This window comes from Thamnophis elegans, chromosome 17 (genome assembly GCF_009769535.1).
Source record: "Thamnophis elegans isolate rThaEle1 chromosome 17, rThaEle1.pri, whole genome shotgun sequence".
Classification (NCBI taxonomy): domain Eukaryota; kingdom Metazoa; phylum Chordata; class Lepidosauria; order Squamata; family Colubridae; genus Thamnophis; species Thamnophis elegans.
In genome coordinates, this window is record NC_045557.1 from 995,357 (window position 1) to 1,118,566 (window position 123,210).

The following is a 123,210-nucleotide window of genomic DNA, read 5'->3' on the forward strand; positions in this document are numbered from 1 at the left end:
TAATGTAATATCGGTCATGGGATATGACTCCAAATATTATGTTGTGTATCCTTTTGGTAAGTGACCAGATGTCCCCCTTAGTTACAATGTCTGCGCACTCAGTCATGCAGGACAAGATACCTGCTGGCAGTTCCAATGAAGGCTGAAGCTATTTTCAATCCTTCTACCCGATAACAGCAGGATTTAGGCACAGCGTCCCTTTTCCAGAGGAGAGGCCGTTTGTAAATCAGTTATTAAAAGAAGAAGAGTGAACAGTACTTCAGGTTTATCTTGTTGGTGGCTTTGCTCACAGCAAAAAGGCCGGCTAGAATTAAAAGCAAGTTCAAAATCCCAAACTATGGGATGGTCAGTAAAGTAGATCACCGTGCATTATTACCTCACAGGATACTTATCTTTATATCTCAATATTATTCCAGGCCAAATGATGTCCTAATGCCCTGTTCCCATTACATATCTTTATTTAATAAAAGTACAAACTACAACACATTTTTAAAGGGCAGGTCCATACTCATCCATACAGCACTATGTTAAAGCTCACTTTCAGCCAGTTGCTGGGCAATAACAGGCTCTTACAAAATCTGTGCAGTTTGGTGACTGGATCTGCCCTTTGCACCGCTGTGTGCCAGCCAACGGTTCTGCATTGAAAGAGGGGTAACAAAGAGGAAGGAATCGGCGGTTTCTGGTGGTCTCTGAGCTTGACTGTTTTCTTGCAGGCGTTTCATTACCCAGACTAGGTAACCTCACCGGTGCTAGTCAGTTGCATTGCGCTGCATCCAGCGCTTCCGGAAAAGCAGCCACATAAATCCACACAAATTTGGTAACGCGGCCTATCGTCCTATTTGATTCCAGAGTTCACTCCCAGGGAACCGATTAGCAGATTAACCGATTCAACGGGCATCCCTGAGAATAACACGGCCTGCTGAATAGACAGACGAGGTTGCTTTTGGTTAAAGCGGCCAAATTTAACGTGGGGAAAAGCGTCTGTGGGGGAATTCGCTTGCTTAGGATGCAGGCGGCTTTGACCCCCTTAAAGACGAGGCTCTTCCAGCGGAGTTTCCCTCTACGGCCCCCTTCTCTCTCCTGCTTCGTTGGGCGGGAGCGCCTTGGGCCCCGCTCCCGCGGAAGCCGGAGGCACCTGGGCATCGAAAGAGAGCGAGCGAGGCCAGCCAGAGGAAGAGCCAGGGCGGCGGGGGCCAGTGGCCGATGACTCCCGCTTATTTGCGGCCGCCACCAGCCCGAGCGAGCGAGAGGGACTCGGACCCAGCCCGGAGGGAGCCCCGCCCCCCTCGCCTCCGCCCCCCCCCTCCAGGAGTCCCCGCCCCCCTCCACGGCCAGGGCGCCCGAGGAAAGCCCCGCCCCCCGTCCCGGAGCAGCCGAGAAAGACCTCCGGGCGGAAAAGAGGAGCCAGCGCAGCGGAGTTCCGGGGCGAAAGAGCCGGGGAGGCTCCAGCGACGCACACGCGCAGAGCGAGCGAGGGAGGGGCGCCGCCGCCGCCCTCTCCCCCCCCCCCCGTTCCTTCCGGTCGGTCTCCGGGAGGCCATCCGGCCAAGGTTTCGCCTCCCGCTCTGGGCCTCCTCGGGGCCGGGATGGCGGCGGCGGCGGCGGCCGAGGACGAACAGGGTAAGTGGCGGGGAGCCGCCGGCTCCGCGAGCGCCGCTTCCCCGCTGGGCGTCCCCAGCCTCTGCCCGTTCCCCGGGGCCCCCTCGCCCCTCCCCGCTTCCCGGCCTCTCCCCACCGGCCGCCGCCTCCCCCTGTCCTCCGGGCCTCCCCCGGGAGTCGGCTGCCTCTGCCGCGCTTTCGCTTTGGGCCCGCCGGGGAGTCCCCGCCGAAGGGCGGCCGGAGTCGGGCCCCGCCGCCCCTGGAGTCCCCCCTCAGGGCTCCTCTGAGCAGAAGGGCGCAGAAGGGCCGGGACTCGCCCGGTGCCCAGAGGGCGCGATGAGGATTGTGGGGCGGCTGGAGATGACCCAGAGCTGCTTCCCGGAGGGCTCGGGGAGGCCGAGGAAGAGCTGCCGAGGAGCCCCCTCCCTTCCCATGCACGCCAGGCCTCCTTGGCAGGGGGGGGGCGGGCGGTGGTTCTGGTGGGGACGACGGTCCTTGGCTGCCGCCCCCCAGGTGCCCCAGGGGCTGTTTCCGGTGGTGCTCCAGCAGCAGCAGCAGCCGCCTGCCTAGAGGAGGAGATGCCAGAGGGGTCTTTCCCCCTCTTTGGACCCGACTGCTCTCTATAGACCGTGCAGCCTCCTCCCCGCGATACCTCCAGCAAGCGGATCCGGCCCACTGGGCAGCAGGGAGAGGGCCTCTGTTCCTCAGCCGGCGGGTCTTATTCCCCCTGCAGCGGACCTTAAGCAGCCTGCCAGGCGCGGACACCCAGCAGGGGTGGTCCCTTGCGGTTGACATGATATGGGAGGACAAGGGGAGAGTGGCTTGTTTTCCGCCTGTGCCACTGGTTGGATAGAGGGTCTGAATTGGCTTCACCCGAGCGAACAGCCTCCCTGGCCAGAATAGGTGCTGTTGGAGATGAGTGTCCTGTGCTTTGCAGCGACTGTCCTGCAGAACAAGGGCGGCTCTAGCGACAATTCGGTCCTCGGACCTCTGTTACCGATTCCCACTGTGAGGAGGCACGTAAGGGCTGCGGTGCCGACTCCCAGAAGACGAGTCCCTCAAACGATGTTGCTCCTGGAGGTGGAAACCCCCTTTCCTTTTGCCTTCAAAGGAGGGAGGGAAGTGCTGGATGTGCCCAGTTGCTGTCTAGGCAGTTGGCCTTTCTCTCCCGCCTGCCTCTGTCTTCCTGGGAGCAAAGCACGCGTCTTCTGGGCAAGGAGTTGGGCTCTTGGCTCCTGCAGTCTTTGGTAATGAGGGACGTGATGAAATCTCGGGGCTTGGCTAGAAAGATTTCCGTGCCTTTGGCAGATGAGCGCCTGCCCGTCAAGCCCTGTTCCTCTGAACAGAACACACCCATCCAAACAAAGGCTGCCTAGGAGAGGCCTGGCTGTGGGAGTGGTGCCCGAGAGAAGCCAGTCTTGGCATAGGGCTGCTCTTCAGCCCTTCTGAAAGAAAAGGGCCTGGCCAGGAATTTCCTTATAGTGAGTCATGGGGCTGAGGTAGCCAGCTCAGCCTGGCCTTGGCGCCTAGCAGTGGTGGCTAGCTCTTGGGGTTTGGGGCAGTGCAGTCTTTTTCCACCCATACCTAGAAACAGGATTGGGATCTTCTGCATTCGGTGCCCTGCTGCTGCTGCTGCTGAAGGATGACAGCCGTTCCTTCTCCTTAAGCGGCTTCCTTGCACCAAAACATGGCAGCTCCAACCTCTGATGACCTGGATCCTTTTTCTCTGAGTTTAGCTCCGCCTGCAGTGCTGAAAACTGGTCTTGGGCCCATTGCAGGGTCCTTCCAGCTGTCTGGTGAGTCGACAGGCAGAGCCAGAACTGGGAGGAATCCTTTCTCCTTAAGTTAACCTCCCCATTCCCTGGAGATCCTGGATGGTCCGAATTCCTTGTACCTGTTTCATTCAGATGACAAAGTGTGAGTTCTGGGCCAGTTCCTCTTCCCCGTTTCTCTGAGTGCAGTGATGATTTCAGGAGCAGTGGAGGTGTCAACTTTCGCTTTAACCTCTGAACTTGCTTGTAGACTAGCTTCTTCTGCCTGCCTTGTCTGTCAGAAGGCTCAATATTTTCTTGGTCCCGTTGACCTCCTGATCTTGGCCTCTCTTGTGTTTCTAGCAGCAGTCTTCCAGTTGAACCCCTTTGTACATTATTGATCCAGCCTCTGGCTCAGGCTTGAGAAGACACTGAAATAAACTGCTAAGAACTCAAGAAAGCAGCTGTGTAGGGATAAGCCTCCGTCATGTGGATGATGATATGGTACTACAGAGAAACTGCTCTATTCTCTCCCCTCTATCTTAAACAGTTTAAAGCATTCGCTACTTAATTGCACCATTCAGAACAGAATAAATGCTGAAGTGGGAGGCATCTCTACGATTTTAGCTCTGGAGGATGAGAATTTGGTAGGGCTTCTTTGGAATCTCAAGAATTGCAACCATTTTTGTGCTGACTCCTCCACCTCATAGAACAGAAATTTCTACAAGCAGTGAGAACTTCCATGCATCTCTTGTAAAATAACAACACTGTACAGAGTTAGGAATTACTGTTTAAAATTCCTAGGCGCAATCAATGAAGATTGTGTAAGTATCTGGGTTTTTTAAAACATCTATTAATGCCAAGGCAGATGTGTGAGTAATTTCAAGATCAGTGCTTATTTTGTGGAAGAGGAATGTCTGGTACAGATGGCCACTTCAGCTGAGTGGCACATTTTTCTCTGCCATGTGCCAGAGGCGAATGGGAAGGAGTCTGTGGATCCAGCTGGGCAATAGCTCTTATCTTGGAATCCCTCTTGTCCTGCAAAGCCCCTGGGCCCAGCTGGCTCCCTCCCACAGCCACTCCAGTGAAGCAGGCCCAGGCTCTGTGCTTTCGTAGAAGGACCCGAGAGCCCAGCCCCTTGTGGCATCCAGCCCTTTCCCCCCTCAGCATGCCATCCAGGGCATCCAGGAAGCACCTCAAGCAGGAAAGGAGGGCAACAGCAGCCCCCTTCTGCTCCCATTCCCCAGTAACCTGATGGGAGGCCACCTATTTCCACCAGAGCAGCTGCCTTCTTTGCTCCGTCCTTTTTTTTTTTTTTTACTGAGGCAAGAAAACAAGGCTTTTCCACCAAGGTGTCCTCCCCATAAAACCCCCTCTCTGATGGAATTCCTATTGGCTGAATGGATGTCCGGAATGGAATGGAAGTAGGAACAGGAGCAGAACAGAATTCTCTCTTAGCCAAGGGTGATTCGGCACACAAGGGATTTGTCTCTGGTGCAGAGGCTCCCGGTGTACATATGAACAGCAAGTGATAAATCGTGATCATAATCATAAAATACAACCATCTTGATATATTTCTTTTAGTTAGGAAGATTGCCAAGCTGGTTGGTTGGTTGGTTGGTAGGCAGACAGACAGATATTCACTAAGGTCTTAATAAAGGCTTTATACTTTTTGTTTTAATATGTATGCAAAATTGGCTTACATTAAACACTGAAGAACCTGGCTGATAATTACGCACATCCATTTGAAGATTTGTTACATACTTTTACCGCTGCCTTGTGTGCATTGGCTGCATTGGTGATGTTCTCTTTCATAGATACTGTTCCAAGTATCTGCATGTTTTAGCCTTGTCATCTAATTTTAAGTTTATTTTTATCCATGCTGCTTGCGATCTTCCCTACAAGTCATAGTTGCAAATAACTGAATGCATAAAACAGAGGGACACTTGTTTTTAGGTACAAATTGGTATGGTAGAGTTAATAGCCTGAAGATGGGAATTTAGGCGATGGGTTAGCTTAGGATGTTAAACCACAATGATTTGCAACCTATGGATGGCGTCCTTAGCCTCCCCTGGTCCAACTTCTTTAACATGAGCTATAGTACATCTGAAATTATTTGACACATCTTTATGATACAACTTCAGGGCTGCCATTGGATAACGCGACTGCACAGTCATCACACTTGTACCTTGGGGTATATTTACATCTTGGACTGCTGCATGATACTATATCATTTGCTTTAACCCCAACCAACACATCAGGGGTTTTCCTGCCTCTCCTCTGTTGGGGAGATATGGGGAAGGATTGGGTCGTAGCAAGTAGGAGGGCCCCGTTTCTTAGCTGTATAGTAACAGTTTTACTTGGTGCATCTATATTTATTTTATAGCAGTTTATTTGTTTTTTGTTTTATAATGTATGCCACTCAGAGTCATTTGTTGAGAAGAGTGGTTATAGAAAGCAGATAAATAAAGAAATGGGCCGATCCTCCTTCGTATCCCTTTTCCTTTAACCTGGCATGTGATTGGCAGCAGAAGGAGGAACCAATGGTCTTTTCCCCCCTGAAGGCAATTATTGCTAAAGCCATAATGTGAGTGGGGGGAGGGGAACTCTTCCTCACCTTTTCAATCAGCAAATGTGAATTTTTCTAGAGTTGTCCTCTACCAAAGAGCCTCTTCGACGTTTGATGCACAGGAATTTTCGATAAGATGCAACCTCACAATCATCTTTCCTGCAGAAAACTAAGAGAAAAAAACAGCCCTTAGCTTTCTGCCTGTCAAGAATCTTTTCAAAGCTCAGAAATAGCTACTCCTAAAGAGGGGAGTCAGCAAGCCTCACAGTTACGTCCTCAGGAAGTTAGTAGCCTTCTTAAACCTTTATAAACACATTTCACCGTTAAGGATCTCCTGGTTTATAATACTGTATCCTGTTTGGCTGTTGGATTATACATGGATTGGAATTAAAGCGCTGCCTGACTGGGAACATTTTTTTGTGGGTGAAGGTTGGATACCGGTGGGATTGCAACAAAGGTGAATGCTTATATTGGGAGCGCTGCAGAGAGCGTTGCTAAATTTGCAATTGACTGCTGGAGGATGGATTTAAAAAATCATGGTAAGGGGCTGTAGATGCAACCCCCACATTTGGGCCAGGCTATATCTGATGCACCTAGATAAGGAGAGGGGAAGGGGAAATGATTTGTGGACTTACGAAGAAATGTATTTCTGAATAGCCTTCAAGATCAGACTTCATTGGATCTTGTGCTGTGTCTGCTTCTTAAGATGCTTAGCTCTCCTTAGCCTTTATCTCACCCACGTTGTTGTTGCCCTCCTCCTCCTCCTCAGATCAAATATAAGTAAATCTATTTTTGTTATTAAAAACCTACAATTCAATAACTGGCATTGAAGAGAACTAAATGGAAAACTTTTGGCAGTACTTTCCATTTTACGTGGTGCCCGTATATTTTGCATTGTGCCTGCTTTTTGGCATGAAAGGTGAGGGGAAATATTCACAATTTATACATAATTTTGGCCAAATTGAAAAAAGCCTGATAAATGTGTATCGTTTCCCCGTTGTGATGCAGAGGTTGTTATGAAGTTGGACCCAATGGGGTGTGGACTTCTCCACCCTCTGTGAAGTCATAAAATGTGATCCATGAATCATTTAACAATTTACTGATTTATACAGAGTCACAGGTAGGTTGGAATATGCAGCTGGAATTCCATGAGCAAACATTCCTGCACCCATTAAAAAAAAATTTATTATATAGGTGGCTTTTAATCACTCACTTAAAAAAATGTATCTAATAATTCTTTGGCACAGTTTCTCTGTGTTTAAAACTACAGTTGCTGGTGAGAAAAGATCTGTACCCCGTTCTTATTACAAAGAATAATAGTCCTTTATTTCCGGGGGACAGAATCTAACCTTTTCTGTTTATGTGGAAGTGCTTCTTCCTTGGAATAGCTTAGGCCCATCTCCCGTGTCTCTTGGTGCGCATTTCTCCTTTCAGGGTGCTTGATGTGCTCCTGTTCAGAGCTGAGTGGAGTTGGCGAAGTCACGGAGGGTCTTATGGGTCCTCTGAAGTTCCAGGAAAAGGGTGTCATGTGAGGCGAGCTTTGCGCAGGCTCTGCCAAGAGGCCCAGGAAGGCTGCCAGATGCTTTCTCAGTCTTGCTCGTAGAAATGGCAACCTTTGTTCTTCACCAGGCCGGTTACACGCCGTCTGTCTCTGTGCTTCAAGTTTCCTGCTGTTAAAAATGGGCACCAGGAAGCTTTGGTTTGCAAAGGCCTGTGCTGCCCGAGAGGGGGGATGCAATTGGCCTTTGTGAAGTGATTGGCATCAACCCCCCCCCTCTCTCTCTCTCTGAACCAGGTAGAGACTCCTCCTCCCTTGTTTCTTTCCTGCATAGCAGAGCACCTAAAAGACCTGTCCAGAGGAGGCTATTTATAACGAGGCCGATGATATATCTGTTACATGCTGGGCATGAATGTGCAAATGCACGAGCCTTTTGGTGCTGGTGACGGTGCTGTTAATGCATGGCAGTTTGCTTATTTTTCCGTTTGGGAAGAAGCCCTCCTATTTCAAGGAGTTCTTTGAAAGAAAGGGGGCATTTGCCATTTCTCTTGCTCAAGTTCAGCTTTGGCAAACGTGGAGAAAAAGAAACACCCAGTTTAATTACATTCTTATCAGTCTTTTCTGAGGGAAGAAGCTGTGCTTAAAGTTCAGGAAAACTCTCAGATTAACCTTAGGGTGCCGGTTTTCCTATCAGGGGTATAGAACAGTGTTGGAACATTTTTCATAGTAGTAGTTATACTGTCCTTTGGATTGGATCCCCAGCCCTTTTGGGGGGGGGGGGAGGCAGTTTGTGGTAAATAAGTGAGATAATGAAATGGCTGGGAATTAGGGCAATGCCCTGCTAGTCGCTTTCCCAGAGGGGCCGTTCCTCCATCCCTTGACACTCCTTAATTTGCACATCCACAGGAATTATGTTTTAATCTCATCTGTAGGAGGTAAACAAACCAGCAGGCACCATTCCCAGTGACTTAGCAGGGGACAATGCTGATGCTAAGATAGCAAGAATGCTACCTCGGCCATAGGGATAGTGGCTACCTACCTAGAACATACACAATGGTAAAAAAAAATAAAGTGCTCTATGGAAGAAAGCAGCAGATTTTGGTGGACGTAGGAGAGTAAACTGTGCCACTCCCTCTAACACTTTTGAATGGAAGAAAATGTTATCAATATGAAGCATGGAGCTCTGTCTTTTAGGCTGGATAATAGAGAAGTAAAAGGAAAGTAGATGTATAGGCCCATCAGAAGGCCTCACATCTCTGAAGGCCGAGTATTCCGCCCGTCCCCTTGTTGCTCCCGTCTCATGCTGCCAAGCGGGGCTTCTGTCTTGGGAGACGATGCGACTTCATTGGCCTCCCACTGAATCGAAGGGGCAGATCTCTCAGATGACCTTTGTAGCAACCGGCCAGACTCCACCTTCTCTTTTTCTTCCCTAGAGTGAAAAACTGTCCCGACTAGATGTCCCTGCAGTTCCAGCCACCTTCAAGGATTTCATGACCCTGGATATGGATGTCGTCCTCTCGGATTTTGTTCGCTCAACGGGGGCAGAGCCGGGGTTGGCAAGAGACTTGCTTGAAGGTAAAAACTTCAGTTTGAAGATGGTTTCCACTTTTTACTGCCACCCTCAACTCTTGCCTTTTAGTTATTTCTTTCTGAGTTGCAAAATGACGCGGTCATCTCAGAAAATGCCACAACCGGCTATATATGATTATCTACAGCTCACCCCAAAGCTCCCCATCTTGAGGTGGGGGTGCGTTATAGGATTTTATTCTATAGTTGGGTATCTCCTAAGTCTCCGTCCGTGACAGTTTCCCTCCTGTGAAATACTTACGCAATATAGCAATAGCAATAGCAGTAGACTTATATACCGCTTCATAGGCCTTCAGGCCTCTCTAAGCGGTTTACAGAGAGTCAGCATATTGCCCCCAACAATCTGGGTCCTCATTTTACCCACCTCGGAAGGATGGAAGGCTGAGTCAACCCTGAGCCGGTGAGATTTGAACCGCTGACCTGCTGATCTAGCAGTAGCCTGCAGTGCTGCATTTAACCACTGCGCCACCTTGGCTCATCACGCTTATGATGATTCCCTGAATGGGCAGAAAGGGTCGAGTGCCTCTGTTTCTAGAGATTTAGAGAAAGCAGGGATAAAAGGCTGAGGTCGGGGAAACCTCCTTTAGATGATGGTGGTGGTGGCGATGATGATTCCCAAATTCTCTTCTGAAGGAAAAGCGGAGGTTGGCTTGGCTTTTTAAAACCTGCTTAGGCTCGTTTCCTTTTCCTAGGGAAAAACTGGGACTTGAATGCTGCCCTGAATGATTTTGAGCAGCTGAGGCAGGTCCATGCCGGGGTCCTGCCCCGTTCCTTCAATGACGGTCGCACTTTCAAATTTGTGGAGAAGGAGATTGCCCGGAGTGTCCGTCCGCAGCTGCAGCGCCAAGATGATATAATTCAAGGTAAGTGCCTCTCCTGGTGCTGAAAATGGTTGCTTGATGGGTAGAGGCACCCTCTGCTCCCCAAGGAAAGCGAGTCAGCACCTGCAGGAAGGTGGTGATTTTTCCCTGCCTTTGAGTTCCTGTCACAGTCCGGAGAGGACAAGGATGGCGCCTCTGCAGCCGCTCCCCTTCCTCTTCTGTTTTCAGAGAAGCGCTTGTCCCGAGGCATTTCCCATGCCAGCTCTACCATCGTCTCCTTGGCTCGCTCCCACGTCTCCAGCAATGGCGGTAGCGGTGGTGGTGGTGGCGGCGGCGGTGGTGGCAGCGAGCATCTCTTGGAGATGCCGATCTGCACCTTCCAGCTCCCTGACCTGAATGCTTACAGTGAAGACTTCCGGAACTTCATTGAGCGGGATCTCATTGAGCAATCGATGCTGGTGGCACTGGAGCAGGCTGGTGAGTAGAGAGTTGCTGCTCTTCGGAAAGGAGATACAAAGGCTTAACCTCTCCTGGGCCTTCCTGAGGATCGTGCTCGATTACCAAGCTGGAAGAAATGATAGGTTAGGTATCCTCCTTGTGCCATTGCTTCCTGGGCCTGTAGTTCTTAGAGCCAAGCACCAGGGGGCTTTAATTCAAAATGCCCCAGAACCTACATCAAAGAGCGGCTTTCATTTTCAGTCCCTGCTGACTTAAACCATCCTCCATTCTACGCAGGCTCAGAATTTAGCATTCTCACTCTGGTTCCTCTTTGATCTTTTAGGATGTGTTTTCTGGGGTGGGAATTGGAAAATTGCAGGACATGACAGCATTCTCAGAACTAAGAAGAGGAAAAATACACCTTCTGGAAATAGCACAATCTCTCACACATTAATGATCAGCATCACACCTTATATTTCTTCCTGGAATCTCAGGGATCGGTCTCTTTGCTAAAATACTTACATAATTTGGAGAATCAACGCATTTTCCCAACAAACTTTAAATTGGTTAATGCTGGAGATTGGTTCAAGTTGGGGGTTTCCTTTCATCACAATGTATTCTGGCTTACCCCCTTGAGGTGACAAGATTTAAGGTTACTTGGACTTTAAAATTGTCCATCTTGGAAAAGATGTTCGGGCAGTTTCTTGTCTTGCAATCAGGAATGCCTTTATGTTGCTTTCAGGCATAATCTGCTATTGCTTAGGAAGACAATGATGTAAACCTCTAGCACCCGTGTCTGTGTCTGTGTGTGTGTGTAGCAGAAAAAGGATGATGTATCCAAAAGAAAGGATGATGTAATATAGATAGATCCTGTATCCAAAAGAAATAGACAAAATGAAAATCCTTTTGCTTTCCTCAGATTTGGTTTTATCTCTGTTGCTGTGTGGAATTCTGCTGCTCAGTGACAGGGTGGGATTTGGCTGTGCCGCATGCCACCAAAATGGGAGTGGCTGGTCTGTTTAGGAAGGCTGGTGGCTGAGGGCCAATCATGCCTGTTTCCAATGCTTTCTCTTGGAGGACGACGGAGGACCCGTAGCTGATCTCCAGCCTGTTAAACAATTCCAGAGAAAGCAAGGGGTTTCTAATCAAAAGCTTCTCTTCTCCTGAGCCTTCTGGTAGGAGAGAGTTCTTCTTGAGAAATGCTGTTTTGCCTGTCTTGCTGGGCTATCCTGATATTTTGTTATTTCTTTAATCCCTTTTTTAAAGGAAGCTGGGGACAGTTATTGCCATATTTAAGGCAAGATCAAAAGTTTTGCTCTAGGTTTTTTTTTTTTTTAGTTTTATTTGTCATTTATAGGCCGCCCTTTTCCCTGAGGGGACTCAGGGCGGCTTACAATTCGTTATAAGGGAAAGATTGCTCTGGTTGGTTTGCTGCTAACTCTCCCCCTCGTCTGTTTGGCTTTGTATGACTCAGTCCGGTAATCTTCGTGTCCAGTTTATTTTTAAGGTTCAGCAGAGTCTTTCTTTTTCTGTCACCGCTTTTGTCTCTCAAGTAGCTGTTGTAGTATAGTAGGCAAGAATCAAAGTTTTGTGACTCTCCAAGAAATTCTTCTTTCTTTCCATAATAGGCGAGGAACAACTCATTAAATGCAGAAATTAGGCCAAATGAGGATAGCAGTGTGTACTTGAAATGCTCCAACGCATAAAATGCAGAACATGTGTTTGTGTTTAGTACGTATATACACACGTGTCGGTTCTCCCCTTGACCTAGGTCGCCTGAACTGGTGGGCCAACGTAGATCCCAGCTGTCAGAGGCTGCTTCCCTTGGCAACAACGGGGGATGGAAATTGCCTGCTTCATGCTGCTTCACTAGGTAGGATCTTTCGGTTGTGAAATGCACATTTATTCTGTGCATTCCTTCTGTTGCTAGGCAGCTGGGCCCTGGCGTCCTTTCTTTTTCCTTCCTTCCTTCCTTCCATAAGCAACAGCTTATGATGTTTACAGTTTCCTGGTAAAAATGACAAATACCTCAGTTACCACAGGATCTCTTTGAGTAACCTTTTGAGCCCTTTTCTCAGGCTGCATGTCCCAGATTCTCCTCCTCCTCCTCCATCAGCTGGGGTTCCTGGGTGCTATAAGCCACCAATATTGTAAACCAAAATCAAAGCATGCATGTTATGACCTAGGCCCAATGGGACATGGGCTTGGGCCCAATTAAAGACGCCTTCAAAGGAGGCTATTTCTTATTCCTTCCTGACCACCTCCAGGTATGTGGGGTTTCCATGACAGGGATCTGATGCTCCGCAAATGCCTTTACGCCCTAATGGACCGAGGGGCAGAGAGGGAGGCTCTGAAGCGGCGCTGGAGGTGGCAGCAGACCCAGCAAAACAAAGAGGTAACAGTTTGGGGCGGCCTTTGGGGACTGGTTCTCTGCTTTGTTCCGAAAAGGGGATTCAGCCTTGGGTCCCTTTGGAAGCCTCACTCTCTCAACTGTCAAAGACGGGGTCTCTTTTCTAAACACCTAAATGCAGCAGCAGCTCCTCCTCCCAGACCAGTCTTGGGGAATAATCTTGAAGTATAAACCCTTCTAAAATAGGATGATCGAGAGGAGATGTTTCGTTTGCATACAGATCCCTTACTCTCTTCACTGTCTCTGCCAATATTATAGTCTGGCCTAGTATACACAGAAGAAGAGTGGCAAAAAGAGTGGAATGAGCTAATCAAATTGGCTTCAAGCGAACCCCGCATGCATTACGGCACCAGCAGTGGGAACTGTGGCGGGTAAGCAGAACGTTTCATTAAGCAAGATATTGCAATGCCCAGGACTTCAGCTATGGGTGGGTGGGGGCATAATTATGGGCCCTTAAAAAGGTGCTCAAATGGAAATAAATGTGCTTGTTTGTAAAGGCACATGCGGCAGAAAACTGCACCTGGTTATGCCACCTACGTCAATTCCCACCAAATGGCAATTTATGCCTGTCTTGGCCACGTATGTATCATAGGCCGGTCTTTATACCAAGGGCTGCTGGCTCCAATCCGTAGTGACTGCCGCCTTCTAAGTGACACAGGAAAGGGGTGTGTGATACAGTGATTCAGCATGCAGAACGTTAAACATTTAGTCATCTCTTCCCCATGCTTTTTGGGTTGTTTCCATCAGGGTTGAAGGATCTGAGGAGCCTGTGTACGAGAGCTTGGAAGAATTCCATGTTTTTGTCCTTTCCCATGTATTGAAGAGGCCCATTGTGGTTGTGGCAGACACGATGTTGCGAGATTCTGGAGGAGAAGGTAACAGTGCAATGAGGTGCATTAAGAAAGTGCGGCTATGATCTGCCTTGGTAGTGCCAGTTGCTATTTTCAGTATGCTGCTTATTTGGAAAGAAAAAGGCCCCAAGTAGTAACTCTTGCAGTGGGAAGCTTCTGTAAAAGGCTGTCGAGACGCAGTTTCCATTGCAAATGATATTGACATTCAGGGCTGGCTGGAAGGAGTCAAGACAAGGAAGAGTAGAGACGTAGAGTAGTCTCAGTGGTTACTTTTGGTTTCATAGTAAAAATTGAAAGTTTTCTCAGTGTCCATAGTTTACTTAGTCATTGAATAGAAGGTTTGGAAGAGATCTTACAGATTATTGACGCGTCTGCTCAGTGTAGAAATCCCGTATGGCAGTATTCCTTACAAGTGGCCATCCAAGTACTACTTCAGGGCCTCCAGCAAAGGAGGGCCCACCCCTCCCCTGGCAGTCTCCTGAATAGGTTCCTTGAAATTTGAACTCCCTGGTTTCTGTCCCGTCTTCTGGAGCAATTCTGTATAGTTCTGTCCCATCTTTTCCATTGTAGCCCTTCAGATACTTGAAGAAGACCGCAATTATGTTTCCACCTAGTCGTCTTCTCCAAGCCACAGACGCCATTGCCCCCAACCATTGAGAGGGTCTAGGAAACCCCTTCTGCAAGGGAGGCTGGAGATCTTTTCTGAAAGTCCAAGGAACAAGAGCCCTTTCTGAAGAGCTTGGGACTTTGCGTCTCTTTTCTCCATCTGTCCGTCCCAACCATCTACTTTTCTTCTATGTTCTGAGAGGTTTCCTGTACCGCTGAACCTCTAAAGTGCTTCCTGCATCCGTTCCAGGAATTCCTTGTCATCTCTGATAAGCTTACGGCCTTTTCTCCCAGGGAAGGCACCAGCCTGCATGCAGCACATGCATAATTCTTAGACTCTTCCAGGAATAGATCACGAAAGCAGTTTATTCTGTCTCTACATCATTTAGTGCAAGTCCTCCCCTCTCTTGACCTTTTTTGCCAACTTCCCTCAGCAACTCCCTGCAGGTGCACCCATTCTCTTAGTGAGGATGATGATTTTTTTGTAGATTTTGTAGATTTTATTAATATTTGTAGGCCGCCCTTTTCCCTGAGGGGACTCAGGGCGGCTCACATAAAATCGGGGAAGGGGAATACAGACATTAAGATAAGACATATAATAAAATAGTAAACAACATACATTCATCATTCGGGAGGGGAACTATCCTTGTCCCCAGGCCTGACGGGCGAGCCAGTTCTTCAAGGCTGTGCGGAAGGCCTGGACGGTGGCGAGGGTGCGAATCTCTACGGGGAGCTCGTTCCAAAGGGTCGGGGCTACTACTGAGAAGGCCCTCCTCCTTGTAGTTGCCAGCCGACACTGGCTGGCCGATGGTATACGGAGGAGGCCTAATCTATGTGATCTTATTGGTCGCAGGGATGTAATTGGCAGAAGGCGGTCTCTCAAGTATCCAGATCCACTGCCATGTAGGGCTTTATGGGTGACTAATAGCACCTTGAAGCGCATCCGGAGATCGACAGGTAGCCAGCGTAGCTCGCGGAGGATAGGTGTTATGCGGGTGAACCGAGGTGCACCCACAATCACTCGCGCGGCCGCATTCTGTACTAGCTGAAGTCGCCGGATGCTCTTCAAGGGCAGCCCCATGTAGAGCACGTTGCAGTATTCCAGCCTAGAGGTCACAAGGGCCCGGGTGACTGTTGTGAGAGCCTCCCGATTCAGGTAGGGTCGCAACTGGCGCACCAGGCGAACCTGGGCGAATGCCCCCCTGGTCACAGCCATTAAATGGTGGTCAAACGATAGCTGTGAATCCAGGAGGACTCCCAAGTTGCGAACCCTCTCTGAGGGGTGTAGAATTTGACCCCCCAGCCTGAGTGATGGAATATTGGTCGAATCTCTGGGAGGGAAACACAACAGCCACTCGGTCTTTTCTGGGTTGAGCACGAGCTTGTTAACCCTCATCCAGTCCATAACAGCTTCAAGGCCGCGGTTCATCACGTCTGCCGCTTCATTGAGTTGGCACGGGGCGGACAGATACAGTTGAGTATCGTCCGCATATTGATGGTATCTAATCCCGTGCCTGCGAATGATCTCACCCAGCGGTTTCATGTAGATGTTGAATAGTAGGGGGGATAAGACCGAGCCCTGAGGCACCCCATAAGTTAGGGGCCTAGGGGACGATCTCTGCCCCCCCACTAACACCGACTGCGACCTGTCCGAGAGGTAGGAGGAGAACCACCGCAACACGGCGCCTCCCACTCCCACCTCCCGCAGTCGTCGCAGAAGGATACCATGGTCGATGGTATCGAAAGCCGCTGAGAGGTCGAGGAGAACCAGGATGGAGGAATGTCCTCCATCTCTGGCCCTCCAGAGATCATCGGTCAATGCGACCAAAGCGGTTTCTGTGCTGTAACCGGGTCTGAAGCCTGACTGGAAGGGGTCTAGATAGTTTGCTTCCTCCAAGGACCGCTGGAGCTGGAAGGCCACCACCTTCTCAACAACCTTCCCCAGAAAGGGGAGGTTGGAGACTGGACGATAATTATTAAGGATAGCTGGATCCAAAGATGGCTTCTTCAGGAGGGGTCTCACCACCGCCGCTTTCAGTGCGGCGGGGAAGTTCCCCTCCCGAAGTGAGGCGGTGACAACCGCCTGGATCCAGCCTCGTGTCACCTCACTGCAGTTAGTAACTAACCATGAGGGACACGGATCCAGTACACAGGTGGAGGTACTTACAGCCCTCATGGCCTTGTCCACATCCCCGGGGGTAACGTCTTGAAACTCAACCCAGAGTTGTTCAAATTGATCCTCCTGTGCCTCGGCTGGAGCTGCAGGGGTGGAGTCCAAGTCCGACCGAAACCGAGCAATTTTGTCCGCTAAGAATTGGGCATACTCTTCGGCTCTGCCCTGCAAGGGTTCCCCCGCTTCCCTTTTGTTCAGTAGGGATGATGATGATGATGATGGTCCTGGTAACTGAGGAGCGAGGTTTCACCAGAGGCTTCTTTCTCCTTTCCAGCGTTTGCTCCTATCCCTTTTGGTGGCATTTATTTGCCTCTGGAAGTTCCTGCCAGCAAGTGCCATCGTTCCCCACTGGTTCTGGCCTACGATCAAGCCCATTTCTCAGCCCTGGTGTCCATGGAGCAAAAGGAGCCCATCAAGGAACAAGGTGTGCACAAAACAGGTTGCTGCTCTGTTAACCTTTCTTCTTTCCTTGCTCTCCCGTCTTGGACCCTGTAAAAACATCAGGCGGGGGGGAGTTCTGTGATCCCCTCGCAGCCCTTTCCATTAAACACATGGCTTTCTTCTCCTGGTAGTCTTCCTGCTTTCCCAACTCCAAATTCTGTTTTTGGGGACCTTAAGGAAATTGTTTTTCCCCCCCCCCCTTTTCCAACCTAGCTGTGATCCCTCTGACAGACTCTGAACACAAACTGCTTCCGGTACACTTCGCAGTGGATCCTGGGAAAGACTGGGAGTGGGGTAAAGATGACAATGACAACGTCAAATTGGCAAGGTAAATAAAAGGAGGGCTCAGTGTGGAAGAAATATTGAGTTTCTACATTTTTGGATTTCATATTGGAGCTGGAAAGGAGCAAGGGAGGACAAACAGACTTCCAGAGAAAGAAGTCTCTTGGCAAAGAACAGTATGGAAGTGGAAGGTGGGAAGAATCATGCAAGAGAGGAGAGGTTAGGTGCAGGGGGAGGGCTCAGGGCACCATCGGCCTCTGGCCCTTTGCGCCCACAAGGGATCTGAGTCCAGCCCACCTTGAATTCCGTGGGCTCCTATCTGTCGCCTGGCTCCTTTGACCGTTAGCAGTTCAGGTTCTTGTAGAGGGGCTTAGCTGAGGGGGAAAAACCAACCATTTGAACCGCCTTGACTCCTGATTTTCTGTGCTTGGCTTTAGGCTGGGAAAGGGGGAATTGCTAACGACAGAGGCAGTCTTTTGAAATATGAATTAGAGTGAAAAAAAGTGAGGAAGTCTATACTCCTGTTTTGAAATGTACAATAATTTATCCAGGGTATTCTTATTTATTTGGAATGTTCTTTCATTCTTGCAATTGCTATAAGATCCGGGGACAGGAGCTCCGATGTAACTCAGTGGCATCGTTTTGTTTTTGTTTAGTGTGACACTTTCACTGGAAGCCAAGTTGCATTTGCTGCACAGCTACATGAATGTAAAGTGGATCCCTTTGTCTTGTGAAATGCAGGTAAAAAATGTTAAGGGAATCCAAATTCCATGTCACGGGGGGGGGGGGGGGGATGCTTCAAATTATTTTCCTGTTCTCCCTAGAATTGGATTGTTTCAGCTGTCGAATCCAAACCCCCCCCCCCTTGCTCGGTTCAAGAATCCACTTTAAATAATCCTCAACCAATGGCCGCCCAGCTTCCTCTTGAACATATCTCCCCCACCCCCTCTTGACCGTTGCTTTCAGTGTGCAACAGTTCAGGAAGGGGGTTTTTTTCTTCAGTTTTTTTCAATGAGAATGTGCCTTTCTGTAACTTAAATCCATTATTCTCAAGAAGACAAAATAATTGTGCTAAGCAGAATCAGACGAAAGAGGCCTTTGTGCTAATGTTGCAAAAATGGCTTGTTTAGCAAGCAATGTGACCGTTTGACTTACATTCAGTATACTATGATTTAAAGAGATTGATAGACTAAAGTTACCCATACACTGAAATGTCTCTTTATAAATCCTTACTTGAACCACGGTTATCTTTTCTTCCTGGAAAAGGGGCTCCACTCTTAAGACAGATCCATTTTACTGTAGAACTAGGTGATATGGAACAGCCCCTCCCGACCAATCCCAGCCTCCCCTTCCCCTGGCAGCCTTTTCCTACGTGTCCCACTCCGTCTCTCCGTTCTTTCCCCAGGCACCTCTTGCTCAGCCAGAGTCTCCAACGGCTTCTGCGGGGGATGAGATCCGGTCGGCTGCAGACTCGGGGGATTCAGATAAGGAGTCGGTTTGCAGCAGCTCAGCAAGCAATAGTGGCAGCAGCAAGGCCAGTAGCAAGGAGAAGGAGAAGGAGAAGCCAAAGAAAGAGCGGGAAAAGGACAAGGAGAAGAAGCGAGCTGATTCCGTAGCCAATAAACTTGGAAGTTTTGGGAAAACTCTGGGGAGCAAGCTAAAAAAAAATATGGGCGGGCTGATGCACAGCCGGGCCGTCAAAGGTGGAATAACCAATGGACAAGGGGAGACCTTGGAGAAGAAAAAGAAAGGCTCCATAAAAATAAGGAAAGGAAGTAAGGAGGAGGCGCCTTCTGGAGACTTTTTGGGTCTTCCAGAGAAGTCGGGTCCAGCTAAGACGTCTTCAGAAAAGCAGCCCGATAACTACAAATACAGCAGTGACGTCAAGTTGAGTTTGAGCATCCTACGAGCCACCATGCAAGGGGAGCGCAAGTTCATCTTTGCCAGTCAGCTGAAGACCAGTCACCGGCACCAGTACCAAGAGGAGATGATCCAACGGTATCTCCTGGATGCGGAGGAGCGCTATTCTGCAGAGCAGAAACAAAAGGAGGCCGAGAAGAAGATGGTGGCACTGGGCAACGGGGGAGCTGCCAAAAAGATGGACTTGGAAGGCAATCCTCTCAAAGGAGAAGAGACTCTGCTGAACTCCATGGACCACCCAGGACTGTCGCCATACAGTCTCCAGAGCTCAGATCTGGCCACGGTGGGTACTAAAATGTCCAGTTTTCCCACTGGCCACTCAGGAGTCTTCACCATTCCCCGGCCTTCTCCGATGAGCAATGTGGAAAGCACCTATCCTCCTACTTACCAAGATGGCCGAAGACAAGTGGCTGGAGGCCTCTGTGCTCCTTTTCCCTCTTACGCTACGCTGCCCCGGCAGTGCCCACAGAGCCGTTCCCACCTCTCCCAGCAGGTGGGACACTTCTGTGCCACAGAGATGGATATGCCACCTAGTTATGCGGAGGTGGATTGTGAGGGCTCTTCCTGCCCAGTTCTGTCCAGCAATGGCTACCAAGAATGCACAGAGCCAGATGGCAGCTCTCCAAAGGTTGTGCAGGGTGATCGAAGCAAAGCGTGGCTGCTGTACAGTGTACAGCAGACCAAATGCAAACAGCCCAACTGCAGTTTTTATGGACATCCAGAGACTGGGAATTTCTGTTCATGCTGTTACAAAGAAGAGCTGAGACGCAAAGAACAGGAGAAAGAGACACTGATACATCGGTTCTGAAGAAACTGAAAGATGTGCGTTTCATATCTGGACCCATGGGATATGGGGAATGCAATAATTTTCTCTACCCCTGTTCCCCTCCCATTAAGGGGAAGAGTTGGCCAGTTGGGGTTGGTAAGCTGCTGGTGGGAGTGGGGGAACCAGAGCTAGAAGCAAACTCCATATTGAAGAGCAAGGGCTGCTAGAGTCATGTGTTGGGGACACATTACTCTAGAGTAGGTGGAGGTAGAATTCAGGGAGGTTGCATTTTTGTGCAGGACTGTAGTTGTTGAATCAAGCAATTCCTCTAGACCAAAGCTTTGAATTCCAAGATTAGAGAAAAACAATGACAAAGGCCTCTTCTTATTTGATCAACCTCCAACATATTTTTTTTATTTTTATTTCAAAGGGATTAAAATGAGCATCCTCAGATTTTTCTTAATGCCTGAAATTTGCAGGCTCTTTAACAGTTTCATGTCTTTTTTATGACTATTTTTATGTCTCTGGGGCATTCTGACACTGCACAGGGGCCGTGTTGGAAAGGAAGTATTCTGGAGAGTGAGTCGAGTTCAGTTACCTCCCTGTTCTTCTGACGCTGCCTCCTTCCAAACCACCCATCTTTTCCCACAATTGTCTGGTCTTCTGAGCATGCCTGTTCTAGCTAGTCTTAGCTTCAGTTAGTTAGAGATGGGCTCCAGAGATTTTTTTTTTCTTTTAAGTATATATTTTAACATTCTTGTTAGGAGCCGAATGTGCTAGGTGGGAAGGAATCAAGTCACGGTGTTGTTTGTATTGAGGAGAGAAAGTTTTAATTGAAAAACGAAGCTGTTTTTGATGGAATCAAACTACTTTAGTAGAATTTTGGAGACCAGGAGGGAAATCAGTGGGGCTTTAATAAGAGCAATGAACCACTGCAGGCAGCTTTGAACAGGGAGAGATGAAAGGTGGTAATGCGGCATCACGGCAAGAATCCTTAGCTATCTGATTTTGCTCCAGCTACTTTTAAAAGCATCGGAAGATACATCTGTGTAATATTTTCTTGTCTGCAGAGAACAACTTTCTTCCTGTCCAAGCTATTTTATCCCAGACTACCTCTGTTCTATATAGAAAAAAATCTGACTTTGGGGGAACATAAGACAGAAATTATTCTTTGTTCCTTGCGGGTTCTCTAATGCAGTACATTAACTTCCCACCACCTCCAGCCTTCAGAAATATTGGTATATTTTAAAAGCACCTGATTATTCCCACTTTTGGTGTTGCAGCATTTGTTGCAAATATTTTTCCAACAAATAAAGAAAACGCCCTCCTAATCAGATATTTCACATAGACATATGCCAGTTATGTTTTGACTGAATTTTGAGTGGTGGATAATGTTTTTCTTTCTTTCTTTTTTGGCTCCTTTGGGAGTATAAAACTATGCAATTATTTTCCATCAAGAGCTGCTGAGTTGGGACACAGAACTGCAAGTGTACTTAATATTTTAAATAATAACCCAATACTCATGGCTTTCTTTAATACTTCTTGCACTGCCTTAACATGGACAGTAGCCCAATATGAAATAACATGGCGCTTTCTTGTGTCTTTCCTAGATAATTTTATTTGAGAAAGGAGCACTATTAAGAGGCAAAAGTGTATGTATTGCTGTGTTAAATCTGTCAGGATCTGCTGCATGATATAAAATTAAAGTGGGGCTGGCAGAAAAGCTGAGACACACAAGATGGATTTGCACTCACAGTTGATAGTCCATCCACCCCTCTGGCTAAATGCTGTCATGGAAGATGAAAGATTCCTTAATTTCAGAGCCCCATAATAGGGAAAAGGTGTTTTTTTTTTAAATCCAGGATGTGCACAGGGGTAAAATCAGGAGCAAAAGAAAAATAAAACCATGTATTTCCCTTGTTAGGCAACATAAATGTTTACATTGTGTTCAGAAATATAATTTCAGTCTTAAAATTTGACAGTAGTCGGACATCTGGAGATTATAATTCATATGACCTGAAAACCCAACTCGGGATGTTCAATTTTGATATTTCAAGCAGTTTTGTGGTTTGATAGACTAAAAACTAATTTGAGGAGGGGCTTGTTCAGTTGGCTGGTGGCTGTATAGAGTAGCTGAGCTCAAAATAGCCTTTTTTAAAAACTACACATTTCTTCAAAAACTAACTATCCCAAATCTATTTTTATGAGGGCAGCAGCAATAGTGGTTGCATTCTTATGATTCTCTGTGTCACTTTTCAGTGCTGGTTGTTTAGGATGTTTGGTTATCACAAGAAGTCCTCTCCGTGGCATTGGACTACTTTGTATTGGATCACTTTCGCTAAATTGAATGTCACCTCCAAAATTTTTGTTTGGAAATGCACATGTGCTATCTGGAAGGCATGATTTATGTAGAATTCCCTTTTCCCATATATTTTTTTCCAAGTAGTAAGACCTCTTTCTAGAGATCTGTGTGCTTTCTTCTTTTGCTTTTCCAAACTGGTAACTAGTAACTTTGAGATTGTACCTTGACAGTTTGTTGCTGATCACTTTCTAATTATAACTAGTATTATAATTATTATAGCAATTGGGTTCATAGATTGTAGCATTTTTGTACATCAAGATAAAGTGAACACTTTAAAAACCTCTATTTGAAAAGTATTTTTCTATGTACACACCAGAATTTTAATTCCAGAACCTCTCCGCCTTAGTAACAGTGAATTCTAATTATTTAACTTCTGCCTACCAGATCAAGTTTGAATTGGTATAGTTGTTCACTGACTTTCCCTTTCCCGACCCTCCTCCTATTTTTCTGAAAGTGTAGGTTTGTTTCCTTTATGGTGAAACAGCACTCTTTTTTCATTAAAAAAAGCAAAGGCTAAAAATACTATTTATTGAAAAAATAAAACCATCCCCTTTTTATTCATTGTCTATGCAGCTATAAATTGAATGCAGTGGATATATTTTAAGGTACCTTTTTTAGCCATTATTTTCTTGAGCAGAAATATAAGCAGATGAGTTTCCCAAGCACCTTTTTCTAATTTAGTAGAAGGGACACTACAGTAAAGAGTTTTTTTCATAGAAAGGCAAGTAGGGGGAGAGGTTTGTGGTCTTACTCCCCCTGCTGGAGGAAAAAGCTCATGGCATACTCTGAGAAATTTTAACAATTGGTTTTTATTCTCCCCTTTCCCTATGGATATATGGATATGCACATAGGCAGAGAGAGACCACAGATCTCTGAGGCAAGGCAGGCGTTGTTAGTGATGTGGATTCTGACAGACACTTGTGGGACTCTTCAAATAGTTAAAATTGTTTTAATATTCCCAGTATCCCCATGCTCAAAATAAACTTTTCCCATTTTTATGCACAATAATGTTTTGCACAGCAAAAGAAAAGGCCTCATTTTGGCTTCAGTTCCTTTATGATTAATTCTGACATTATGTCTCAATTTGTTTCATTTTAGTTTGACAAAAATAGAATGACCTTAAATAAAAACGCCCAGGGTATAACTTTAACCAGCATGTAGAAACTCTATAGAAAGGTTTTCTGTTAGGTTTTTTTCTGCTAGTTGTCTAAGAATTAATTGACCTGATTTAATTCTCCAGTTGTTGACAATAAAAAATATTTTTAAAAAATTTATTTAAATGCATTGTTGTAATTTCTGTTTACTCTGCTCCAGAAATGTCTTCTTTATGTAGGTAATAATGTTTCTAAGAATTAGTGCGAGTACTGTAGCTTTTTAAGCAGGAGGGTAAGCTGATGCTCTTCGGGTTGTTTTCTACTGGGGAGCCTCTTTGGAAACAGGTTTCCCCCCCCCCCCCTTGTCTGCAGATGAAGAATGACTGGGATCTGGTTTAAAATAACAACGGAGAATATTTTATCTTTGTGAATCCACCATTTCTTGATGTTTTGTTTGTCCATTTCAATTGTTTTTTAAGGAATATACAGTATATAGGAATAATCCTCATCTTCCAAATGCTTTACTTTTTACATGTACGTAGTTTTACAGATTGATATATCCATCCTCCCTGACAGGGAAAATGGCAACAAAATGGAAGAACCAAAGCCCACGAAAGAGGTGGCTTGGGCCCCCTGAAGATGCTTCTGGTATTGAGCAGGAGGCTGCTCCCCCACATACACCCTTGCTTTCTTGTCCTCGTCTACCATTGCCTTAAAAGTGGAAATTCCAGGGAGCTCTCCTGGTTCAAACTGCAGGCTTGGGCCTGTCCTCAGTTGCGTGTGTGAAATGCTTCCCTTGTGCCTCAAGTATATTAAATACATTGGTAATGGCTGTTCTCTTTGATCTCTGCCGGTCCGGGTTGAGGAGCAGGGGGGGTGGGGGGGACGGGAGGGAATTGGTCCCCAAGTTGAGTATTGCTTGCATTCTAAAGAACTTATATTCTCTAACCCGGTTCCAGGCAAGCAGTTTTGCTAAATGCTGCATTGGAATTCTTTGTGCCATAACAAGCCTTTTCAGACAGATGGCCTCTTGGGGCTTTGAGGAACTTCAGTCGGGCTTCCTTGCCCCGTGTTGGAGGTCTCCACTTTTCTTTCTGAGTGCAAAACCAAGGAATGAATCTACTGGTTCTACTTTGGTAAAAGAGCTCATATTGGCCAGGAAGCTGCATTGTGTCACTTCTAAACGCTCAGTATGGATCTAGAAATTTTAATCCAGTGAAACGTAATTTATTAATGGTGCAGATTTTTTAAAAACATTCTTTTGAAAAAGTGCGAACTGCTGAGCCATATATCATCCATACTGAAATAGTATGTAGCAGCGATGGTGAACCTTTTTTGGTTTGCATGCCATAAGTGGGGGGGGCGCAGGGGGGGTCATGTGCAGGCATGCCACACCCATAATGCAACACGTGGCCCCCTCAGTGTGCATGCGCGCAAGACAGGCGCCCCCCCCATTTTTGCATGCTTTTTTTGCCCTCCCCAGGCTTCAGAGGCTTTATAGGAGCCTGGGGAGGGTGAAAACAGCCCCCCCCCACCGTCCCCTCCTCCCGGAGGCCCTCCGGAGTCTTCAGGGACCTTCAGGAGGCTTCCCTTTTGCTCCCGGCTTCCGCTTTGCCCATAGGGCTGGTTTTTTTTCTGCTCCGGAGGCTTCAGGGAAGCTCCTGAAGCCTCCAGAGGGCCCCCCCCCCGGGGGGGAGGCTCTTTGCGCTCTCCTCAGGCGCCTATAAACCTCTGGAGCCTGGGGAGGGTGAAAAATGGCTTTAAAAAAGGCTGAACTCATGTGCACTGGCCAGCTGACAGTGCCCTGACAAATGGCTCCGCATGTCACCTGTGGCACACGTGCCATAGGTTCACCATCCCAGGTATATCATCAATGGGTCTCCTGCTCAAGCAGGGGTTGGGCTAGAAGACTCCAAGGTCCTTTCCAGTTCTGCTATTCTGCTGCTTCTTGTGACCAGGTCAGGAATATCTAGATGCCAGGCAAGGTGAGTCTTTGGGCGAATCCTGTGTAGTCTGATGGGATGGAAGCTTTACTATACTTCTGTTTGGCAAAGGGAAACCAAGTGGCATCTGCTGGTTTGATTTGTGGTTGGATTACTTCTTGACAGAGAGAATTGCAGTTTCCTGTTTTGTATCTGAAGTGCCAAGGAAGCTTGTTTCTGCTTTCCCACAAGCATCACTGCTGGCTCCGCCTCCTCGACCATCAAGCCCCATGCTGAGTCTTTGTCCCTCTCCTCTATAATACGCTGCTGCTCTCAAGGCGGGCACTGTGGCCTCCAAAAATAACTCTCTTCCGCTTGACCAAAGATGCCCCGAGGTAGGGAGACTGGCGAAGGAAAACAGCATGTTTTGCTGTGGAGTTAAATTTGTCCTCTAACTGGGAGGGAGTGGGAAGGAAAAGAATTTCCGGAAGAGAGGCAGAAAAAAATACCTGCAATTGGTCAACCTTCCTCTCTAGGTTAGTGAATCTGAGAATAAAAGGGACATATCCCAACTGAGCTCCATTTGCTGCCTTCAGAGCCCGTTCCCTTTATCAGCACAAACATAACAAATGTAACAAAAAAGGCAACAGTAAAAAATATTGGGTTTCTGTCTGGATGGTCTCTTGTGACAAGCCGAAGGACAGAGAATGGAAGTGTGACCTTCCTCCCATATTTGGGCATACCAGGGGTTGTGACTTTAAATAAATAAATATATATATATATATATATATATATATATATATATATATATATATATATATATATATATATATATATATGTCACAATATACATACATACATACATACATACATACATACATATATATATATATATAAAAAAGTCACAATATACATACATATATATATATATATATATATATATATATATATATATATATATATATATATATAAAGAGCTATATTTATCTATTAGAGGCAGATCAGAAAATTTTCTCTTGATTAGGAAATGATCACTTAAAACTTCTAGTCTGGACAGTCTCCTGCTTTGGACAGGGAAAGTGGGAATGACTCTGTACAAGGGAGTGGGTTTTTTTCCACAAAGTTATAGAGGGCATAAAGTGAGAGCGAGGGAGAAAGTTACATTCAGACTTTGCAAGATTCTATCGTTACAATGGTTCCAATAACAGTAGCATCTATGGCACTGGTTTCGTGGTCCAGTCGTCTACCTTATAAAGCTGACAGAGGTCAGTATTTTTATTTGCATCTTTTCAAGATTAACCAAGAACCTTTCTATGACAGGAATAAATCCTCTAGCTAGCAGAATTTCCTTGTCTCTAATATTTCTTTGGACAGCAAAGTACAAATGAAAAAGGCACGACAGGAACTCTGCCAGCCTCTGCTTCAGCTTGCATTCCTTCTCTCTATTTAATCCTCCTCTCCTATTATAAAAGCCCCCAGCCAGGGAGGGGTGACCCCATTATACCATCCCTGCTCAGGCATGCTTCAAGACAGCTCTTGGCTTCTGTGTGGGGAAGGCTGTTGGAGTCTGATAGGGCTGGCCTACCCAAGTATGCATAGCTGCTGTTTCAAACTAATCTTCTCTAGCAATGTTGGAGGGCATTATTCATCAGTCCAAATTTATATACGGTATATACTCGCAATAACTGGAACTGCGTTTTGCTGTTCAAGTTGAAAAAAAGCTGCTATATAATGCAGAGAATTAACTGAGAATAACATTTCCACCACTCGGAGACTTTGACCTGGGATGGTCTAACTCCCACTCAAAGCTGCTCAGCTTCCGAGGATCCCCTCATCAGAGCCTTTGTGACAGGCTACCCTTCGATCCTTCCAGCAAGACCTCTTTTTGTAACCATTAGCCAGGTTTCCTGAGGCTGCTGCTAACTTGTTTTCTTGGAGAAGGAAACAAGATTTGGTCAAGATCTTGGAGTCATATTCCTAACCTAGTGCTCTTCGGATGTTTTGGATTACAACAGTTACTATCACAGCAAGCAGGTCCAAAGACCACAGGACCTGGGTTTAATTGTCATTGCCCAACAATTCTGGAGATTAATGAAGGTTGCAAACAACTCCGTTTTCAGCTTTCCCACACTCTCAATATTGAGTTCTAAAAGAATTTTGATTTATTTGTATCTAAACTGCAGCATTTATATATGACAACTCTCCTCCCACTTTCTACAAATATATTTTCTGCAAAAAGTATAGTCTTTATTATTTTTTATACATGACAGCAACACCAGTTTGTATAAAAATGAGATGTTTTCTTTTACTGTACTTAATTTGGAACTTGCTCACAATGGACGTTTATTTCTTTTTAATGTCCATTATCCATTTTTTGTTTTAATCACTCTAATTTGCTGTTGTCAGTAAAGCTAAAAATCTTGCTGCTTACAAATGCCTGGTCATGTGTTAAAAAAGCACTAGCTTCCACTATAGAAGGGGGTTACTTTACATTCTCTTATCACATCTAATTAATGATTTCTGCCTTCAATTGTTCAACACTGTAGCTCTTTCCAAAATGATTGCCAAGTTTGCCCTTTCTTGAGAGGGAATTTACTTCTGGAAATTTAAACAGAGGGGTCTGCCTGCCCTTGCATAAACCACACGTTTATACCACTTACTTGCAAAAAGAACTAATGTGTGGGAGGGTTTTTTTTATGACGGGGGGGGGGGGTCCTGCTGGTTAGCCTGTCAACTGTAAACCTAGAACAGCAGAGCGAGCGCTCTCTCTGTGAAACTGCAGCTTCCAGGGAAGGGGGGGGGGGGTTGTTGCTGGCAGCAGCTGCATGCAGCATACAAGCATTGCCTGGGCGTCAGTTTCACCACCCGCCCTCCTTATTCCACAGAAGGAGGGAGGAAGGTGTCAGTTTCACAGAGGACTGGAGGACTGAATGGCCCTCCTGCGGCTGCTCATTTCCAAAGGGCCCATTGCAGCAAGAGGGGAGGGGGGGGAGGCCTCCTAGGAAAAGCCAAAAGCCGCGCCTTGCAGTAGCTAGCAGTCCTCCTACACGCACAGCTGCTGGCTAGCTTTTCCAGATGTCCTCTCCAAGCAGCAGCAACATTTTATTTTTCAGAAAGGAATCTGATTAAAATTTATCCATTCTCTCTGCTTCTGCCTTCTGCAAGGAAGACTTCGGCATATGCAGAAGGGGCTGCTTCAGTTTACCTTGCCTTGCAGGAAGGAGAGTCTTGGAGGCATCTGATCACCAAGATCCCCCGTCCTACCACCACCACCACCACCCCCGTCCTAGCCTGCATTTCAGATTCCAGGCTAATCAGAGGGGAGATTTAGGACACGGACTTCTTTCCCTCCTTCCTGAATTTCTCCCACTACACTCAAGAATAGACTCACCCCCTTTTTTATGGGGCACACAAAGACACTACAATGCTTTCTATGTCCAAGAACTCTTTTAAAATTAAACACCCTCTTCCGGGTACAGGGGTAAGTAGTGAATCTGCCTGTTGTTTTGATGTGTGAATGGAGGTTGAGTAACTTTTTGCCAGCGATTTGGGGAAACTGGGGGAGGAGGGGGAATACGGCTATGAATGTATCTTCCGGTTTTCTACTGTAATATTCTCAAATGCAGCAGAGGATTAGATTGCTCGGTAAGATGCTTCTAGTATGAAGAGGATGATGTGTGAGGTCCGCTGCAAGGGTCTAACTGATACGCAACGGGTTAAGTATACAGTTGTTACACCTGGTGGTTGTGGTATGCATATGGGGAAGTTAATTCTATACTTTGTGCAAATTTAAGAATGTTTTAAAGTGGCACCTGTATTATCCAGGAGTTCTTCAAAAACAATGTGTACTGAAATCATTGGGATGCAAACTGTTAACTATATCCCTGCCACAACGGCCACTAACATCAATGTGTTCCCTTGCACAACAGAACAGTTGGACAGGGGTAGAAAAACAATAACGTTAGGTGTAATGACTGGATATCCATGGCATTATGTTGGGAAATAATTTCAATGTAGCCAACTGTTTGTTTTTGTCTTCTTTTAGAAGATTTAGAATACTGCTGCAATTTCAAAGCACGTTTCTATAATTATTTTGGGTAAAGATCTGCAGGAGTTCCACGTCCAAACTCTTAAGTTGATTCACAGCACTGGTCTCCCTTTTTGTTTAAAGCAGTGATAATTTTAGAAATGGGTGTTTGTTTCTGTACGTTATGTACTTGGCCACGGAGCGTTTCAGCAGGGCAACTTTCCCGTTAATGATTCACAAACATTTAGGATGTTTTTTTCAAAAATCCTGCCGCCTGGCTTTAATACTTCTTTGGCTTTTGAGCTGGTAGCTAGGAAACCCAGCCTCTTGGCCAGAGCGCTTCATTCCAGCGTCCCTGCTATGACCAGGCAGCTGATCTCAGGCTGCTTCTTTAGAACAGCCAAGGAGAGTAATAAGGCCAAATAAAATAGGTTAAAGTCTGTGATTCTAAAGTGCTTGTTTCAAAATGCTTGACATTTTGTCTAATTAATAGTTTGTGTATATTTTTCTGCTTCAATTGTCTTTGCTTTTCCAAGAAAGGTCTGGGTTGTTTTTTTTTTTTTACTATTACATGAATTCTCTTTCTCTCTCCCTTCTGATATTCTTTGCATGATCGAGCAATGTTTTCCAAACTGAGGCAGAAGTATGCATGACGGAAGTCAGCCAGCCCAAGTGCTGTAACAATCACTGGAGCTGAAGAAACATAATCAATCTAAAGCTTATGAATAAAGGAGAACATTTGTAGCTCAGGGTTGACGTGAGGAGTCCTTGGTGAGCTTGCTTGTTATTTTAGACTGACAAACCTCAATCTCACGTTTAGAATGTAAAAGAAATGGTAGGACAGACATGTGCTTGATTTTACTAGCACTGCCAGAGAAGGTAAAGGGGAAAATCAAAATACTGATCTCTTAAATTATACTTGGCCTTGAAACCTTGTGTAGTGTAGTGGATAGAATACAGTCTTGTAAACTGCCAATATCTTGTGCAACCCCCTCCTTTACAATTATGAAAATAATATGCAAAATAATCCCTTGTCTCTGGTGACCATCTTCATTTCTTTCTCTGCAGCCCAGGAATCCAAAGTCCCCCCACATGAACAGAAAGAGGAACGGAAATTGTCACACTCTCCAGTGCATTGCAGGTAGTGGGGAAAATGGGCCAATATGGGCATGCATGCACATGGATGTCAGTCTTGGGCTACATTTCTCAAGCATGCTGAGATTGCATGGAGAGGAAAAACCAGAGCTAGAAATGCTCTTAAAAACTGAGTCAGACTTTTTATTGCAAGGAGGACATGAAGGGTTATTACTGAGGTCACACTGCTACATTACTTCTCATATATAAAATACATGATCCTTCATTACATACTTAATGCACGTAACTCATTAAATATTTCACATACTACCTTCAGATATCCTATGAAATGTCACTTAAAAATGAAAGACAAAATCCTTGTGGCCGTCCTTCAACTGTTAATTAACTGTTTATTTCAGGTGAATATATCCAAGAAGCAGCAGGTCATGTTAAAAAAAGCAGTTCTTCCCAAGATGGAGAAGGCCGTATTCGTGGCACACTTTATTGTACTAATCTAAGAGTGGCCTTCTTACCAGATTCCTCTCCAAACAATGAGGTGGGTTTGGCGATCGATTCATGGCTACTAATAGCAATTCAGGTTAGGCCAAAAGCAGAGAGCAGCAAGTGAGCAACAAGAACGGAAATGTAGGAAGGAAAGATAGTTCGAAAGTGGTGCAGGCACGGAACTCAGAAGAGCAACACAGAATGCAGGAATTCTTGGGGCCTGATCAGTAACAGAATTTTAAACCTGCCTTCACAGAAGGAATATTTCCTCTGGTATTTCTGCTTTGGGTTTGAGTTACATTTCCATTCTAGATTCAGCCTACAGAATCAGTTGAAATCCAGTGTGAAAGGAACACTAAGAAAGAAATATAAAAAACCAATTAAAAGTTCTTTCTTTTCCTTCTAGAATGACCCTTGCTGTCTGTTTATGTGCAGTGATTATGAAGTGGCCCTACCATGTATTGGAAAACTGGTGGCTGGTAGGTTTAGAGGAAAAACACCTATTTAATCTTTGGGTTTATAATAGCCAACTATTTTGTTCTTAGATAATTTTGCTCAAGATGCAAGAAATCAATCAATGCTTCTTTTCCATTTCACTGAGATATATTCATGGAAATATTGTTCAGCTTGAAATACCTCTTCAAATCTATAATATGGAATATTATTTTTCTGTTGCTCATCTGAAGAACAGAGACAGAATTAGAATGTAACTGTTGGGAAGGACTTCATCCAGTTGTAGACTTGTAAACTGCTCAAGGCAGGAAATTGTTATCTTATTGCTCTGTGAATTGACACTGCTATTGGTTATTCTAATAAACAGTCTTTCCCTCACAACAGCCTTCCTTCTCCTAATAACATGATTTCTGTTCTCACTCAGTGAATAGTTTCACAAAAGCCAAGGTGCTGACGAGCACATCTACACTGAAGTTCATTCCTGAGGAACTGATCATTTACTGCAGAGATTTCCGGGTGCTAAGGTTCCAGTTCCATGAAAATGGCTTAGAACCTCAGGCCTTCCAGGTAAGTTGTGGAGGTGAATTCAACAGAAAGACATCTAGTAAATGGTGAGTCTAAACACAGTCCTTCTGCCAAAAGATATTCTCACTCCGCGTTCAGAAATCAAATATTTGTATGACCCACCTTTTTCTGCAATTAAGAGAATACACAATTCTTTGCCCCTTCTGGCACTGGAAAATGCAAGCTGGCACACACTAATTCTTCTCATCATGGTAAATAATATTTTAGATACGAGACTCATTGGCCTCTTTTAAAATAAGAGATTACTTTTTTTTTACCCTCGGTCTGGATGCCACAGATGAGTGGCACAATAGAAATTTCTAGTCTCGCCTTAGACAGGAAACCAGCTAGATGACCTTGCTCTTCTATAACTTTGCTTTCCAGGTGACAATGGCCATTGCACAAGCTCAGGAGAACAGTGGCAGGGATACCTGCTATGAATACCTAACTCTGAAGAATTTGGGTAAGTAGAGTGGGAAAGAGAGCTTGGAGGTCTTCCAAGTCCAACACCCTGCCCCAGGCAGGAGTCTTTACACAATCTCAGGTAAACTGTTATCCAATCTTTTATTGAAAACCTCCAGCGATGGAGCACTTGCAACATCAAAGAAACAGGGAGATTTTATTGCAACATGCATCTCAACACATTGACATCTGTGTTCTAGAGAACAGCTGCCTGGCCAGGCAGGACATACAGCTGCAGGAAGAATTCTCAGTAGTGCTTTTTGAGACCCTCTGTGACTGGGAAAAGGAGCTGAAGCGTCTCGGTGCAGCTGGCTGGCGAGTCAGCCCAGTCAATGAGCGCTTTGATATGTCTACCAGGTAAAGATCATTTTCAGGAGAATGGGAGGCGCTTGGCCACCAATAGCAAATGATGCATTGAGGGCATATGTGCTGATGGAGAAGTAACAATGGAAAGATGTGAAGCCAGGAAGAATGGGAGACAGAAGTTGTTGCTTAACCCAAGGAGCCTACATCTGGAAGCTCTTGCAGCAATGGTGAAAAGCTAGTCAGTGTTTGTTCTGTGTAGCCAGTTAACATATTTATTTGTCTCTTTTTTTAGTAGAATCTTCTTAAACCCCAGGTATTTTAAAAGTATGTAGTCAGATTCTAATGAATTAAAATTTTAAGCTGTCTTGCTGCAGCAAGAATCAGGCATGGAATTAACTAAATAAGAGTGTAGCAGTAAATACGAGATTGTCCTTTCTGAGCACATATATTAAAAATCTTTATTTGGGAACCCGGTTCCTTCCAGATGTGTTAGCCTAAGTCCTACCCTGCCCATACTAGCTGGGGATGGTGGAGTGTAACTAAAGGGTGCCAGGTTGCAGAGAAGTACTTTGTAAAGTTTGATTTCAAATGTATTTGTTTCCTTTTAACAGCCTTCCTAAATACTTGTGGGTCCCCAGTCGATTTCTGGACAATGAGCTGAAAAGAACCTTTGTGCATTTCAACGAAAGACGAATACCAGTTGAGTATGAGACTGTGATTAGAGAGTGCTGTGCCATGCACAAGAACAAGAGGGCAAATGAGGGAGGGAGCCTTTCTGTTAAGCCACAAACAGAGGAGCAGTGGGAGGGGATATTTATTCCCCACAAAGGCTGAATATAGCATGATTCCAAGTTCCCACAACCTGAAAGACAAGATTAAAATGGAACCAGGTAATTAGTGATTCAGTATAATGAGGAAACTCACTTACTATATTAGTACATTGTGTGAATCATGCTAACATTAAACCACAATAGGGTTTATTTCTAAGAGCATAGCACATTCTATAAAAATTAAGACTTGTGCTTATAAAACTTGCATTTAGCATCATATGGAAACCCAGTCTGTGAGCATGAAAGAGGAAATGTTTGCATGTTGGAATACCTGCCTAAATAACGTAAAACCATTTAGAAGAAAAAGAGGACAGTCTGAATTTGAAGATCAGAAAAATCTTGCTTAGAACTCAAGTTTTTTCCTTCTGTTGTTATGACCAGAGGTTGTGCTGGCATCACCCGAGAGGCAGTGATCTTCTTAGAGCAGCTAACTTCCACACTAACTCAGATCCAGAGAAGGAAGATATAAGGTATATGCCAACAAGAGAAACTCATAGCTAACAGTAAGACATGGAATTTTATGCTCTTGAGAAACCACAACTGGTTGAAAGGCAGGGATGACGGGGAGGGGTGGGATGAATTATGCTAAAGACTGTGGGACAGCTGGAGAGGAGGTGAAGTGCAGACACAAAGGATCCAGAATGATATAATCTCATCAGGTTTACAGAGCTGCATTTTCACACAGCCAAAGATCGAAAATCTGTAAAATTTTGGCAGTGTCAAAATTGTGCAGTACCTTAGACTCCTTTTTTCCCCCCCAAGTCTCATTTTCTGGAGTATTACCTTCACCCTCCCTATTTCTCTCTGAAGGGCAATAGAAACGCTACTGTTTGCTGGGCATTCTCAGTGTGTAATTGTAGAAGCAACTGCTGACCTTCCCAGCCTTCCCGAGATCCACCAGTCTTACTCCAAACTGTGGAACCTGAGCCTTTGCCTGACAGGTAAGCAGAATCAGAAGACAATTCTCCTTCTAAGAAGTGTGCCACACACACATTTTAGCACTAGCAAGGACAGACCAAGAGATCTCTCCACCCAATCATTAATTATGTGAGAATGCCTGCATAAGTGAATGAAAGATACAAGATGACAAGCGCTCTACTAACATCAGATCATTAAGCAATTTTGTCAGCAATAAAATGGCATAAGCAACCAGATAGGTTTGAACATCAAAAACAGGTCTAATGCTAGAGACTCACATACTCGGTTACATTAATTTAAACATAAATACATTTAAGTCAGAAATTCAATTCAGACGCTAGGAAATCCAGAAATACCTATGTGGATAAGAGGTGATATATTGAGTTAAAGATCAGGAAATCGTTGGTTCAATACAAGACATGGCCTTAAGAAAGCTATTCTTACCTTCAATTCTCACCTAATTTGTGAGAATTTCCCACAAAATGTCAATAAAATTACTCCAAGCATGTTGGCATATTTTAAAATCTATGTGAAATACTTTAAACTTACAAACAAATAATACATGGCATAGGGCCTGAGGAATCTCCCATGACATCCACCCGGTTGATTTGATCCTACAAGATTGGAATGCTCCAGGTTTCTTCAAATAAAGAATATAGTCCCTCAGGAGGAACCGAAAGGGCATCTTCTCCCCCTTCCAGAATGAAGTCACCCCCAAGAACTAGGGGGCCCCTTTCTGCTGTCAAGAGCAGCCGGGAAGATCTGGCTCTTCACTTTATTGCAGTTGCCCTCTTTTACCTATTTTTTTTTACTTTATTGATTTTATTTTTAGATCTATGATACAGCTGACTCATTGGGTTTGGAAGCCTAGGATTCTATTCCTAGGCCTTTAATGAGCCTTCTATTATAAAAAAGTGTAAAATATCCCCACTTTTCACAAAACGTTGTTGTCAAATTTAACTTCAGTGACACCTCTTGTTTCTCCCAGATACATCTGTTGCACCATCTGATGAGAAATGGCTCTCAAGTCTGGAAAATACACGGTGGCTGGATCATGTACGGTAAGAGGTCTCAGACTTTTGGACGGGAACTAGCTATCCCGTAATGAACTCTCTCAATCACCGACCGATTAAAAAACAGGCTATTCCGGCTGGCCCCGGGCTGTTGAACTTACGACTGAGTTCCAGCCCCGATTAGACTGGGTGTATGTTGTGGTCTTTTTAACTATGTTTTTGTGTTTTTAACTTCTATTTTAAATGTATTGTTGTAAGCCGCCCGGAGTCCTTCGGGATTGGGCGGCCTATAAATTTATTAAACATCAAACATCAATCCAATACATTAATTCAAGTAAGTATTCTATTTTCAAATGCAAAGCCTATACATACACGGAAATTATGATGGGAAAGCTCTGGCTCTGTTTCTTGCTCTCTTTCAATGAAATAAGGAGGCCTGTCTCTTGAAAATTTAGAAGATTGTTTACAAAAATGACTTTTAGCTTCCTTATGATTTGAGAACTATTTCTTGCAAGATGAATCCTCCTAATTACCTAATCTTGTGCTTTAAAGGCTGATTTTAGTTAAGAGAGGTAATTTTAGATTGGCCAAAGAACTGCTATGAAGAGACTGCAGGGAAAAACTTAATGTTTGATTCGCAACGCGGCTATTTTTACATCATTTTTTTTTAAAGATCAATGTTAGCATGCAGATATGAAAACCTTTCAAATGATTTATATTAAATATAACTGGTTATTCCGTATATAAAAGAAATTGCCACACAAAGCGTATTCTTCAGAAAGACAGAAGGAGAATTAGCAAAGCAGGAAAGATTATATGAGACTTGTACCTTTTGCTTCCAACATCTTGAGAAGTGCTACCTTCCTCGTCTAGATTATGCTTGAAGAAAGCCAGTGAAGTGACTCTTCTGCTAACAGAGAGAAGTCGATCAATTGTTCTGCAAGGTAAAGTAAGTTCCTTGGTCCTTAATTCCATTTTCAAATAATTGCTTGACAATTGTTTGACCCTTGTTGCAAACTGTAATATAAGGGTTCACACAATAAACCATAATTTCAGAAAGGATGCTACTTTTGAGAAAACACACTTCCCAACCCCGTTTGATTCCTCTTACGAATAGGATGAGATACCTAGATGACTAGAGTCAAAGTGAATCTACAACAAAGAATATTCAAATAAGCTGAACAACCCCTCCCCCCCCTAGGCCTTTAGTAAAGCTGAAAACAAAAACAAAGCTACAAAGCCTAGTGCTAAGGGAAACCCTCGTTCCCAAGGTCATGGTATTGATTTGGGAGCAGTGCCAAAATCTCACATGGAAGTAATACCTTCAGTCAGATTTCACTGTATTATTTCTCTTTATCCATAAGTTTTTAAACAGGATCTATGGCATGTTTCCTATTACATCTTTGTGGCTATTATAATGTTTGTCTTCTTTTCTATTTCTAGTAAATAAAATCCATTTATCTGCATATTAATAATTATGCAACAATACCATGGCTTACAAACTCTTCTTATCTGTTCCATTTCCTCCCAGAATCAGATGACAGAGATTTGAATTGTTTGCTGGCTTCCCTAGTGCAAGTTCTTTCAGATCCCTATACAAGGACTATACATGGATTCCAGAGTCTGATCCAGAAAGAATGGGTAGCAGCTGGCCATCCTTTCCTGCGGCGTCTCAACGTACTCCAGAAAAATGATCAGGATGAGGTCAGATTCTTCTTTTAAGAGTTAGGATGAAATTGTGCCTTTAGCTATTTGAAATAAAATGTGTATGTGTAAAATAAAATGAGAGTTGTTTTCGTGTAGTGGTTAAGGTGCTGGCCTAGAAACCGAGTTCTAAGCCTCTCTTAGGCATGAAAGCCAGCGGAATGACTTTAGGCAGTCAGTCTCTTTCAGTCCTACCCACCTCACAGGACTGGTGGTGTAGGAAAAATAGGAGGCAGGAATATCAAGTATGTATTCAGCCTTCAGTGGACCAATCAATCAATAAAACAGAATAGAAATCTAATGGAAATAAATGAAATGGATTTGCAAGGAACCCAAAGAATGGAAGGGACAGTCCGAACCTCTTTCTGCCTTTAAAAAAACATGGTGTTAGCATCCGCTATTAAGCATTCATTTTACTTTAAAATTCATCCTCATTTCAGAAAAAAAATGTTACGTACAAAAGAGATACGGATTAGAGGAGGAGGAGGAGGGGGAAATTACTTCATTGTTTAATCTGTTGTAATTCTTTTTTTTTTCTTTAGTCACCGGTATTTTTCCTGTTCCTGGATTCTATATGGCAACTGCTACAGCAGTTCCCACGGTCTTTTGAGTTTACAGAGGCCTACTTGATGGCCATGTATGACAGCTGCTTCATCCCATTTTCTAGTACTTTCCTATTCAACTGCCAGTGGGAACGAAGTCGAAAGAATCAGGTGGGCCAAGACTGGCATTATTTGTGAAAAATAATGGAGTTAAGATTGTTGCCCTAATTCCTTGAATATTAAAATCTATGAAAATAGAGGAAACATGTGTTGGAAATGATTGGTTTCTCTTTCTTTGTATTCAGAATCATTTTCTCAATCAAATTTACACTCCTATCAATGGCTGGCAAGAAAATCTCTGCTTAGAAATCCTGCAAAAAGGAGGGTATCCCGTCAAGAATGTAGGGCACACAAATTTGTCTACAGTTTGGAACTGGCTACTCAGATCCAACCCCTGGCAAATAGCACAGTTCAGGAATCCCTGGTACAATGAGAACAACTTCAGCAATGGAGGCACCACTTTAAACAAAAAATTCCTATTCACAAATGGCGACAGGGTGCGTATTAATAAATGTAAGGTGCTATTTTTTAACATTTGGCTTGCTAGATTCAAAGCCAACTATCTTTTCTACATTCTTTTTCCTCTAGATGGAAAACACTTCTTCAGAAAAATGGACCTTGTACATTTTTTCAAAAGGGTCTCTCAGTTTGCAAACCCACATATTTCCTTGGAAAAATGGAACCCTCTCCAAAAAGAGTTTTCATCGTGTTCAGGCACTGGAGACTTCTAGAGAACAAGAAAGGTCTTGGAAGGCCAAATCTAATGACAGCTTCATTTATCATAACAATTTGCTGCTTCTCCCATCGCATTCAGGAACTTCAATACGTTTATGGAAAAGGTGTTATCTTCGGGGGAATCCAGAAGTTCAGGTACAAAAAAAAAATCCAATAGAAAAAAGTCTCAGCTGAAATAATAAATTGCCAAATATAGTTTTTGAAGTGTGTGTGTGTGTGTGCACGCGCGCGCTTGTGTGATGAAAATCTGTAAAAGCTTGTTCAGCATCTCATCTTTACTGCCTCGGTTCCAAACATTGCACAGTAATGAAAATTATTTTTCAAGTGGGCAGTGCTTTTAATTTGCATTGTTCCTAAATCATTTTAACCCATTCACTTGTATGCCAAAAGCAATTAAAATCTAAACATGCACTAAGGTCAAAAGATCTTGCATGTTAAAAAATGTCAGGCGCATGTTGCAGGGATAATTTGTGTTCCCTTTCTTGCACTTGCACACGTCTTGGTGCCATCCACAATCTGCTCCAGACATGTATCTTCTCCTGCTATCCTCTGATTCAGCAGATGAGCCAATTTATTTCTGGTTCAGCCTTGATGTATATGAAAATTACTTATTAAAGGTTATACACTAATTACTCTTCTGATTCTGGTGAACTGGAGATATGGTAAAAGTGCCCATTCCATTTGAAACACTGAAGCTCCCAAGAGATTATGGGCAAAACATTGCTCTTGCATCATCCTACCTCCTGGCAAGATTTTTCTTAAGCAGTTCCCCCATAGAAACTGCTCTATGGGTAACAATTCCCTCACCCTCAAAAAAATGTTGGTGGGAGAGGAAATACTATCATCTTTTCCCTCTTGTATTTGGTTGGGATAAGGGGATTTTTGTAGAAGTTAAGGACAAGACTTGCAGTATCCTCAATTGTGGAAAATATTTTGAAGTAGATTTTCTGTCTTATGAAATTTCAAACTGCAGAAAATTTAATTTTCTGATGCAACATTTGGATTAAAAGCATACTAAAAATCCTTCTTGTTAGATCCTTTTGGTGATAAATTTGTGTCCTGTATTGTTCAACACACACATGGAGTATAAGCGCAAAAGCTAATTAAAAATAGCGTGTACAGTAGCAGCAGAAACTATTTTGTAACTTGTGGGTTTAATATCAACGTATGTCATCCTTCAGGTTGGCCTCTTTGCTTCCAACATTGTTAAACTCACGGAAGAACTGGATCTTCTTCAAAAGCAGCTAACCTATTTGCAAGCAAGAGGAAGTTATAGTACAGCTCTGGAAAATGCGTAAGAAGGCTACAACAGTTTATTAAAAATAGTTCATTCTTGTCCTCCCATGGATAATGAATGGGCTTCGTGAACATTCATGGAAAACGTGAGCTATTGCTTCTCCTTCATATGATACCACCCACCACAAGCTGGGTTTTAGAAACTTCTTAAATGAGGCATTGTACTTTATATATTCCATGCATAGTTTTCTAAAATGAACATCCTTCCAAATGAACTAACGTTCTTATGCTGCAGAGACAATGACATGCTATATAATTACAGCCCTGGAATACAGAAAACGATTAATAGGAACTTTTTTTTTAATTGCCTGCCTTCCTGCCTAAGAGGTAACCTGTAAATACATTAATAATTGTTAAGTAGCATCAAAAGCTGACTTATACATAGACAGAAATCATCAACCCTGGAGCCACAGACTCAACATGCATGATACACTGTAGCACAAAAACATAATCCTTTTAACTTCCCTCTTCTTATATCAAGCTTATTGTTTATTCACTCAATTTGTACTATCTGCTGTATGTATGTGTGTGTGTATATATATATATATATATGTACTGTATATGCAAGTTTTTGTCAGTGAAACCTTCCGTATCTCTTTAAAGGCAAGAGTTTGTCATAACTTAAATTTCATAAGCTTTGGTTTAGAAGCCTTAACAGCAAACAGGAAATTGCCAATTTTAAGGTAATGGCTTTTTAAATAAAATAAAAATCTCTGTAAACAGCATACACCCAAACTGTGGTCAAGGACATTTGTATATTTGATGAAATGGGAGTTGTTTTTCTCTTGGTCACAATGTTACAAGGAAAAAATCGGCTTGCCACAACCGACCTTTAGGCAAATTTTCCTTTGTACGTGTCAAACTGCAATCCAGAGTATATAGGATTCATGCCACCATTTCATACTCACTTCATTTGTTTGTCTGTGTGCTATATACACCTTTTACTATTTATTCTGCCTTTCTTCTCACCTAGGCAGAAAAATAAAAGAAAGAGCAAAGCTTGTTTCACCCACCTTGGGCTAAATCATGATCTGCTGCCTGAAGCTGCCTTTCCTAACCAACGTTTGAAGCAACCGCAGAGCCTTCATCGTCCCCTCTGCCAGTGGCTCTTCCTTGGCCAGACTGGCACAGAAACACATTGAGCGCGGGGGGGTGGGTGGGGGTGGTTAAAGGATTGCTATCTATGTAATATAAAGGTCTGCCACAGAAGTATTTGGGGTCTAAAGAAAACTCTCTGCCTATTTAGCCTGAAGCAGGTAAACCACCTGCCCGTCCCAGGCCACGTTTCTTTCCTTCTGCTCAGCCAGGCCTCGGACGCACTCTGCCTATGCTCAGAAGCCCTTCCTACCCCACCCAGCCCTTCAATGTGCAGGAAACAATTACTTCGCACTTTCTTCACTGCCTGACAATCCGGAGGAGGCCGTGACGGCGGTAAGACCACAGGGCCCATCATCCCCAGTCTTATTCCTGCCCTTGCTGGGCCTCGACCCCCTCGCGAGCCCAAACACGGCCTGGCTAGAAGAGGCGGAGGCGCCAATGGCTGTCTTTCTATTTGGAGAGGAGGCTCCCACAAAACTTAGCTACTCAAGGTTTTTTCCCCCTCTTTTTCTGCCTCCTTTTAAAAGGCAACGATTTTCCCCCTCAGGAATTGGCGCGAACGAAACGAAAAGGAAAAAGGGGGGGGGGGGAAGCTGAGCTCGTGAGTCGCTACTGCGCCTGCGTGGTGAAAGAAAAAAGCGGGAAAAGGCGAAGGGGAGGAATTTGGGATAGGCTCACGCTGATTGGCCAGGAGCAGTTTCCCTCTTATGGGCGGAAGTAGCATAACTGGTGGACCACGGAAGTTCTGGTTTTAGGCCACGTTATCGCTGTGGAAATGACGCACGTACGCAGACGCGTTATTGAGATATAGTGGCGGGCACTTCGTTACTTTTAATCTGAAGGCTGATTTCCGCGAGGAGATTATTATGCGCGTGAGTTGCCCGGTAGTCCTTACAGCCAGCTGCCTTCCACGGCGAGGCGTCCGAGCGTCCGCCCGAGAACAAGATGGCCGCGGCGGCCACGCTGCGCCCTTAACGTAATTTCCGGCTAGGATCGGAAGTGCGAGTGAAAGCCGGGAAGGGCCCGATCAAGATGGCGGCGGGCCCCATCTCGGAGCGGAACCAAGGTAACGGCGCTGGGCTCGGGACGGGGCGGGGCGGCCGCTCCTCCGGCCCTCGCGAGGCCCCTGGCGGAGTCGCGGGCTGGGCCTCGGCCGCCCTCCTCCGAAAGGGGCCGCGGGGGGGAGGGTGGGCTGGCTCCTCCGCCTGACCGCCGTCTCGCCCGCCAGATGCCACCGTCTACGTGGGCGGCCTGGACGAGAAGGTCAGCGAGCCGCTCCTGTGGGAGCTCTTCCTCCAGGCGGGCCCCGTGGTCAACACCCACATGCCCAAGGACCGCGTCACGGGCCAGCACCAAGGTAAGCGGGCGGCGGGCGGCTTCCCCTGGGGCAGCCCTTCTTGGCCAGGGGGCCAGGCGCTGCTGGGGCGAGCGAGGGCAGCGATGACCGGCAGGATCGGCTGCCCTCTCCGGGTTGTGTCCTTGCAGGCTATGGCTTCGTGGAATTTCTCAGCGAGGAGGACGCTGACTACGCCATCAAGATCATGAACATGATCAAACTCTACGGGAAGCCCATCCGGGTCAACAAGGCCTCGGCCCACAACAAGAACCTGGATGTGGGCGCCAACATCTTCATCGGCAACCTGGACCCGGAGATAGACGAGAAGCTGCTGTACGACACGTTTAGCGCCTTCGGGGTCATCCTTCAGACTCCCAAGATCATGCGTGACCCTGACACGGGCAACTCCAAGGGTTACGCCTTCATCAACTTTGCCAGCTTTGATGCTTCAGATGCTGCCATAGAGGCCATGAATGGACAATACCTCTGCAACCGCCCCATAACCGTTTCCTATGCCTTCAAGAAGGATTCTAAGGGGGAAAGGCATGGCTCAGCGGCTGAGCGCCTCCTCGCTGCGCAGAACCCCCTCTCCCAGGCAGACCGGCCACATCAACTCTTTGCAGACGCTCCACCCCCACCCTCGGTGCCTACGCCAGTGGTTACCACCTTGGGGCCAGGGGTTACTCCTCCAGGTACACCAGTTCTGGGGCTGGTAGCTTCCGGCAATTGTTTTTTCACACTGCTTGAGTACTTAATTTCTGAAAACGTTGACGAGTGATGCAACGTTTTGCATAACAAGGGGGTTATTGTGTGGTTTCTCTAGTATTTCAGGGTGTTTATGATTTTCCATTATAGGCATCCCCCCGCCAGGATCATTTCCTCCACCAGTACCCCCTCCGGGAGCTTTGCCACCAGGATTGCCTCCATCCATGCCACCTCCACCCATGCCACCAGGAGCTGGTGCCCCAGGACCTCCTTCTGCAGGAGCCCCCGGTGGGGCGCATCCTCCCCACCCACATCCTTTCCCTCCTGGTGGGATGCATCCAGGTACGTTCTGTGATTTGGACACCTTTCTTCTTAGCAGAAGACCGATTCTGTCTTTGGGAGAGTTTGGGAACAGTGGGGTCCAGCTGTAAACCAGCTGTACAATGTGAGTGAGATCTTTCTGACACAAATTGCCGATCTGTGTCTTTGGGACAGTGAAGGTGTGCATGAGAAATCCCTGCCTTTTGTTGTCTTCCCAGGGATGCCGCAAATGCAGGTCCATCATGGAATGCCCGGGATGGGCCCACATCACCCTGGACCTCCAGGAGCAGGGGGGCAGCCACCTCCGCGCCCACCTCCAGGCATGCCCCATCCTGGGCCACCCCCCATGGGCATGCCACCTAGGGGACCTCACTTTGGATCCCCAATGGGTAAGTGGAAGCCAAAGTCTCAAGTACTCTCTTTCTTCTCTCCTCTTCTGGCTTAGTGCCAAAAAGGCATGTGGGAGGCGTGAAGGGTATCGACTTTCCTAGAAGTGGCTTCCAGCCAAAGAAGGGAAATGCAAACAGTTTTTCTCACATCCCTCCAACAATGCAATAGCTCTGACTCCCTGACTTCTGCCTGAAACAATTTACCCTCACAGCTTAATGCGGTCTTGGGCTTCTGGGTGCCATCTAATTACCCGCATGTTTTATTTCTCCAGGTCATCCTGGTCCCATGCCACCTCATGGCATGCGTGGGCCGCCTCCTTTGATGCCACCCCATGGATACAATGGCCCACCTCGGCCTCCTCCCTACAGCTATCAGCGCATCCCTCTGCCGCCTCGACCTGCCCAACGGCCCATGGTGCCTCCGCGGGGACCTATGCGGGGGCCTCTCCCCCCCTAGGCCACAATAGGTCACCAGCCTGCCTGAAAAAACAGCCGCCTCCTGTGGGTCTCCCTTTTTCTTCTCTTTTTTTTTTGGGGGGGGGGGCAAACATTCCAGCAAGCAGAATCTCCCTCTGCTTTAGTGATGAAAAACATGGTCATGTCTTTAGCAGCATTGAGGCATCCCGGTTATTCCGTGTTCCCGTAAATAAAAGCTGGTTTTTCACTTTTCCCTTTTTTTAATGAGCCTGTGAAATCCAACTGAAAAACTGCTGTTTTGAAATAAAAAATGAGAAGGTTTTCTGTAATGACTTTCTTTGTCCATGGCTGCCCTCACGGAGTTGGAAGGGGCTCAGCTCCTCCCAGCAGGGAGGTTAGTGTATTGGGTAGGGAGAGCATCCAATTCAGTAGGACAGGTTGGGCTTTCCAAGTGCCATACCCCCCCTCCCAGCTATCAGATTACTGTGCTGCTATTACCTTACTGAATGTTTAAAATTGGGGATGGGGAGTTCTTGATGCACAGATGTACATGCCTTCCAGGCACTGTGGCCGCGAGAGATTTCAAGGAGGAGGAGCTGAAAGCCAACATGATTCTCACAAGCTTTATTATATGGGTAAATATTTCAACAGTAAGTAGGTGCGCTGTATTCTGCCATGGCAAGGGGCTGGCTTGTAAACCTTTTATAGTTGTGCACAGAATAAGATGGGTGAGAAACCAGTGTATCAGTGAGATGCCATACCTGGGAATTCCTCATTGTCTACACCGGGCATTGCCACCTGCCTGCATTCCCAGAAAACAGTCCGTGCCTCTTGCTATTTTTTATAGTAAAAGTTCATGCAGTGGTTAAACATGGTGTTAGTTTGGGCCAGAGTATATAGGGTTGTCCTTCCCTTTATGACCGCTGACTGTGGGAGGAGGAAACCCGTGCAAAACAACCCATTCTTACAACTAGATCTCGTGTGCCCTGAATCAGTTTGCAGAGTGACATCCTCTCTGCAAGGAGCTGTGAACCACCACTTGAACCCAACCATAGCCACCTTCCAGAAGGCCTTAACCAAGATGCCAAACTGAAGTCTGAAAAAACCCCAGAGACAGATAAAGCCGTCAATACAAAAATAACAGGGATTGACTTAGTTGACAAGATGCAGATGATCCTTCCTGAGAGTAAGACTGGGGTGAAAGTGGCCTGCTAGGTTGGAGTGGGGCCGAAGGATGGGGGTGGGTTCCACTGGTGTACCCAGAAAGAATGGTGTAAAATCTATGAAGCTTTCTTGGTTTCCACATACTCAGTGTGATCACAGGCAAAGAACTGATAATTATCCCACATTCTGAATGTTAAAAAATATCCTGGTAAGGAAAATTAACACCTCACAACAGTGCTGCATTCAGGCTTAATGCTGTCTCTGTACTCTCTACACATCCTTTTTCAAGCAGATAAAACTCACACATATTTTAATCCCTGGTTGTTGTGTCTTGGGGAGTGAGATCAGGATGTGTTCTATTTTTTGCAGAATCTCTAAATTTCAGGCTTTTAGGGTTTTGGTTTTTTTTTACAAAGAACTGACATACTTTTGGAAAATGTCAAAGGAGTGACCTGCTAATATACAGTAGTATATTTTTTTTAGTGAAACACATGTTTTTAATAGCATTTATTGGGAGGAATGGGTGAGATTGGAAGAAGACAGTTGATGTGAGAAATGGACTTGGACCTCTCTGAAAAACATTTCCAAGGGGCAGTTTTCTGAATAGTTCGCCCTTTTCTTAAGCTCTCCGGCCAGAAAGATAAAGGGATGGACTGAGGCTCAGAGTAAATAGATGGAAGCTTGCCTGTTTCAGCCAAGCGTGCTGAAGGAGCCTGATTGGCTGCAGTAATAAAGCTTTATCTTCAGCTTAACGTTTCTTAAATACCCAAACGAACATTGAATAGCATCCCGCCAATTGCTCTTTGCTCTGAGCCACATCTCCTTGAAAAACAAAGCCACGCCAAGCACACAATTGTTAGGATCTTGCCGCCACTAGAGGTCACAACTCTGGCACAAACACTGCAGTGCATGCTGAGCCTATTTCTAGGCATCCGGTGTGCCCACCAGCAGCGCATGTACCTGGCAGCTCATTTGGGCAGCAGCAGGCGTAGGGATCCTGGCAGCTCCTGGGTCTTCTTCCAGAGGAAAGCCTTCAGATGGGCTCACAACAACCCAACTCTGAACAATATCTTGTGTGTGTGTGTGTGAACTAGGTCTGTCCTGGAAGAGGAGCGGAGAGGACTCTGCTGCTTTGCAAAGAGGCCCCCACCCCCCCCTGGCGCCTCCCAAGGGTGTGGGATAAGCAGGCCAAGATCCGGGAGGGGGGAGCATCCGGTGGGGACCTCCTGGGTGGCCCAGGGGGCGGATTGTGCAGCAATTCCAACTTGGGTTGGGCCTGGGCCAGTGATGCCCCCCCCCCCCGGGGGAGAGAAAAGAGACAAGCCCTTTCCTAGATGCAAAACAGGCGGCTTCAGAGGGCATCCTGGAATCTCTCTCTGGAAGTGCAGGGTTTTCCTTTGGCCACATGTGGGAAGGACATGAAAGGAATTAAAGCCAGAGGATCCACCCTCCTCCTGGCTTCTGACCTTTAGCTCGCTCCTCTCCCTCCCTCCCCCCACCGCCCATCTCGGGGCATCTCCCTTCCACTAAGATGCACTTCACTTCTGGGCAGCAAGACCCCCACCACCACCTGTGGGATACGCAGGGCGGCCTCGCCCTGACAGAGTGCGGCCATCTGTGCACCTCCATCCAGGACTTCTCCCAGACCCTCAGCCAGTCTTGGCCCCCTTCTGGCACCATGATCAAAGCTGCCCCACCCACCTCAGGCAAGCTGCCAGCCTGAGCTGGGGGCTGTGACTTGCTCCAGACAAAGCCCAGGTACCCTCGGGCATTTCTGCAGCAGCTGAGGGCCCTTGGAGGGCCCTCCAGACCAAGGGAAGAGCCTGACCCGTGAAAGCCCTTCCACACTGCTGGGTTGGGGTTACGGTGCCCAGAAACCAGAGGGCCATTGGCTTATGTGAGGAGGGTCCTTTGGCCAGAAACTGCTGATGTAAAGAAAAAGAGGGTCGCGACAGAGGGGGGGGAGAGACCCCCGCAGGGCAGAGCATCGCTGCTGTTCCAGGCTTGCTGGCTGGCGTGACTCGGTTTCGTCCTCCAGCCACTCGCCTGGCGGCCGCCTTTTAAAGAAGCTTGCTTGGAAGAAGCGCAAGAGAAGAAACAGCGCAAACGGGGACTCGGTAAGTCGCCTCCTTTGCCTTCCTCGGACCGCTTTCCCTCTCTCGGGGCGCAGGGCTGAGAGGGACTCAGCTGGGAGGCGAGGAAAGCGGGACCCCGACGCAGCCCAGTCCTGCTCCGGCCGGGCTGTCGTCCCCGTCCCCTTCCCCTCCGTGCCACAATGGACTCTCCCGTGAGTGGAGGGGCGCAGCAGCCTTAGCGCTCTAGCTCCGCCGCCGCCGCCGCTGCCCCCCCTGCGTCTCTTAGGCGGTTGCAGCAGCAGCAGCAGCGTGCGGCGGCGGCGGCGGGGGGAGCGAGCGCTTGCCTGGCTGCGAACGGGCCGGGTACCGCGGGAGTGAGGTGAGCCAAAGGAGGGCTGGGGGCGTCGAGGCCGGCCGCGGGGGATGCCAGCGCCGTTTCTCCCACCGTGTAGCCATTTTGTCCTGGGAAACCTTGGCCTCCCTCCGCCCGCGTGCGGCTTCTCCCGCGCCTTGGAGCCCCTTCCCCCTGCGGGCTCGCCCTGCGGGAGCGCTCCGGCCCTGGCTGCTGCAGGATTGCGGTCCCCGAGGCGATGCTCCGCCACGGCCGGGGCTGCCCGGAGGAAGAAAGCCGTTGAGGCGGCGGCAGTGGCGGCAGAGAAAATGACCTTGGAGCCGGGGCGGGGGGCGAGCGCAGGGAGGGGGCTGGGGCTCTTCCCCTTTCGCTCATCATCCCCAGGTAGCCGGGATGGTTTTAGGCCGACAATAATTGGGAGGGGGCCAAGCGGGCTCCGAGATCGCCCTCCCCCGTCCAAAGCGCATGAAGCCGGCGGTCTCTGTGGTGCCGGCAGCGCGGAGGAACTGATGGTTCCGTCGGTCCTGCAAATTAAAAATAGGTTCTTGCGGGGGGGGGGAGGATGGTTACGAAAGAAGCGTCTCTCTGGTCTCGGAGGCCCCCACCCAAAGGACGGCGCCGAAGGGGAAGGAGGCACTGGAAGGAAAAAGGGGGGGTCGGGACTCCCACGTTTGCTCGCCTCGCCCCGATTGCGGACCCCAGCCCACAATCAACTGGACTACCCTCCCCATCGCTCACAGCCGGCGTGATTCCCCTTCGGAACCATGGGACCCGAGACGTAGCCCGACGTCTCTGCGTATTTAAATAAATGGAACGGGCTAATCTAGCTGGTTTTCGAGCGAGCGAGGGGCCCCCGCCAGGCTAGGGAGGCAGCTGCCGGGTCGGATCGCTCGGGCTCTGCGAGCGGCTATGGCCGGGCTGGCGACGAGGTCCCGCTTTGGCCGGACTGAGGCGGGAGAGGCCTTTCCCGGTGGGGGCGAGGAACGCGGGCGCGGTTTCCCAGCTCTAGGTGTGCATTTGGGGGGGGGGGGTCGTTCCCTGCCAATTAGCACAAGAGTTCCGTCCCCACGTAGAACGCGTGTTTGGGGGCAAACGTTTGAAGGAGGCCGCGAAAATGCCCAGGTCTGCGGGCTTCAGGTTGCGCGAACGAGGAGAGGGGTCCTGAGCCCCGCGCAAGGCCGAGCAAGCGTTCCCTTAGGAGCGACCCTGGAATCCGACCTGCGTCGCGTAGGCAACTGCGCTCCGTACAAGCTCAGAATGCGGCTACTCCTTAAAATAAGCCCCATGGGCATGGGGGAGATCGGGGGGGGGGATTGAAATGGTTCCTCCCCTTCCCCCTTTTGGAAAAATCTGCTCACCTGGGGCGGGGCTGTTTAGAGGAGGGGTGGAGCTATGCAAATGACCGATTCCGTTCCCGACCCTTTCGGTCGGACTGCAGGGAACCCAAAACCTGGTGGAAATCTGGGGCCTTTAGGGAGCCAAAGCGGGGGTGGGGTGGGGCTCTCTTCCCCTTGATAGGCTGCTAAGGAGGCAGAGCCGGGGCTTCCCCAAGGCTGCAGGCCCACCTTGGCTGCCTTCAAGGTGAGGCGTGTGAGTGGGAGCCTCCCTCACAGGCATCCCAGGTGGCTGAGATGCCTCCCATCCCAGGAGCAAGTCCTGCTGAGGCCAACAGAGGCCGACCTGGTGGGGATGGGAGTTGTAGTCCTGCAGGTTTGGAGGTGCAGAAGACTGGCCTCGCTGTGGGCCTCCTGGGGTGGGCCTAGAAGGCAGGTCGCATCGCTGCCTTTCCCCCACAGGCCGTCCTTGGGGAAGGGGTTCCGAGGGAGGGGTTCTTCCACCTCCCTCCTGTGTGTTGGGGCAGACCTCCCCCCCCCCCCCCGCAGCACCCAGGCCCCACAGACCCTCCCCCCCCCTGCTAGTTCTTGCCAGTCCTGGAGGAGGCCTCTCGGGGGCACCTTGCCGGGTGAAGCTGTGTAATCTGGAATCCAGCGAAGGAGGCCGCGTGTCCCCCTTTGAAGTGCCAATGGGGGGGGGGAGATTGCATTCCAGTGGGAAAGTGTTTTTTTCTTCAATCCCAAACTGATGCAGAAGGAAATAAAAAACTGGGGCTGGAAAGATAAGAAAGTGAGGCAAAATAAGCGAGGCTCCCTTGCTCTCCCAGCCCCCAAATTAGGAAGAGGATCCCCGGGTTTGCCAGAGACCTTGGAGAGCCACCTCTCGCCTCCTGGGTCTCAGCCGGGCTTCTCTCCTACTCCCAGAGCCACTTCTGCCGCCAGAGATTAAAAATAGCCTGCTGGGAGAGAGAGAGGAGACCATTTGGCAAAGGGACCGTTTTCTTCTTCCACTCAAACTCCTTTTGGCTCCTTCTGCTCTTCCAAAGCCCCCCCCCCGCCCCCGGTTCAAGAAGTGGCCCTGTCCTCCCAGGTGTTTGTGTCTGGGGTGGGGGCTGTGGGGTGGGATAACAAAGATCCACGGCCCTTTGAGTTTCATTGGGGTTCCTTGCCTGGGATTGGAAAGGGAAGGACACACGGGATTCATCCGGGAACAGCCGGGGGAGGTCGCCAACGGATCTATGGGAGGAATGTCCCAACCTCGACTACCTGTATTGAACAAGCGTCCCAATAGGTGCCGCTTATTTTATTTATTGATTTAAATGTGTGCCTTCAAGTCCCTTTTGATTCCTGCCAGCACCTGGAGAGACCTCTGCAGTTTCCTTGGCCCCATTTTCAAAAAAGATTTCCTCTTTGCCCCCAGCTTCCCGGGGCTGAGCGAGGGCACCATCTCCCCATCTGGTCCCTTTGGTCACCTGAGCTGCCTTGAGCCACCGGGCTTCCACCTGACCTTCTGTCTTCTTTTACCAACCCCTCCCTTTCCTTCCTTTGCAGGGTCACTGTCAGTCAGCCCCGCAGAGCCCCCTCTGCCTTGCCCCCTGGGCAGCCACTGCCGCCTCCCCCCCCGAAGCAGAAGCCAGGGCTCAGGCAGATGGGTCCCCACCCTTGAAGAGCTGGACCTCCAAGGGGGAGCCTTTGCCAAAAGGAGGAGCTGAATACAGCACACACACGCACACACGGGCCCCGTCCCCAGCACCTTCCTCCTCCTCCTCCTCCTCCTCCTCCTTTCATCTCAAGGCCCGAAGGGCTGGTGGGAGTCATGGACGAAGGCTTCAGAGACCGGACCGCCTTCATCCGTGGCGCAAAAGACATCGCCAAGGAGGTGAAGAAGCACACAACCAAGAAGGTGGGGAAGGGGGTGGACCGCGTGCAGGACGAGTACACCAAGCGCTCCTACGCTCGCTTCGAGGAAGAGGACGATGACGACTATCAGCCCCAGGATGGATACTACCGTGGGGAGCCCTCGGTTGACGATGAGGGGGCCTCCAGCGATGCTACGGAAGGCCACGATGAAGACGACGAGATCTACGAGGGGGAGTACCAGGGAATCCCCCGGAATGATTCCCTGAAAGGGGGGGAGCGGCTGGCGGCCGGGCCGGAGGTAGCCAGTGAGTTCAGAGACTTTGACGACCTGGAAGGAGACAAGAAGAAGGAGAAGGAGGAGCTTTCCCAGCAGTATGAGCTCATCCTACAGGAGTGCGGACATGGGAAGTTCCAGTGGACGCTCTACTTTGTGCTCGGACTGGCTCTCATGGCTGACGGAGTGGAGATTTTTGTGGTCGGCTTTGTCCTCCCCAGTGCTGAGAAAGACATGTGCTTGTCAGACTCCAATAAAGGCATGCTGGGTAAGTCCCCCAGGGAGGGCGCGACGTAGTGAGGGACTGGCAGATCTCCTGGAAGCTTTGGCCTCTTGGGATGACCTTGGAAGGGGGCTGCCCCAATCGTGTTTTCGGGTGTAGATTGAGTTTTTTCTCATTTCAGAAGACGATAGATGATGAGCATGGTTAACTCCCCCCACCCAAGTCCTAGGGTTTCACAGAGCATCATGGAAAAGAGAGAGACGATGCTCTCTGCTAGAGTTGAGATGGGAAACAGGTGGTTTTTTTTTTAAATCATCCTATTTATTGCAACCCGAAACTTGATAAAAGGTTTACCTTCAGCCACATATACTTCCACCAAGAGTGATTCCCAGTTAAGGAATATTTGCAGCTAGGGAAGAGGCATAATAATTTATAGCAAGAAATTTGCAGCCCTGAAGAAAGTCATCCCAGTTCATGTGGAATGAGTTGTGGAGTTGGCACTGCTAATTTTCTGGCAGCAGAAAGTATTCGTTGCAAACTTTCAGATTATATAGCACTCTCTTGCCACCAGTACAATCTTTATGGGATCAGACAGATTGAGAGCATAGTGGATGGTTGCGCAAAGTTTGACTCCTCCGTGCGTATGTATCTGGGGACAGGCCTGAGAGTCCGTAAAGAAGAGCTGTTGTGCTTGCAAGTTATAACACCACTTTGCACTTTGGGATTGTATGACTGCTCTGTGTTGAGTGTAAGGAGACACAAATCCCATGGAAAACCAGCACAGCAGGGAGGACAATGCTGTAAGTTTTCATTCTCCCCTAAAATGCCGGCTCCTGCTATGCAGGGATTCCTTCATTTTATAAACCATGCCGTTAGGGCCACCGGATAGTTTTGAAAAAGAAGTTAAATACATTCAGGGAGGAAATGGCTGTTCTCCACACACAGGCCGAGGAGGTCAAGGAGATCAGGGTCCAGCCGTCCAGCTGGCTGAGCTCCCACCGGGGGTCTGTACTGGTGGGTCCCTTGCCCTGTTCTGATCAGTACTGACCATTTCCTAGCGCCTCTCTGTTGAAGCGGCCTGTGGGCCAAAGAGGTGTTTCCGTGTCCATTTGATCAGAGAAGGCACTGACAAAGGCAGCAGCAGCAGCGATTCTCCCCCAGGCAGTGACCCCAAGTACGGGGGCATCACCTCCTGGGAGGGATGGAAGCCCCTTGGCTGCTGCAGGGACAGCAGCTCCCAGGCAGCTCTGTGACTCAGTCGGGGACCAGCTGCGGCTGCTGCTGCTGCTGACGAAGGCTCCAGCACTGCCTGCCGGGTGACTCATCTTCCCCTTCTCCATCTTAGCCGCTCTGTGCAGAGAGACCAGCCCCCTCCCCAGCTTATCTCCTTGCTGCTTTGGGGCGCTGCAAGGGAGGCCAGGCGGGGAGGGAGAGCAGCGCAGGCAAAATTACATTCTCCAGAAAGGAAGAGGGATGCCGGGCGGAGGAGGAGGAGGAGGCTGGGGGTGAGAAATCGAGGGGGGGGGGCAGTGTCTTTGGAGGCAGTTGTGGGGCCAGATCTCCATGCGACAACACCGCAGTGCGGCAGAGCCGGCCTTCCTCCCCACTTCGGGTGGGAAAGGTCAGGCAGGAGTGGGGCAGCAGCAGCAGAACTCCACTGCCTTCGGGTTTGGGCTGGGCAAGTGAGCCAGGCGCTCCTCCTCTGCTCTGGGCCTAATCAGATCAGCCACCAGGGAGGCCGCCTTCCAAAGCCTTTGGGCTCCCTGGCAGCCAGGGTGGCTGGAGAAGGTGGGCAGGGTGGGCTCAGCAGAGGACGGGACTGGAGGACAGACTCGCCCAACAAGCAGAGCAAGGCCTGTTCCGGACCACAGGGAGGCTCCTTGATGGGGGCCGCCTGCAATAGCTCAGGCGGAGGGGGGCCGTCTCCTCTCCTGGCCCCTGGTCACCCGCCAGCCCTGTGGTTCAAGGCTGGGCCATTCGGTCAGCTGCCTGAGAGCTCAAAAAGCCAGCCCCACCCCCACTTCCTCCCTGAAAAGGCTGGGTGAAGCCACAGAAGAGGGCGGGGGTGCCCCCCCCCACCAGGGCACAGCATGCAGCTCCGTCCCAGGGGTGAGAGGGAGCCCTCGGAAAGACCCACAGCCCCCCTCTTACCTCACGGCAACGGAGATGCTGCCAGAGCCCAGGCCAAGGCCGCCAGGTACCCAGCAGGGGGGCACAATTGGCCGGTGTCAGAGAGGTTAACTCTGGACTGCCAGCAGGTAGCAAGAATCCCCACATGCCCAGTTCTGGACGCCACAGGGCCCTTCCCCTCCTGGCCCTCAGCCTGGCTCGACAGCAGAGTCCGTGTAAATGCAAGACTACCCCCCCCTCCCTAGAGCCGGAGTCTGTCTGGCTGCCAGCCCTTTCCCCAAGAATAAAGAGAGGGTTGCCAAGCTCCCTGCAGAAGGTGGCTCCCACGCTGTAACTCCCCCCCCTCCTCCCCCCCCCTCCTGCTGTCTCTCTCCTGCAGGCCTGATTGTCTACCTGGGCATGATGGTGGGGGCCTTCCTGTGGGGCGGCCTGGCGGACCGGCTGGGGCGCAGGCAGTGCCTGCTGATGTCGCTCTCGGTCAACAGTGTCTTTGCCTTCTTCTCCTCCTTCGTACAGGGCTACGGCACCTTCCTCTTCTGCCGACTGCTCTCTGGTGTGGGGTAAGGGGGCCCTGGGGGCTTTCCTCCCCATCCCGGGCCAGGGCTGGCTTCCCAGTGGTGGTGGTGGTGGGGGGTGAACCGGGCACCCTCCCCCAGCCAAACAGAGCAGTGTGTTCGAGGGCGCCCAGGGCCAGAAGAGAGTCCTGGGGCCGGCAGGGGGCCCAGTGTGGCCTCCGTTGGTCCTCCCCGTCCCCCTCTGAAACCTCTCTCTCTCCCCTCCCAGCATCGGGGGCTCCATCCCCATCGTTTTCTCCTACTACTCGGAGTTCCTGGCCCAGGAGAAGCGGGGCGAGCACCTCAGCTGGCTCTGCATGTTCTGGATGATCGGCGGCATCTACGCCTCCGCCATGGCCTGGGCCATCATCCCCCATTACGGTGAGTCACGGAGGACCGGTGGGATCGGGAGGGCCTTTTCAGCTTGGCCGCAGGGCCCTGGCTGGCTTTCCAGGCCCACATCCCAGGGATTGGGATTTCCCCTGGGCCCACGGAAATTGCTCCTCGGTCGCTGTCCCACTCATCCCCCGGAGGTGGGCAGCTAGCAGGAGGGTTTGTCCCTTCCCCCCAATCTGAAGGTGTCTTCCAGGGGTGCCGTCCTGGGGCTCGGAGAACCAGGGTTTGCCCGTTGTTGCCCCCGATGGCCCCCCGTGGCCTTCCATGGCTCAGATGAGGAGCTGGGGCAGGATCTTGCGGGGTGTTGGTGGTGGTGGTGTAGAGGCTGTTTCTAGCAGTGGACATTCCTCCTCTCGACCACTCCCCCCCCCTCATTGCACAGGGTGGAGCTTCCAAATGGGATCCGCCTACCAGTTCCACAGCTGGCGCGTCTTCGTCTTGGTCTGCGCCTTCCCCTCGGTCTTTGCCATCGGGGCCCTGACCAGCATGCCCGAGAGCCCCCGCTTCTTCCTGGAGGTAGGGAGACCCCGGTGCCCCCTTTCAAGGGCGGAAAGAACTGCCAGATGCCCACCGACTCTGCTTCCTCTGCAGCCGATGCGGGGGGTGGGGGGCAAGGGCTGGGCCTGCGGGGGGGAAAGCTGCTCTCTCGGAGGGGGCAGAGGGAGACCCTCGGGAAGGAAGGTGCTGGATGCCTCCCTGTCTCCCTCTTTCCAGAACGGCAAGCATGACGAGGCCTGGATGGTTCTGAAGCAGGTCCATGACACCAACATGAGGGCCAAAGGCCACCCTGAACGGGTCTTCTCGGTAGGAGCCCTTCCTGCCCCCTTTGCGCCTGCCAGCCTCCCTGCCGCTCTCTTGGCAAGGGGGCCTCTGGAGGATTCCCGAGGGTCCTCACCTCTCCTTTGCCATCCCCTCCCAGGTGACCCACATCAAGACAATCAAGCAGGAGGACGAATTGGTGGAGATCCAGTCGGACACAGGCACCTGGTACCGGCGCTGGATGGTTCGCTTCCTGAATCTTTCTCAGCAGGTCAGTTGTCCGGGGGGGGGGGGGGGAGGTTTTGTGGGATGGCTGGGTTTTTCTTCCCTTGGGCGGGAGCCGTGCTGGGCAATAAAACCAGCCAGGGAGGGGGAAGGTTGCAGTCCGATCGTGGCCTCCACAAAAGGCCTCCAGGACAGCCACCCCCCAAAGGACCCACCGGAGAAGCCGGCCGAGCCCCTCGCGGCCCTTGCTGCGTCCCACACCGGGAAGCTTCAAGTGGGTCCCCTCGCCTTCCACAGGTCTGGGCAAATTTTCACCAGTGCTTTGCTCCCGAGTACCGCCGGGTGACGTTGATGATGATGGCCGTCTGGTTCACCATGTCCTTCAGGTGAGCCCGCTGGGGGAGAGTCAGGCCACCTGCCGCTGGATCTGCCTTGAGGGAGGGAGGGAGACGCATCGATCCCTTCTCTGGAACACAAGACGGGCCCAGACCTCTCTGCACTGGGCTGATAATGGAAAAGCCTCCCCCCATCTCCCCTCGCCTAAAACCCCTCGGTTACTTCCTCCTCCCTCACAAGCCCACCCTGGGCCGCTTGGCTCCCGTCGTGAAGTATTGAGTGGCAAAGAGAATCCAGGCCTCCAATCTATGCGGGGAAGCCGAGAGTAACGTTTAAGGCAGGGAGGCTCGTGGACTTCAACTCCCAGAATTCCCCAGCCAGACTCCTAGGGAATCCTGGGAGTTGAAGTCCACAAGTCTTAAAGTTCCCAGGTTTGGGCACCCCTGCTCTAAGGAGTAAAAGGCCGGCCTCCCACCCCTCCCGCCCACCAGCAGCATCCCCGGGGAGCAGGGCACGAGCCGGGTGGAGGCCACCTTGGGGCCCAGGGCCTTCCCTCCCACCGTTTCCCTCCGGAGGAGCTGAGGGTTGGGCGGCTGCACTTAGGGGGGGCTGCGCAGAGTCCCACCCCCTGCCCAGGGAGGGGTCCTGCCTGACATCCCACTGGGGAAGAAGGGATGTTCTGGAAAACCAGCCCTTCTCTCCAATTGAGGGTCCCCAAACCTCTCTGGTTCTTTCTTTTCCGGTCTGCCCCCCTCCTCCTCCTCCTCCTCCACCTGCTTGGTCTCCCGGGCAGCTACTATGGGCTGACCGTCTGGTTCCCAGACATGATTAAGCACCTCCAGAATGTGGAATACGCCTCCCGCACGAAGGTCTTCAACAACGAGACCTTCCGGCACATCACCTTCAACTTCACCTTGGAGAACCAGATCCACCGCCGGGGAGAGTACTTCAACGACAAGTAGGTGCCAACCCGGCTTTGCTGCCCCCCCCTCCCCCCCCTGGCTCAGCACAGGCTTCCTCGGTGGTGCAGAGATGAGGCTGGGGGCTTCATCTGGGCTGCCCAGCTCCGGTCTTTTCCCAGCAGAGTCTCCAAAAGCAGCGATGCTTTTTGGAGCAGGTAGAGACAGGCGTCCTGCCAGGCCAGAAGAAGCCGCGTTAGGACGGAGCAGCAGGTGTGAATTAACCAGTGGATCCTCAACCTCCCCTTCCCCCCCCCGCCCCCCCGGACAGGTTTATTGGCCTCAAGATGAAGTCGGTCTCCTTCATCGACTCCCTGTTCGAGGAGTGCTACTTTGAGGACGTCACGTCAAGCAATACTTTCTTCAAGAACTGCACTTTCCTGGCCACCGTCTTCTACAACACAGGTGACGTCTCTGGGGGGGTGGGGAGGGCAGAGCTGCTCCCGGGCGCCTCTGGGGGGGGGGTCCTGGGGAAGCCTCCGTCATCCCTCCTGCCTCAGCTGGGCTTCCCCCAAGAGCGGCTCAAGCGCTTTGCTGCTGCTGCTGCCCCAGCCTGAGATCCCCTGGGGAGTCGCGGCCTCTGCTGCCTTTCCGCCCCACTGGAGAGCGAGGAAGAGGCGGCTCAGGAGCGTCTCCCAGCGTGGGAAGACAGAGGCCGCCGTGGGCGAGGGGGGAGCTGTTGGCAGAGCCTGCAAGAAGCCACCCAGAGAGCCCCGGGAGCTCTCGGCCGGGCACTCACGGGCATAACCAGGTTATGGGTGGGCCGAGGGCTTGAGCAGGCGGCAGAGGGGGTGGGGGGATCTGCTGGGTCTCTTTAGGGCCTAAGCCCGGGCCTCTCGCCCCCCCCCCAGACCTCTTTGAGTACAAGTTCATCGACAGCCGGATCGTCAACAGCACCTTCCTGCACAACAAGGAAGGCTGCCAGCTGGACTTCAGTGACGACAACAACGCTTACATGATCTACTTTGTCAGCTTCCTGGGCACCCTGGCGGTGCTGCCGGGCAACATCGTCTCTGCGCTCCTGATGGACAAGATCGGGCGTCTTCGCATGTTGGGTGAGGGGCCCCTTTTGGCAAGCGTTGGGGGGGGGGGTCGGCCCTCCCTCTCAGCAGGGGTCCTGGGGGCCCCTTTTCCGCTCTGGGACTGGCTGTCAAGGGTCAGCCATGCGGGGGGGTGGGGGTGGGGGCTGCTTGAGGCTCCAGAGTGGTGCTGGGCTCCTTTTGAGCTCTGCCTGTGGCTGCCAGGCGGCCCGGCAGGATCTTTGAAACCAGCCATGGGGACTCCGGGTGCGGGCAAAAAGGCTCCTGAGCCTGCCTGTCTTTTACAGTGAGGTCTAGAAAGGGACCCTGGGGACCTAATGCTTCTCCCCCCCCTCCCCCTCCTCCTCCTCTGACCAACCCAGCCGGCTCGAGCGTCATGTCCTGCGTCAGCTGCTTCTTCTTGTCCTTCGGCAACAGCGAGTCAGCCATGATTGCCCTCCTCTGCTTGTTTGGTGGGGTCAGCATTGCCTCCTGGAACGCCCTGGACGTCCTCACGGTGGAGCTGTACCCCTCGGACAGAAGGTGAGGCTCCCCCGACCTGCCCTCCAGGGGAGCTGGGGAAGGGGTCTCACCTACACGGGGCGTGGCGAAAATGCCTGTGGCTTTCTGCCCAATCTGGGTGCCCAGGGCCCTTCTAGCTGCCTCCGTGAGCCTGTTTGGAAAGGGGCCCTGCTCCTTTGGGCCCCTTCTGTGCTTCTGCCACTCATGGGCTCACCCTTGACTGGAGGGGGATCCCTCCCGGCCCCCGGAATCAGAAGGGACGGGGAGACCCAGGGAAAGCTCTGCCCCCACCAAAGCCTACCACTGTCCCTTCCTCCTCCTCCTCACGGCCTCCCCCTCCCTGCTTCCAGGACTACTGCGTTTGGGTTCCTCAACGCTCTTTGCAAGCTGGCGGCGGTTTTGGGCATCAGCATCTTCACATCGTTTGTGGGCATCACAAAAGCCGTGCCCATTTTGCTGGCATCAGCAGCCCTGGCCGTGGGCAGCTCCCTGGCCCTGAAGCTGCCGGAGACCCGGGGGCAGGTGCTGCAATGAGAGCGAGCCCCCCCCCGCACTCTTCCGCCCCCATCCCTGCCCCCACCCGGGGGGAGATTTAGCGTTGTAGACACTGTGACTGTCTTGTTGTACCATTTCAGTGGGAAATCTGTCTTCGCTTGAGTTTTCTTCCACAAGCTCACTTGCTCTTTGAGTTCTCCTCACTATCCCTTCTCCCACGGGGCCACGCTAGGCGTGAAGGCAGCCGGAGAAGCCAAGGGAGGGCCGGCCAAGCCCTGGGAGCTGGGTGGCATTTTGCAAGCTAGGCGCTAGCAAACATAAGACACAATCTTGTATTCTGCAGTCTCCTTTCCTGCTTCTAGATCACAGTTTCCACAAACTTGTGTATATGTGAATATGAGTTCTCTATTTGTCCAGTAAACTAAAGCTACATCTCCCATAGCTAACAATGAGGGCTAGAAGCATGGATCCACACAACACAAACACACAAGCAGGTGAATTTTGGGCTCTGCTGGCGTTTGAATTGGAGGCATAGCGTCCCTCAAAGCCTAGTGGGCAGGCACACGCACACACACACACAGGCCCCAGCACAACTTTTTCTTGGGAAAAAGGTTTTATAAGGAGCGTTTTAACTTGCAGCGTGTTCCCCTCGCTGTTTGCGATGGTGCTTTTCAAGGGGTGGCCCCTCCCTCCCTCCCCTCCTCTGGGCTGATCCAGAGGAGGCCCCTGGCCTGACTGTGGGCGAGTCCCCTCAGTGGGGAGGGAAACGCAGAGAAACCCTGAAAGAAAAGGAGGTGAGGCCAGGACTCGCCTGGTGCCTGGGGAGGCCTCCCTTCCTGCCTTCTTCCCCACTGAACACTGGAAATCGGTTTTGGGGCATCCGAGCACAACCTGGGAGGAGTTAAGCAGAAACGTCTCCTTGCATTTGTCCTGAATAGACCAAAAGAGCAGAAAATGCCCCCCCCCCAAGGGGAGGAAGCGGCTGGCCGAGCGCAGCAGCCGGATCTTGGACCAAACGAAGCCCCTGGATGGGGCCTCTGATGCTTTGGGGGGGGGGCATTCGATCCTTCAGAGGCTGCCTAGTTGCAGGATTCCGAGCCTTGTGCGTTTTGCTACCTTGTACCAAAATGGGAGCCCCCCCCCTGCACCCCATCCCTTCCCCCCCCCTCCTAATTGACGGTGGGACCACTAGGGAGGATGGCCCCAGTCCCTTTCACCCCCTGCAGCAACCATGGTGGTTCCTTCCTTATTGGGAAGAGCAGCCGGGTGTCTCTTCCTCTCCCAAGGTCCTCTCCAGATGCAGAAGGCCACATCTGCTTGTAGGGTGGGGAAGCTGAATTCTCCCCACCTGGCGGACCAGACCTTACCTAGTGAAATCGCGCCCTCCCTGCTGCTGCTTCCAGGCCCCCCCTAGCTTGCGCCCCCCTCCCTTGTCCCGGCGTAGGTGGGCTTCTGAACAAAACCAAGACACAACCCATACGTAGCTCTGTCTGTGCGCAAAACCAACTGACAAAAACTTTGTGCCGTGGTGTAGTTTTTAGATGTTTGTAAACAACAATTTTAAAAAACCAGGGGGAAAACAACCCATAAGGTCAGCTGTAGCCTCTGGGTCATTTCATTTTGTATAAACAAGGAAGCCAAGAATGCTGGTTAGATAGGAGAGTTATTTTAAATGTCATTGTGAGAAACAGTGGATGTTTGTTTTTTTAAGAAAAAAAGATGCTTTGGCTAATATGTGTACAGATCGTCCAACCGGAGAAGGAAATCTGGATGCTTGGCTAAATCGAGCCATGTTCCCACAACCACCATGATGAACTTGTAGTTAACAACAATCCATGTAAAAAATGGAGGGAAATAAAAGATTGAAAAATCTGATGTTCTTTCCTGGTTGTGTGTGTGCTTTTTAATAACCGGACAGAATCGTCCATTTCACAGGCCACCTTTTCGGAGGGAGCCCCAGGAGGACCTTTGGAAAGGAAGCCAAATCAGTTGGCGGGGAAGCTGAGCCTTTGGGAGGGGTGGGGGCTTATGGGCGGAAGAGGGTCCCTCATGGGGAGTTGCGGAACTCCAGTGCCGGCCCGAATGGGGGCTCCTCTGAGGTTCCACTGAGACCCCTCCTACTCGATGAGGGATGCTGCTTTGAGCCTGTGCCATGGCCTCCCTGCCCACCTGGCAGCCTCCTGGGGTGGTGCCTGGTTAAGCTGCAAGAGGCCATTGAAGCAACATTTCCTCCAGAGCGCAGGGCAACCGAATGCCAGGGAGCAAATGGCTCTTTCACCCTGCTGCCGTTTCAGCCAATGTTCTTTCCTGGGAACCCTTTGCCAAGGGGGGGGGGAGGAATCGCGACCCTCTCTCCCTCACCTGGGGAGGAACAGCTCCCCCCCCCCAATAGCCACCTCCCTCTCCCCCAAAACAGCAGACAAGGGGAGGAAAGGCCAAGGCATTTAATAAGCTTCAGCGGACATCACAGGCCCCTTTAGGGCAGGGCAGCCAGCTCTGGGCAGCTCAGCCCGGAAGGAGCATCGCCTCTGGTGGAAGACGAGGCGCGTGGTGGGGACCCGTGGAGGAGGCTGCCCTCGGCCCCCCCCCCCCATCTAGCCCTCCACCGTCGGCTTCCCTAACTTGGCCGCCACCTGCGGGTCGTGCTTGGCCCCTCCCAGGCACTGGGGGCTCTGGCTGGCCTTGGCGCCCTTCTCCCACTGCTGGGGGGTCTTGGCCTGGATGGAGAGGGAGTGGACGGGCCCGGCCAGCTCTTCCTGCAGGAGATCGTTGACCAGCCGGTGCCGGTGGATGAGCGGGAGCCCCTCGAAGCGCCGGCTGGCCACCACCACCCGGAAGTGGGTCTCGGAGCCGCGGGGCACGGCGTGCATGTGGCTGTCATTGATGACCTCCAGGTGGAGCGGCTCCAGCGCCGCCTGCAGCTTCGCCCGGATGCCCGACTCCACCGGCTTCTCCAGGGCCGCCCCGCTCAGCGCCGCCCGTCCGGCGGAGAAGGCCGGACTGCGGAGGGCACGGCCGAGGAGCGCCGGCAGGCTGGAGGGCAGCATCGGCCGGTCGGCTGGAGCAGCTGCAACGGAAACGCCGGAGGAGCGTCAGGGCTCGCAGGGGGCCAAGGGCAGCCCGGCGGGTCGCAGCAACCCCCCCCCCCCCAACACGGCTTCGGAAGGGCCCCTGCGCCGGCCCTGCGCCGCCCAAGGTGACTCACCTGCCGCGTCCCCAAACCGCCTCCCTTCCTGGGCTCCGCGCTGAGCCCGCCTCGCCGCTGCCGGGAAAGCGAGTCCCTGCCAGTTCGAGGGGCGCCAACGGCACTACACTTCCCGGCAGCCTCTAGGAGCCCCCCCCTCGCCCCCTGTTGCATTCTGGGAGCCGTAGTCTTGGCTGGGCGCGACGGGGAAGAGCCGCTTTGGGGCCGCGGAGACCCCGGTGCTCTCGTGGCCGCCCAGAGTGGGAACTGATGGGAACCCCACATCGCTGGCCTCCGCTCCTGGGCTCCAGGTGCGCCGCAGGTAGATGTTCCTTCTGCAGCGGCTGTCAGCGCGCCGCCCGATCCTCCGCAGGAGATTCCCTCCCGGGACTCACCTGTGGCCAGGTGCAGCGCACGCATCCCATCCCCCAGCCCTCCCGACACCGGACCGACCCCATCCAAGCCCCCTGAGTCGGCGCGGGCCCGGATTTGTCCACCAGGTGGCGAGCGAACCTTTCCTGAGCTTTCTGCCAGGCCGGGCCGGCTCCCACGATCGGGTCTCCGAGCTGCTGGGAGGAAAGCGCTTGTCCAGCGGGAGAAAAGAGACCGTTGCTTCCTGCTTCTGTCCCCCGCCCCCCCCGCCCCCTCCTCCGCGAGGCGCTCTGAAGCCGCCCAGCCCAAGCCGAGGCCCATGACTGGGGCAGCCCCCCACCTGGGCCGGTCCCAGAAAGCAGCAGAGGGCCTGGCCTGCTCCACCCTGGCTGGGAGGCAGCCAGGAGATCCCAGGCTGTCGCTTCTGCACCAGGTCCACGCTGTGGCCTCAGGCAACGTCCCTGCGCCCTTTTGAGCATGATGCCTTTGAGCGGGGAGGGGCTTCTGATGCCTCCTTCAGCCCCCCCCCCCGGATCTTCTCAGGCTGCAGGACAGGGAGGGGAATCTCTGGTCTCTCCACCCACTGCACAAGATCCCCACCTAACAGGATCTCCAGCTCCTTGGGCAGCGGCACTTAAACCCGCCTGGTTCTGTTTCTGGGCTTCCAAGCTTTTGAGTCCCCTCTGCTGGCATGTCCTCCCCCGCCTTTCCCCGCCCATCCCTTAAGCTTTCGGATGCTTCCTGACCTTGGTGGTGTTCTTGCGTTACCCAAACATCATCAGTGCTGGTCCCAGAGACGTTACTACTTTGGGCAATGAGGTTTTGAGATGAGGAAACCTTGGTCAGCTTTGTTTTGAAATAAACCGCAAAGAGAAACATTTCGAAAGCCTCCCCCGGCAGGAACAGGACGCCCCCCCCCCAGGTTCCAGCACAAATATATAGTCATCCGCCTAAGCCTGGGGTCCCCTCTCTGTCTCCCTATCTGGGGCGGCTGATATCCTTCCCCCCCCCTCTCTCTCTGAATGCAGCAGCCCCAAAGGCAAATCCTTGGCTGATTTGGGGGAGGGAGGAAGGGGGGACTCAGTTCGCAGGTGATGCCCATTCCTGAGGCTGGCAGCCACTTGGTCCTCCAGGAGCGGAATCTGCATTTCACAGAGCCTGGATTCCCACCAGGGTTCCTTTAATCAAGGTGGCCTTGAGAGTTTGGGGGGGGGGGGGCTGGCTGAAGGCCTCTGTTTCCAAATAGCTGGTGCTGGAGGATCCCTTGACCTAGGTGTGGTCTGGCAACTCCTTTGAAGCCCACTCAGTGGGGCACAACTGCCCTAGAGAGGATGGCCTCCATTACAGCTGCCAGCTCCATATCACACTCCACTTGCTGTCCACAACACACACACACACACACACACTATTGTGACTACCCCCCCCCCCAGGCCTAGTGCAATCTCTTTGGAGTGCCCACTGGCCCTATCAGACCCTCTGCTGCCACTGGGGCCCAGTGGGTGGGGGCCTGGGGGGAGAGGAGGATAGGGTGTTAGTTCAGCTCCTTGCCCGGCCGAGGCACCAAAGGCGCTCTGCCACTCTGGGCCGGCTGTCCCTGAGGCCCCCCAGAGACTCCCTTGGGCGAAGGAGGAGAAAATGAATGAGCCCGTTCTCTTTTTTTAATAGGCTCCCCCTCGAGAGGTCTGGAGCTAGGATTCCTTTGGCTTCTCCTGCTGGGCTTCCCCGGTGCTGAAGTGAGTGAGGATGGTGCTGCAGACGCCCTCCAGCTCCTTCTTCCGCTCCTCGTAGGCCTTCTTGGGCGCTAGCTGGTTGTCCTCCATCCACGCGGCCGCCTCCTCGCATATTTCCAGCAGCCTCCGCTTGGCCCGGTCGTCCAGGGACTTCTCCGCCGCCCTCTTGAGCTGGAGGGTGCTGGCCTCCAAGGCGTTGAGGGCTTCCCGCTTCTCCTCCTCCAGCTTCTCCTGCGCCCGATGCTCCTCCTCCTCCCGGAGGATTCTCTCCATCTCGTCTCGATCCAGCCGGCCCCGGGTGTCGCTGATGGCCAGCTCCTTCTTGTTGCCCGTGTGCCTTTCCGTGGCTGAAACAGTGAGGATGTTGTTGTGGTCAATCTGAAAGGTGACCACAATAATCGGGGCGCCTCGTGGTGCTGGTTGGAGGCCGCCGAGGGTGATGGTGCCCAGCAGGCGGTTGTGCTTGGTCAGCATCCGCTCCCCTTCGTAGATCTGCAGGAAGAGGCTGCTCTGCTGGTCTTCGGTGGTGGAGAAGTTCCTGCTCTCTTTCGTGGGGATGGGAGAGTTGCGCTTGACCACTACGTCCATCACGCCTCCCACCGTCTCCAGCCCCAACGAGACAGGGGTCACGTCCAGGAGGAGGAGGTTCTGCAGGTTTTGGTACCGGTGACCCGTCAGAACGGCGGCTTGGATGGCTGCCCCGTGGGCCACCACCTCCTCGGGGCTAATGCTTTTGCACAAGCGCTGTCCGTCAAAGAATTTGGACAGGAGCCTCTGGATCATGGGGATGTGCGTGGAGCCTCCCCCGAGCCCAATCTCATGCACCTGGCTCTTCTTGAGCCCTGCCTCCTCCAGCACCTGCTGCACCTGGACCATGGTGGCCTGAAAGAGGTCGCAACACAGATCTTCGAAGCAGGCCCGGGTGACCGTGGTGTGGAAGTCGATTCCCTTGTAGAGCGAGTCGACGGAGACGGTGGCCGTTGTGTTCGAACTCAGGGCCTGTTTGGCCTTCTTACAGGCCACCTTCAGCCGCTGCATTGCCTTCCTGCTCTCGGCGGGGTCCTCCTGAAACTTGTCCTTGAACTCTTGGGCCAGCCAGTTGGCCAGCCTCTGGTCAAAATCCTCCCCGCCCAAGTGGGAATCCCCCGCTGTAGCCACCACTTCAAAGACGCCGTCCTGGGCAGTGAGGAGGGAGACGTCAAAGGTGCCCCCGCCCAGATCAAAGATGAGGATGTTTCTCTTGCCCTTACGCGGGCGGCTCTCCTTGAGCCCGTAAGCCACCGCAGCCGCCGTGGGCTCACTGACTAAACTCAGGACCTGGAGCCCTGCAATTGCCCCCGCGTCGATGGTGGCTTGGCGCTGGGCATCGCTGAAGTACGCCGGGACAGTGATGACTGCCTGGGTGACCGGGCGGCCCAAGGCAGCCTCAGCTACCTGCTTCAGCTTGTAGAGCACCATGGCGGAGATCTCCTCGGGGTACAAAACCTTCTTCACCCCTCGGTGGGAGACCTGGACTTTGGCCTTGCCGTTGCCGGCCTCCACCACGTGGTACGGCCAGTTCTTCAGGCACAGCTGCACCGAGGGGTCGTCGTACCTGCGGCCGATCAGCCGCTTGACGTTGCAGATGGTGTTTTCTGGGTTGAGGCCGGCCTGCATTTCAGCCGGCTCCCCCACCAGGCGCTCCCTCTCGGTGAAAGCCACGCAGCTGGGGGTGGTGCGGCTGTTGTGGTCGTTGGCCAGGATCTCCACCCTCCCCCTCTGGCAGACTGCCACGCAGGACTTTGTGGTGCCCAGGTCAATTCCCACGGCTGGACCCTTGGGGCAAATCCTGGCCGCGCCTGGTCTCAACGCAGAGGGAGTCTCTGGCCTGGAGGTGGGCTTGGGCGCGTCTGCATGGCTGAAGTCAGCTCCCATAGGTGGCTCTTTCCCTGAGCAGCCCCTGGCCTTCTGCCAATGATGGAAAATTGGCAATCCCAGGGGGCAGCTCTTCTTGGGCCCTGCGTGCGCCCCCCTCCCTCCCCCACTTCTCCCCCTGGCCTTTTCTTCAGAGGACAAGCATGCCCTTCCCCCATCACCGTGCATGTCACAATGGGCCCCTGGGGCCTGTTGGGGCTCTCGGTGTCCCCAGCAGATGGCAGCCCCTTTCTTCTTCTGCTGTCTCCAGGGGAGATTCTGCTGCAGTGCCCACCATGGTTTCCACCCGGAGAAGGTGGGCTGGGGGGCTTTTTCCCTTGGGACAGCAGCATCTTGACTCCCTGCTCCCAGCCACCTTGGGGGAAACGGGCAGTGCTGGGCCTCCTGGGTAAGTGCCGTGGCCTTTGGGCAGGGGTCTGGCTGTACTTTGCGCCCCTGACGCAGGTCCCTTTTGTGGTGGGTTTCGGAGCCAGACAAAACCCAACAAAATCCTTAAACGGGACAGAGAACCCACCCCCCACACCTGGAGAACCTGAACCAAACCCTCTGTTCCGAAGCATTCTAGAGGAAGCAAGGGTACACTGACATAAAGGAAGACTTTTGAAGGTCCCGGTGGGTTCCGTCCTTGAGCTGCAGTGGCCGTCCTGGGAGGGAGGGTCATCCAGGGCTCCACCGCGACTGTGTCAAGAGCCGGGCAAAGGGGGAGCAAGCCGAGCTGTGGGGCTCTTGGGTTCTTGCACTTTTGAGAAGGCGCCTTGCAGTGCCACCTTGGAGTGGACTTGGGCCTCGGGTGAGGCCAGGGCAGGGGACTTTGACCAGCTGGGCAGCCACTCAAGACGACTTGCCTGGCCCACCCTCAATGCCTCTTCTCTTGCTTTGGCCTTCCTGCTAAGCCTCAACGTGGACTCGGATACACTTGGCCACGTGACTTGCTGGTGGGCTGATGGGGGCCTAAAAGCCACGAGTGAGAAACGAAAGGGTTGCAGCCAGAGAGGGACTCCTTTTTTTACCCATAGTTTTAATGCGCCCTTTGGGTGGAACAATGTACTCTGGCACTTGGCCGATTCATTCCCTGTCTTCCTTCGGCTCAGCGGCCTCGGGGTCTCCTTCCATCCGTTCTTCTGCCCCCTCGCCTGGGCCAGTGTAGACCGAGTCCCAGGCCTCCTCCAGGTCCTTCTGCCGCTTCTCACACTCCTCTTTCTCGGCCAGGGGGTTCCCCTCCAGCCAGGAGGCGGCCCCGTCGCACATGTCCAGCATCCTCCTCTTGGCCTTCCCGTCCAGGAGCTGCTCTTGCGCCACCCGCTTGAGCTCCAGGGTGCAGGACTCCAAGGAGTTCATGGCTTCAATCTTTTCCTGCTGGCTCAGGTCGTTGGCCCGGAATTCCTCCGCCGTCTGCACGATCGTCTCTATCTCCTCCCTGCCCAGGCGCCCGCGGGTGTCTGAGATAGTCAGGTGGCTGGTGGTCCCCGTTTCCACATCCTTGGCTGAGACGGTCAGAAGGTTGTTCTCGTCAATAGAGAAGGTGACCAGGATGACCGGGACCCCACAGGGGGCTGGGGGGATGCCTTTCAAGGTGAACATGCCCAAGAGGTGGTTGTGTTTGGTCAAGGCTCGCTCTCCCTCATACACCATGAACAAGATGGTGTCCTGGTCGTCCTCCGTCGTGGTGAACTCCATTATCTCTCTCGTTGGGACAGGGGAGTTGCGTTTTATGATGGTTGCCATGACGCCTCCTTGAGTATTGATCCCCAGAGACAAAGGAGTGACATCCAGAAGAAACATGTTCTGCATCTTGGCCGTCCGGTTGCCCGTCAAGATGGCGGCCTGGACAGCTGCCCCGTAAGCCACAGCTTCGTCAGGGTTAATGCCTTTGTTCAGCTCCCTGCCGTTGAAGAAGTCCTTCAGCAGCTTCCGGATCTTGGGGATGCGGGTGGAGCCCCCAACCAAGACAATGTCCTTGATGTCCCCTTTGCTCATCTTGGCGTCTCTCAAGGCCCTTTCAAGGGGCTTCAGGGTGGCTCGAAATAGATCGGAGCAGAGGTCCTCGAACCGTGCCCGGGTGAGGGTGGCGTGGAAGTCGACCCCTTGGAAGAGGGAGTCCACAGAGATGCTGGCACTGGTGCAGGAGCTCAAGGTGCATTTGGCCCGCTCGGCAGCCGTCCTCAACCTCTGCAGAGCCTTCTTGTCCTGGTGGAGGTCTCTCCGGTGCTTCTTCTTGAACTCCTCTGCAAGGTGGGCCACCAACCTCTGGTCAAAGTCCTCTCCACCCAGGTGTGTGTCTCCCGCGGTGGCCTTGACTTCAAAGATGCCGTCCTCCACGGAAAGTATAGAAACGTCAAAGGTGCCTCCACCCAGGTCAAAAATGAGGATGTTTCGGCCGCCTGCCTCTTGGTGCCTGGCGTCCAGGCCGTAGGCGATGGCAGCCGCCGTGGGCTCGTTCAGGAGCTTCAGGATCTGGAGGCCTGCAATGACTCCGGCATCAATGGTGGCCTGCCGCTGGGCATCGCTGAAGTAGGCGGGCACCGTAACAATGGCTTGGGAAACGGAGTAGCCCAGGTAGGCCTCAGCCGTTTGCTTCATCTTGGCCAAGACCATGGCGGAGATCTCCTCAGGGTAGAAGGTCCGTTGTTTGCCTTTGTGGGAGACTTGGACTTTTAGCTTCTCCTCGTGGCTCACCACAGTAAACGGCCAGTGTTTCATGTCCTCCTGGACGGCGGCATCCTCATACTTGCGGCCAATCAGCCGCTTGGCGTCAAACACCGTGTTCTGGGGGTTGAGAGGGGCCTGGCTCTTGGCCGGGTCCCCAATCAGGTGTTCTGTGTTGGTGAAGGCCACGTAGCTGGGCGTAGTCCGCTTCCCTTGGTCGTTGGCGATGATCTCTACTTTGTCATGCTGGCAGACGGCCACGCAGGAGAAGGTGGTTCCGAGGTCAATCCCGATAGCCAGGTCATTTTGCTTAGGCATGGTGACGTCCCAGAGGGCGGCCGACTCAGGAGTGGAAGGAAGTGACCGTTCTCATGAGAGAGGCAGGCGTCTCCCCCTTCCTTTCGCCACTCTTCTAGGACCAAAAGGCTGGACAACCAGGGCGTAGGTTTTCCCTAGGGATCATGGCATCTTCTTCCTGGCCTAGAGCTGGGCACGTGGGCCTCTCCTTGCTCTGAGGGGCCCCAGCCTTCCTTTCCAACCCATGCGATGACTTCACCATCAGACATCACAATGGGGTTTGAACTGGCAGCACTTCTTCAGCCTGAGCCCCCTCCTTCTACGTCTCACCTGCTTCTTGGGGGGCATCCAAGGCCCCGTCAGCAGAGGGAGCCTGGGGAGGCCCTAGGAGGAAGCCCTGCAGGCCCCGGGGCCCCGTCTTGCTTCGCCTGGGGAAGGAAATCTCTCTTGGTGGGGAGGCTGGGCAGCCACCCTGGAGGGGACGAGGCAGAGACCGCCAAGGCTGAAGGAGAGGCATCTTCCCAGGCGTTGCTGAGTCCACAGCGAAGAGCCGGCTCCGGCCGTTGGTTCTGTGCTGAAAGCCACCCCAGCCGAGCAAGACTCTCCAGCCTTGCAGCAGGGCCAACTGGGGGGGGGGGGGGCTCCTGAGACAGCTGGGACCTCTTGAGGGGGGGGGAGGGGAACGTTTTCCCAGGAGCGGCCTCGATAGACAGGTCTTCAGTGGGAGGCTCAGCCGTTGCCCTTGGCATGTGGGGCAAGTGGGAGGAACCTCCGGATGGGATCACAGAGGCTACATTGCAGCGCAAGGGGTCGGTCTGTGTGGGGGGGGGGGGGGCGCGCACACAGCTCTGGAAAAACCCTTCTCCTGCCCATTCTGAATACAGGCGTCAGCCCCCTAGAGGAGAGTCCTCACTTCTCTTCAAGAGGAGGAGGAGATCAAAGGCTGTGGGTGGGGACCCGCCTCCCACCCAACACCCAGGAGCCGCCCGGGACGGATCTCCAGAGCCACCAGGCAGCTGCCGTGTGCCGGAATCTCCGCCTGGCTCCGTCTGCGCAGTCTTTTTTTGCCGCTCTCCTCGCCCCCACCCCCCCAGGGCTTTGACTGCCTCCAGCCAGGGACGACAGCCGCGGAGGAACAGGTGTGCCCGTCTCTTGACTTGTCTGTTGCAGCCCCCTCCTCTCCAAAGCCAGGGAGGTGGAGGGCCTGGTGGGTCTGCAGCCGGCTTTCGCAACTTTTGCCCAAACTTTCGCTCTGTGGCGATGAACGAGCTTCACTGCCAAACCTCCTGCCCTGTATCTCTGGGGTAAGGAAAGGGTCGAGGGTCGGGGGGGGTCTTTGTCACCCGCCCTTGGATGCCCAACCCAGAACTCTGGGCTGCTTGCGACCTTCCGAGCCTCCTGCCCACCTTCTCCAGAACAGCCTTCCACCTCGAGAGGAAGCCCTGGCTGACGATGGCCTGAAAGGGGCTCCCCAAACTCCACACTGCTCACACAAAACGGGTGTCGGAGGATTTGACACACTGCCTGCACCCAGTGGCCATGGGAAGAAGAGCGCCCCCTCCTGGCTTCTCCGTAGAAATGCTTTTTCTTTCAAACGTTTAAATCCCACCAGGGTCTCTTCTGCTTGGATTGAACCTTCTCTCAATGCCCCAAAGGTGGGTTGGGGGAGACAATTGGCCCCTCCTTTCGTCACGTGATCCAGCGTTGACATTCAGATGCCTAGAAAGGCACACCGGGGGGGGGGGGGGGCTCTACTTAAGGACACGCTGGAGTTCCTGAGAGCCTCCACTTGCTCCTGTCTGTGCTGCTCACACTGATCGGGCATATGTGCAAATATGCGAGAGGGTTGAGCCTAAAATCCCCCCCCCCATTTTGCTTAGGGGATCTGAAATAGCAAGGCCTATTTACAGCCTCTGCCTCGGTTGCTGCCTCTGGGGGAGGGATCGGGTTGCAGGTCCTTTCCTCTCCCTTCCACCAAATGCCCTTAGCCGGAGCCCCAAGGCAGACGCCGGAGCCCCATGCAGGAGGCTGGCCAAAGCGTTTCCAGAGAAGGACCGCTGGGGTTCTGGGGAGAGGCAGGTGCAGGGCTGGGTGCCGGAGGCTTCCTTGGCATCGGGGTCTTTCCAGAGGCCAGGAGCCGCGAGGGTGAGCGGCTTCCCTCCAAGGCCGCATGGATTGGAGTGGGGGGCCGCCTTGCTGGCCCAGGCTGCCCCTCCTGCACCTCCTGGGCAGAGGCTTCCTCCTAAAAACCCTCTTCCTCCTTCTCCTGTTCTGTGGCTACGGTAAGAGGAAGGGAGGTGGGAGGTCTTTGCCATTCCTGGGGGGCGCCTGGCACTGTGCACTCACCACAGCGGCATTTTGCCCCGCACAGTGCAAGCCCGCTGCAGGATCCTGCGTTGCAACTCAGAGTATGTGGCCTCCACCCTTCCCCTGCGAGCCCCTGGCAGGAGAGCGGCCCACTGCCTGGCCCTGCGCGCCTACGCCCGCTGCACCCGCCACACCGCCCGCAGCTGCCGCGGGGACCTGGCCTTCCACCTGGCCGTGCACGGCATCGAGGACCTCATGGCCCAGCACAACTGCTCCAAGGAGGGGCCCAGCCCGGGTCCCCGCCCCCCACAGCCCCGCAGGGCCGGCTCCCCAGACCTCTGCAACTACGAAAAGGCCTTTGCGCACAAGCGCGGCCGGCCCCCCACCTACCAGCACTGCGCTTCCTTTGGGGACCCCCACGTCCGGACCTTTGGGGACGACTTCCACACCTGCCGCGCGGAGGGCTCCTGGCCACTGCTAGACAACCACTACCTGTATGCCCAGGCCACCAACTCCCCCGTGGCCAAAGGATCAGACGCCACGGCCATGAGCAAGGTGACCGGGTGGCGGTTCTGGAAAGGGTGGGAGAATGGGGTATCTGAGGTCTGGGGGGGATTCGGGGCTCAGGCCTGCAATCTGAAAATTCTTCAGTTGAAATAGGAGACACCCCCCCCCCCGGGGTACCTCCCCAAGGCTGGGGATGGGTGGCCAGGGATCGGGGCCTCTGGGGCAAACCGGAGGGGCGGAGGGAAGCCCCCGCCCAACCAAATGCAGCTCCCCCTGAGTCCAGGGAAGGGGTGCCGTGCTGGGCCGCCTCCTGCAGCCTCTGTTGCCGCTGACCTTCCCCTCTTTCTAGATCACCATCATCTTCAAGAACATGAAGGAGTGCGTTGACCAGAAGGTCTTCCAGGCAGAGGTAGAAAACCTCCCGGCGGCTTTTGTGGACGGCTCGGTCAACGGGGGGGAGCGGCCTGGTGGGGACAGCCTCAGCATCCTTGAACGGGCTCCCGGGCAGCACGTGGAGATCCGGGCGGCCTACATCGGCACCACCATTGCAGTGCGCCGGGCAGGGAAGCAGCTGTCCTTCTCCATCCGCGTGGCCGAGGAGGTGGCCAGCTCCTTCACCGAGAAGCAGGACCTGCAGCTGTGCGTGGGAGGATGCCCGGCCAGCCAGCGCATCTCCCGGCACACCGGCTGCTGTGGCCATGGCACCATCGCCACCGAGAAAGCCCGCCGGCTGTGCAAGGAGAAGCTGCCGGTGGAGGACGTCTACTTCCACTCGTGTGTTTTCGACGTGGTGGCCTCGGGGGACAGCAACTTCACCCTCGCGGCTCGTGGCGCCTTGGAGGATGCCCGAATCTTCCATCCGGATTCCCAGAAGCTTCACCTCTTCCAGCAGGATGCTGCCCGCCAGGTTGCCACCAGCTCCTTCCTCTGCCTCACCCTGGCCGCGATTCTGCTACTCGCCTGGGAGATCTAAACTCTGCCCGCGTTGGCAGGAGTGTCTTCCTCCTAAGGCAGGGCGGGGGGCTCCCTGAGGGTCTCGGAGACCCCGGCTGGCCTGGGAGCCTCCCTGGGCTATTTCTGTGGCAGCTGAGATGGCTGGGGGTGTCCGTAGTTTTTTTTGAAAGGAAACGCTTCCTGTATGAAGTGGGGGGTCTTTGGGGGGCTTGAAGCAGCCTCTTTTGTCTGCTGCAGAGGCCGCCAGAGGAAGCCTGCAGAGACGGGCCTCCTCCTTCCCCCCCCAAGCCCTCTGGGTGAAGGCAGCATCGGGAAACGGCTCCAGGCTTCCTCCGGCCATAAGGCAGCCCCGAAGGCAGTTTGCCATAAGTGTCATTAGCTCCCTTTGAGAAGAAAGGGCTGGGATTCAACCAGGGTCTTTACCTGCAGGTGAGACCCTCTGGCCTCCCAACACTCTGGAAAGGCTCGGCTTTGTCATCCTGATGCTGGAGATCTGGGTTAAAGTTCCTCCCACGCTCGGCATCTATTTCTGCAGCCCCCCCCAACCCCCCCTCCCATTTGTTTCTCCTGCTGCTTTGCTGCTTCTCAACAGGTGGGGCTCAAAATAACAGAGCAGACTCCCCCCCCCCCCCGTGTGTGCGTGAGAGAGAGAGAGAGAGAGAGTCAGACTGATCCGGCCCTCCCAGTCCCTGTCTGGGGCAAGACTGTTGCGCCCCCTTGTGGCTGCATCTGGCTGAGAAGCTGCCTCTGGCTGGAAGGGCAAGTTCAGTGGAAGCTGGGAAGAGAGCAGGCTGAGGAACTTCGGGGCTCCCCCCCCCACCTCCCCTCTGGCTCCTGGGAAGGGGCTTCCTCGGAAAGAGCAGTTGTGCCTCACCCAACACTCATATCTGCTGCTGGGATTTTGCTCCTTGCTCTTTGCTCTGGTTCCAGATTGTGGGAAGGAAGGAAGGAAGGCTATCCGTTTGCTCGCTTAGTTCCCACCTTTGGGGGTGAGCATGGATGCCCTCAAAGGACAGGAGGAAGGAGCACTCTTGCCAAGGAGAGTTGGCATTTCCTCTGGCACCACATCCAGTCTTCCATCTTTTCCCTTTTATGCATTAAATGGTGGGATGGGACGCCTTCCTTTTAGTTTTTAGTTGCGTAGAAAGTGGATAATCTCCCTTTGGAAGACGGACGTTTGCATCTGACTGGTCTGAGAAAGCAGAGTCAAGCCATGGTCCGGGATTGCCTGAGTAAACATCCTTGGCAGAGTTACTGACGTGTCTAAAGAAAATAAAATCCCTTTCCGGTAGATTCTCTCCTTCTCCCCTTCTCCTTCCTGCTGCCTGTCCTGCGCTCTGGAAAGAGAGAAAACGGATCTTACTAGGGGTTCTATGCACCCTTCCCAGAATATTTGCATTGGTATAGTTAACCAAATGCAACTGAATAATAAAGCTATAATTAAAAAAAAATTAAACCTTTATTTTAAAAAAAAGAACATTTTCTCAGAGCAAAAGAGCCAGTTGCTAAAGCTTTGGGTCATTCCCATCATCCTTGTAGAAACACCTGGAACATTTGCAAACCAGGAAGTCGCAGGGAGGCATGCGTGGAGTTTGGTCAGCCACCTTTCCCAGGTGTGGCAGCCCACCCACCCCCGGCTTACCTGGAGATCAGCTCCTGGGCCAGCAGGAGGGTCCCAAGCCCCTTTCTCAGGGAAGGGATGAAGCTCTTCCTTTAACAGTGCAAACACCAGCCAGGATGATGGGGAAATTTGGGAGTTCTTTTTAAAACCCAAGGCATAAAATCCGTCAACCATCTGGAGAGGCTGCTGAGCAACTGCTCTTACTGCTTCCTTCTTCTTCTGTGTCTGGGGAAGGACTTCCTTTTACAACGTTTGGCATAGTTTAACATAAATTTATGCACTTCCCTCTGTGTGTGTCTGTGTGTGTGTGTGTATGAGATTCTCAAACCAGCTGGCCAAGTTTCTGGATTTAAGCAACCCGCAGATGGGAAATAATGAGAGCCATTCATGTCAAGATGCCAATGGAAGTCCTTCAACCTCCTTGTTGGGCAAGTTTTCAGCTCAAAACGTCCCTTGCCAAGCCTTCTTTTAAGGGTAAATGCATTAAGTCACCCATGTTTTGCAAGAAAAATATAAACAGAGGAAAAAGTGTGTCAAACCGTTTGCCAGTACGTTTTAATGTAAATTTATATGAAGACTTAAAAAAAAAGGAACAGAGGGGCCTGGGGGAAATAGGAGGGAATTGATGAAAGGGGAGAAGAACCCGGGGAGGGTCTTGTGTCTCCTCCTCCCCAAATCTCAGGAACAGAAGCTGATTGAGGCCAGGATGCCTGCCCCAGCCCTCAGGGGAGCTAAGGGCCACGGAAGGTCCCTCTTGCCAACTTTGGATCTAATTAATGTTTGTTTAGTCAAGGGATGCCCAGGGTTTTTCTGGCTGACGGTTTGTCTTCTCTGGGAGTGGATCCCAGAGGATCTGCCTGCCTCCAGAGCTTCCCTTCAAAGGCAACTTTCCAGAGATCCAGCACTGCCATCAAGCGAACAAAGAGGGGAGAACTGGAATGGCCGAAGGCTGCTTCCTTTTCTGTAGCAGAAGTGCTTGCAGCTGACGGTTCAAGTGACATCTTTCCTCCCTCACAGCCCTGGGCAGCCACATGGCTCCTCTCCCACCGGGTGGTCTCAAAACACGTGCACGCACACGCAGGCCCGCCAAAGAGGGGAGTGGAGGGTCTTTCCCTCTTTGTTCTTCTGGACAGCCGGCCTGACTCCCCACAGGGCGGCAGTCCTGAGTGCTTCTCCTGCCTCTACTCAGCGGAGTCACATTCCGGGTCCCCGGAATGGCATTTCCTGCAAAGGGGCTCTCCGAGCTAGCAGAACACAAGCAAGAGAGAGATCTGGGGGAACGCTGCCCCTTCCTCCTTGACCCCCTCTGGAACCACCTGGTGGCCCCCATGGCAGATGATGGAGCTGGGGAGCCCATGGCACCCACCCCTCCCAAGGGGTTGGCAATCGCCCCTTCCCAGGCCTCTGAGCGGAGGGTCTCTGGCCCGGCTCCTTCTGCCTGCCCTCCGCCGCCTCTTAGCTCCTTCTCTGGCCTGGGCTGCCTCTTTAACTCCAGCTCCGTGAGCCTCTGCTTAATTAAAAGGAGCCTCTGTTCCTCTGCCATTGAAATCCTCGGAGAGCCCGGGGATAATTAAATAAGGATGGGAAATGTGTCCTCTAAGAGTCTTAAATAAATAAGAGGCCGCACTAAGACAGACTTGCCCAACAGAAATTACATTCACTTGAGGAAGATTCGGGGCAAGAACTCAGCAAGACCGAAGACGCAGATCTCCCCCCCCCCCACCTCAAGGGGAAAACCTCCATCCATTCCCCAAATGCCCCGAAGCGCTTCTGCCCTCTAGAGAGCCCAAATCTCCCCCTGCAGCCCTCCTCCGGTGGGCAGTGGGTCAGAAGGAGAGGCCAGAGCCTGGCTGCTGCGTGCAGAATCGCCACCTCCTTTAGGCTAGGGGGTGTCCTGGTGCCCTTGAGCCCCCCCACCCCCGCCTGCTTTCGGACAGGCAATCCCTGGCGCTCTTGCAGGAATGAAGGGGAAGAGATGCCGAAGGCACCTTCTTTGGGCCATTTCTTCAAATAATTCAGTGTTTAAACTCTGGTCATACAAATGACGGCGAGGTCAAACATTGGTGCAAAAAGCTGCAGTTACTACCACAACATTTCACTTCATTTAACTCCATCGGGAGCCGAGGGAGCAAAAGGGAGGAAAATCAGGCAGAAAACAGGAGGAAAAGCAGGGAGGGGAGAATTGGCCAGAGCCAGAGCACTCTTCTTTGTGTGGGTCCTCCTTGGCCCCATCTTCCAAGCCTGCCCCGTCTGGGGGGCAACAGGGAAGAAGCGCGGGCACTCTGGGGGAGCCGGGCACCGAAGCCGGGAGAGACGTGGCATCCCAGACTTGAGCTAATAAAGGTGTTGCCTTAATGCGGATTCAGAATTATAGAGTGGTAATCTACGGATGCTGCGGGAAAGGGAACGCTGCTTTGATAATCTTCTTTGCAACACGGGGGCGGGCGGGTGGGGGGAGAGGTGTTTGATGGCCTTAGATTCTCAGGCGAGCTCTTCCTGTGAGCTGTCCTGTGATTCAATTAAACCGCTATCCCTCAGCGCTGGCGTTTCACGCTCCAAAAATAGGTGACATTGAGGTTTCTGAGAAAAAAGCTATTCTTTTTGGCTTAAAAAAAATTGTTCTGCTCAGCAAATAAAGGCGCCTATTTGCTCACAATAGGAACATATAAAAAAGAAGAAAAAGGGGAGGGGGAAATTGCACCATATATCAGGGACCCAGAGGATTGGCTGACAGGGTCCTCAGACTCTCACCGAGCCTGGAATGTCAGGGAAGCTTCCCCGATGCTCCACTTTTACAGAGGCAGAGAAATGCGCAGCATTCAGGGCGCGATTCGAGGTGGTCCCGGGTGTTTGGCATTGGAAGGCGTAGGATTTGCATAAGATGGCAAGAGTGGCATGATTCCAGCCCAGGTGTCGGCTCTTGGGATGAACACACCGGGAGGGGAGGGTGCCATTTGTGCAGAGGTGAGGAGGGGGGCTTGTTTTCCCCTGAACTGGCCGCACCACAAAGACCCCAAACGCTGCATTCCCAGCCTGCCTGCCGCCTCTCCCCTCCTCTGCTTTGGCCAGGTCCTTCCGGCCTCCTTCCTTCCTTTGAACCATCCACAGGCCTCGCGCACTCTCCCAAAATAATGGCAGGCTGTTCCTCCCTGGCCTCTCCAAGAACAAAGCCGAGGGAAGCAACCGAAGCCACCCGGCAGAGGCAGGAGAGGGCGGTGGGACGCCTACTGAGTGTTGCACGAGGGTCTTCCACACTATAATAGCAACTACAGTAACCGCCCACTTCCTTAGGATTCCGATGAGGCTCCTCCCCCACATTCTGCAAGTCCCAAGTCCGAATGACAACCGGAACGAGTGTCCTGCAGCTGACCCATAGGCAGGACAGTGGCCGAGGGCTGTGCCTGCCCAGGCTGGGCCGAGGCAGGTGAGCCGGTGCCGAGTAAGGCCAGGAGGCTGCCATGCTTGGGGAGTTCCACCCTCAGGGCAGGCTGCTTGGAGGAAGCCACGTGCCAAGCGAGGCTTCCCAGAGGCTCCCAGGTGCATCTTTAACTGCTTTATTGGAGAGGAAATCAAATTACACTTTATCATCACTGCCACCAGCGTGAAGAGAGGGAGATGAGAGTCTGCCCGATCTGCAGCAGCAACAATACTGCTGATGATCAGCCGCGCAAAGCCACGGTGGCGCAATGGTGGCCCTGTGTGCTGGGCCCCTCTTCCCTCTCCCGAAGACGGCAATGCGGCCAAAGGGCAGCCCGGTTCCATTCTGGCTCCTCCAGGCCTCTCAGCTCCGGCCAGCAAGTCCCGGGTGGAAGGAGAAGCCGCAGAAATGCAGGCGTTTTCAAGACCCCACCCCAAAACCTCCACTTGCCTGGCGCTGGCATTGCCCCCACCTCCTGCCAAGGAGTTGCTGAGCCTTAAAGGGGGGGCACGCAGGGGACCTTCTTGCCTCCCCCCAGCAAATGGAGAGAGCCGAGTCACCCCTCTCCTCCTAAAAGCAGAGGGAATTGGAGGTAATGTGGAGGTTTAATTGGGGGGGGGGCTTGAAGAAAAAAGAAAAACAAAGGGCTTTTGTTAGTCTGTGCTCTCCGGGTCAAATCCCTCCCCCCCCCATTGCAGTTTCCCCTGCGTTCTGATCAGCCCCCCCCCCCACTTCCTCCTGCGTTTAGGGCAATCTGGGCCGTCCTGGGCTTCTCGGGGGAGAGGCTGGATGGCCGCTCTCAACCACCCCCAACGTTGCACCCCACAGCCCGTATCAAAAGAGAGGAGGACACGTTCCCTTTTTTTAAACATTTATCTTTATATATATAAAAATTAAATATATATTTATATATAATATATTGTGTTTGCGACTAAAAATATAGTACATAATATTTTTTAAGAATGAGAAAAGGAAACCATTTTTTTAAAAAAAAGTGAGGAGGGGGGAAGTGATGGGACAGTCACGAATGAACGTCTTTGGGAGAGAAATCAAAAACACGCCCGGGGGGGGGCCTCCCCACAATCGCCTGCAACCAGAGAGCCGGAGGGGCCCGTGCGAAGGCTGTGCGCTCTGATCCCAAAGCGCATTTTGGAGTTGGAATTGGTTATTGCTCAAATTCTGCATGTTCATAAAGTGGGGGTGGAAGTTGCATTCACACAACATGGCAAGCCTGGCTAATGTTAATGCTGGTTTGCTTGCAGCCAAGCAGGTTGGATGAACGCAGGCCGTGGGGCCTTTCAAGCTGGCTCTGGAAATGGCTCATTCAGGAATGGGGCTATGGGCGTGGCGGGTGGTGTAAATCCAGCCACGGGGGGGCTTGGAATCCGTGGACTATGCTGTGGAGCCCCGTCCCTCCTCCCCCTCCTCTTCAACTCCCCCGCTCTTTCTCTTCCTGGGGAGGGGAGGCAGGGTCTGCAGGAGCTCAATTCCTGGCAGCTCTGGTGAAAAAAGGAGGGGGGGTCTCGGCATTCAGCAACTTCCTTGCAACTTGCGAGGTGAGACCAATGCGGGGCTCCCTGTCCCTCTCCCCTCTCAGCCATTCCAGGAGGTTTTGCCCCCTGAACCACCAAAGTCCCTTCTCTTGTTCCCCGAGGAGAAGGTGCCTCTAAAGGGGGGCCCTCGCAGCCTTCGAGGGGGGCACCGAAAGCTCCCCTTGGAAAGCGCCCTGGAATCCAATGGAGGACTCTCCAGCCTCAGCACACGAGGGGTGGCAGGGAGAAGGGGAGGCAGAACCCCGAGTAGCACCAACAGACACTTCCCAGAACCAGCCAGAAGAGGGCGTGGTCTCAATGCACTTCTTCAGCTGGCTGTTCTCAGGCCAGGGCAGCGGGGGGGGGGGGGAGGGGGGGCAGGAGTACCAGAAGAGGCAGCATGCAAAGGACAGGGGTACCATTGTCTTAGAATGGGGGAGGGGGGTTCCCAGTTGTGTGTCTCACAGGTCCCACTCTGCACCTGAGGTATGAACTGTGCCAAGGAGGGCCGGGGGGGGGGAGATGGGCTGGTGGGAGGGACCCTGTGCAGCCCAGAAGCCAAGTCCCTTCTGTCTCCCCCAGGGGGCAGCCTGGGGTACCTCCTGCCAGCCAAGCTGCCCCCCCCCCCCACTTGCTCTGCTGTCTCTGTGGGCGCACCAGAGCAAGAGTTTTAAGGCACAGGAGACTGATGCGCTTGCAGTCACTCCCTAACAAGGAGGGCAGGACAAGGAGGAGGGGGGAGGCTGCACAGACCCACAGTGACCCACAGGAGGCTTCCACCAGCCCTCTGCAACAGAGAAGGAAGCCCTAAGCCCTCCTGCTGGGGATGGGACAGGCCCGCAAGGTTTTGGCCCTCAGGAAGTGGCCATGTGGGAGAACAGAGGGTGTGTCCAGCACTGACCTCCCACAGGCCAGTCTCTCTCCAGCAGGACTCTCCTCTTCCTCCGACTGCAACCAGGCGGCCCCAGGGGAGGGGGCTCAAGCAAGAGGGTGGGGGGAGGGTGCAGAAGAGGCTTCCTCCAGGATGGCTACTGTGGCACAAGGCTTTGTGGTGGGGACTCACAGTGCCACGTCTTGCAGAGACTGTCCTGGATGGCAGCAGGTTCACTTGGGGATGAGACCCTCCTGTTGGATGTGGGGGGGGGGGGGCAGCCTATCTAGCCTTCTCATAACTGGACCCACACAGGGTGCAAGTTTTATGTACACCTTCCTGCAAGAGGGAGGGGAGAGGAATCGCCCCCAAGGAGTCCATTTCGTACCACAATTTGCAGCATGTACAGCTGTGGCCGAGGACTTTCGCTCGGTCAGCCTTCAGCCAAGGGGGGCCCACGAGGGGTGCTGAAGAACTTGGATCATTCCCAGCCAGCATTGCCCCAGGTGCCAACCACATCTCTTAAGAGGGGCTTTAAGGAGGCACCTGTTGTACCTGAGGCCGGCCTGACCTTGGCTTCTTCAAAAGACCAGGGCTAAAACTCGGCCGATGCCCCCCACTTGGTGGCTACCTCCAACCACTAGGCCTCGCTGTACCGAATTGGGCCTCAGGGCCCCCAGTGCCATGAGTGGGAGGGAGAGAGGGAGTCCCTCCTCTGCAGGGCCTCCATCGCCCTCCCCACTGATCTGTCTTTACAAAGAGCCCTTGAGGGAGGGGCGTCTGGAGAATCTGGACCCTCACAAAAGAACCGCCAGAGACTGTTAAAGCAGCAAGGGAGGAGCAGCTGGACCGGCGGCCACCGCGTTACCCTCGGCTGGGCAGCAGAGGCCATGCTCCGCATTGTCCACAAGTCCAGCCTGGAAAGAGGCCAGGAAAGGGGGAGGGAAAGAGCCCCCTGAATATCAGGGGGCAGTCATGAGGTACCTGCACCCCACCAGGAGGCAACGCCCACTTCAGACGTGAGTCTGCATACGCTGTTGGAAACGCTGCCCGTAGTCCGAGGAGGTGTACGAAAAGCGGGTCGCCGTGGTGTACTTTCCCAGGGGGTCATACGTGTCGTAGGCTGCCCGGTCCAGGGTGGGCGGTGGAGGCTGACTGTAACCCAGGCGGTAGGTGGCATAGCCGGCACTCGGGGGGAACCCCGAATGACCCCCGTAGTTTTCATAGGAGAGTTGGCTGGCTGTGTCAGCAGCGGCCGTGCCCGGCGTGGGTCCTGGGACGGGGTCTCCGCTGAAGTCGGAGGCAGGGCCACGGCCATAGCCGCTGAGCTGGGCATAGCCGCTGGAATGGGAGAGGCGCGAAGATGGCCGCCCGTCGTAGCGAGCCGGGCCAGGGGTGCGATAGTCCGTGTAGAGCAGCGTGCGGGAAGACGGCCTGTCCTCGTGGGCACGGACGTTGTAGTAGCCGTTGGTGGGGTCCTGGGGAGCAACAGGGAGGGAAGGGCTGCAGCGGCTCACCTGGCAGCCTCCCAATCGCTACCGAGCGCCAAGCGTGAAAAGGGGGAAGGACACCCCCCCCGGAACCAAAGCTCTGCCTGGCAGAGGGAGCCCCTCCCCCCCAAGTGTCTGGATGCTGCTGTGGATGCCGCTGGCTGGAGGTGGCTGGGAGGCTTTCTAAGGTGGCCCTTTCAGTGAGGCCCCCCTGCTTCATAGCCACCGGAAGGGGCCCAAAGTCTCCCAGGTTCTGCCTGGGGCCGCCGGCAGCCTCCTTCTCACCTTCAGCTCGTATTCTTCCCGCGTGTCCACCGTGTCGCAGCGCAAGTCCGGCTTCAGGTCCGCGTCGTCCTTGAAGGGCTGCAAGGGGGGTGGCAGAGAAAGACCCCAAATTCCAGCCAGGCCATGTCTGACTGTCCTGCTTCACAACATCCCCAAGTGCCCTTCCGTCCCTCTCTTGCGGGCATCCTGAGCAACCCCTGCCCCCCAGCAGTTTCCCAGGGAGTTCGTCCTAGGCCAGCGGCTCCCCATGGCTCTTTGCCCCCCTTGACCTCTCTCTCCCTGGCGGACGCTTCCCCCAGCTCTGACCCACAACCCTCCAGACATTCCCACCACCAACACACACACACCCCGCCGTCTCCCCCATCTGAGCCATAATTTCAAGAGGGCGGAGACATGACTTGGGCGCCTTCTGGCCAGGGCTGAAATTCAGCAGGTTCTGGAGAACCGGAAATTTTGAGTATTTTGGAGAACTGGCCCCCGAGTGGGGAGGGATTTTGCAGTATCCTTCCCCTGCCACGCCCACCAAGCCACGCCCACAGAGCCGGCAGTGAAAGCATTTGGATTCCACCGCTGCTTCTGACCCAGCCGGCAATTGGGTCAGAGAAGGAATGGCAGGTCCCCCCTCGGGCTTTTGGGGTGAAGGAGCCGGCTGTGAAGGCCCCTCACCGAGTAAATGGCTTTCATGACCCGCGTTGCGGTGGAGACGCTGGCCGTGTCCTCCTCGCGGTCGGTGTGCAGCGTCAGGGGCTCCCGGTTGACCGTCTCCACTTTGATGTCCAGCTTTCGCAGGGTCACATCTTTCCGGCCTGGACAGGAGAGAAAATTTGTCCCATCTTCAGTTCCTGGCAGAAGGAGAAGCCCAGGGATTTCTCGGGCTGAGCCACCGGCACTAAGCAACGTTTCCCTCCGGGGACTGGAGGAGGAGGAGGAGGAGGAGGAGGAGGAGGAGCGCCTGACCAATGTCCCCAGCAGAATGAAAGAGGACTCATTCGATGTGCCCAGGAAAGGGCCACTTTGGAGCCCAGGAAACAGCCGCTGCTCCCTGGGCTCAGCCCGGAAAGGCAACCGGAGAAAACAAAGGGGGCACAGGAGCCGAGTTTCGTCCAAACAAGTAAGCAGAGCCTTCCCAGCTAGGAGCAGCATGACGCTCAATAAATACCCCTTGGCTGCCCTGTGACAACCGCTGCCCCCGCTTGGCTCTCTGTGAAGCAGATCAGGCCCCGATTACGCGCACCAGACACTCACTCCCTTTGCGACGTCGGTAGAGGAAACATCCCAGAGCGATGAAGCAGAAGGTGAGCAAGATACCAGCTGCAATGGTGGCCCCAGCAATGATGCCCACTGGCAGGACCTCTGCGAAAGGGAGGGCGGGAAGCAATGGGGGGCAAGATGAGGCTCCCTCCAAGGGCCGATCCAGCTTCTACACGCTGGCTTTGTCCCTCTGCGCCTGAGTCCTTGTGGGGAGGGGGGGGGGCAGAGCAAGTACAGAGGGGCAGCCCCAGCCCCGTTGAGGGAAGGCCGAGAGGAACCCCCGGGCTATGTCTGAATCGAGGGTTGCCTTCTCACCCGGCAGTAGCATCAGAGGGCTGGACGTTATGTGGGACCGGCATGGGCAGAGGACTGCTGAATTTGCACGCCCCTCCTCCCCCTCCTGGTCTTTCCTGGGGCACAAGGGCGGCTGCTGCAGGTGGAAGCTGGGGAGCGGCCCTCCCTGGGCTTGCAGCTGCCCCTCCTGCCTGCCCACCTTTCTCCTCCAGCTGAATGATGGCCGTCTGTGGACCGAAGGCATTCCAGGCGGTGCAGTTGTAGCGTGTCTGGAAATCCACCTCCATGACGTTGTTGATGGTGAGGGTGGAGAGCACCCCGTCCCTTGTGTTGCTCCGCTCGACGGTATAGCGCTCCAAGGTGCCCGTCTCCAAGATGTTCTCCTTCCAGCCCCAGGCCTTCCAGGGAGAAGAGGAGAGAGCCTTGGCCTCTGTCCGCCCACCCGCCAGCCAGCCAGCCAGCCGGGCCTCCTGCCAGGTCCCTCAGGACGCTCCGAGCCAGGATCTCTAATGGAGACTCACGATTCGGTCGGGAAGGGGTGTGCTCCCAATGAAGCATTCCACTTTTCCTCGGTCGCCCCGCACAGCGTACTGGACGGAATTGCTGGAGATGATGGGAGGACCTGGGAAAACAGCCAGAGGTGAGGACAGGAAAGGGGTTAGGAGGGAGAGAGGGACCACGGCCCAGAAGGGGCAGCTGAGGTGGTCAGCAGCCTCCGCTCATCCCTGGGGGGGGGAGTCCCTGTGTGAAGGCCCAGAGAGCCCCGTGGGTGAGGGGTGCCCCTGCTTTCACTCACCGTTGACATGGAGGGCCACTTCGCGCTCGCCCACCCCGATCCGTGGCACGATGGCCTTGCAGATGTACAGCCCAGCGTCCGACTGCTTGACAGACTTGATGTGCAGCTGGTTGCTGTTGCCGAGGATCTGGGGGCGCAAAGAGGGGGTCCCTCATGGGGCAGCACCTTCCCTCCCTCCCTCCCTCCTGAGACCCCAATCAAGACATGGGTGCAGCCCCCATCTCAAGTTGGAACTGCTTCTAAGAAAGAGTTGCCCCCCCACCCCCAATGTGGTCGTCTGGGGCAAGGAGGGAACGCACCATGTTGGATTCCTTCTTGGCCCAGGTGAGGGTCAGCGGGGGGTTCCCGGTCCACACGCAGGTCAAGGTGACGTCCGAGCCAATATCAGTGGTCAGAGGCTTTGGATCCACCACAATCCGAGGAGCGACTAGCAGGGGAGAGCAAGGCAAGAGGTGCCATGGGAGCCCCCCTTTCCCCTCAAAGGGGAGACCAGGGGCCCAGGGGGATGAAAGGGGGGGGGGCTTCAGGGAGGAGGCCTGGCTTCCCCAGAGAGGCTGCCCTTTCTTGTCTCGGCCTTGCTAGCCGGGCCCCCCACTCACAATGGACGTCCACCAGGGTGCTGACGTTGGTGCTGCCCACGTCGTTGCGCACTTCGCAAGAGACGGGCTCCGTGAAGAAGGTGTAGTCCACCTGCGTCTCGTATTTGCTCTCCTTGGCATCCTCAATAATCGTCCCGCCTTTCGCCCACCTGGCAGGGTTGGAGGAAGATGTCCCACCGGGCCAAGACTTCGGGGAGTCGGAGGAACCTCCCTCCATCATTTCCACCCAACCAGTGCCCGGCTCACCTGTAGCCTTTGATCTCCGGATTGGCGTTGGCCAAGCAGGTGAAGGTGACTCTTTCTCCTTCCTGCACCGTCTGTGGCTGAATGGACAGCGTCACCGTGGGAGGATCTGCCAGGCAGGAGGGGGGTTAACAGGCGTGTGGCCGATGGCTGCCTCTCTGCTTTCATCACGGAGCATCCCCAGATTTCTTGACCCCCAGCCAGCTCCTCCTGGGCACCTCCCTGCAAAGGCTGCTGGCATCCTCTTTTGCCAAGCTTTGCCAAGGGGTCCACAGCTAGGCTGTCGCACCAGCCGCTCATCCTCCCCCCCCAGGGTGAACTCGGAAGCCCAAATATTGACCAGCTCCAACGAGGACCCTTTGCCGCCTCTTCTCTTCCAATTGTTCCCAGACCCCCCAAGCCAGCCAATCAGCTGCGCTCCTCCCCTTTCTCCAGGAAGGGCCCCTCCTGACCCAAGGGGCCCTTTTGCCCCCCCCCGGAGGGTCTCCTTACGGTGAACGTTGAGCGTGATGGAGGCCTCCTTGCCCGCAGGGATGGCATCGTTGCTGCAACGGCATACATAGACTCGCCCGATGTCCAGGTCGGTGGGCGTGATGAGCAGCTGGCTGATGGTGGTCTCTCTCTTCCCATCCATTAAGACTTCCTGCAGAGGCAACAGAAGCGGAGAGGCTGGGAAGACGGGGGCCAAGGGGAGCCCTCAGGACTGGGACCGCGGCTCTCCCCGGCCAGAAGGGCTGATCCATATGCAGGTTCCCTCCCTGCACTCAGGAGGGGGGGGGGCGTTGCACTCTGGTGAATAACACATGAAGGACCCCAGAATCTTCCCCCCCCCCGGCGTCCCTAGGAGAGACTCCTGCACAGGGTGCGGGAACTGAAGCAGCCCCACCGCCTTTTGTTAACAGAGAAGCAGAGGAATTTTGCTCCGGTGGCAGCAGCCCTTCCTGTGCCCTGCCCCGAATCCGGAGGGTAATTGCACCAATCATCGCTTCCAAATTAGCCTGGAACCAAAACGTTTCAGCCATGCCTATTAAATGCCCAATGAGGTTGCCCAAATTAATGTCAACGCACCATAAACTGCTTGGGGATTAATGAGCGAAAAACGGCCTCGGCAGAGCGAGGAGGCCAACAGCCGTGCCAGTGGGAAGGTTATTCCGGATTTTGGTGGAGAGAAGTGAGATTAAGAATTGGCGGGGGAGGGGAAGCGCTCCCAGGAGGAAAGAGGGAGTGGAGAGAAACCCATTTGCAGCCGAGCAGGATTCGCCCTTCGCACACGGTGCTCCAGGCACGGAGGCTGAAACCAGCAACGCCTCCAAACGCTCGAGAGACGCTGGCTGGGAATTAGGGGAGTTGCAGTCCGAGAGGCCTGAGACCCCACATGGCTTCCGTGGCCGGTTCTGGCCCCTCAATCGTGTCTGCAGGGGCACTTTCCTCACAACACCTGCGGACCCCAAGCGGCCCTCCCGCCAACGTCACCTGGCCTACCGTGGCAGTGGCAGCCTCAGATTGTGGCAGCCCATCGCGGAACCAGAGGATGGTGGCCGCAGGCTTGGCGTTCTGTGCCCGGCAGGTGAGGTTGTGTGGTGTGCCGGCGCGGAGCAAGATCTCGGGGCCCCCGTCAATCATGGGGTCTTCAGGGGGAACTGGCAGGGAAGCAGAGAGGGGAAGCCTCACAGCCCAGATCCTGGACAAGAGCCTGGCTGGTTTGGGGGCCCAACAGTTGTGCAGACCCTCCAGTCCCCAGTGGGAAAAGCGGGGAGACAGCAGGCACCCCCCCCATTCCTCACACTGTTTAGGAAGCACCGAAGCATCTGGGAAAGAAAGCAGTCGCCCCCCCCCGGAGTCCCCCTGGTCACCAACAAGGGATCGGTGGGAGGCAACTCCAGAATGTGGGGCAGGGGGGCAGCAGGAGGAGAGGGGGCACCACTTTGCTGGGGCTCCAGCCATGTTTTTCCAGGAGGGAACCACCCCTCCCCCAAACACTCACTGAGGACTGTCAACTTGGCACGCCGCGATCGCAGGGCAGCTTCCGTGGCCTGGCATTCATACAAGGCATCGTCGGAGAGCTCCGCGTCGGTGACCTCCAGATTGAACTGGCCGGAATCTGTTACCCCGATGATCCGGTAGCGTGGCCAGGCTGAGAAGGGAGAGGCGGGTGAGCGGGAGCAGAGCAGAGAGCAGGGCCTGGTGCCCAGCTGGCACTGCCCTTCCTCCTGCTCGGCCTGCCCTGCCTGGACTTGGTGAGGCTGTGCAAAGCCTCAGGCTGCCCACTTGCAAACTCTGCAGGATTGGCCTGCAGGAGGGCCCTCCCTGAGTATTGGGGTCTCCAGGGCAGTCCTGTCTCCACTACGGATCTGGGGGACACCCCCCCCCCTGCACCCTCCGCAGGATTTGGGCTGAGGGTCACCCCGGCCGCCTCAGTCAACGGCAGAAGGGAAGTTTGGTCCTTAGGGCGTTTGCAAGGAGAGGCCTGCCCCCCCCCAACCAAGTGGGGGGCAGGGCGCTCTTCCCAGTGGCCAAGAGATGAGGGGGTCAATAGCCCCCCCCCAGCACACGACCCCACCCCGAGAAACACAGGCAAGGAGCGCAGCAGCCACGCCAACCCCCCCCCCCAGAGCAGCTTTTTCTCCTGCATTGAGTTGGGTCACCTTGGTGTAAAATTCGAGTGTCTTAAACGGTGGATGATGACTTGTGAGGAATGAAAGCAGGCGAGGGAGACGTCTGCAGAATAGAAAATCACGGGAAACTGCCACATTAATTAATAAGAGGCGGCAGATGAATCGGGGGGGGGGGGGTTTCATCCTCCGCGCTGGAACGGAGGCACTTCTGGGCTGCATGGAGCGGAGGAGCCTGGAAGGAGGCTGGCTGATGCTGGGAAGGGGGAGCTGGCGTTTTCCGAGATGGGGCCCTGTGGTGGGTGGGGAAGATGCCCCGGGAAGACCCCCCCCCCCCAGGAGCAGAGGACCTCACCTTTGAGGCCTTGTCCCATTCCCAGGGCCAGGCCATCTTTGGTCCACTGCACGATCCCAGAGTAGTTGAGCACCACGCAGGACAGCACCACCTTCTGCCCGGCCACCACCGTCTGGTCCTCCGGTTCCTCCAGGAAGCGGGTCTGCAGGACTGAGGGGAGGGGGAGAAGGCGGCGGGGTGAGTCCTTTCGGACTGGTCTAATGCAACAATTCACGGGAATTGGATCCGCAGAACCGCCATGAAGGGTGACAGTCCTCCGGAGAGAGGATGAGGAGGGCAAGCAGCAAGAGAGGCAGCTGCAGCTCCCACTGCCCAGGACGAGGTGGACCAGGGCAGCCGGCACAGGAGGCGAAAGGCCTGGGCAGGAGAGGCGTTTTCCTCCCTCAGGGCTTCAGGGCAGCAACTCAAGCTGTGGAGCAGGGGGGGCCGGGAGGAAGCCCCCCCCCCAAGCAGTATTGCTCTCCTCTCCCCCCCCTAAACTGGAATACCTCTCTGCCACCTGTTCCTGCCGCCTGGGGGAGCCTTCACTCCTCTGAAGGATTTGGTGAAATAATCATTAACCTTAAAAATGTGCCACCTAATTCATTGGTGTTTCCTTCCGCATTGGATTTTCAAAAAGATGGGTCCCCCCCCCACCCAGTCAATGGATTAAACAGCCAGGGTCTCCTCTTGCAGCCCCAGAGAACCCAGAAAACGTGGGAGAGTGAAACGGGGGGGGGGTGCACAATGACGCAGGAGGCACTTTCTGACACCCAAAACACGCTGAATGCCTCCCAATTCCGGGCCCAGCTTTAAATCAATTCAGCCACCAGAAACAGTAAAGAGTTTGACTGCAACATGCTTAACTAGGGATGCCAACACGCAAGGCATCCTTTGCCCTGGGCGGCCAAAGCCTAGACGGAGCCCCCAAGGCAGAGGCTCCCTTGGGCATCCCCTCTCCCTTCCTCAGGAGGGAAGCCAAACCGACTGGAGGCAGCTCCACAAAGGCTGGGCCCTCGGCCAGCACCGGTGCCCTTCCCCACCCACCGTATAAAGACTTTTATAAAGGGCAACGAAGACACAACAGGAATGGGCACTTGCAGGGCTGCTTAGAAATGGCAGGGTGGCGTTATTTCCTGGATGCTGGCAGGATCGCCGTGCCTCTCCCTGGACACGGTGCGCAGAGCCAGCGAGGCAGAGCGGCCCCCTCGTGCCAGCCCCCCGAGCGGCTCGGAGGAGGCGACAGCCGTGATAAGCAGGCACCGCAGAGAGACTTCATTTGAGGCTGCTGTCACTCCTCTCCAGATAAGAGAAAACACTGCAGTCCTATTGATTGTTGAGCCGGGAAGGGGGGAAATGCCAGCAGACGACGTCACAAGGAACCATTTGTGCATGGAGACAAAATGTTTGCAAGAGCCCCCTTTCTCCCCCCAGAGCTGCTCTGCCTTCCTCCCGTGCATTGGGCACCTCCAAGGATCATGCGGCGAAACCCATGGCTGCCCTGGGCATTCTGGAGATGGGGGGGGGGTGAGACGAGGGGGAACTGCCCTTGCTTGGGCACAGAAGAGGTGGCAATGCGTGAACCTGGCGAAGGAAGGAAGGACGGGCAGCCAGGAACGGAACAAACTGCTCCCCCCTTGCCTCCTTGAGCCCCCCTCCCCCCCAGTCATGAGGAGGTTAGGCAGCACTGGGGGGGGGGGTCTGCCCCTCTGCTGCAAAGCCTCCCCGGCATCCTGGCAGGGGATACCCCTCCCCGCACTCCCCTGCCCCCCCTTCAGCCCACTCCCTCCGCCAAAAGCATTTCTCCAGCCTCAAAGAGAGGAAACAAGGCAGCCTCTTCAAAGCAGCGAAGGAGAGAAACACAGGGATGCCAGATAATTGACGGGGAACAAATTTCTTCGGTCTGGGGAACGGAAAGAGGAGGGGGGGGTTCTGACAGGCAGGAGAGCAGCAGCCAGACATCAAGATCTGGCAACATCAAAGTTCACGTCGGAGCCGTTACCCGTTGTGTGCCAGGGGAGCCTCTCTGCCTGCGTCTGTCTGACAGGCACCCTGAAGTCCCCCCCCCCCCCGCAAACACCTCCCCCCCCAAAAAAAGGAGAACTGAGCCAGAGCGGCCCTTGTGGGCAATAGGAAAGTGACGCCCACAGAGGGCCCTTCTCTTAGGCTCCTGCCCAGAAGGGACCCCCAGAGCCTCCCCCCAGCTCGCTTTCCTTCAGCCCCAAGGCTCAAGGAGAGACTCCCGTGATTGGGGGCCCCCACAAGCCCCCCAGGCGAGGTCAGGGGAGGTAAGCGAGGGGGACGCCTGCCAGCCTCTCTCCCCTCAAATGCTGACCTGGTTGGCACATCCCGCTTTGCCTGGTCTGCTGGCGAAGGGAGAGAAGCTGGCAGCATTCACATGGAACGGGGAGCCCTAAATCACACTTTACAAGCCACAGTGGCTGATCCAGACATTAAACTAAAAACAAAGCGGCCACATTGTGGCTTAAGACCAACTTGAAATGGGTTGTCCAATCTCTACTCCAGGGCATTCAAATGGGGGGGGGGGAAGAGGGGGGGGGAACTATCAGTTGCCCTGGAAGGATTCTCAATCCTGGGACTTTGCCAGCCAGATCTCGCTGGGCATCTCAGCCTCTGAATGGGAGGCCTCGGGGGGGGGGGTGCCTGGGGGGGGGGGGCGCCCTCTGGCCTCGAGGATGGGACACTTGAAAGCCCGGCACTCATCTTCACCCAGAGAAGCACCCTGCAGTGTAGGCCACTTGGCTGTCCCGACCATAATCACCCCTGCAGAGAACTCAAGGGGGAGAACCAGACACCCCTCGTCTCTTCATGCCTCTGGCAACCCCCTTGCCTGCCCTCCCTCCCTCCAGGAAGCCCCCGAGCTGCACAGCCAGGCGGAGACGGAGGGAGGGGAGCCCAGGCTGGCAGGGGCTGCGCGTGGCCGGGGCTGACGCCGGGCTGCCTGTCTTCCCTGGGCCTCGGAGGGGGCCAGTAGGGCAAAGGCTTTGGGGCGCCTGCAGCTCCAGTATGTTAATCCCCAGCTGGGAAGAAGGGGGCAATGCGGGTCAATTCAAAAGCCTGGAGACGAAGAAGCAGAGTAAATACTCGAAAGGTGCTCGGATCAAAGCCACCAATATGTGAGGGTTACAGAGGTGGGAACTCTTGGCTCAAAGGGCAAATGCTGCCAACCGAAGAAGGGCTGGGAGGGGCAGAAGGGGGCTGGTGGGAGAAGATGGCAAACCACGGATCTCACTTCTCCCCCCCCCCAGCACTCCCCAGGGGCAGTTTTTGAGAGAGAAGGTCCCCTGCCTTTTCCCCAGGCCTCCCTTGGGCAGGTGCCCCACGAGGGTCCGGCGGGGTCTTGGTGCTCCGGGCGTCCTGGGACGTGTGCTTTGTGTGGGGCAGCCCCAAGTCAAAGCCCCTCCTGGCAAGCTGGGTGGGGGGTGTCTGTGGCCGCTCTCTCTGTCCAAACGGTGCCCTCCTGGCCAGTTCTCATTTCCCCGTCTCTCCCGCAGAAGCAAAGGCCACGATTGCTTTTGACACCAATCTCACAACAAATTTAGCACCTCATTTGCTGCCCCGATCAAATATTCCACCTTGATTATTCCACCGCCACAAGACGGGGCTCCTCGCATCTGAACGAGCGGAAAACACCTTTGCTGGACGTCAGACTCAATCAGCGTCCGACCTCCTGGCAGAAAAGGAGGGAAGGAGCCCAGCCGGGTGCAGAGGCAGCAGGAGGAGACCCCTCCCCACTTCCTCCGACCCCCTCCCAGTGGGAAAGAGGAGCCGTGGGGGGGGGGCAAGGGGCAGCTTGGCTCATGGGGGGGGGGCAGCTGCCTCCTGCCTGCCCCAGAGGCCCCACCCCGGCCAGCATCGCCTGCGGGAAGCCCAAAGGTCCAGAGGGGAAAACCCTTCAGGCAACGACCCACAGAACTCCAGGCTTCCCACCGTCCTCCGGGCCACCCCCAGCCCCCCCGTACTAGCAGAGCCAAGGAGGCTGTGGGGATGCAGGCGCTGGCTGGGGGCTCTTGGGATAGGCGGCTGCTGCTGCTGCCACTAACAGCTCCTGGAGCCAAGGCTGGCCTGGTTGTGGTTCGTGGTTGCTGCCTCTGACCGGCAGAGGCTGTCCTTGGCTTGGGGGTGGGGGGAGGTTGGGAGGGAGAAGCCCCCACTGCTTCCCAGCTCTCCCTCTTCCTCTCTCTGCCCTCCAGCAGCCCCGCAACTAACTTCCTGCAGGGTTCAATTTTTCTCCAGCCTGAAGGAGACAAATTCTTTGGGACCCATCTGCCACTGCTCCTTCCATGTGTCCGTCCATCCGTGTGTGTGTCTGTCTGTCTGTCTGTCACACAGCCCCATTTTGGGGGGAGCAGAGAGCAGCTCAGCTCCAGCTCTCTCCACAAGTCTGGCCTCTGATGCTTCTACTCTTCATCCACTGGGCCCCCCAGGCCTTCTTCTGGGGAGGGTGGGGGCAACCCCTCACCCCCCCTCCCAATCCCCAAGTGCAGCTGGGCCTGCGTCCTCTTCCACACAACCGCCAGGCCCAAGGGGAGCCCGGTGATCTGCCAGGAGGTGCGGGGAGTAATTGGAAGAGACAGCTAATGAAGGGGCATTCATCAAACTTCTGCCAGCCTCATCACCCCAATCAATTAAAAGAGAAGGAAGCCCCCCTCCCAAGCCCTCTGCAGGAGCATCCACCCACCCCACCACCGAGGAGGAGGAGAGGATGGAGAGCCGAAAGGGGGAGAGAAAATTTCTGGCCTTGCTGGGTGTGCAGGAGGGAACCGTAATTAGTCCAGAGAAAACATAAGGAAAAATTTCAATTAAAATGATGTCAAGAGGAGCTATAAATACAGCCCTGGGTTGACACAAGGAAATTGACTCTTATTTTCCCTGCTCAAAGTTTCCCAAATATTTTCCACCTAATAAATAACATTATCATTATCAGAATTATTATGAGGATTATTAAAAAGCTCCATCCAACCTCAGGCTTCAAAAAGCAATATATGAAGTCCTCCCCAACTCCGAACAAATTACACTGTTTTCAGCGCACAAAGACAGGAATAGAACCGCTGTGCCTGGAGGAGAGCCGGGGAGGGGGGGGGCAGGGAAGAGCCCCTAAAACTAATGAATAGCATTACTGCCTTGCAGCAAACAGCTCCATTTGTCTGGAGAAACAGAGGGAGGCAGAGGAGGGGAAAGGCAGCTGAGCAGATAAACCTCCGATGGGCAGCAGCCGAGGAATCTGGGGCTTGGCTGGGGAGATGGATCAAGCCAGCATTAAGCCAGGATCTGAGACACCGAGCATAAAGCAGCAGCTGCAACACCCCAAAAGGCCCAAGATCAAAGGGATGGCAAAGACTGGATCCAAGGAAGCTCCTTCCTTTTCCCTGCCCTTTGGGGTCCCCACGGAAGCCTTGGCCCCTGGGAAAGTTGGGCACAGCCTGCCTCTCAAATTGGGAGTGGGTGTGTCCAGCCCTTGCCAGAGGCAGAAGAGCCCATGGAGACCTGCTTCTTCCCAAGGGGGGGGCACTCTCCCAGCCCACCCCCCACATTGCTTAACTCTGCTCAGCCGCCTTGGTCGTCCCAAGAAAGCCTCGGAGCCCGGAGGGGCCCAGAGAAAGGCTGGCTGGAAACTTTCTCCTGCTTCGAGGGCGCCTCCAGAGAAGCACCTGCCAACACCCAGGGGGCCCCGTCCCCCACATTTAATTTGGCAGATGAGAAGCTGCAGCTAAAACACCTTTGAATGTTGACATAAAATCTGGGCCAAGTGCAAGATTGATTTTTCCGGATGCTCCATGCAGAAGAGCCGGTGGTTGGGAAATTACCTGGGGCTCCCAAATAAGGCACCAACTCCCCGCCCCAAAGAGGGCAAGTGGGGCAAGGCAGGCTCAGGGGGGAAGTTTGATCCAGGTCAATGAGAAGAAACCGAGTTGTTTACCAGCATCCCAAACTTACAAGATCCCGGTTTGTGTCTCTCTTGAGAAACATTAAAAAAAAACAAATTTTGGTCTCTTCAGTTCCCAAAGGCTGCCCTGCTCAGCTCCCCCTTTCTGGAATAATGCTGCCAACTTCATGGGCTCCCCCAAAGCCCCCCTCCTGGAAGAGACCTCTGGGCCCCACACCCACCTCTCCCCGTTTTTAAAAGCCTTTCACAGAAACCCTTCAATTCTTCACTCCAAGCCCAGAAACAGTGCAGCTTTGGAGGAATCTCTGAAAATGGGGGGGGGGGCTCCCAGCCCTCCCCCAAACCTCAGCAGGGGTGCAGCTCCAAGCCCTGAGCCCCTTTGTTCTGCCCCATGCGCGGGAAGCCCAGCTGCCTGAGCTCAAGCTGGGAGAGGAGGGGTTAAGTGCCTCTCCGCTGTGCTGGAATCTGCAATTCTTGTCTCCTTTCTTTCTTTCTTTCTTTCTTTCTTTCTTTCTTTCGCTGGTGAGAGAATTTTTCCGCCCTCCCTCCCACTTCATTTCCTTTTATAAATCAGAGGCCCAAGGAATCCAATTATCTTGCGAGCCCCTCGGTGGCCAGAGCAGCTGGAACATTCCCCCCCCCCCTGCCTGGCAGAGCTCCCTCCCCTCATGCCCCCTCCCCTCCCCCAGCTGTGCCCCCAGGAGCCTCAGGGGCCCCTCCGCTTGGGGGCTCCCTGGAGTGGAGGGAGGCAGGGCAAACACCCCCCCCCCAGTTCAGAGGGTTTCCATCTGCCTGGCTCCGTCGCACCCCCCCCCCCGAAACCCTTCCCCCCTTCCCCTGGGGCTGTTTAATCCTCCTGATCAGCCAGGCAGAAAGACAAAGGGGGCTGCTGGGGGAGGAAGGGGCTGCCTCTCTGGTCCTTGGTAACCTGCTCCAGCTTTCTCCCTAACAAGAGCCCTGCAGGGTAGGCCCAGAGCACAGACACTCCCACCAGCCCCACCCCCCCATTTGCCAGGTGGGAAGGCTGAAGCCAAGGAGGAAATAAAAGAGGGGGGACCCTCTTTTCCTCCTCTCCCATGAAGAATTCCTAGGGGAAGAGGGGCAGCAAAAGACCCCCATCGGCCCCTACAAAGAGGAAAAGAGAAATGGTCACCCAGAGAGACTCGGGACTTATGGGTTGACAGCTGCCCTCTTAGCAGTAGGGTGCCGGGGGGGGGGGGGGCTCATTTCTGTAACGGGGTCTGCCCATTAGGTGCAATGGGGAGGAGCTCTCCCCATTGCTGGCCTGCTCGCCTCCCCCCACCCATCTTTCCTTGCAGGTAGCCAGCAGCTCCGGTGGAAAAGTAGGTCAGCTTCCGCAAGCTCTTTCTCCCCCCCCCCCCACCAGCCGGTTCCCATTCAGACCCCCAAATCTCTCCCTCCTGGGCTCTCCCCCAGCAGCCAAGCTTCACGGCAGGTGGCCCAATGGCCAGGAGGGCAGGAGGGCAGCCAGGGGACCCCCAGGTGCAGAAGGTCTGGGGGGGGGAGCAGAAGAGCCCCCCCCGGGCACTCTGACGGGAGCTGCCAAATCCAAGGCAGGGGAAGAAGCCCTGGTGCAGCCCTTCACACGGGCAGGTGGGAGGACGGGCTCTCTCTTTGGGGCCAGGAAAGCAATTGGAGGGAGGCCAAAGCGGGGCAGGGGGCATGTGGTGGGTCGGGGTGGGGGGGACACAGCGGGGCTTGGGGAGTAGAATCCTCCAAGGGCATCTGAACCCTTCAGAGCAGCAGCTGGGACCATCCAGGGCCATTTCCCCTGGCAGGGTGGGGGCAACTGAAGCCGTTTTGCCTGCCGAAAGACCCCCAGGAGTGGGCAGAGCAGCCAGGGGAGGGTGGGCAGAGGAGGCCTTTCCTGGCTCTGCCCGCTGGTCGGTTACGGGAGCTGGATGGTGCTCCTCCACGCCTCCCCTTCGGAGGGAAGCTGCTTCAAATATTGATTTTCTTCCAGAGGCCTCCCCAGATTTCCCAAACGCCCCAAAGGCTCCTCTGATTTATGGGCTAACAGCTTGGAAAGAAACAGGACGGCAGTGGAAGTGAAAATTGCCTGTTTTTATGGTCGCCCAGAGATCGGCCCTGCAAGGCTGGAAATGGATGAGCAGGTCCCCTCCTCGGTTAGGTAACCCCCCCTCCCGAGTGACTCTCCAAAGGCAAAGACGTTTGGACTACAGGCCCCATCATCCCCCCCCCATCCGCCGCCTCCTGTTGCCATCCTATTCAGATGCTCAGAGCAAAGGAGGTTTCCTCCGCGGAGGCCCTGAAGGCCAGGCTGCCCAGGGGGGTCAGCAGAGGGGGGTGGGGGGAGGAGCCCTTCAACTCCCCACCCAGGAACCAGCAGCCGAGACCCTCCTCAAGGTGGGTTTCTGGGACTTTCAGAAAAGGCGCTACAGCAAGAAAGGGAAGGACCCCATAGCCCCTGTTGGCTCCTTCAACTGGCCTGCCCGACTCCTGGCAATTTCCAAGCAGGGCTTCCTGCCCCAACCCCACCTCTGAGGCCCATGCGGAGGATGCCCCCCCCCTCCTCCTCCTCCTCCCTCGCCTGCATCCGTGTTGTTGGAGACCAGGGAGGCTTCAAGCAACAGAGCATCTCCAGCCCCATTAAAGGCTGCGGAACGTTATTCCCACTCGGAACTCGCCTGGGGGCAGCAGCAGCAGCGGCTGCACCCCGATTTCGATTGGCTGCTCCTCCTCCTCCTCCTCCTCCTCCTCCTCCTCCTTCATGGCTCTCCCAAGAAGAGTGGGCAGGGGGAGGCAGAGCCTGGCAAGCAGGCACCCTGGTGGAGGAAAAACCCAGCCACCAGGGAAGTTAATTTCCAGGTCATTATTTCTCCTCCAATCCCTCCACCCGCTTTAGTTTAGCTCTTCTTTTATTCTTGGCAAGATGGGAAACGTAAGCGCTGCCGTTGCCTTGCTGGAAATCTCTAATCGTCCATCCTGGCCTGGATGCCAGCATAAGCCGCCCTCTGTTTCCCACGGGAGGCTCGAAGGGAGACTCAGGAGGGGAGACCGACACAAGGCAGCTCCCCTTTGGCCGGGAAGCCCTGGGAGGCTGCAGAGGGCAGCCCCCCCCCCCCCCGGCTCCTCTGGGCCAGAGACCGGGAGGGTCTCCACATACAGGACCCCACGGAGGAATCCTCTCCTGCCCTCTTTCCAGGGCTCCGACGTCCCCTGAACCCCAAGAGTAGCAGCTGCCCCGAAAGCCATTGCTAAGGACGGCTGCCGAGGGAGGGGCTGCCTGGCCTTCCTCCCCCTCCAGCACTGATCTTGCCCCATTGCGCCTGCCCGGCTGGAACCCCTAGAAGGGAGCAGGGACTGCCCCAAAAGGGCTCCTGCCCAGAACCAGACTGGAGACCCTTTGAGGAGCTCCTTCCAGGCAAGGAAATCCCACATTCCAGAGAGCAGGAGAGGAGAGGCCCTGCCCTGGGGGGGGGGGCTTTATGAAGGGGCACGTTTAGGAAGAATGAAGTCCATGCCCCCTCCGTGCCCATGGGCAGCACAAGACCTGACTCTCAGAAGCATGATTAGTACCCGTCGTATTAAAGTTAATATTTCATTAACCCACTCGGTGCATGTAAATGTTTAATATCTGCCTTTCTATTGTCAGAGCTTATCTCACTCTTGAGCAAACACAAAGCTTTTAAGAAGTCCAAGAAGTGAGGACTGCGGCCCCTTTTCCCCACCCACCTGGAGCATTCCCTCACCCAGACCCCACCGTGGAAAATAACTCCAGCCCTTAAGAGGAGGGGATTCTGCTCAGCCGGAGCCAAAGGAAGCAGCCGTTTGGTTCCCCCGTTCTCCCGTTCAGAAGGACAAAGGTGAAGGTTGGCGAGGAAAACTTTCTGGCTCTAAAGGGGCATCCCAGGGCACGGTGGGAATGGCAGAGGGGCTGCAAGTCTTTCTCGCCACCTCTCTGGCTGGGGGCAAGGTGAGGAAGGCCGTGGAGGAGGAAGAGGGGGAGGCACGTTGGGCCTCGCACAGTTGCACAGCAGCATTTCACACACACAGCATGGCTGCCCCGCAGACACAAAGCCCCAAGGCTGGTAGGAAGCAGAAGGGCAGGTCGGGGGGGGGGGGGGGGCTGGCTGGGAATGGGGCTCTGCCTGGCAGGGCTGGTCAGTCGGGGCGGGGGGGGATGCGCAACCAGACAAGCGGCTGTTCTGCCCAATAGTGATCATTTAAGCCCTTGGATCCCTGCCTGTGGAATGAGGCTGCTGGCTGTTCTGGCCGAGGGACGGGCGTTCCCTCCGCCCTGAGGGGCCCGGGGAGGCCAGAGGGCAGGCTCCAGATGGGGAAGCCGTGGCCCAAAACTGGTCCAAGCCCAGCAGAGGTTGCCCAATGACGTCATCACGGAAGGCCACCACCCTCCGTGCCTCAAAGCCGCCTTTCTGTGGGCCTCTGCTGACCGGAGCAGGGCGAAGCTGCCCCCACTGTCGGTCGCCCACCCACCACCACCCACATCAGCGGTCTTGCAAACTGCACCCTCTAAGCTGTGCTTGCTGAAAATTAGGACCAGGAGGTGAATGACGGGAACTGTAGTTTCCTGGCTTAAATGTCCCCCATCCACGTTTTTGAAGGGTGAAATGGGTTGGAAAAAGCCCTGGGGTTTGGGGACTGGGGGAGGGGAGGGGTCCCTCTTATTTTGCTTGGTTTCTGGCAGAAATCTCCGTCCCCACGGCTCTTGGGAATGCTAAGGGGGCTTGTTTATTAGCTGAAGTTTAATTAATTTGTATAATATCCCTGTTAAGAACAATGGCTAATTAAGATCTCTTCCCCCCCCCTTCCTGAAAAAAGAGGGACGAATCGGCAGTCATTAAGGGAGACGCTGGCAGCCGTCCATCAAGCTGCTTCCCGCCTGCCTTGCTCTGACGGCGGGAGACTTAATGAGGGTCTTTTAGCAGCGGAATTATCCTTCCCGGCTCCAGCAGATGCTGCGGAGGGGAGCTGGGCAGTCCTTCCAGCCGGGCTGAGCAGATTGGAACCGGGTCCCTTCCTCCTCCTCCTCCTCCTCCTCCTCCTCCGCCTGATTGATAAGGCCTCTGGCTCTGCAAAGGGAAAGCTGGCGGGTGGAGAGGCCCCTCGGACGGAGGGCAGCTGTTGCCTTTCCAGCCCACCACGGACGGGAGAGGAAAGAAACCCAGTTCGCCTTCTGACTGGCCACCAGCCCCGCTTGCCCTCCTGCGCCCGCCCAGCTCCTGCCCTGCACAGAACGGGGGAAACCCTCTTGGGGCAGAAGGGCCCAGCCTCCCTCCTCCCGCAGGCGCTGCCCAGCTCTCCTTGCATGCCACAGGCAGAGCTTTGCCCCAACCTTGTCCTTCTGTCCGTCCCCCCCCAGCCCCACGGCAGCTGAAGCGAAGCAGAGAAACCCCCCCCAATTCTTTGGCACCCCATTCCGCTCTCAGCCTCTGCTGGCTGCACCCCAAGCCTCCCTCTTCTGCCAGCCTTCCGCTGCAACCTTGGCTCCCCCCCCCCCTTCGTGGACAAGGAGGAATGCAAGGAGGCTCCTTCCCCAGCCTGCTTGGCCTTGAAGACGGCCAGCATCATCTCGGGAGCCAGGAGAAAGGCGGGGGGGGGGGCAACTTGAAAGGGCTGCTGCAAAACATTGCTTGGCACATTTCCCTCCCTCCGAGGGGGAGCCTTCAGCAGGCCCCCTCCCCCTCCCTCAGCCAAAGAAGTCCCTGCGTTTCTAGGCACAAGAGGCTTTGGAAGGGAGTTGGGCCCATATGGAACCCATTACGCCCTCCGCCCCCCTCCAGCCGGGCTGGGTTGGCAATGCCCCCCCCCAGCAGTCCCCAGAGAGCTTTCCAGAGAGAGAGACGGACCACCAACTCATCCCCACAGCCCTGGGAGCCTGAGGCTGGCCCTGGAGCCCTGCACTCCCCCTGGCTGGGGGCTCCCGGAAGCCCAGGAAGCCACTGCCCCCCATGCCGGCTCTCTGGGGGAGGGGGGCTTCCTTCAGCCCGGAGCCAGGGAGATGCCGGGGCTTCTGCCACACCTGGGACAGGTCCTGCATTTCCAGGCCAGGTGGGGGGGCCAGCAAACCCCTCCCACCTCCAGGCCCCTCATGGCGGGGGGGGCTCCCCCTCAGGCAGCCCAGCAGGGCCCCCTGAATGTGCAGAAGGGGCTTCTCCCCACAGTGCTGCTTGGGAGCCCTGGGAGGGGGGGCCTGGGGAGAGGAGAGCCGGGCCTTCCCCCCCTCTCTCCCCTCTCTCTGCCTCTGCTGGCTCTTGTGGTTGCAACACTGCAGTGATTCCACAAGCCCGGAATGTGAAGCATTTCCTGCCAGGCGGGAGAAAGAGAGAGAGAGAGAGAGAGAGAGAGGAGAAGAGGCAGGAGGAGCCGTGGGGGAGGGGAGGGAGCCTCTGGCCTTCCAGCGGCTGCTGCTGGAAGGGCCTCCCTTGGCCTGGCTCCCCTGGTCAGAGGAGGGGCCGCTGAAGAACAGGAGGAGGGGGAGCCCTTGGACTGCCCCTCCCTGCCTCCTCTGACCGGCTGTGAGGGTCTTTGCCCACCAAACAGTTCCCCAAGGGGGGAGGAGGAGGAGGAGGAGGAGGAGGAGGAAGGACCCTGGCTGAGGCCCACAAGGGCAGCAAGACCCTGCCTCTAGCAGGAGTTCAGGAGGGTAAACAGGGGCACCGCCAGCATCTGGTTGGCTGCAGAGGGGTAGGAGAGGCTGAGCGGAGGGGGCCCTTCTTTTGTCCAACCTCAAAGCCTCCCTCCCAAGGGTGGGACCTCCTGGGGGCCACCCAGGAGACTCTTCCCTGGGCAGCACAGAGCCTGAGGCTCCTCCTGGGCCTGTCGGGCAGATGCATTAGAGGGGGGGGGGAGGCAGCCCAAAGCCTCCTCCGCCACATCTCCCTCCCGTCCGGCTGCTCAGCTCCTCCGTCCCCAGGAAGCTCCGTGTGGAAACTCAGACGCCAAGGGAGCCAACCAACAAGTTGGCACTGGCCGCCTTTACCACATCGGCTGCTCACCTGGGCCGGGAGTTTGGAGAAGGGAAACACCCCCCCCCCCAGCAGCAGCGGCAGCAGAGCGAGCGCACTCCCCCTCCCCCTTCTTGGCCCAGGGAAGCAGCAGGCGAGGCAGGAGCAGGCGGGACTACGGAGCCCAGCCTGCTTTGGGCCCCAGCCCAGCGGGGGGACGGGAGGCATCCTGGCCCAGCGTGCAGCAGAGGTTGCTGGGTGTCTCTTTCGGAGGGGGAGGCAACGCGGAATCCAGGCAGGTTGACACAAGGCCCCGCAGGGTCAAGTGGTAACTTGCGCAGGGAGGAAGGCAGCGGCGTCTCCTTCCTCCCGATGTCGTGGGAGGGATGTGCAAAGCTTGGCCAGTTAACCTTCGAACCAGCCCTCCTGGCCGCCTTCCCCTTGGTCTGCACAGCCGTCCTGACAGTTGGCTGCAGCCCAAGGAGGTCAGCACTTTGCGAGGCTTCCCAGGGCTCCTGGACCTGCCCTGGACTGCCCAGGCCATGCCCGTCCTCCTTGGCACCTCGAGACTCCTCACAAGGCAGCTCCGATTCAGCCACTGCGAGGAGGAGGAGGAGGAGGACTTCATCCCACCTCCTCCCTGGGCACCCTTTATGCCACCTTGTCCCAGATGTGGCCGAGGCCCCCTCTCTGCCGGCTGGGACCCCCCCCCCCTGTTTGCAAGCAATCCAGGCCCTCCTTTTGTTACCAAGACCAAAGGCAACTTCTTTAGGGCAAAACCAAAACTTCAAAGGGCTCCAGTTCCCCTAAATGAAACTGACCAGGATCAGAAAAGGGCAACTTTGGAACCAGACCCTGAAGCAGCAGATTCCCCCATCCTTGCCATAAAGGGGGGGGGAGGGTGTTCAGCCAGCCTATTCAACAGGGCCACCAAGGGCCACACCAGCAGCTCAGCAAGGGGGGAGAGGCCAGGGGGGGGGGAGGCAGTTGGCCTGACCGATCAGCTGGCTGGCCTCTGGTTTCAAGGAGGGAGGGGCCCATCTTCATCTTCATCACCAGAGTGACTTTTGCCTCTGCTCCTGGGGAGGAGGGAGGAGGCTGGCATTCAGGAGTGGCTCCCTTGATAAGGCTCCTCTTACTTAATTATCTCTGAATGGGTTTTTTGTTCAACCCTTGAAGCATTTACTCTGATTGGGTTGTTGCCTCCAATCTCTCTCTCTCTCTCTCTCTCTCTCTCACTCTCTCTTTCTCTCTCTTTCTCTCCCCCTCCCTCACACACACACACACCACACAGTCCCCATCTCCCTTTCTTTGGTGTTTCTATGGAAACACCTCCAGGCGTACAACTGTTCTCCAATTTTGCAATAAAAGTTGGATAGTGATATTTCAGCTGCCTCTTTTCTTTCCAGGCTCCTTGTGGCTTCTAGCTGGCAAAACAATGCCCCCCCCTCGCTCATCTCCCCTCCCCCTCCTCCTGTGTACACAAACATCCCCATCTGGACTCCCAGGAGACCCTAAATATTTCAGGCATGGGGGCCGTCTTTAAGCCCCCTCCCAACAGGCAGGCACCATTTGCTTTGAGTAAACATGGGAGGGCGGGAAGGAGGGAAGGACGTTTTGCAGCCGAAGCTTGAGGGACTCCGAGGCACTAAGCAGGACCCCCCCCTCTAACCGGTTATTGCCAGGCAGCCCATCTGATTAACCTGCCCCATCTCAGCAGGAACCCCAATTGGGCTCAGCCCCCACCCCCAGCCAGCCTTTAGGGAAGAAACGCCCTCCGAGTATCTTCTTCCAGCTCTGCCTTTTAACCCCCCCCCCCCGGGGCTTTCCCCAGAGAATCATGGGAACTGTAGTTTGAGGAAGGGGCCCTGCCCTCTTGGCCCCAGGAGGTCCCGGGATTCCTGGGAAAGGCGCAAGATGAAACAGACCCCGCGGGGCAACTCTTGAAACCCCTTGGGGAAGGAGTGGCCTGTCTTTTCCACAGCTGCCCAAATGCCCCCTCCTTTAGGAAAGGGCCGGGCATTGGCCCCTTGGTGTGGTTTGCAGGCTCGCCTTCAAAGCCAGCCCAGAAAGGGACACCTGCTGATCCAAGCCCCACTTCCTTGTCCAGGGGAACAAGGGGGCCTGCCAAGCTCCCTTGCTCTGGAGGAGACTGCCCAGGCGGGGGCCCCCGGAGGAGGGGCCCAAGGTAGGGCTTCTTCTGCTTCCCATCCCCCCTCCCTCCCTCCCTCCCTCCCTCCCTCCCTCTCCCCAGCTCCTCAGAGCCAGAGGTTATGAAGATGAGCTCCAGGGCTCCAGGGACTCTAATTATCCTCTAAGTGTGAACGCCAGAGTGATTAATTAAGAGATAATAAAAAGAAAAGCAGGCTAGAGAGGAAATAAGGGCTGCTTTGATGATAAAACCTGAGCTAAGCCAAGCAATTAGGGGAATCTTTAGGAAGAGTAGTTAGCTCTAATCCCCTGGTAGCCATTGCCAGGGAAGGAACCAGCAGGGAGGGAGGGAGGGGGGGCTCAGGCACCCCAGGACCAGCAGCAAAGGGCCCTCCCTCCCTCTTGCTTCTTCCACAGAAGTCAACTGTTCCTCCTTCTTCCCATGTGGACTTGCGCTCCAGGCAATCAGGTCAAGACCCCCCTTTAAAGCAGGGGAGACCCCGATCAGAAGGGAGGAAGCCAGGAAGGGCAGACCAGCAGCTGAGGGTCAGGGCAGACCAGCAGCTGAGGGTCAGGGCAGGATAAGAGCTGGGCTGGATACCAGGGTGGCGAGGCAACCAAGTGGGCATCACATCGGGGATCCCCTTTTGGAGCTAAGAGCCCCCCCAAAGGACATCCTTGAGAGAGGCTTGCAAAGTCTTCCCTGAGGAGGGGGCAGCCATGCCGGGACTGGTGGTGGTGGGGCCTCTGGGTCTGCTTGGTGCCTCCCAAGGCCTCAATGCTGCGGCTGCACCCCTTCCCAGGCTCCCCTTGGGGGGGGAGGCCCCCACCCACCCCACAAATGATCTGCAAAAGCCACTTTCTCCTCAACTTCAGAAAAGAATGTTTGGAAAAACCTCCCTCACCTCTGACCTCTGGAGAGAAGCAGAGCTCAAAAGAGTAGAAGAAGATATGCAGTTGGCAAAGACCCCCGCGCCCCCCCCCCACTCTGGCCATAAGGTGGGGATTTAAAGCTCTTGAATCTTCCTCTTGGAGCCTTGGCATTGCACAGACCCCCAATTTCCTTAAGTGGCCTTTAGAAGAGGGAAGGGCGGGGGCTCAGCCCCCTCCCCCTAGGGTGAATTCTGCCCAAGCTCCCTCCCCCTCCCCCACAGAATAGGGTCTGCAAGGAGAGCCTGCCAGGGCCCTGTGCAGAGGCCAAGAGGCCATGGGGCTGGTGGATCTAGCACAGCTCAGCCCTTTCTCCTTTGCCTATCCCCAGAAACTCTGATAGACTGTCCCTGCGGCTGGAGGCTTTGCCCAGCCCTTCCCTGGAGACCTGCTCTTCCTAATGGCCAGGGCTGCTAAGGGCAGAAGAGGCAGCTGCCTGAGTGAGGCCGGGAGACACCCCCCCCCTTACACACACCCTGCCTCCCCCCCCCCAGGGGAAATCAGAGGGGGAACCTCAGAGCAAGGCCAGGGGGGCAGAGAGACTGAGGGACCCTGAACCTGGAAGTGCCATGCTGGGCCAGACAAGTCCCATGAATCCCAGCCGGAGAGGCCCCTTCTCTCCCCTGATAATGAGCCTTAATCTTTTCCCTTTTCGATTCTCCCCTTCTTCCTCTTGAAAAGCAGATGAAAAATAATCCACTCGCAGAATGGATTGCAGAATGAATGAATATTTCAATTTGTGACATGCCATCATGGAAAGACCCCTGCCGGATGATTGAAAGAGGGCGGAGGGGAAGACAAATGACTTTCATTTAGATAAAATACAGAAAATTATTTTGTGAAAAATGAGGAGCGATGGAGCTCGGCCAGCGGCAGCACAGCACAGCACGCCCCCCCCCCATTCCGAGGAGGGGATGTCGGCATGCCCCCCCCTTTCTAATAAAGTGCCTGCGTGTCCTTTGAGTAGGGGAGGGGGAGCGCAAGGAGTCCAGCTCCTCTTCCCTCCCTCCCTTCCCCAGCCTGAGCCTTCGCAGACATCCTGACTACAACCTCCATTGTCCTCAGCCAGAGCACCCACCCAGGCTAACATCTGCAGGTCTGGAATGCCGGAATGCCAAAAGAAAGTCCATCGGTGGGGGGAGGGTCTTTCCCATGAGCCCCTCAGTAGACTGGGGAGGCCTTGTCCCATGAAGCCCCACATCCCTTTGCATCTCCAAGGACAGCCTGCCCCTCCCCCCAGGAATGCTGCCCTCCAGGGTCCCCTCCCCCTTCAAAAGGTCTCTTCCCTCCGAATCCCCCTGTGTGGGTGCCCCCTCCTCCCTCCCGCCTGGACTGATGGAATGGGGCCCTGGGGGGAGGGGCTGCTGCCCCAGCTGCACTCTCCCTCTCCAGATCCTGCCTCCCCCCCCCTCAGAGGGGCCAAGAGGGCAGGTCAGCTTCTGTCACCCACATCAAAAGTTTAATCCCTTCCCTCCATGCCCCCCTCCCCCCTCCCTCTCCAGGAGGGTGAATGGGGGTTTTTCCTTAAAAGAGATACACAATTTGGGAAGATATACGTGATATACAAGCGCACAGACAAGCTTGGAAAACACCCAGGTGCCCTCGGCTGCTATCTCTCTGGTAGAGTGCCTCCGAATGTGGGAGATCCACAGAACAGGGAGCAACCTTGCTCTCAGGGCCAGGTTTAGGCAGGGAATCTGGCCTTGGCTCCTTGCTCCATCCATGGCGGGGAGGGGCCCCAGAAAAATCTTTTCCACTCTGGGGGCACCTGGCTGGGCCTTTGCTCTAACCCCCCTCCAAATGCTCTCAAGCCTTTTCTTCCCCAGAAATCGGGATGTTCATGGAAACCCTTTGTACAAGTCTCTAGTCCTCATGGCTTTTAGAAAAACAGAACTCCATGAAATCATTCAAGGAAGACTCTTTTTCTCTGCTACCTACATTTCAGTGCAAGATCTCACAAATGCTGAAAGTTGCACCGGAGGGGGCACTGGTAGACCCTTGGAAGCTGCCCCCATCCCCTCGTGGACAAGCCCAGTTGTGACTGAGAAGCAAGCCAGTTACACACACACACACACAACATTTTATAACTATTAGTAACGCTAGCTGTTTATGGCACAGGAGACGGGAAAGGGAAAATTACGTCAGGCTCCACCCCCCCCAGCCCTCCCCAGCACAGCCACCTCGCTCGGATTCTGCCTGGCCCCCGCCCTCTCCGGCAGCCCCGCCCCCCCCAAACGCCGGAGACCGGGCTCCCCCCTCCATGCCCGCCCCGGGGTGGGCGCCATATGCAAAAGAAGGATGCCAGGGCCTGGAGGGGCCGGGAAGAATCTGCCCCCTTTCTCGACGACGCCCCCTCGGCAGGGACCCCCCCCCCGGCCCCTCTTGGGGGCTCTGCCTACAGTAGTATCGCGGGGCCCGGCCCCGCCTGCAGGGAGAGGCGCCCCCGGGCTCCCCCTCCCCAATACGCTCGCCACCCGCCCAGCGCCCCACCAGCACGCGCCCCGATCCGGCCGCCAAGCACGGACACCCTTGGCAGGAGACCCCCGAGCCCGCCTGCCCCGGGGACCCTTCCCGGACGCCTCCGCTGGTTGGTCCGGAGGCGGAGACGCCCCCCCGCCCCTGCACCCCCCCCCTTCATTTCAACTCCACGCGGGACGTCGGGAGGAAGCGAGGCGAGGCCGCCCGAGGGAGGAGAGAGCGGGCAGCGCGCCGCTTTTCCATCTCCGTTCGCTCTGGCTTCTGGCGAGAAGCCGCCCCTTCCTTCGCTCCCAGACCGGCTCCCAACGCGGCGCCGCTCCTGCCCTCCCCGCCGCCCGTGGCCGATGCGCCGGCGGTCCAAGTGCGAAGAACTTTTGAGCCCCCCTCTCCGCGGAGAGGCTAAGGCGGCCAGGCAATCCCGCCCGACTCCCGACTCGGCAGAGGGGCTGCAACCCGGGGATCCGACCCGCACCGACGCCGCTACTCCAAAGGCAGCCTGGCGGTGGCTGCGGCTCTACTCTCGCACAGCGCAGCCCGGGCCGGCCCAACTCCGTAGCGGGCTCTGGCTCCCCACGGCTGAGGTGGCCGCCGCTCTGTCCCGCGCCGCCAAGCCTCGGCCGGCGAGCGAGCCACCCCTGCCCGGCCCGAGAGGCGAAGCGGAGGCCCGGGGCGGGCGCTGGGACGCCGCCTCTCCCGCCCCAAAGACGCTGCTCCGGCCCCGCCAGCGCCGCGCTCCGAGCCGGGCGCCCTCTCTCGGCGGGGCCGTCGTCGGAGGCTCCAGGCGGCCGTCGAGGCGCCGCTTACCTTCCGCGAAGCCGTCCTCGACTCCCCAGAAGACGCACAAGACGGCCAGCAACGGCAGCATCGCTCCCGGCGCGGCGGGGCTGGCTTCGTCGCTCGCCCGCCCGCCCGCTCGGGGCCTCCTGCTGCCCCGCGCGCCCAGCGCCGTCTTCGCCGCCGCTCCTTCCAGCGAGGGGAGGAGGAGGAGGAGGAGGAGGAGAAAGGAGGCGGAAGAAGAGGGACCGCGGGGGGGGGGAGGGGGAGGAGGCGGGCGGGCGGGGGAGGGGAGGGGGCGAGGAAGGGACCGTCGCCGGGGAGCGAGCGCGCGCCGGATTGGCCCAGCCGGGCGCAGGGAGGTCCGCAGACGGGGGGATGCCGCTGCGCCGCCAGCCCCGCTGCCCGCGCGCCCTGAGCGACGGGGATGGGAGTCCGGGCTGCCCGATGCTCGGCTCAGAACTGGCGAGCGCGCAGGGCGGGGACAGCCGAGGGGGGGGACGCTCTCCCGCCGTTTTCAGCGCAGCCCCCGGCGGGCAGGCAGACGCGATCCCGAGACCCCGGCCTTCCCCAGCCTGGCGAGAGGCGCCACCCTTCCCCGTCGCGGGCAAAGGGTCTCCCCTTGCGAGGATCCGGGGGGGGCATATTGCAGGCAACCGTCCGTCTCTACAACACCCTTGTTGGGTAGGTCCACACCACCACAGGAGCCCAAGCAAAGCGGGAGAGCCAGAGAAAGTTCCCGGCTTTGCCGGGCTGGTCCTGGAGGAGGTGCGCCCCTTCCCGGGCAAGGTCCCCCCGGCCCGACCGCCCCTTACCTCCCGCGGGGCTGCACAGAGGCAAAAGCCGTAGCTGCCCGGGAGATTCTCCGCCGGCGCTGGCTTCGGCTCCCCCATCCTGCGCCCGCTGACATCCCTCCCGCACCTCGCACCTGCAGGAGAGCAGGGTGTTTCTGAACATGCGCAGAGTGCCTCTCCCTCGGCACCGATTACCCTGGCCTCGCGTGGCTGTTCTGCGACCCACCGTTTCGGCCGGCTGGAAGCTGCCGTATGGCCTGATGGGACTGGGAAGCCCCAACACCCGGAGGTCGGACCTGGGTCAACTCGGGGCGCTTCCAGCAGCCCTGCAGAGTAGACCGGCCCGAGCTCAGCCTCCCGTCCGACGTGCTTAGAATGTCGTTTGAAGGGATCCATGCAGACGAACTACCGCTGCGGGCTTCCAGCTAGGAGACCCGGACAGGTTTCGGCCCTAACCGGAGAAGCGGGCTCCGTCCGGGGCTGGGAAGGGTGGTGGGCTCGCTAAGCTAACGGAGTGGGCAGCAAGCTTGGCGGCTGCCTAGAAGGCTCCGACGGTACACAGCGCCTCCCCAGGAGGAGATGGGCTGCGGGCCCTGGACGGCGCTCCTTCCTCCTGGCCTTCGAGGCCAGAGCCGGCCGCGTCCCCGCCCGGGGCTCCAAAGGGCTCCCCCTCGGTCGGCGCCGGAATCGCCCGGCCTTTCAAGCTTGCTTCGGCCCAGGCAATTCAGGGGCCTCCGTGGCAACACAGCCCCCGCCCCGCCCTCCGCATTGAGCGGGAGGTTGGGAAGTCACAAGGAGGAGCGTAACTCCCCCCCCCCCGCACAGATCCGTCCCCGTTGGACGCGCCGTCCGGCATCCGAGCAAAAACTCCTTCCTCCTCCTTTCGCTCCCTGCGAAGTTTGGGAAGCGCTTTTCGGAAGCTCCCTGGCGCCCTCCGGTGGCCACAAGCCCTCAAGGAGACCGCTCTCCCTCGCGGGGGCGGATCCTGGGACCGTGGCTCCTGCACCCCAGAACAATTAGGGTCGGCCGGCATGCTTGAAGAGCTGAGATACCAAAAGGGAAACTGAGGCTCAATCTGAGATTCCTCATGCGGAGGAAGCCTACAAGGCCACTTACTTGGTTTAAGCAAGGTTCAAGTGGCCCCCATCAAAAATCAAACTGCCCCCCTAGGCCCCATGTTGGGAACCCCTAGATTCTAAACAGAGTGAGACCCGTTTATGGCCCAGAGGGGAAATGCCAGCCCAGCAATCCTCAGTCTCCTGCCTCTTCCATGACCATCATAACGAGACTCCTCATGTCTCCCCGCGGCCTGCAGGAACCCATTTCAAAGCAGCCATGCGCTCCCGGCTCATTGCCAGCCTCTCGGAGGGCTGCTGCCCCACAGCAACAGCCATGTTCAGTCCCCCCCCCACACACACACTCCTTAGGTCTCTGCTTGGAGGACTCGCCCCATCTGCATCCTGTGGCGAAAGCTCCTGGGCACTCCACTTCTTCTGGAATTGGCCTCCTGGCACAATTTGGCCAAGGGGTTTTTGTGACCATGGAGGGGAGCAAAGCCCAGACAGAGAGAGGGCACTGGGGGGGGGGGGCTCTGCCCCATCTTGCTCCTTGCAACAGCTCTTGAGCAGGCTTTTTCACCATCTCTTCCCAAGCACTGGGGGTGGGGGAGCGAAGGACCCCCAAGGAGAGGCGAGTGCCCAAAGGGGAGCGCTGGAAGCCTGGTCCGATTCACCAGCCAGCCGTGTGAGTAATATTCCCAAGGGGGCGTTTAGGCAAAAGCCCGAGTGAGTTATTTAGTGAGAACATTAAGACGGCACAGGATGATTTATTGATGGGAACTTCGTGGCAGATCTGTCGCTCAATAATTTATACCACTCAGCATTTAGCAGGGTCGCCAGTAAATAATTCAATTATTATAAACTAAGGGAAGCTTTATGATATCTTGAGTTACAGCTTCCCCTCTGATTCAGGACCATAAATACGAGGGGCGACAACTGCCTCTCACTGGGCTCCTTGCTGATCCCAACGCTCTCGCCCTCTGGATTGAAAAGCCTGGCATTGGCACCTCCTCTGGGTCTTGCATGGCATCTCCTGGGCACCACGGTCTTACAGAGAACACAAGCCCGGCCCAGCCAGGGAGGGGGGGGTCCTGCGTGGAAAGCAGCCCTGGGGCGGAAGGGGGTGACCTAGTGGTCCCTTGCTTTCAGCCCCTGAAGGGGCCAAAAGGCTCGGCTGATCCTGTAGCCAGACGTCAATCTTTGCCATATTTCAGTCGGCTGCCCCCCAGAAATGGTGACCTTGAGGAACCAAAGGGAGCAGCCGCACCTCACAGGCTGGCTGAAGGCAGGGCATCCCTGCAAGACGCCCACCGGCTGCAGCTCCAGGCATCAGTGGCAAACACCCAGAGGCCTTTTGGCCCTGCAGGGAAGACAAAGGCCTTCTGCCCTTTGAGTGGGCTTCTCCTGAGAAGTTGCCCTTAGCCCACCCCTCGGGAGAGGGACCTGCGTGCCTGCTGGGGGAGCCCAAGGGAGACCCCTGCCCGGCATGCCCGCTCATCCAGGGGAGACCCCGGAGCCAAGCAGCAGAGGGGCTCCAGCTGTGGCAGCGTTTGGACGAAATGCTCCCACATCTTTGTTCCCAAGCTTCCCCCTCCTCCTCCCCCTCCTCTATCAGTGGGGGGGGGCCTAAGGCCAGAGCTGGCCAATCGGCTCCCTGAGTAGCCTGAGGCCAGCCAATGGAGGCTTGGAAAAGAAATCAAGGCAACACCTGAGGAGCTTAGCTCCAGGTATGAGCCTGGCTTCTCGGAGTCCTGGGTTCAGCTTCTGCTAAGCCAACCGTGAGCCAGGATCTGCTCCATCTAGCAGTCCCCAGTGGGGCAGAGCTGGAGAAGCCATCGAGGGCTGCCCTTCGGGAGGTAGCCAGGCGAGCTGAAGGATGTGTGCGTGTCCCTCCTGCCTCCCCCACCAGGACCGACTCTCTTCTTCCGTTCCTCCCCTTCCACAGAAACCCCCCCCCCCCGCTCCCCAGAGGACCCAGACAGGAAGGGTTCGCTGTGCCTTTTAATGGGTAATAGCAGGCAAAGTGCCCCTCCTGGAGCACTTCAACACAAACGCTCATCTGGGAAACGGGGAGAAGCTTTTCAATCACGACAGCCCCTGAGCGCCCCCTGCTGGACAGGTTGCTCCTCCGGCCTTAAGAACCGGCACTACAGGGACCCCCTGTGCCAGCACGTTGGAGCCCAAGAGAGGCTGGGGGGGGGGGAGATGCCTTGCCTTGGGGTGTCGAGACCCATGGAATAAATGAAGGGGGCTGAAGCTCATTAAACCCGCTTGGAAGAGATGCTGGTTCCCTGGGATGCACGAAGCCACGATCAGAGTCCTGGTTTTCCTTCGGAGGGATTGCTTGGAAGGGCTGAGAAGCTTCCATCGGGCCCTTCGGCTGCCCCATTGAAGTGTCTTGGGGGGCGGGGGAAGCGGGGTCTTCTGGGGTCACAGCAGCAGCAGCAGCAAAGCGGCCATCACCAGGAGAGAGCCCAGCGCCCAGGGTCCTAAGGTGGGAAAGGGAAGGGGGTCATTAACACCTGAGCAGCCCATCCGAACGGAGGCCACGGCCAAAGCCACAGGAGGCTGATCTGAGCCACGGAAGGAGGGGGGCCAGAAGTGGGGGCTTCCCGAGAGAAGGGGGAGGGGCTGGATCCTGCCACTCCATTGGACAACCAAGTCCATAGGCTGGTGCCCAAAGGGCCGAGATCCACTCAAATCCCTGGTTATTTGCACTAATCTGAAAAAAACACCCTAACTCTCCCTCCTCCAGGACTGGCAAGGCAGAGACGGGCATCTCCATCAGACGGGTGGCAGGGAAGCCCCCACTCCCCCCCCCCCCCGTGGCCGATTGGTAGCAGAGCATTTCAGCCCACAGAACCTCTTAGCTACGTTAGCCGGTCGTCATTGGTCTTGGGGCAGCCATAGGGCAGGGCAGCCTGGAATCAGGAGGCCCCCTTCCCTGGCCTTGCCCATCGTCCTCTCCCAGTGGGGCTGATGGGAACTGCCGTGCAACCTATCCGGAAGGGAAGCTTTGGATCCTGTTTTCTGCTTGCGGGGGCTTTGCATTCCCCCCCCCCGGCCACCCGTTTTGCATTTTAGATTCCAAAGTTTCCGGAGGCCCCACTTGATCCAGACCGGCTCCCCCCCCACCCCCACCGCACCCCCCGTGTAAACAGTCCCCCCCTCCCCCATTCACCGGCATCCCAGCGTGGCAGGGTTCGCCAAATAATGACTTAAAGAACTTCAAAAAGAATTGCTGAATACCCAGTAATGAAGCCAATGAATAATGCAGAGGAGACCGAAAACAACGTAGAGGGAACATTTGCTTCTGCAAACTTCAGAAGTGCAGCTATTCTAACACAGCTGACAAATCTGCTTAGATCTCAAATATGGTAATTGGGACGGCTGAATTATTTGTAATAGTCTTTCCAGGGTTTCTTTGGATCGCGTGAGCTCCTCCTGAGGGGCCGCTGAGCTTCCTTGGGATCTCCGTTACTCCCTTGCGGAGCCGGGGACCACCTTGCAACCCCCCCACCTATTTCGATCCTGCCCCCAAAATAAGGACCCGCAGAAGTGCCAAGACTCTGCTGAGGGCCCCATTCAGTGGCGCACGCAGGTGGCAAGATTTGGGTTCCTCCACAAAACAAGGAAGGAGGGCTGACTGTTTATCCCGGCCTCAAGCGGGCAGGCATTCCTAGTGGCCAAGGAAGGGAACCTGCAGGGGGCAGCAATGCCAGCTGCTGGCCTCTGTGCCAAACTGCTAGTGCCAAGGAGGGGCACCTGCTCTGTGGGCAAATATTGGTGCTGCGAGTCTCCCTCTGGCTGGGTTCAAACAGGCCCCGGGGGCTGTGCAGAGAAGCCTTTGCCAGCCGCGGGAGGGGGGGAGGGGGTGGCGTCTTGGGCAGGTCCTGCCTCTCACCTGGACTTGCAGCGCTAGGCACGCAGGGATGCTGGAGGACGAAGCTGAGGGTGCTCTGGCCGGCGGAGCTCTGGGCCACGCAGGCGTAGTCCCTTTGCTGGTCAGTGTGCACAAGCTGTGTGAGCCTGGCTTCCCGGCTGAGGGTGGTGCCGGCCTTCGTGTCCTTCCAGGCGTAGGTCACTCTGTGGCCAGGTCCCATCCCTGCCTCGCAGTCCAGGTAGATGAGGCAGGAATCGTTCTTCAAGGGGGAGATCCTTTGGGTGACGTCTGGCAGGAGAGACAGGAGGGGGGCAATTCAGAGGGAGCAGCAGCCGGAGAGGAGACCTAGGACCCCGAAGCAGGAAGGGGCTCTTGAGGCCATCCAGCCAAACCCCCTGAACTTCGAAGTTCAAAGAGAAGCAGGACCATCCTCCCCTCGAACGCAGAATCGTTTTCTAGCTGAGCCGCAAAATGAATCGGCTTTTGGCCCAGATTGGCCGCCATGAGGTCACGCCAACTTCTGCCTCCCTTGCACAAACTCACAAGAAGTGACTGAGGAACTGAAAGTTCCGCAGAGGAACACAACGGAGCAGGCAAAGTGCTGCCCAAAGCACTAACCGGGGTGAGGATCGTCACCCGGCGAAGCCTTTCAGGATGCCAGGAAACCCACCGAGGCTTCTCCTTAAGAACATCCCCTAAAGCTCGGCTCAGCTAAAAGTAGGGTGACACCCCACCACCCCCCCCCACTCCCTCCCAGCCTCATGTTTCATGCGTTCACAGTCAAGAAATGAGCTGGATGCAAGGAAGGAAATGTGGGACTCAAAGGGACTTGATTCCTTGGAGATCACAGCTGGGAGTCCCACCTTCTCCTACTTCCCTAGAAAAACGCTCCACCCTCCTCTCCCTCCTGCTCCTCTGGGCAGCCTCTACGCAGTTCAGCTGCCACTTATCTGCCACGCAGGGAGATTCCTTACTGAATACGGCCACCAGGAAGCTGCCAAGCAACACTGGGGAGGAGGAGGTGAAGCCGGTGGAGGTTTCGTATTTGCCCCCATCGTCCAGGCTGAGGTTGGCAATTCTGAAGGCCATCTCGTCCATCTGGAAGGTCACCCGGCCGGCGTACTTGATGTCTACCACGGTGATCTCCTTGGAGTCCATCCAGATGGCCACCGCCTGTTGCCGGGAGGAGTCCCTCAGGAGGATGTTGGTCAGTCTCTGGCCCTTCGGAGGCACCACGGGGAACGTGACGGCATCTCCCACACGAACCGCCTTCCAGGGGGAGTCAGATGCTCCTGGGACACAAGGGAGGGGCAAATTCTGACACCGCCCCCCCTCCCGCCCCCCACAACCAGGAAAGCCTCCTTGAAGACCCAGCGGGGACAGGGGGGAGCAGGAGGGCCAGCCAAGCAGGAGACCCCCTGACGCCCTTTGAGGAGGGGGGGGCAATTTGCAGAAATAAATATTGCCCCAACAGCTGTAAAGCACCAGCCTGTTCCTTCTCTCCCAACTCCTTAGGCCACTTCCTTCAGGTCTATGCCTGCTTTCCCCCTCCCCAGCTGTGCTCAGTGCCCCCCTCCCAAGTACTGCATTACCCTCTCTGTTCTCCTGCTACTGGCCAGGGAACAGCGCCCTCTGCTGCTCAGCACCACCAACTGCCACGCCTTGCTCCCCTCTCATTTCCCTGGACTTTGGTGGAGGCTGCCAGTGTGGCCCTCCACCTCTTTGGCCCCTGGTGCCGAGGGACATTGGGCTCTCCTGCCGGCCAAAGACCCACCCAGAGGGGCATCGTCCGTGTCCAGGTGAAGAAGCCGAAGGAGGGGGGGAGAGGATTAAAAGGACGAAGGGTACACAGCCACAAACAACCGCTTCTCAGAAGAGCCCCAGGTTGCATCCCTCCACTTTTAAAACTGCCTTGCTGAGCAAAAAGCAAAGCGGATTCAAGCCTTCGAAGAGCACCTTGAGGATGGGAAAAGTGCCCTTGGAGGAAGGACCCCGGCTCCAACTGTGGTTGTCCCAGCCATCCCCAGCAGAAGGGCCGCCTCCCAGGGCCCTTCCTGTGGCTCACCTGCCGAGCAGAAGAGGAGGAGGACGGCCAGGAGGACACAGTGGGAGTCCATGTCGGGCCCTTCGGAGACAATTGTGCAAAGTGAGTCACAAGGAAACGGGCGTCTCCTCTTCCCTCCTCCCCTTCAGAAGGAACTCCCTTGTTTCTGGGGGTGGTCTGGAGAGCAAGTCACATGTCCCAGCCCAGTTTCTGGAGAAGGGAAGGAAGCTTCAGCTGGGGGAGAAGCCCCCCCCCACTTGACAAATGAAGGGGAAGCCTTTGGCCTGTTGAGAAAGGCGGCTGCAGCAGCAGCAGCCAGAAAGGAGCCTCCGTCCGGGGCACAGGAAGGACGGGGCCCTCTGGCTGGGCTCCGCTATCGCCGCTGCTGCTGGAGCTGCTGGGAATTTTTTAAACATTGTTTTAAGTGTGTTATAATCTTAGAATTGTAAGCTGCCCAGAGTTGGGTGGCTGTAGAAATAGAAGAAGTAAATAAATGAAATGCCTGGGCTTAATTCTGGCATATAAATATTACAAACAGATAATTCCCAAGTTCCAACCGGAGGGCTCAGAATCTCCCCAGAACCAAGAAGAAAGATGTGCCCCCCCCCCAAGTGAAGCTTAACTTCTGGGAAAAGTAGGCAGTTGGGACAGCTTGTGCAGCTTCAAGCTGATCTCCTGGAAACCCAACCAGAGCCAACGTCAACACAACCTGTGCCCTGGGGCTCCAGGGTTCTCCAGGACGGAGGAGGAGGAGGAGGAGGAGGACCAGGTGTCTTCTTTAAGGAAGCATGTAGGTAAAACAGTTGCCAGGCTCTGCAGTGTTTCCGCCTCTGGTTGGTATCTTGGGGGGGGGGGGAAACACTCGCCCAGGCCCTTTCCGAGCCAGGAGAAGCTTCCCGTGGCGCAATGGGCGCCCAACCTTCCTTCCTGTCGATCGCTGACGGAAGCCCCCGGGAAACGTCTCCCACCTTTGGGCGCTTTTTCGGAATCTTGAGCCGCGGCGCTAAGGCTGCTTTGCTAGGGATCCACTCTTTGCTATGCTGGGTTGCTGACTGGGGGAAACTGGCCCTAAACGAGGCCGCGGGAGGACGGGGACAGCGAGGCGCTGTCCTTGAGCCCAGAGACTCCGGCACTGGCCGAGCGACCCCCCCAAAGCAAGTCTCCTGACAGCGGAGAGGACTCCAGGAGCGGCCGCCGGGCCAGGGAAGCCGAGCGCGTTGGGGGCCGAAGCCCCGCGGGAGCCACGTTATCCTCCCTCCGAGTTGAAGCGGGAAGAGCAACGCTCCGCAGCTACGTTCCTTGGAGCCGGGCCCGGCTGCAGCGGGGTTGGGGCTGGGCTGGCGGGCGGACCGGGGTCGAGGAAGGCTTCTCCAGACGGCAAAGGGGGGAGGCTGCAGCCCACTCGGGCGCAGGGCAGGACTGCGCTCTCTGCGGGCAGCACGTTCTCCGTCGCTTCTGGAGGGCCCCGAGCGAAGCGGGGCAGCTGGCGGGGAGTCGAAGGGCGCCCCCTCTCCGGAAGCGCCTTGCCTGGGTCTCTAGCTGGGGCCCCCGGTCGCCTCCCGCCTTTGCCGGCCTTGCTGGCGGACAGCAGCCTTCCTGGCCCTCTTGGCCGAGGGCGAGGCGAAGAGAGCGGGGAAGGAGCCCCGATGCCAGCCGGAGATCGGAGCGGTGGGAAGGGGCTCCTGGGACGTTTTGGGTCTGGGAGCAGCCGAGGCGCCTTCGCTCCGCTTCTCCACATCTGCTGTTTCTTCGCCGTTGTGCGAGTCGTTATGGGAAGCTTCCCTGCTGGGAAAAAGCGGAGCTCTACGTGGCGGGATTCTTCTCCGGAAAGCCGCCCCGCTGCCATTCTCGCTTCCGCCCCGCTGCCCACCTGTTGTCTTGCACCCGAGGACTTACGTCGAATAGAATTAGGAAGCCGACAGTAATACTGGGAAGCCCCCCCACCCCTTCAGCAATGTCTGTGCCCCCTGCCCTGCCTTGAGACTGCTGATAAACCGATTCAATGACAGGTTCAGCCCCATCCATCAAAGCGAAGTCTGGGAGACATTTGAACACCTGACTTTTAAACTTGTCTTTATTTAGTGATTTTGTTCTAAACAGAAAAAAAAAACCCAGCTCCCTTTCACCCGCCAATAAAATTGGACTTTTAGTGCAAAAAGTCTTCTTCAGTGGATAAAAACCTTCACATCTATGAAGTACAGTACATAATTAATAGGCACAAAATAAACGTTTTAGAAAACGGAAATCAGATTAACATGCAGTTTGAACTCAGTCATCAAAACCTCTGTCCCTATTGCTGTGTGGCTGTGTGTGTTGTGTGTAACAAATTCCAGAGACTTGTGCTGATTCAGCCGCACAAGCTACACCTAAGAGAGTCTGGGGGGGCGTAAAAGGGCTGGACAAAGGGCCCCTGGTCATCGGTTACGGCCAGCTTGGACTCTGACCAGTTGCTCCTAGTTCCTTTACTTCCCCCACCGCTCAGCAGAGTTTGCAACTCCCTCTGGGTGTGTTTGTGGACGCCTGGCCTGAGACACAACAGGAGGCCACCTGGGCTGCCTCCCTGGACGCTGCTTCCTCTTTCTGAGGGGCTCAGAGCGACCCCTTTGTGGGGGGGAAAAAACTCAGCCATAATGCCCCCCCCCGATGTTTCGCAAAATGCCTGATGGAGAGATGTATTGCGCCATCCCGGGTTTTGTATTGCATCAATTTTTTGTTCCTAAATTAGAAAGTTCCCTTCTTGTTTTCCGACTGAACCCCCAAATATCTGGAAGAAACAACACTGGGACCCCCTCCTCTATTCTGTCTTTGCTTCTGTGCAGCATCTTTGTTTCCAAAAAATAAAAATGTCCTTTCTTTATTTGAGGCCTGCAAATCAGGCAGGACCAACCGCCTACAAGGCCCCTTCCTCTTATGGGAAGCTGGGTGGATGCCTAACTCTGAAATGTCCTTGGTTTGGAAGGAAGGGAGGGAGGGAGGGAGGGGGAGGGAGGGTGAGGGAGGGGGGGAGGAAGGAAGGAAGGAACTCAACCTCCTTCTCCCTCTTCGTGCCTCCCAAAACTTTGATCCCCAAGTGGCAAACCCTCTTGCAATCCAAGTGGATTTGAATGGCAAATACTGATCCAGCTGATCTCTCCCAATCTTCAGGTCTGGCAATCCCCTGGCATTTGTCCCTGGGTACAATGGGACTCAGAAGAAAACAGATGGGTGGATTCTGTGAAATTGAGGGGGAGGGCTAGCAATTAATTTTCTAGCTTAAATTAATGTGCAAGTCAGGAATGAGGATCTCAGGTCAAAGCACATTTCAACCTACCCATGAAGTGCTGTCTGCTAAGTATGCGCCCAGGGCGAAAACTTTAAAAAGGGAAAAAGAAAAAAGGGAGGAGGGAGGGAGGGAGGGGAGTCTCAGAAGCTGCTAAAACTTTAAAGCAGTGGGAGAAAGGGACGAGGACTGCAGAGTAAACTCTGATTAACTTCCTTTTTGGTGCTGACAGCATTGTGCCTGCTCTCTTTCACTTGTTTTTGACAAAGTGCAACGTCACTTCTTCACTCCTTTCTTCTTCGCCTTCTGCTTTCTTTAAGAGTACCAACATATAGATCATTTCTATAAATAAACATATACATATATATAAATACCATAATAGACATTTATGTCCCAAGAGGAGGCTGTGCTCTCCCTCTTCCTTCATGTGCAAAACACCAGCTTGGACTCTCCTGTTCCCGGCAGGAATCACCCAGGCCAGGCCGGTTTGACTGTGGGGCAGAGACAGACGGGTTGGCCCACCTGCCCCCCCCCAGCTCGATCGATCCCACTGTCAGTGGCTGCTGCAGACCAGAGGTTTCCACGCATCGCCTCGCTCCTCCGGCTCCAAGACCCATGGGGGACACCAATGGGCTCAACTGCCCAGGCAGGCAGGCAGGCAGGCAGGGGGGCTCTTCTTGGGGGCCAAAATTTCAGGGCGACCCTGACTGAAGTGGGCATCCAACTGCAAACACCCAAACTGCCCAAAGTGACTCCTTCCCTCCCGAGTGGATTTTCCCTGGCACAGCTGGCAGTTTCCCCCTTGGTCCAGCACTCTGCAAAGAAGCTCCAGAATCCGTGAAACATTCCCTGCCTCGTTTGGGTTGGGTTAGGGTTAAGGTTGGGTTTGGCTGGGTGAAAGTGACAAGGACGGAGCTCTGGGTTAGCCCGAGGAAAAGGCACCGCCAGCTGATTTTGAAGGAGCTGGGACTGAAGTGGGTTCCCCAGCTGACAGCCCCCCCCTTCCCGCTCTTATTTTTCCTTCCTGCTGCTTTCGGAGACCCCACTTCCCCTGGGCCGCCCCCTCGCCTTCATTCTCCTTAAAAAGTGCAGCATTTTGATGGTTTACAGTAACAACACAAAAACTGTAGCTGTGATCATGTGGAGTGTGTGTGCGTGCGTGTGTGTGTGTGTGTGTGTGTGTGTGTGCAGAGGCCAGGACCCTCACAGTTCCTCCTCAAGGCTCCAGCCACCTGTGCCTTGGGGATCCCAAGCTTTTGGAGGCCCAGAGCCAGGATCCCATGACCCGACGTGGCCGGAGCAGAGCTGTGTCCACGGAAGCCTCACTTGGGGGACCCTCAGCCACGGCCACTCCCAGGCCTGTCTCCCTGGTGGTGCATTCGGCTGCCCTTGTCAGCCCAGCCACTCGGCCTTCGAAAAGGGGCAAAATAGAAGCGCGGGGGGGGGGATGAAGAGTCCCTTTTGTTGGGGGCTCCTCTGTGGGGAGTAAAAGCAAGGCTGCCTTCTCTTGTGGGGGGGGGGCTCTGCCCCCTCTGCAGCTGAAGAGGCTGGCAGGAGAGTAGGGGGCACCCTGGCTGGGGAGGGAGGGAGGCTGCGATGGACGCCTAGAAGCTACGAGAGACCAGTCCCCCCCAGGAAGACTCAGACGTTGCTGATCCGCACGCTCAGCGGGGAGCTCCCCCGCTCCGCCTTCTCCCTGAGGGACTCCTCCAGCTTCAGCTTCTCGGGGTCCCCGTATCGGGGTGTTTCGTGGAGGCAGCGGGGAGGGGCCACCTTGATCACTTGCTCAAACATGCTGAAGTCGGCCACGTACTTCCCGCTGGCCGAGAGGGAGATGACTGGGGTGAACTCGTAGCCCCACAGGATCTCCTCCGGCAGGTACGAGGTGCGGACCTGGCAGGTGGCGCTGGTGGACTCGACGGTGCCGCTGAGGATGACCACCAGCTCGAAGTCGCCTTCCCCCGTGTGCAGGGTCAGGTCCCGGAAGGGGCTGCGCTCGTTCACCACGTGGTAGAAGGTGAGGGGCAAGATGAGGAAGGGGCTGTCGGAGGACGTGTCCACCTGGAAGTCCACGTTCACCTGGTTCAGCCGGACGTTCTCCCCTTCCTTGGTGAGGTAGGTCTGCAGCAGCTTCCCCGTCACCTGGCAGCCGATCAGGAGGCTCTTCCGCATGTTGGCCACCCGGATCATCAGGCAGGTCCGGCCGTCATGCTGAGCCACCACGGCGTTCTGGCTGAACTTGATGGTCTCCGCCCTCTTTTTGGGCCGGGCGATCTTGGCCAGGAAGGTGCCGGTGATGAAGATCTCCGTGATGGTGGTGAGGACCAGCTGGCTGATGAGCAGGACGATGGCAAGCGGGCATTCCTCGCTGATGTAGCGGAAGCCGTAGCCGATGGTGGTCTGGGACTCCAGGGAGAAGAGGAAGGCCCCCGTCAGCGTGTGGACCTGCATGACGCAGGGCGTGTGGTTGGCGGGAGGGTCGAACTCCAGCAGGTCCCCGTGGAGGAGGGCCACCAGGTACCAGACGACCCCGAAGAGGAACCAGGTGCCGGCAAAGGAGGCCGAGAAGAGGACCAGCTTGTAGCGCCACTGCATGTCGATGAAGGTCGTCCAGAGGTCCTTCAGGTACAGGAAGCGCTTGTCCGCGATGTGCTCCATGCGCACGTTACTCCGCCCGTCTTTGGTCATCACCCGCCTTTTCCGCAGCGCCGGGCCGATCAGGGGGTGGCTGTCAGTTTGGGTGGTCTGGCTGTAGTAGACCTTGGTGGCTGAGGTCATCTGGGCAGGGGAGAGAGCAAGGGGGAGAGAGGGGCAGGTCAGGGGGCGCTCGCACCAGGGGGACACAGGGGGGCAATCACATCTGCATTTGGGTTGGAGGACAAAAGAGAAGTAACCCCCCACCCCCTCCATCCCGGGGCGGCAGAGGGAGCATGAAATGGGGCTCCTGACCCACCCACCCTTCTTCCACATTTCCACCGTCTTCTGATTTCCCGGAGGGGCTCTTGACCCCCTTTCTATCACCCCACAGCCCCCTGGCCCTCGGCCACACGGCTCCCCCGCCCTCCCCCTTCATTTTGCACGCTGTTTGCGCTCCTGGGCTACTCGCTGCTTGTTAGCCTGCGTGTCGCCCGTTGCCTGCTGAAGGAAAGAGGATGCGGTTGATCTTGGACCAGATCCAGGCCTGCCTCAGGATCCCTAGGCAGAGGCGCTGTGTGGACGGGACCCGATTCAATCCCAGGATCGAATGGCCGCATCAAAAAGAATCGGGTGAAGCTGGAAAGTGGGAGGTGAACAAGGTAGGGCCTGTTGCTAAGCAAGGAAGGGAAGGGAAAAGGAGAGGAAGGAAGGAAGGAAGGAAGGAAGGAAAAGAAAGAAGGGAGGGAGGAAGGAAGGAAGGATTGATTCTTACACGGAAGGTCTTTTTACCCCAAATGCAGTGGGGTTCCCAGCTAATCACAAAAATCCCCCCCGGGAGGCTACTTGGGTGCACATTAAGCCAGGACCAAGGAAGAGCCTTGCTCTAAGGCCTCCTGCCTTGTGGTCAAGGAAGGCTGAGGAAGCCCCCTCCTCTCTGCTGGCTGAGATGACCAGGCTGCAGCCCTCCTCCCTCCTTCCCTGCATTTGAAGCCCAATGAACTGGAGGGGGGACACACACACGGAGGCCAGGCCCCTCCCTCTCCCTCCACTCTCTCTCTCTCTAGCACACACACACACACACACACACAGACACACACACAGAGCATGATACCCACTGAGTGATTGTCCATTCTTCAAGCTCCCCCCCCCCCCCTTTTAATCCTGTTCCCAGCAAAAAAACAACCCTCCTTCCGGTTGTTTGAAAGAGCCTTTGAACTATCAGTGAATGAATCACCCTTCTGGGGTCCCTCATCCCTGCCCCCCCCTTTCCACGGGAGGAAAGCGGCATGGACCCCAATGTGCCTCTGCCCCCCCCCCTGCAGCCACAGCCCAGAGTCCCCCTGTCCCTTGGCAGAGCAGGTGGGGGCTTCAGCCGCTCTTCCGTGCCTTGCACTGCCCCACTTCTGAAAGCGAAGAGGTGGCTGTCCTCCCAGCGTGGAAGGGCCCCCTTCAGAGCTGCCCCCAAGTGGAGGGTCAGCTGGCCAGAGACCTTCCCTCGCCCATGGCACCCACGGTCCACCTTTGGGCCAGGGGGAACCTGCAGCCAGCCCCTCAGCCTTTCCTGGCTCCCCCTCTTGGCTCCCTGGCCAGCCTCCCCTTCCTCTGCCTGGCCTCCATCTGGGGCTATGGCTGCCCCCCTCCCCATCGGGCCTCAGCTTGGGAGCGCCCCCCGCCCTGGGTCCCTTCTTAAAGTCTCCGGCAGAGGGGGAGGCAGATTCTCAGGAGGGTCTCCAGGTCTCCGGAAGGAGGAAGGTGGGGGGCAGTGGGGGGGGATCTTCCAAAGGGCCCCAAAGTCCTGCCCCACGGCTGCCTGCCTGACCTCTACATGGCGGGGCAGAAGCAAAAGCCCTCGCAGGCGCTACAGTCACACGTTGCTCGGGGAGCCTTGCTATGCAGAGAATGAAGCTGGTTCTGAGTTCAAGTCAGGAGAGGAAGGCTGCTCTTCTCACAAAAAGGAGGGAAATTGGGGGCAGTTGAACCACCGGGAGAGCTTGGAGGTTTTGCCAACCCGGAAAATCGTGTCATCCAGGCACCCAGCTATGTGCCTTGTGGGGATGTAGCCAAATCCTCTGCCTGGCAGGAGGGAGCTTGGCCAACTGCAATTGAAGCCTCCTTGTGTTAAAGATGGCATGAAGCAGGAGGGCCCCCAGGGGCGTCTGGGGCCACAGCTTCAATCTGTGGACATGGCAGCTTCTGTGGTCTCCCTCTCCCCCTCAGCAACCCCCCCCCCCGGGAGTCCCAATCTCTCAGGGGGCCCCTGAGCCTCTACGGAGGACGCTATTTGCCAGATGCCATGAAGCCGCACCTGTTGGAATCCTGCCTTTCTTCTCTGCCCCAAAAGAGCTCCTTCTAGCTCCCCCCTCCCCCCGCCAATCTGGCCCCCCAATGGCCCAAAGCGGCCCCTCCAAAGCCCCAGAAGCGGCTGCTGTTAACATCCCGGTGGCATTAAACATTAACTCGGTGCGCCTCGGCCTGCATTCATTAGGCAGGGAACGAGGCTGCCCCAGTATGTAAAAGTTTATAGCCTGTTTTACAAGGAGAACATAATGTATAACTATTTTCCCTC

General features: G+C 54.7%; 11 protein-coding genes across 14 annotated transcripts; 5 read left to right on the forward strand and 6 right to left on the reverse strand.

The window, feature by feature from the left end:
* The first annotated feature begins 1,423 nt into the window (after positions 1-1,423).
* On the forward strand, positions 1,424-23,348 carry OTUD7B (OTU deubiquitinase 7B). Of its 2 annotated transcripts, none has more exons than XM_032233857.1 (12): positions 1,424-1,620; positions 8,851-8,992; positions 9,697-9,867; positions 10,054-10,302; positions 12,035-12,136; positions 12,531-12,658; positions 12,932-13,044; positions 13,421-13,548; positions 16,578-16,727; positions 16,958-17,072; positions 17,683-17,767; positions 18,432-23,348. In XM_032233857.1, exons 2-12 carry the CDS (start codon positions 8,908-8,910, stop codon positions 19,752-19,754), a joined length of 2,649 nt encoding a protein of 882 aa, XP_032089748.1. In that variant the 5' UTR covers positions 1,424-1,620; positions 8,851-8,907; the 3' UTR covers positions 19,755-23,348. The 2 variants fall into 2 exon arrangements, with proteins under 2 accessions (XP_032089748.1, XP_032089749.1); XM_032233858.1 differs by having other exon boundaries at positions 16,976-17,072.
* A 4,611-nt stretch (positions 23,349-27,959) lies between these two features.
* On the forward strand, positions 27,960-40,313 carry MTMR11 (myotubularin related protein 11). Of its 2 annotated transcripts, none has more exons than XM_032233861.1 (17): positions 27,960-28,571; positions 30,186-30,258; positions 30,611-30,747; positions 31,102-31,174; positions 31,573-31,715; positions 32,097-32,175; positions 32,375-32,531; positions 33,092-33,179; positions 33,692-33,780; positions 34,121-34,251; positions 35,217-35,289; positions 36,115-36,185; positions 36,773-36,945; positions 37,488-37,658; positions 37,793-38,044; positions 38,136-38,417; positions 39,464-40,313. In XM_032233861.1, exons 1-17 carry the CDS (start codon positions 28,515-28,517, stop codon positions 39,578-39,580), a joined length of 2,166 nt encoding a protein of 721 aa, XP_032089752.1. In that variant the 5' UTR covers positions 27,960-28,514; the 3' UTR covers positions 39,581-40,313. The 2 variants fall into 2 exon arrangements, with proteins under 2 accessions (XP_032089752.1, XP_032089753.1); XM_032233862.1 differs by lacking the exon at positions 27,960-28,571 and adding an exon at positions 28,578-29,888.
* Positions 40,314-41,424: 1,111 nt separating this feature from the next.
* Positions 41,425-44,173, forward strand: SF3B4 (splicing factor 3b subunit 4). Its single transcript, XM_032233883.1, has 6 exons — positions 41,425-41,742; positions 41,905-42,033; positions 42,162-42,704; positions 42,868-43,059; positions 43,257-43,427; positions 43,700-44,173. Exons 1-6 carry the CDS (start codon positions 41,709-41,711, stop codon positions 43,882-43,884), a joined length of 1,254 nt encoding a protein of 417 aa, XP_032089774.1. The 5' UTR covers positions 41,425-41,708; the 3' UTR covers positions 43,885-44,173.
* A 6,412-nt stretch (positions 44,174-50,585) lies between these two features.
* SV2A (synaptic vesicle glycoprotein 2A) lies at positions 50,586-59,154 on the forward strand. The gene is made up of 12 exons (XM_032233863.1): positions 50,586-51,171; positions 53,636-53,816; positions 54,040-54,191; positions 54,589-54,722; positions 54,921-55,010; positions 55,126-55,236; positions 55,488-55,576; positions 56,320-56,484; positions 56,757-56,890; positions 57,337-57,540; positions 57,888-58,047; positions 58,377-59,154. Exons 1-12 carry the CDS (start codon positions 50,586-50,588, stop codon positions 58,558-58,560), a joined length of 2,190 nt encoding a protein of 729 aa, XP_032089754.1. The 3' UTR covers positions 58,561-59,154.
* Positions 59,155-60,949: 1,795 nt separating this feature from the next.
* BOLA1 (bolA family member 1) lies at positions 60,950-62,330 on the reverse strand. Of its 2 annotated transcripts, none has more exons than XM_032233901.1 (2): positions 62,219-62,330; positions 60,950-61,588 (listed from the first exon to the last, which is right to left on the reverse strand). In XM_032233901.1, exon 2 carries the CDS (start codon positions 61,566-61,568, stop codon positions 61,116-61,118), a length of 453 nt encoding a protein of 150 aa, XP_032089792.1. In that variant the 5' UTR covers positions 61,569-61,588; positions 62,219-62,330; the 3' UTR covers positions 60,950-61,115. The 2 variants fall into 2 exon arrangements, with proteins under 2 accessions (XP_032089792.1, XP_032089791.1); XM_032233900.1 differs by lacking the exon at positions 62,219-62,330 and adding an exon at positions 61,727-61,836.
* A 1,427-nt stretch (positions 62,331-63,757) lies between these two features.
* LOC116519815 (heat shock 70 kDa protein-like) lies at positions 63,758-65,891 on the reverse strand. The gene has a single exon (XM_032233864.1). The coding sequence runs from the start codon at positions 65,887-65,889 to the stop codon at positions 63,766-63,768; it is 2,124 nt and encodes a 707-aa protein (XP_032089755.1). The 5' UTR covers positions 65,890-65,891; the 3' UTR covers positions 63,758-63,765.
* An 838-nt stretch (positions 65,892-66,729) lies between these two features.
* Positions 66,730-69,257, reverse strand: LOC116519817 (heat shock 70 kDa protein II-like). Its single transcript, XM_032233867.1, has one exon. The coding sequence runs from the start codon at positions 68,683-68,685 to the stop codon at positions 66,787-66,789; it is 1,899 nt and encodes a 632-aa protein (XP_032089758.1). The 5' UTR covers positions 68,686-69,257; the 3' UTR covers positions 66,730-66,786.
* Positions 69,258-70,996: 1,739 nt separating this feature from the next.
* HJV (hemojuvelin BMP co-receptor) lies at positions 70,997-73,010 on the forward strand. Its single transcript, XM_032233899.1, has 2 exons — positions 70,997-71,526; positions 71,828-73,010. Exons 1-2 carry the CDS (start codon positions 71,227-71,229, stop codon positions 72,449-72,451), a joined length of 924 nt encoding a protein of 307 aa, XP_032089790.1. The 5' UTR covers positions 70,997-71,226; the 3' UTR covers positions 72,452-73,010.
* A 5,447-nt stretch (positions 73,011-78,457) lies between these two features.
* Positions 78,458-107,146, reverse strand: KIRREL1 (kirre like nephrin family adhesion molecule 1). The gene is made up of 15 exons (XM_032233859.1): positions 107,000-107,146; positions 87,800-87,949; positions 86,817-86,966; positions 86,315-86,472; positions 85,325-85,475; positions 84,836-84,941; positions 84,590-84,738; positions 84,290-84,417; positions 83,991-84,117; positions 83,716-83,816; positions 83,394-83,592; positions 82,895-83,002; positions 82,316-82,455; positions 81,650-81,727; positions 78,458-81,352 (listed from the first exon to the last, which is right to left on the reverse strand). Exons 1-15 carry the CDS (start codon positions 107,058-107,060, stop codon positions 80,888-80,890), a joined length of 2,271 nt encoding a protein of 756 aa, XP_032089750.1. The 5' UTR covers positions 107,061-107,146; the 3' UTR covers positions 78,458-80,887.
* A 3,661-nt stretch (positions 107,147-110,807) lies between these two features.
* LOC116519837 (SLAM family member 5-like) lies at positions 110,808-114,874 on the reverse strand. Its single transcript, XM_032233898.1, has 4 exons — positions 114,770-114,874; positions 113,679-113,996; positions 112,726-112,992; positions 110,808-111,310 (listed from the first exon to the last, which is right to left on the reverse strand). Exons 1-4 carry the CDS (start codon positions 114,819-114,821, stop codon positions 111,252-111,254), a joined length of 696 nt encoding a protein of 231 aa, XP_032089789.1. The 5' UTR covers positions 114,822-114,874; the 3' UTR covers positions 110,808-111,251.
* Positions 114,875-119,091: 4,217 nt separating this feature from the next.
* Positions 119,092-120,963, reverse strand: KCNJ10 (potassium inwardly rectifying channel subfamily J member 10). Its single transcript, XM_032233881.1, has one exon. It carries the CDS (start codon positions 120,915-120,917, stop codon positions 119,649-119,651), a length of 1,269 nt encoding a protein of 422 aa, XP_032089772.1. The 5' UTR covers positions 120,918-120,963; the 3' UTR covers positions 119,092-119,648.
* Between the last annotated feature and the right edge of the window lie 2,247 nt (positions 120,964-123,210).

Coding starts and splice junctions, on each gene's coding strand:
- OTUD7B (XM_032233857.1), top strand. CDS start 8,908: ATGACCCTGGATATGGATGTCGTCCTCTCGGATTTTGTTCGCTCAACG. Junction 8,993..9,696: donor GGCAAGAGACTTGCTTGAAG/GTAAAAACTTCA, acceptor TCCTTTTCCTAG/GGAAAAACTGGGACTTGAAT. Junction 17,768..18,431: donor CTTTGTCTTGTGAAATGCAG/GTAAAAAATGTT, acceptor TTCTTTCCCCAG/GCACCTCTTGCTCAGCCAGA.
- MTMR11 (XM_032233861.1), top strand. CDS start 28,515: ATGCTTTCTATGTCCAAGAACTCTTTTAAAATTAAACACCCTCTTCCG. Junction 28,572..30,185: donor ACCCTCTTCCGGGTACAGGG/GTAAGTAGTGAA, acceptor CTTTCTCTGCAG/CCCAGGAATCCAAAGTCCCC. Junction 30,748..31,101: donor ATTCCTCTCCAAACAATGAG/GTGGGTTTGGCG, acceptor TTTTCCTTCTAG/AATGACCCTTGCTGTCTGTT.
- SF3B4 (XM_032233883.1), top strand. CDS start 41,709: ATGGCGGCGGGCCCCATCTCGGAGCGGAACCAAG. Junction 42,705..42,867: donor GCCAGGGGTTACTCCTCCAG/GTACACCAGTTC, acceptor TTTCCATTATAG/GCATCCCCCCGCCAGGATCA. Junction 43,060..43,256: donor TCCTGGTGGGATGCATCCAG/GTACGTTCTGTG, acceptor TTGTCTTCCCAG/GGATGCCGCAAATGCAGGTC.
- SV2A (XM_032233863.1), top strand. CDS start 50,586: ATGGACGAAGGCTTCAGAGACCGGACCGCCTTCATCCGTGGCGCAAAA. Junction 55,237..55,487: donor TCCTGAATCTTTCTCAGCAG/GTCAGTTGTCCG, acceptor CGCCTTCCACAG/GTCTGGGCAAATTTTCACCA. Junction 57,541..57,887: donor CGGGCGTCTTCGCATGTTGG/GTGAGGGGCCCC, acceptor TGACCAACCCAG/CCGGCTCGAGCGTCATGTCC.
- BOLA1 (XM_032233901.1), bottom strand. CDS start 61,568: ATGCTGCCCTCCAGCCTGCCGGCGCTCCTCGGCCGTGCCCTCCGCAGT.
- LOC116519815 (XM_032233864.1), bottom strand. CDS start 65,889: ATGCACGGTGATGGGGGAAGGGCATGCTTGTCCTCTGAAGAAAAGGCC.
- LOC116519817 (XM_032233867.1), bottom strand. CDS start 68,685: ATGCCTAAGCAAAATGACCTGGCTATCGGGATTGACCTCGGAACCACC.
- HJV (XM_032233899.1), top strand. CDS start 71,227: ATGGCCCAGCACAACTGCTCCAAGGAGGGGCCCAGCCCGGGTCCCCGC. Junction 71,527..71,827: donor ACGCCACGGCCATGAGCAAG/GTGACCGGGTGG, acceptor CCCTCTTTCTAG/ATCACCATCATCTTCAAGAA.
- KIRREL1 (XM_032233859.1), bottom strand. CDS start 107,060: ATGCTGCCGTTGCTGGCCGTCTTGTGCGTCTTCTGGGGAGTCGAGGAC. Junction 84,739..84,835: donor CCGGAGATCAAAGGCTACAG/GTGAGCCGGGCA, acceptor CAACCCTGCCAG/GTGGGCGAAAGGCGGGACGA. Junction 81,353..81,649: donor GGGAAGAATACGAGCTGAAG/GTGAGAAGGAGG, acceptor GTTGCTCCCCAG/GACCCCACCAACGGCTACTA.
- LOC116519837 (XM_032233898.1), bottom strand. CDS start 114,821: ATGGACTCCCACTGTGTCCTCCTGGCCGTCCTCCTCCTCTTCTGCTCG. Junction 113,997..114,769: donor CCTCCTCTTCTGCTCGGCAG/GTGAGCCACAGG, acceptor CTTGTGTCCCAG/GAGCATCTGACTCCCCCTGG. Junction 112,993..113,678: donor CTTCCTGGTGGCCGTATTCA/GTAAGGAATCTC, acceptor CTCTCCTGCCAG/ACGTCACCCAAAGGATCTCC.
- KCNJ10 (XM_032233881.1), bottom strand. CDS start 120,917: ATGGAGGGGGTGGGGGGTTACTTCTCTTTTGTCCTCCAACCCAAATGC.